This window comes from Pan paniscus, chromosome 9 (assembly GCF_029289425.2).
Source record: "Pan paniscus chromosome 9, NHGRI_mPanPan1-v2.0_pri, whole genome shotgun sequence".
NCBI lineage: Eukaryota > Metazoa > Chordata > Mammalia > Primates > Hominidae > Pan > Pan paniscus.
The window spans coordinates 25,965,793-26,109,971 of record NC_073258.2 but is presented as its reverse complement, the minus strand read 5'-3'; positions in this window follow the sequence as shown (position 1 = coordinate 26,109,971).

The following is a 144,179-nucleotide window of genomic DNA, read 5'->3' as shown; positions in this document are numbered from 1 at the left end:
AAATTGATTAGTTGGAAAGGAATATGCTTCTCTCATTGGAATATTTCTATCCAGCAAAAAATATGTGTTCAATATTTACCTATCTATAGATGCTTTACAAACCACTGATTCCCTTTGAAAGGAGAATGAAACTATCTCACTCACAAAAATGCAATTTCCAAGCCAAGCTGAGGCCTGGATGATAAATTATTTTTCAGAATGGGAAGACTAGTGCCAATAGATTTACTTCAATGTAAACGTGGTTACATTGGAAACTAAAATTAGGCCACATTTAGTAGGAAAAAAGCACATAGACAAAATGATTCTATACTGACAAGAGTGGATTTGGAGATCATAAATTCTGTCATTTTTTAAATAAACGAAGCTCAGGAAATTTTAGAATTTTTCAGATGTTCCAAAACTTAAATTATTATCTTTCTTCAAAATTGATTCTTCCCCTTGTTATTTTTGTGGTGGGAAAACAACATCCACTCTCCTAGCATTTTTCAATAATATATTGTCATTTTTGAGAAATGGAGACTGTGTTTTAATCATTATCACATCTCCAATACTCAGCACATATGTGGCACTTAATGAGTTCAATAACTTGTAAATGAATGCTACAATTTAGAAAGATTTAGTAAATTAAAACAAATTAAGACTTTTTCATGCATTTATAGTTAAAAAACAATGTTTTTTTTTTTTTGGACAGGGTCTCACTCTGTCACCTAGGCTGGATTGAAGTGGCGCCATCTTGGCTCACTGCAACCTCTGCCTCTCAGGTTCAAGTGATTCTCCTGCCTCAGCCTCCCGAGTAGCTGGGATTACAGGTGTAGGCAGGTGGTGGTAGCAGCAGGCACCTGTAGTCCCAGCTACTTGGAGGCTGAGGCCGGATAATCGCTTGAACCTGGAAGACGCAGGTTGCAGTGAGCTGATCACACCACCGCTCTCCAGCGTGGGCGACTGAGCAAGACTCTGTCTCAAAAAAAAAAAAAAAAAAGAGGTTATGCGGTTATGCAGGCAGCCTTCCAAGATGTCCTGAAATTCCTGAAAATGGTGTCTTTAGTGATACTGTTGGTATGCCAAATTCTTCACGACCTCTTAGTAAACTTAGAACAATAGAACAGGTTTAATTTGTAATTCAACATCCTCTGAGCACTAAAGTCGAATTCATGCCATTTGGATAACTTGTCACTGTGCAGACGTAATATTCAATGAGCTCAAGTCATCCTCTGTGGTTCCTATAATAGCTCAGCCTGAATTTCCCATGTGTCAGTGTCCTGGTAACAGATAGCACTGCTGCAGAGAGAATATTTCTTCACCTGTGGGCATACACTCAAGTTGGCCATGCTGTGTCTCTTATTGCTGAGAAATACTGTGTTTCCCTCTTAAAATTTCAAAGTCCCTAAGCTGGATAAATGACTGCCAGTCACAACATCGTAAATGATCTCAGCTTTTCTCCCTAATGGTCTTTAATATTGAAAATATTGTCTTCATGGGCAGGAGAGAAGGGTTACCTAATACACTTGATGCTCACCAGAGCTGATCACAGTGCAAAACAGAACTCTGAATTCAGAAAAGGAAGTGGCCACCACTCTGTGTGTGAATGCATTTATTTTCCTTATCTCATTATTAAAGTTTCCTCTGCTTTGGATTTATAGGACACTATTAAAATGTAACAGCACATGTCACCTACCAGATGGAGAGAAAAGGCCCATCTAAAATTTTAAAACAACACTAAGACTGGCAAGCAAGAAAAAAAAAAAAGCCATATATTTATTTGGTGGAAAGCCCTCACAAACTACTCGATTTGAGGGCAATGTGTACAACTTCTCTAAATTTCACTTTCTAAGATGTGGCTTGTATATTCTGTGGGTTATTCCAGCTAGGAATTTTTAACCTTACCCAGTTTGAATTCCTCAGTACCTTGTGCTCACATGACTCTTCTGGTCTTTATTTCAGGAGTGGATGTTATGACAGAGGAATGTAGGAAGGAAGGACATCAGGCTCTGAACATCCATCCATGTAAAACATTGAATAAGACTAGCTGTTAAACAGGGCTTTTTCCCTAGAAAGGTGTCATAATTGTGACTCCATCAAATTCTTCTAACAGCAAGTACTCATTTGGGCCCATTTTACAGAAGAAGGAACACTCTTGAGGTGGTTAAGTGAATATAGAAATTGTACTCAAACTTGGCTTCTATTCCACGTTTCATGTTCTTTTTACCATGTCATACCATGTATGGCATACCATGCCATACCAATGGTTCTAAACAGTTAATATATTTTCTAGAATAAAGTATCATATTGATGTTAATCTATATATTTCTAAAGTACAGTTACTACCATATAGTAACTTTTATCATAAGGTGAATGTATTTTATCAAAACTCCAAGTGTATCTGTTATTATTAGGCAATGAAAGCATATGGAAAGAAATCCTTATAATATTGTGTGTATATACACAATTTATATAGAATGTATAATAAATATATAATGTGTATATATCTTACAATACATCCTTATATTGTGTATATATGCACACAATTTTATATACACAATATTTAAGGATCTCTTAATGTACATTAAGAAATATATACATGTTATATATATAACTTCTTAATATGTATATTAAGAAATATGTACACATTCTATTTTTTACCTTAGGCTTTACTATGTAAGAGTTTTTAAAGATCTAGTTCAACTCCTCCTTTGATAGATGAAGAAAAAGAGGCTCCATTAGGTTAAGGGATTTATAGTTTATTCAACTGATAGGTATAACTGGCACCTTGAACGTGGTCTCTATAACTCATTTTATCTTCTACTATATTTGAGCTTTTTTTGTATTCTCATAGAATATTTTGGGAAGAAATTATCAATATTTTACACATAGGAAAGTAGACCTAAAGTGAGTGATAGAGATACATCTTTGCAGCTAACTAACCTTAGATGTAACATGGCTAATTGGTGGCAAGGATGTCACTAAAACCTGATAAACTAAAACATAACAGAAAAGCTGTTAGGCAGTGTGAGCAGGAGAACGTCATAAACAAAATATGAGAGAAAGTGCTTATTTCCTGCATCCATATTTTTAGTGATTATAACTTTGGAATATGGAGATAATTAAAAACTGTCTGTAAGTAATTTTCATTCTCAAACCTCTGTCACTAAAGGATAAATAAAGATCATTTAAAAAATATAATTATCGGCCGGGTGTGGTGGCTCACGCCTGTAATCCCAGCACTTTGGGAGGCCGAGGAGGAGGGATCACTTGAGGTCGGGAATTCGAGACCTGCCTGACCAACATGGAGAAACCCCATCTCTATTAAAAATACAAAATTAGTCGGGCGTAGTGGCGCATGTATGTAATCCCAGCTACTCGGGAGGCTGAGGCAAGAGAATCGCTTGAACCTGGGAGGTGGAGGTTGCCATGAGCTGAGATCGCGCCATTGCACTCTGCACTCCAGCCTGGGCAACAAGAGCGAAACTCTGTCTCAAAAAAAAAAAAAAAAATATATATATATACACACACACACACACACACACACACACACACACACACACACACACCCCCCCCATAATTCTGGAATGTTCTAACTGAAAGGTCTGGCTAAGACACAAGGAAATCATTTATAATCTTTCATTCGCTATCCTTACTTCCAGCATTTGCTACCAACAAGCTCTAATTTAGTGCTGTGCTCATATTAATAATTAAAACGCTATTTATGTTTTTACGACAGTAGTATCTTACATTTTTATTGCAGAGAGGTATTTTGAAATAAATCTGAGAGAATATTTGGTATAATAGCATATATATAATTCTTTTCAATACTTTTCTTAGAGTGAAATTTGTTCAAAGCAATAGAAATATGCATTTATGTATAATGATAAGTGGTATCATTGAAAGAAAGACAAAACAGAGGATTAGGGTTATTATTTTGTTTCTTATGTTAAGAAGCTGTGTAATTTTAAGCAAGACATATTGGGTTTTAAGGGTCTTATTGCTTATCACATCTAGAAAATATGTCTTGATTGTTAAATTAGATGTGAATGCATTGTTCTTTCCTCAATGTTGCTAACATTCCTAGAGCATTCCCTGTGAACAAGGTACTATCTATTCTTGATATCTTACATTCATAATCTCATTTAATCTTTGCTTAACTCCTTAAAAGTTGTCTTTACTTCATAGATACAACCATTAAGAATCAGAAAAGTTAATAGCTATTTGTAGGCCACAGAGCTACGACATGTCAAAACAGGGATTTACACTTACAGCTTTCTCTGAGAGCTGAGTTTTCTGCTGTATTATACAGAACCCCAAACATCAAGGAGGCGTTTCCTTACATGTGAACCCTGAACAACTTAAGGAAATGAGAAAAAGGTATTAAAATTTAAGTCCTGTCAACAAATGAAAACCCTTACTTGAAAGTGCAAATAATTGGGTAAAGATTTGGTTTATTAGATTATTGAAGATTACAACTTCAGTAAAGGAATACTTATAAAAGAAGATTTCATATCTTTGTTCCTTCCCAAATTTAATAGGGTCTCTAAATTATTAAGGACACTATTAATACATATCTCAGATGAGTAAGATTTTCAGATGTTCTTGAATTTTAATAAAAACATACAGAAAATGTAGCATATTCTTACTAAGGAAAGTGAGGAGAAAGAACACATATGATGTCACATGAGAAATATTTGAAAAGACTAGTTGTTTAGCCTGAGTAGGATGAAATTATGGAGCATGTTTGCTATGTGTAAGCATTAAAAGTGTCTACATGCAGGACAACAATTAAACAATGGACAAGACATTACAAGCTAGGTTCAACAGATGACAATTGCTAGCAATATATGGAAGGATTTCCTAACAATTAAAGTGGCCCAAACACAAAATAGGCTATCATCTGAGACGAAAATAACCAATCAAAGAGAAGTCGGTTGACTACTTGTCAGAGAAGTTCTGGCATGGATTCACTGAAAAATTCAGAGTAGGGGTGATGATATTGCTATAAGACATAAATTAATAATGCTGCAACTTCTTCCAAGTTCAATTCCAGTGAAGGCAACTCCTTTTGTGTTTATATATGAGTGTTTTTCTTTCAACTTGACTGCTTCAAACACAAAGGAGTGATTGTCTTTACATCATTCTTTTATTAATGGAGATAATTCTGTCTTAAATTAAGGCTGAGAAGCCTTAGTTGATAATCCAAACAAAATAAAGCTAAAGAAAGTTTGTCATGAGCTATCTACCTAGATAACCAATTTAGAAGAAAAATTTCAAAGAGCACAGTATGGCTTGAAAGAATAGAAAACCACCATTTGGCCATGTGTACAGATCTAGAGATGCCACCATGATTACCATGCCAACCCCTCATTTGTTCCTGATTCTTTTGTACTAGCAACAAGTCTGTCTTTGGGATTGATTTTCTGGAGACAGGAGGCAGTCATATCCCAGGGTGCTTTCAACAGCTGCAGATTTTCCATATCTTAAAATGTTTTATTTTTGATAGACACAAACCAGATTGCTTTCCTACATTGGCAAACCTCTTTTTCTAAAGATGTATGCCATGGGAGTTATCCTTTTAAATGATATCTTTTTTTCTTTTTTGGCTGTAACTAATTTAGCTCATTTTCAGGGACAATATGGAATAATTTATTTTTATTCTATCAACACATAAGAAATGTGCATCTTCGACTTCCAGTTTCTACTCAACTTTACCCCCCTTCCAACCCTAACCGCTTCATACCTTCTTCATCTGAATTACTCTAAAACCTGCTCCAATGTATCAGCTCAATTATCAGCTTTCTAGAAGTCATTCAGGCCACCTTCTCCCTGACTTCTTGGGAGCCCTTCTCTAGTTCTCATAAACCACTAGGCATAATGATTTCTACCACTATTAGTCTAACCATTCATTTACCTGTCTCTTATTAAGAATTTAAAAAATGCTGCTGAGAGGTATAAACTTTGGTTTTCCTCATTACCTTTTCAGAATCTGGCCCAATAATTTTGTTTCTACAAGACAAAGAATAGGCACTCGGTGAATGTTTGTTAGCCTAATTACGTATAAGTCATTACTGTTATTTACAGCCTGAACTTCTTTTTGAGGTAAAGACACTGGAGAGGGCTATTTCTAGTGGCTACTGAAAGGAAAATGCTTTTATTTTGCTTTACACAATGTAGGACCTCTTTCCATTAAGCTCATCCAGTCCTAGAACTCAAGTAAAGTCTGTTACTTTGACTAGATGTGTACTTTTTTTGTCACATAGTCTCTCTTTGTAGAGACACATATCTCATCTTCTTCATAAATTTGATACTATTTATATCCTTAAATCTCCTTATACTTGATTTTTAAACCCATACTGTCCAGCATACTATACATATAGTCAGTAAGTCTGGTATCTTTGAGTATATGCTAACCCAGAATTCTGATTATAGAAAATCTGATTATATCATATTTGGGGGTATTTTGAATAAAGCTATTCTATGGCAATCATGTTGTTACCTATGCAAGATATTCCCCTTGTGCAGTGAACACAGCCCTAGTCTAATGCATTACAATGGACTATAATAAAACACTTGAAGAACATGCCTATTAGTTACATTTTATAAAAATAATCTCCCACACTTTACCAAATGTCTCCACATGATACATTATATATATATATATATATATATATATATATATATATATATATTTGGTTTTTTTCACAATTTTTATTGTTCTTTCCCAATGGACCACCTTTTTTTTTAAGGCAACTATGTCTTCACTACTGAAAGAAACTTTTCAGGCACAGAGTGTAGACAGTAGTCACACCTTCCCAAATAGAGGTCTCCCATGAACAATTAAACCAATGCAATGCCCCTTTCTCAGTATTTGAGAGTTCAGTAGAAATGGTTTGTTTTTCCATTTCCTCTGAGCAGAAGTGTCTTAACTAGATTGTTCCTGCTATGAAACGGTTGTTTTGGTCTCTGTCCCTTAATTCCTGGATACTGATGGTTTTGAAACCTGCTTTTTCTATCCTTCTATAGTTACCCTATGGCATTTCCTCTTTAATCTCCTCTTTCTAGGCCTTGAACCAACTTTATTGCCAATCAACCATATTAAAAAATGTAAACAAATTAAAATATAAAATTGTACCAATGAAAGAAGAATGAATGGAATTAAGATAAAGATATTCGTTTTTGTATTTATTAAATGTGTTACATAATATTCGTTAAATGTAATTTACTCTCAGAGGTAGATGTACAGAGGTGACATAACAACAAATTGAATTCTGATCTCAGAGAGATTATGTAACATATAGAAGAAAATATGAATAATGAAGGATATGAGACATCTACATAAATGAGTTAATGTATGGTAGAAACAATACCCTGTGAAAGATCTACATACATTGCTATGGGAGTATTTAAGACAGTAAAATTAATTATGGCTTAAGGAACAAAGTTAATCAGAGTAATATTTAAAGGGGAAATAACAAACATTGACAAGTGGAAATAGAAAAGTTGCAGCAAAGCAAAAACTTTGTAGACAGCATGTGAAATATGAGTAAAATAATGGAAGTGAGAAAGCATAGGGATGTTTCAACCAGTAGGTCACTTGACTGGAAAGCCAAATAAGTGTAAAGGAGCAGTGAGAAAAGGTCATAAAATAAACTGGAGATGAGATCATCGTAGGTCGTGAATGCATTTATTTGCAAACTAACTAGGAGCCAGCATGCTTTAAGAAGAGTATATTGAGTTCTTTGAAGGATAGATTGGAGGTATGAGAAAAGAAGCAAGTCCTACTGGGAGACCATCACCACTGTCTCCCTGAGACTGAGCATGAGCTAGCCTTTAAAATTCTGAACGTGCTCATCCTTACAAACAGGGATCTTTCTATTCTCCAGCCCTTTTCATTAGACTTTCTAAAGAATGAAAAACATACTCTTTGGCAAATCATTTTATTTTAAAATAGCATTCAATTTTTATATAAAAAGTTCAAAGTCTATTTGAATCAGTAGAAACTGAAAAATGGGCATTGTTTGAATTTTGTGCATCACTGATACGTATCTTTAATTGATTCCATTCTTGAAAGCACAAAGAATTCTCTTGAAATACTGTTTTTTTTTCTTTTTCTTTCTCTAATTTTCTTTGCCTTCTTTACTTCTGTTATTATTTGGTTCTGACTTTTAAAATAAATGTTTTTCCTCTTTGTAAACTAGGTAATAACTTTCCCCCAAACATATTTAGAAGGTCATTTGTATTATTCTTTCTTTTTCAATGCAGAGAAAGACACTCAGATAATGTTTTTCTCCTACCACATTCCTGTGAATATAAAGACAGCACTTTTTTGGAGAGCTAGTGGACTTTACTGAATCATTTAGCATTCCGTAGAACATGTTCAGGCACCCAATCTGGCTTGGGGAAATACTTGCAGACATAATTTAAAAAGCCACATGTAGTAAGCCATATAAAAACAATAGTAGCTGAGGTATCTTTAAATGTTTAAAACATATCATAAAATATGCTGACTTCCTTAATAATCACATAGCTTGTTTTTGCATACACTGTTTTGTTCCAGTGTTTAAATAAACAATTGCATTTAAAGAACATACTGCTAATACTCCTTCTACAGATATTAAGAAAAATTAAAGTACCAAATTTAATGTAAAAAGGTCTCACAGATATTACTAACAGATAAGACAAATGTTGTTCTGTTTAAATGTAACACTAAGAAATTTATGGTGCCATATTACATGGCACATACTGCTGTCAGGCACTGTGTAATCTAAAATCCTGGCAAAATATCCAGGTTAAAGTTGTTAATGTTTGCTCAGTGCAAGTATTATAAAATCTCAGTGAGAAGTGCTGCTGGCTGATTGGTAATTGTGCACAGAATGTGTCCTGGTAGGGTTTCCCTTTCCTGCCAGCATAGTCCAGTGCTGCTGCCCAAAGGCTCTGTGTCAACCTGTGAGAAACTCTTACAGAACAGTAACAATTTGCTAAAATGTACTTTAATGAATACTGGAAGACATTTGTTTTTAATTAGAGGTCAATATATCCTGGACAACAGATGGCCAAATCTATTTAGGGTATACCTGGAACATAAATATGTTTTAATATTATTCTTGCTATAACTTTTGTTGCAAGTGGCGCTTGTCTTTCCCCAGATTATAGCCTGCTTTATGGATGTTACTACATCTATCTTCACAGCATGGTGAACAGGTGTCAACTATTATTATCTTGGTTTGGAAATTGGCAAAATAGCAACTCTGAGAACTTACATGACTTGATCAAAGTCATCAAATGATCTGAAGTTGCAGCTGTTATAGACCTCTTAGTTTTTTCATTAATTTAATGAGGGGACCAGTTAAGTAGGGGACAGCAGAAGGAAAGGGGTATTTTTAAAATGACTACTCACCAGAATCCTGGTTTATACAATATTACTTAATCTTAATGATTCTGCAGATAAGAAAATTAGTTTTTTAGAAGTAGCCCATGTTATCTAAGTTCTTGCAGCAGATAAAGAGAAAGAATCCATATTTGAATCAAATGATCCCTATAACTCTTCCCATTTCCTTTGGACGGTTAATATTCACTACTATAGCAGTTTGTCTTTATCTGCCAAGGGAACTAAATAGAAACAGCAACTATGTTTCAGCTATCTGGGCTTAAGAATGTAAGAGAAGTAGGAGGCAATGGAATCCATCAATATCAAAATCAATTTATTTATAATCCCTATGTCTAGAATGGTAGCTTGCTTTAATTGTCCTAAATATTTTTCTGTGTCCTTTCAACTATTATATAGCACAGCTTGCATCTTAAGGTTGACAGAGGATCTTCTCTCCCCATTCCAGTTTTACAGATGAATAATCTATTGAAATGCTTCTCTGAGGGCCACAAGCATAGACAGAAATCCCACTATCAAGATTCTTTTTGCTCTTGGTAAAGGAGACTCCAAAGAAAAAAGTCTGAAAAAGAGATATAACTAATTACCCACTTCTCATATATACAATTCCAGATTAACTACACCTGTGGCTCTCTCACATTTTTAAATTCAGAATGATAGACTCATTCATTTAATTATAAATCTTACAAGAATAATTTCTTATTCATTTAATTCTCATTTAGCACTAACATTTATAAGAAAAATTTTCTTAATAAGAAGGTTGTATTGAATTATAGGTTCCCTGGAGTGTATGTGAGCATGTGTATGCATGTGTGTATTTATGAAATAACAAGTAAGAATCTCAAATTTTCAAAAAAGCTTACTTGTAATATATCCAAAAAGGGGTGATGGGAGTCATATAAGCTCATACTGCTTTTCTAATGAGAGAAAATAGTTAAATTTTGATAACCCCAAACCAATAAATGTTATTTGTTTCATTTAAGCACAGGGAACTGAAAGGGCTCTGATGTCAAATACTAGAAAAGGAGCACAAAAATCATAGCTATCCAAAATATCTTGGTCTTATTTCCACTGCAGGAATTTTTTTATAATAAACACTAATTCCCCAGACTTTCCACCCATTTTAATCCCAACAATAAGTAGGTCATATCTGGCCAGTCCATTGATTTTTGATCTTACTGAATATAAGAATATTAATTAATGAAAATGAATAAATCACAATTTTTTATCTTTAATGGTTATTTTTCCTATGAAATTAAAATCAAAAAACCTAAATATTGTATTTACTAAATTTGTGGGCAGCGTTGCTCTTAATATATGACAGACAGAAAGAGAGAGAGAAGAAAGAGAAAGAGAAAGGGAAGAAGAGGGAGAGAGGGAAGATTCTTGTTAGGTCTAAAACATAATAAATGTTAATTGATTTATCTATGAAAAATAATACTATTTAGGCAAATTCTTCAAGAGAACTCAAATACCCTATTTAAAATTTGGAAATAAAAACATTTCTAAATACTATTTAGGCAAATTCTTCAAGAGAACTCAAATACCCTATTTAAAATTTGGAAATAAAAACATTTCTAAACAAGAATCACAAAAGCATGTTTAACTTCAGAAGCAAGCAGCAGAGTTGAAAAGAGGTGAATAATTTTTATTTAGGATCCAAATTTTGAGCTCCTTCATAATATAGTTGATTGGATCACAGTTTAATAACTTATTTTTTTCTCAGTTCAAAAAAATGAAGAAATGAATAGCTTCCAAAGCAATGGCTTCCTTTAATGTTATTTCTGGGTTCATTTAAATCACTTATTTGAATCTCGATAAAAGTTATTTCAGAAAGAAATTGGGGAAAGATGGCAGTTAATTTTGCTGTATCTGCAAACCCAGAAAAAATCAGATATTGCATATTTCAATATGAATATTAATATTTGGTTCTTTTCTTGTAAATTTGATTTTTCTTCTGAAGTGTCTTACCAGTCTTCTTCTAAGTTCTTTACAATAGTTATAATAATTGATTTGAAGCTCTAAATGCTATTTCCATTAACTGGGTGACCTATCGGTCTGTTTCAATTATTTTCTTTTGACTATAGGTTATATTGTCCTACTTTTTTCCATGTCTGGTAATTTTTAATTACATTCAAAACATGGTATATGAAAGAACTATTGGAGACTAAAGTATGGATATTTCACAAGCACTTTCTTCTATCTGGAAATTAGGGTATAGACTAACCTTTCTGATTTCTTCAGGAGTTGAGTTGATTCAGGCTGTGTTGCAGCTCATACCAAATTTTACCTGTGATTATTCTAACCACTAACCAACCCAACAACGCAAGGGCTTCCTTCCTTCCTCTGTTATTTTTTCCTACTTTACTAATGTATTTACTTTTATACAATACAAAACCTAGAGGAAAATTGCCAAAAAACAAAAGTGTAAAGCATTCTCATACATCTTTTAACTGTATTTACCAGTGATTTATATTTGTTCCCTTTGTGTTATCTCTCTTTCTTCCTTTCTCTTTTTCTCTCTCCTGGAAAACATATTTATATTTTTATATGCATTTTGTCTTCTGTAAACACTTTGATACCATTTTTTCATACAATTCGTGAATAAGTTGGAGTCACCTTTTTTCCTTTACCCCTAAAAACTCAGCTGCATATTTCCTTAAAGCAAGAGTGTGACTACATGACCACATACTGCATTAAACATTGATTTATTAAATACTACTCTCTAATCTATAGTCTTTGTATCTATATTTTTCTGCCTAGGATCTAATCCTGTATGAAACATCATATTAAGTGGTCATGTCTCTGTAGTCTCCTTAATCTGGAACAGCTACTTAGCCTTTCCTTATCTTTCTCATCCTTGATATTTTAAAAGAATACAGAGCAGTTATTTTTTAGAATATTTTCAATTTATGTTCGTCTAATGATTGTTCATGATGAGACTGAGAGTACACATTTTATGGCAAAAATACTGTTTTCAATGTCATGGTGTCATTTCAAGGAAGCCTATTACGTCAGTTTGGAAAGCTCTTAGCTATAGCACAGTCTGAGAAACGTTCGGCCAAGCCAGTAAAGGGGTTCTGAAGCCAAAGCTGCCCTTAGAGGGGCCCAAGTCTTGTAGGGTTGAATAATTCTTTGTTGTGGGGAGCTGTCCTGTGCATTACAGAATGTATAGCATCATTTTTGGCCTCTGCCCCCTAGATGCCAGTAACAATCTCCCATTTGTGACAATTAAAAAAAAATGTCTCTAGACATTGCCTAATTTCACATGGTGGGGGCAGGTATAAAATTGTTTCTACTTGAGAACCACTGCCTTATACATGTGGGTCTCCTGTTTTCTGGTGATGATTAACATATCTCTGAAATCTACCCTTTGCAAACATGAGATTGCCCCGACAGCTGTCTTGTCTTCAGTGGTGAGGTATGACATTGCTAAAGCTTTGCCTACACTCCCTGTACATAAATCTTCTCTACAACAAGTGTGTCCTCTGGTGTCTAATAAGGTGTGACTTCAATGTAAAACCTTCCCCACACCTATTGCAAACATAAGACTTCTCCCCTGAGTGTGTTCTCTGATGCATGATGAGGGTTGCCTTATCACTAAACCCCCACTCACACTTCTTGCACACATAAGGCTTCTCCCCTGAATGTGTCCTCTGATGTCTTATGAGGGCTGACTTCTGGCTGAAGCCTCATCCACACGCTCTGCACACAAAGGGCTTCTCCTTTGAATGAGCTATCTTGCCTAAATAGATTTGCTTTCTGGCTAAAGCCTTGCCCACACTCTGTGCAGACAGATGCCTTCTCCCTGGAGTGTGTTCTCTGATGACTGAAGAGGTGTAATTTTTTTTGTAAAGGTTAATCCACATTCCTTCTACATATAAGGCTTCTCACCAGAGTGAGTCCTGATGTGCAACAAGAGTTGACTTATGTTTAAAGCCTCACCTACATTCTGTGCACACGTAAAGCTTCTCTCCTGAGTGTGTTCTCTGGTGTGTAATGAAAGCTGACTTAACACTAAACCCTCGTCCACACTCCACACACATATACGGGTTCTCTCCTGAGTGTGTGCTCTGGTGTGTGGTAAGGTTTGACTTATCGCTAAACCCTCGCCCACACTCTCGACACACAAAAGGCTTCTCTCTTGAATGTGTGCTCTTGTGTTTAATGAAGTATGATTTCTGACTAAAGCTCTGGCCACATTCACTGCACAAATGAGGATTCTCTCCTGAATGAACTCTCTGGTGTTTACTGACAGCCGATTTATCTCTACAGTCTCCCACAATCCCTGCACACATAAGGCTTCTCCCAGGAGTGAGTCCTCTTCTGTGTGTTAAGGTTGGATTTATCCCTAAAGCCTCGCCCACACTCCCTGCACGCAAAGGGCTTCTCCTGAGTGTGTCCTAAGATGTCTGATGAGGGTTGACTTCTGGCTAAAGCTCCGCCCACACTCCTCACAGGTGTGCCATTTTGTGTGTGACTATGTTTAACTTCTGGCTAAAAGCCTGCCCACAATCTGGGCAGAGATAAGCCTTCTTCCCGGTATATGATCTCTTGTGTGTGACAAGAGCTGATTTATAGCTAAAGCTTCATCCACACTCACTGCAAATATAAAGCTTTCCTCCTGAGTGAGTCGTCTCATGAGTAAAGAGGACTGACTTCTGGTTAAAGTCTAGCCCACAGTTTTTACAACTGACTATTTCAAATCCTGCCATTTCTGCCCACTTCAATAATTTGTCTGTTTCTATGCGATTTGGCTTCCCTGCTGAGCTCAGTTTTATTTCTCCCTTTGTGTTGTCCTCCCTAGAACTTAGTAGCTGTCGTTTAGGTGGGCTGGAGGTCCTTGAAGTAATCTTTTCCTTTATTGTCCCCAAAAAGGATTTAGAGCCCTGTTTCCTGCCTTGACTTTCCACTCTGTCACTCCAGTGGCTTTGATAAGAGAGTGGTGTTTGCTTCTCCTGATCTACTTGGCATCAATTCATTATTTGAAGAGTTTCTGCGGCCAATCCTGGGTAGCCCTGAAGGTGATGATAATGTAGCACATTTTGGCATAATTGCTGACTGCAGAAGGCCAGAGGGGAGGAGAAGCGGGGTTGAATTTCTGGATTTGGATCTACTAAACAGGAGCTGGGCAGACATTGGCTCTCCTCCCTCCAAGGCTCTCCCCCTTGCTCCAGCAGAATGACCAATGTTGGTCTGGAAAATGGAATTCGCAGAAGACCAAGTTGCTGTAGTTTTCCAGCAGCATGTCCCTGTACAGAGTCCTCTGGGCAACGCTCATTAGCTTCCACTCTTCCTGGGTGAAATCCATAGCCACATCGTGGAATAACAAGAATGCCTCTTCTCTCTTGGCTCTCAAGAGCTCTATACACATTTTTCTGGTCCCTTGAACAATGTTCCTGAAGAGAGGTGAGGTGTTCTCCTCACCCAGCCTTGAAATCTGTTCAGTAGTACAGGAGTAACCTCTGGGCTTGAGCCCCCATTTCCCTCAGTTCTGGCAGGGTAATCTGAACCCAACCCTGGCCATGACCCTCAAATGGAAGTGGCTCTTGCTGTCCCCTTCTCTGTGAAGGGCTTCTTTTTCCCTGGAATTCATTTTATTTATCTTCCTTGAACCCACCGCTCTTCTCTACCCTTAAAGAAGCATATAATTTTTATTATATTCCATTTTTTCTTCTCTTGTTACCATTGGAACAAAGGTCGTTTCTTCCCTTTTATATTCTAACTGGCAGCTGAAGAATCTTGGCAGGGAAAAAATGAAGGAAAAGTTTAGAATTGTTCATAACAAAAGAACTAGCATTTTGATCTTTTATGCTTCCAATTCCTTCCTCTTTTTCTTTATTATGGCTATCACTAATTGGCTACTTTTTATCTTCAGCCATTAGAATTTTCTCTTAAGCCTTTGAAACAATCTAATCTTTCATTTTAGCAACGTTATTCTAGATAAAAATGTCAAAGTTTTACCTTGCTTTTCCGAACAGGAAAAAAATTAAAAGATAGGTTCACGTGACAATTAAAAAGAAAAAGACACAGAAGACATCTTAATAATGCTTTTCTTTTTCTTTTCTTTTCTTTTCTTTTTTTTTTTTTTTTTGAGATGGAGTCTCGCTCTGTTGCCCAGGCTGGAGTGCAGTGGCACAATCTCGGCTCACTGCAACATCCACCTCCTGGGTTCAAGTGATTCTCTTGCCTCAGCCTCCCGAGTAGCTGCAACTATAGGTGCGTGCCACCACTCTTGGCTAATTTTTTTGTGTTTTTTAGTAGAGATGGGGTTTCTCTGTGGTAGCCAGGATGGTCTCGATCTCCTGACCTCATGGTCCACCTGCTTCAGCCTCCCAAAGTATTCTCATTTTCTTTTGACCATTGAGTATGTTATCCAAGGACTTTCTCATCAATCCCTGAGAAAATCTCTTTCAGCAGTGGCTGAATAGAAAAGCGAGTAGTGAATACAATATATTTTGAGGCATTAAAATTAAGATAAAATAAAACAAGCTAGAGAAATTACCTCTGTTGGTGTAACTGATGCAAAGGGACTTTAAATGACAACTCACAAAACTAACAGCAATAACATTTAATTTAGATCTGACACTAGATATTGATTTACAAGGAACCCTCAGTCTTGAATACTAACCAACAGCATTTGGAGATGCAGTAAAACACAGGTTTACTGAATGTACAGATTATTTAAAAGAGTTTTTAATTTTTTTTTTCAAAGGCAGCATTCACTGTAGCTCTCCTATGGTGTTTCAAGGCATGAAAATCAAATAAATAGACATGCTAAAGGAGAAAAATAGTCTTGTGTGTGCTCCCTGGTTTTCACTTATCTACCTATGGTTACACATCCCTTGCACTGTTACAACATTTAGAGTACACAGGAGGAATAATTAAGTGACAGCACTGTTCACACCGATGGACATAATTTAACAATAATAATAAAGAACTGCATTTTTGCTCTACGTAGGGGCAGACTAGTAGGCATTTCTAGTGCTGACGACAACAGAAGAATATTCAAGAATCAAAATGCTTACTCTGGAATCTGAGGATAGGGCAATATGAAAACATGAAATGTAAATCCTCAGCATTTAACGAAGATAAAATAAAGCAGAAAGTTTAAACCTCCACACTAAAAGAAAAACTATGAAATGTTTACATTTAAAATGTAAAATGTAAAAATTGAAAATTCAAGCAGTCATAGCAGCTGGGATGGGGGCTGTACCCTGAAAAACCACAGGGGTGGAGATGCCCAAGGCTGTGGGGGCCCACCTATTGCATCAGTGTGACCAGGATGTGAGACATGGAGTCATAGAAGATCATTTTGGAACTTTAAGGTTTAATGACTGCCCTATTGGATCTCAAACTTGCATAGGGCCTGTAGCCCCTTTGTTGTGGCCAATTTCTCCCATTTGGAATGGGTATATTTACCCAGTGCCTGTATCTCCATTGTATCTAGGAAATAATTAACTTGATTTTCGCTTTACAGGCTCTTAGGGGAAAGGGATTTGCCTTGTCTCAGACGAGACTTTGGACTTGGACTTTTGGGTTAATGCTGGAATGAGTTAAGACTTTGGGGGACTGTTATTAGGGCATGATTGTGTTTTGAAATGTGAGGACATGAGATTTGGGAGGGGCCAGGGGCAAAATGATATGGTTTGGTTTTGTGTCCCCACCCAGATCTCATCTTGAATTATAATTCCATAATCTCCACATGTCATGGGAGGGACCAGGTGGAAGGTAATATAATCGTGGGGGTGGTTTCTCTCATGCTATCCTCATGATAGTGAGTGAATTCTCATGAGATCTAATGATTTTATGAGTGTCTGGCATTTCCCCTGCTGACACTCATTCTCTCTCCTGCCGCTCTGTCAAGAGATGCCTTCAGCCATAATTGTAAGTTTCCTGAGGGCTTCCTAGCCATGAGGAACTGTGAGTCAATTAAACCTCTTTCCTTTTTAAATCACCCAGCCTTTTAGCAGTATGTCATAGCAGTGTGAGAATGGAGTAATACACATGGGCAGTTCATAAGTGCTAAATATTCTTCTATTATCCCTGCTCATCCTTCAAGAGGCTAAAAAAATTGAGGCACAACATATTTACTAATACAGAGGTAGTTTGGACTTAGTAACTTCAATTAAGAGTTCTAAATATTTGTGAGAAAGCTAGTACAGTATTTAATCCCTAAAACTTGTGCTGAAATTGACATGCATTTGCTATTATTAACATGGTAAGAAAACCACTAGTCTCTATCTATTCCTTAAGTATACTTCTGATATATCGCTCTCTAGGTGATTAAGAGTGAATAAAAGTCTTAATTTCTCTTGATCAAGCAGAGAGCCCTCCGTTAAGCTAAGTGAGATTGCAGAACAGTATTAAAAGAAATTTACAAATTCTCAAGTACTGAAAAGCATATCAGATGTACACAAGAATTTTGGCTAGGGCACTGTGGTAGTCAGTAGTGTGGCATGGGATAAAGATAAAATCATGTGAGAAATGAGGTGAGAGTATTAATGGAAGTCAAAGTAGATTGAGATAGATTAACTAGCAAAAGAATTGAAAAAGCTGGAAGTTCTTATTTGGTCTATCAGCATCTGCTGGAATCCATATAATTTCTACTAATATCAAGGAAGTAACGTGTGATTCACAGTAGGTACTATATATATATATATAGAGAGAGAGAGAGAGAGACACACACACACACACACACACACACATACAGACAGAGAGAGAGAGAAAGAAAGAGAGGGAAAGAGAATGAAAATGCAAATGCAGACAGAGAGATAAAATCCAGAATTTTAGTGCCTGGAGGGCTTTAACATGCAGTGCCAAGTGTTTTCTTTGCATTTGTATAATATTAAAGGGCAAATAAGATATCTCCAGATAACAGTAGCTTTCTTGTTAAGGTTCCCCATTTCACTACCTACAAGGTTGATATTTATGGTGCTTGATAAAGTTTTGCAACTTATACTTTTACTCCCTTTCCAAGTCAGGTTTTATCTGGAGTCTTCAGTTGGATAGATGAAGTCCTATAGGCTAAGATTTTGCCGTTTAAATAATCTCAGTGTAAAATTACATTTGTTTAGGACCCAGAAAGCCAAGACTTAAAGGAAGAAAAGGGGTCTCAGTCCCCTTAACAGCTATGGCAACATGAAATTAGGGTTCACATACTTACAACACTGTATCAGCAAAGGAATAAAGTTTAATTATATTTAAGAGTTAGAAAGGCATCCTAGACAAAGAACCTTGCAACACCAATATGCAGGATATTGTTTAAATAATAACAGGCTTCTCCCCAAATTCAACAGCTTTTGTAAAGCTAATGGGAAGTCATCAGGCTGAAGAGAGGAGAGGAGTCTGAGTGCTGCTAAGGTGCAGACATAAATGATTGTCAGCCATTATTGCAGAGGTCATAAGATATGCAACTTCCTCAATTATTTTGCAAATCATATCACTATTGTGGAACCTAAAATTGGCCTTTAGAGATATATTTTCAGGTTTTTTGCATGTCTGACACCCATGGCTCCACCTAGATACACCTGCTCCTACAGCCCCACCCAGAAGCAATGCAGCAGACAGGAGGACAGCTTTGACCCTCTATGATTTCTTCTCTTCCCCAACCAATCAGCAGCAAGCCTAGCCATCTCCACCCTTCCCCCAAACTGCCTTTGAGAAACCTCTACCCTAGGAGCTCTAAAGGAGAGCATATGAGTACTGACTCTGTCTTCTTTGTGACGTGGCTGGCCTCGTGTCTGTTCAATTCTTTCTTTACTGTAATACTGTTGTCTTTATTTGTACAGTAGGCAGGAAGAACCCCTTGGCAGTTAAATAACTTCAAAATATGTAATAGTCTCTCTGTGTCTATAGGAAAACATAGCGGGGACACAGAGAGTATCTTTTAAGGGGATTAGTTTAAATTTTATTGTGTGAATTATAAAGGAAGGCCAGTAATCAAGGATTGAAGATGACAAGAGCCACAGAGGATTTCATGAAAGCACATTTAGCACTCTTCTTTATGCATTACTGCCCTTTGCCCCCTTGGTCAAACCAGAACAATGACTGCATAGGGCCACTCTTCTCAAATGCTCTCTCCTCCTCATACCATGTCAACCATAAATCAATGGGAAGGATTTATATGGTTTTATGCATTCCTTTTCAACTTGCTAATAGTTGAAGAAATAGATTGTTCTTATATTACTATCTTGTAAGTTTACTGACACAGAACAAACAGAAAATATAAAAAAAATTATATATCTTACTATAGCAACAAAGTCAAAACCAGAACATGTAACTCATAGATTATCAATCTGCCACCAAAATCAGAAAATATACATTTTTGCTAGAACTGTATCATGTACATTATTCTTGAATTTAATATAAAGCCATTTTTGAATAGCTTTTGTAGAGTTTTAGAGGAAGGCATAATTAAACTAACATTTATTGGTGCTACTATTATTTACAAGAAATGTAACAAATTTTTAAGATTAAGTCAATCTTTTAATCTACATAAAAGAAAAAAACTGATGAAAATTTTTAAAAGAATTTGATTCCATATTTCTTATTATTGCAAATTTGAAAGCTAAAATTTTATAATAAAATGTCAAATATATCTCTTTGTTGACTATAGATTCACTTTATTTAGTTTCATCTCTCTACTCTGTCCTCTTACAGAAAACAATTCCAGGATTAAAGTGAGGAAAATCCAATTGAAAATTGTGTTGGCTGCCAGCCTCAATTATACTTGGAAAAATCTTGCGAAAAGCATTTTCAAAATTCTCACATAGGTTGTAATTAGAGTTGGTGAGACAATGTACATTTTATAAGTTAGCAAGATTCTTGAAGAATATTACATGAGTTACTGTACAGCTGTGAGGAAAACACACAATTTAGTTCCTTCAAATTAAAGCAATAAAAAAAAATAATGGCTTCCACCTAGAAGAATGCATTCCCAGCATGAGTTAAAGAGGGCAATAGTGGGAGCTGACTCTTTACCCCTTTGCTAAACTGCTTGGTATGACATAGGAAAGTCACTTCACTTGTCTGAACCTCAGTTCTTCATCAACAATGTGGAGAAAATAATAACCCCTACATCATAGCATTGCTTCCTGGGAGGATTAAATTAGAAAAAGTATATATATATATATATATACTTTTTTAGTAATAAAAGTTACTAATATGCTTTTATTACTAATATGCTTTTTATACTAATATGCTTTTATTGATTTTAGTAGTAGCATATTTCTAACCACTTTAATGAGATCTGTGGTGTAAAAATTACAAAAGACAAGTAGAGTTCTGTTTTAAAAACCTTTTTTTGATAGCATAAAATGGCAGGAACCATCCAAATACCTCTCAATGTCGCTTTGCCAATAAAAATAATAAAAGACGTTTTATGTCCTTCTGAATAAAAAATGATATGGTTTGGCTCTGTATCCCCACCTGTATCTCATGTCCAATTGTAATCCCCACATGATGAAGAAGGGGCCTGCTGGGAAGTGATTGGATCACGGGCGGGGCCATGGCACGGGGAATTTCCCCCTTGACATTCTCGTGATGGAGTCCTCATGAAATCTGGTTGTTTAAAAGTGTGTAGCACTTCCCACTTCGCTGTCTCTCTTCTTCCTGCTCCAGCCATCTAGGACCTGCCAGCTTCCCCTTCACCTTACACCAGGATTGTAAATTTCCTGAAGCCTCCCTAGCCATGATTCCTGTATAGCCTGTGGAACTGTGAGCCAACTAAACCTTTTTTTTTTTTTTTTTTTTTGAAGGAGACTCGCACGGTCACTGGTGCTGGTGTGCAGTGGCATAGTGGCATGATCTCTGCTCACTTGCTCACGACAACCTCCACCTCCCAGGTTCAAGAGATTCTCCTGCCTCAGCCTCCCGAGTAGCTAGGATTACAGGCACTCGCCACCACATCCGGCTATTTTTTATTTTATTTATTTTTATTTTTAGTAGAGATGGGGTTTCACTGTGTTGTCAGACTGTTCTCGAGCTCCTCACCTCGTGATCCCCCTACCTCGGCCTTCCAAAGTGCTGTGATTACAGGCGTGAGCCACCGTGCCCGGCCTAAAACTCTTTTCTTCGTAGGTTACAGTCTCAGGTTGTTCTTTATAGCAATGTGAGAACGGACTAATACATATATATATAATATATATTATAATATATATTACATATATCAAATGTATATATATATACATATATATATATATTTGAAGCAAAACTTTGTATATGTAGCAGTTTTCTTCACTGAGCTTTCAGCCAGGCAGCTCAAGAGCGAGACACACTAAAATAGCCTAGAGTATTGACACATACTTAAAGCTCAGCTCTATGTACTTGTTTTACACATAGCTTCTGGGTAAAAGCGTAATCAAACTGAGAAGATTTCCACTTATATTTTGCTTACATTTCTATAACACAATAAGACAATTAAACAATATTTATCAGTACAAGAAATTCTAGAGCAAAAACTACAAAACTTGCTGAAAATACGTATTTAGCTTTCCTTATTTGCAAGATATGGTAAATTGATAAATAAATTTTTCTAATGAATACTATTTAATAAAAACAACTGAAAATAAAATAATTTGGTATCAAAGTCAAATTAGGGAGGCTCATTACAATCTGTACATCTTCCAAGGATGTGGAGTGTTGAATAATTCATTAGCTGCTTAACATATTTACACACACTTAAAAACCATGCAAACTGTTTTTATTACTGAGCATTTTTTCATTCTGTAAAAGAATTATATATTTTTTTCATTTGCAAGACTCCAAAAATTTAGATGCAAAGTAATTAATATTAAGCTCTTTCTAATTAAGTCAGCAGAGGAGATTTAGCTGAAACTATGCTAGATACTCAAATTAAGAGACTGTCTCATTGCATTAAACAGAGTGCATTTATCACAGATAAACTCCCAGACTATATATTTGATATGCCATTCAATGAGGAAGGAAAATGAATCTTCCCAGTATCGTAGGCAAGATGCACAGCATCTTGTGTCTATCTGCTCTAGAAGTCTTGAAGCAAATATAAAAAATATAAACACTATTGTCTTTTAACTGAACCAAAATATAATAAAACCCAAAGTAAGTTCTGTTAAGCTGATTAGCTTTACAGAATGAAATAAATGAAATAATTTTGCAAATATATGCATAAACAGACATAGGTTGTGCACAAGCATCAGAGTATATATAACTTACATCATATTAAACAGACATAAATTTGAAACAACTAGGTTATCGTGTGCTTCTTTTAAATGTCATGAAATATGTCTGTTTAGAAAATCTGTCACCAGCTTTGTTTAATATTTTAATATATTGATTTATTCATATATGTTGAATTCCTATTAAATGCCAATAACCATGGTACATGCCACAAACGTAACTCTGAGGAACAGCACATCTGTCTTGGTTCCTCCCTAGTAATCTGTTTTATAAAAGTTTCTGATACTTTTGTATATGAATTCACATGAACATACAGATATAATTTGATATCTTTTAGACTGAAAGAGAAATGTTGCTTAAATATTGAGAGTAGCATAGATGAATACAGGTAATAGATTTCTAAATTTCAACATCTGCTTGAGAAATTTTAGTTTTGTTTAAATAAAATAAATTGGTTTTAAAATTGACTACATTAATTGAAGTATTTTCTTCATATTTTTAAGTAAACACTATAAATGAATTTTTTTAAACTGCCACATTCCTAACAAACAAGTGGTGTTGTTTTTAATGTATTTACCTGTGGTTTGGTTATATTTAACTAACTTAATTCTACATGACCTTGTTTTGCTTCTTCAGTGGCTCAATCTTGGCTCGCCACAACCTCTGCCTCCTGGATTCAAGCGATTCTATTCCCCAGCATACCGAGAAGCTGGGATTACAGGCATGTATCACCACGCCCGGCTAATTTTTCTTTTTTTTTTTTTTTGTATTTTTAGTAGAGACAGGATTTCTCCATGTTGGCCAGGCTGGTCTTGAACTTTTGACCTCAAGTGATCTGCCCACCTTGGCCTCCCAAAGTGCAGGGATTATAGGCATGAGCCACTGTACCTGGCTGCTTCTTAGCATACTTTATCAATTTATTATGTAAAGTCCTCAATTTTCAAGTAAGGGCTCTCCCCAAAAAAACAACCTCCAATGAGCATGTAATTATTTCAGTGACCACCATGAGTCAAGGCTGGATTAAAGTCAGAAATGTAGGATTCTAGGACGAAGGAATCAAATGCTAAAACTAGAAGGAATTTGAGCATTTATAATAACTTTGCTCAAATACTTCTGCAGAAATACCTTTCTATGCCCTATAAAATAGGTAATGGAAAGTAATAAATCAACATTGCTATAGTAGACTTAGATTTCACTTATGCACATAAAAAATTGTTTCTTACACCTACATAGCATATTTCCCTCATTCTTGACATTTCACAATTTTCTCTTACAGTTAAACTACAGTTCAGTCAAGTAGGGTCAGCATGGCAAATTGGAAATATTTTACAAGGTTTCAATTTTCAGGAGAATAAACCAAAAAAGAGAAGGCTTTCATATATTGTTTATGACCCACCATATTTATAAAGCTTTCTTTTGCTTACTACTTCACTCCCAATTGATATACTGACATTTGTGACATTTATCAGATTCAAAAAATATTTATCACATTCTTTTCTATTATATTTTTTCTGAGTTTTTTTATGTGCCTGAGGCCAGGGAAAATATGGGATGTTCTGTAAGGTAGTGATTATCTGCCCTGGGTTTGACATTGGAAAATCTTGCTTTAGATCCTAGCTCTTCTCTCCTTTATGATCTAGCTTTTTGGTTGCTATAAGATCTATCCTCCCATTCTTTTTTACCACTAGAATCTGATTTTGCTGTAGTAGTAAAGTGCTTAGATAAAAAGTTGTGTTCAGCTTCCTTTGCTATTAAGTCTGACTATGCAATATGGTTTTGTCTGATGATATTTCAGCAGAAGTTTTCAGAAGGGGCTTGGGAAAGTATCTTAATATGAGGACAGGGACTCAGGAGAAAAGAAACTGCTGACTTCTGGCCTTTCTTTTTTCTATTTGAAAGGAAAAGGAAAACTAGCTAGAATTGAAGCTGCTCTTTTTTAGTTGACTATGAAAGAGTGAGCACATAGTACTGATGGATAAGTTTATAGAAATATCAAAGTCCAAAATCCTGATTTCATCATGGAACCACCATCCTACCTTGAAATGCTTACTTCCAGATTTTTTAAAGTGTAATAAAAATGAAATTGTTATTTTGTTTAAGCTACTGCTTACTTGGTTTAGTCTATTTAGATAAATGCAATTCCTAATTAATACATTAGTTTTATCCTCATAGGTATGATATTAAATCCAATCTGAACTTCAGCTCAGAATTGAAAAAACTTCATTCATAAAATGTGTCTATCAATAATTATTTCAATCAGTGAGAGAATCAAATAAGAACCATGAGGGAGAGGACTTATCACATTGCTTGCTACCAAATTTGCAGTCAATGAGTCACAATAATTATTGTTCTGTGCTATTTCAGAGGCGGAGACTTTCCATTCTTTTTCTTATTTTTTTCTTTTAAATTGTCCGCTTGATATGTTACATCTGAGAAACAAAAAAAGGCTATCAATTGTTTAATAACCTACTTTTAAGATAAGTACAATCATGTGTCTTCACAAGTCTTTTAATTCTTAAGTGTAACTAATCTATTTATTGGTTAATCTAAATAATTATGAATTATATAAATTATGGGTACAATTAGTACAGTTATTTAACTGGGTGAATATCAGCAGTCATGCATGATGCATTGCTTTTAAAGTTTGCTTTTTCAAAAGTTGCTCTGAATTTAAGTCTTTGAAAAATCCCAAGTGCACACTACTATTTATTTCAAAATACTGAAACAAAGATTGCTTTAAAATGAGATAAACTGATTATTTTATGAATGAAAAATGAAGGAATGAAAAAGTTAAAAAATATTAAGTATAACTTGAGTTTCCATGCCTTTTAAATGAATGTTTGGCTTTTTATAAGGCCCTAGAAAGGCACAAGTGGTATCAATTTAGACAGTATCTGAATTGTTTTAAATACACCAAGAATTAAAAAGAATTACTGTAGCAAATTTATTAATGATTTAAAGAGGCTGTTTTAAGAAAAAAAAAAACTAAAAAAAGCCCAAATCATGACTCTACATGTTCTATGAAAAGCTGAATCTTTATTCATCATTTTCACTGTGTTATCTCAATTTTAGTGATGAGTTTCTGATGAATTAATATAAATTAATTTATGTTAAATAATTTTTAAATTTATATTTCAAAGAACCATAGAAGTTCAAAATAGCATATTTATTACAATCTTAATATTTAGCACTTTAAATTATCCCTTTGCACAAATAAACTACTTGATGAAGTGCATTTACCATTTTTTCTTTCTTTTTCTACTGTGCCAATTCTTTACAAATTCACTCAGAAAAGTAATTCTCTATTACTCAACAGTTTATCTGGCTTATTTTGAGTTGTTGTAATGCTTGATTTGAGATTTTTAATTCTGATATTGTCAATTACTTCCAAAAAGCAATTGTTGACATTGACAATCAGACACAGACTTATTCAATTATATATTCTCCCCACCAGACTCTTCTGAAAATTTTCCAAACTGATGCTTCCTCCTCTCATCTAGACATTCTAATTACATAGAGTCTAAAATATGTCACTGTAATCTGTATAATATGAAACAAAAGTATTTGACTATAGAAAAAAATAGCTAGTACTGAGTTGAGAGAGTTCTAAAATATAACAAATTATCAAAAGATATAACTTTAGTATTTGCTTAACTAAAAACAGAAATGGAAGAATTTAAGCTTTCTTGAGATAAATTGAAATTCAATTTTTATTTATTTAAAAATATTTAGAAAATGCCAATTACATACATATTATATGATTAAATAAAAAATGAGCCTGTGAATTACCTGAGTGTAAGGTCCTTGTCTGTTTCATCTTTGACTCCTTTCTCTTTTAACATAGAAGTGAAAGGAATGCTATAGAGGAATGAAGCTGAAAAGATGGGAATAAAGAAGAAAGCATTCAGGCAGGAGAGGAAGAAAGGGTCAGTGGGAGACAATGCCTCATGGTAAATTGAAGTGTGGCCTGTGGCAGAAGATAGATCTTTCCTCCAAAGCCAACTTTTATATTTACCACCTGTTCTTGGGCCTCATTCCCTCATCTGAATAATGGAGATGATAATATCCACCCCATAGAATCCTTGTGAAGATTAAATAAGACCATCACTACAAAGTACCTGATACATAGTCAATACTTAATACATAGTCAATACCTAACACATAGTCAATAATTAATACATAGTCAATACTTAATAATTTCAAATATTAGGCCAGATATAAAATAAGAATCTTCAGTTTTGAGGCATGTACTATCCTAAATCCTTGTTGATGAAAAAAGGACTCAAGACCAAGCCAATTTTGTCAGACAAAATGATGAAATTACGTGAACTCAAAACTTTAAAATTTAAAATAATGCACGTATGTTAAAAAGCCAAAATAATGAAATCCAATAGAGCAAGCAAAAATCCAAATGCAGAATATAGAAATAACTAAGGAGTTCCAAAGGAAACTGTAAATTCAAGCCCTGGTAGACAAAGCTAAGGGAAATTAGAAAGGATGAGAATGTGCAAGGATTCTTTCATTCCATATTGAGCAACCCCATGTTAAAACCCTGGGTCCTGCCTTAGCCATCTCAATGTGAAAGGATAAAGTAAAACTAGAAACTGAGGGAAGGGTGATAAATAATAAATACAGGAAGAAAACTTTAAGACAAATGAAAGAAATTATTTCAGGCATTTGACTTAGCAAGGAGTACTCAGTAAAGTGACATAATTAGAACCAAATATCAACAACTCTAGTTTTCTGTTGTTTTCATTTTTATCTTTTTTTTTTCTGTAAACAGCTGAAGTTCACAAAATTTCAGCAAGAAAAACAAGAAAAGAAAGATAAAATACAATTTAAAAACCTAGAGGTCAAATTAAAATGAAGAGAGCATTTAGTTAAAGAGTCCCTTGTGTAAGAAAACTTTGGAGAAGAGGTCCAGGGGTGTTGTACCATATTTATCCTTCATGTATCCTTAAGCATCTCTGAAGAAATAAATGATGCACTGAATTATAAGGTACACTAGCTTAATTTCTAGTGAGACTAGAAATTAAACTCACATTACGATATAAAACAGATAATTATATATATGCATTTTTATGTATATAATATATATAATACATATAAAAATATATATAACATCCAATATCCTTTTTTTGATGGTGAGAACACTGAAAATCTACTTTTAGCTATTACCAGTATATAATATACATGCTGCATACGTTGTATACTGAAAAAAAATGCATTTGTGTTTGTGTGTATATAGGTATACATACACACAGAAAAAGAGGGAGAGAGAGGGTCTCATTCTGTTGCCTAGGCTGGAGTGCAGCAGCATCATCATAGCTTACTGCAGTCTTGGACTCCTGGGCTGAAGCCTTCCTCCCACCTCAGTCTCCCAAGTAGTTGGGACTACAGGTATGTGCCACCATGCCTGGCTAATTTTTAATTTAATTTAATTTAATTTAATTTATAAAGCCTGGGTCTTGCTACGTTGCCAAGACTGCTCTAGAACTCCTGGCTTCAAGCAATCCTGCCATCTCAGCCTCCTTAAGCTGCTAGGATTAAAGACTTAAGCTACCACACCTGGCAATAATAATGTTTAATATTTGTCAAGCATCTCACTTACTAAGCACTCCAGTAAGTCATTTCAATGTTTTTTTGTTTTGCATTTTTATAATTTTATCTTTGTTTTGTTGATGTATTTAGTTTTACTAGAAAAAAAATTGTATATATTTATTGTGTACAACACGATGTTTTGCATAGTGGCTAAATTGAGCTAAGTAACATATGCGTTACCTTATACACTTACCCTTTTTTTGTTGTGAAAACGCTTAAAATCTCTCTTAGCTATTTTCAGTATACAATACATTGTTTTTTACTATACTCATCATGTTTAATAGATCCCTTTAACCTATTCCTTATGTCTAACTGAAATAAACTTTATTCTCCATTAAACTTTCAGATAGGATGCTATTATTATTATTATTAATACTTTTTCAAGTTTTGTAATAGAGATTTAGAGAAAATGTAACTCTAGTAAATTGCAGACCTGAAATATAATCCCAAGTGAGCCTGATGCCTAAAATCCTCATCACTAAACTACATTACCTTTAACGTAATTAGAATCCTGGCTTGTAATCCTGTAAGGAACTTGAAGAAGGGTACAAATAACTCTTGTGGACTACAGGAATGTAAAAAATATTCATTTATATTAAGAAAAGACTTACATAATTTTTTTTCTTCTTCTTAAATATCTCTGCTTCTTCTTCAAAAAGTTCCTGCTATGAAATTACACACTTGGAAATAATTATGGACCTTTTTTATGTATTTATTTCCTTTGTGCCCTCCATCATGCCATGATACTTACAAGACAGAAAATTGCATATGTTATCTAAGACTAAACCTTCTCAATTTCAACGGCTTCCATGAAATTACAATGGTACTTTTCTAGAAAAAGCAGCACAATTTTCCTTTTTAGTCTTCTTTTTAATAAAAGAAAGGAAAAATAATTTCCTACAACACCAAGTTTAACAAACGCATCTTATTTTTTATTTCTGGTTAAAGCACAATTATTAACTGAACCATACCTCTGCCATACCTCAGAATTAGCATGTTTGGAAAATGAACCAAAAGGCACCGAAAACATTCTCATCTGAGGTCCTTGCTGTGGATCAGATCAAGCTGCCTCAGTACCTGGGCTTCATACTTTGAGAATGGTTTCACCTTTCCTATGACACCATCTTTGCACTCAGAAAAAGATTTCACAGGTGATAAACAAGACAAGTTAGAAAAATAGCACAACTTACTGTCAAGTTTTCTTCCTCTAAATAGATGGCATGCTTTAATCACTGGCCTTTCAAAGTTAAAATAGCATTCTGGTTTACAAAAGTAAAGCTCTAAGAGGGCTGATAGAAAATAAACTATTTAGTTCAATGTTTGCCAAATTTAATAATCATTACAAGACTTTTGTATTCTCGTAAAATTCCTGAATATCCAATGAAAGTAATATTTCACAGAATGTAATCTTCTAATTCAGGGGTCCCCAACTTCCTGGGCTGCTGACCAGTACCAGTACATGTCCTGTTAGGAACCAGGCCACACAGCAGGAGGTGAGCAGCAGGCAAGCCAGCATTACCTCCTGAGGCCTGCCTCCTGTCAGATCAGCAGCAGGCACTAGGTTCTCATAGGAGTGTGAACCCTATTGTGAACTGCACATACGAGGGAACTAGGCTGTGTGCTCCTTATGAGAATCTAATCTCTGATGATCTTAGGTGGAACAGTTTCATTTGGAAGCCATGCCCATCCCTGCCCCACATCTATGGAAAAATTGTCTTTCATGAAACCAGTCCCCCGTGCCAAAAAGTTTAGGGACCGATGTTCTAATTGCTAATAAATTGTATTGCTTACCAATTCCAGCTGTAAACTATTGGATATATTCATTACTTTTATTTTGTTTGCTGGTGTATTCCAATTTACTGTTTTTATTAATTATTCCTTCACTTTGTTCTTGCATTTTGTTAGGATTTACCTAAGTCTTGAATTAAATATCTACTTCAGTGTTTCTCCAAAACCCCCAAATCTCTGATCTTTTAAAAACTGTTTACAAAACACATGTCATTTGATTTCAATATAGTCATGCTTAATTTGATATAAAATATTTTTTCAAAATAATATAAGATCATTAAATCAGAATGTCAGATATGGAGCCAAAGCATCCATGTTTTAACCTTTCCATGTGATTCTGTACCATTATTGATGAGGTTCCATCATCCCCACGAGGCTATATGTCCACTTTAGGGCCCCAACAGGGCCTTCTGCATCATATGTTGTTTTGGTCCATCTCCCTCACAGACAACAGTCTTAAAGGCAGGAATCGTACCTTATAATTATTTTTTTTTTATTCCCAGCACACGCACAGTGATTCATGCACAGTAAAAGCTTAACATTAATCCCTTCTCTTAGTTTAAAGGTATGCCATTGTTCACACTAAACATCAACTCTTACCCGCCACATATTAATTTAACTCAGATTTTTCCTTATTCTCTTTGAAAGATATTTTGAGCTTTTTTCATGTCTTTTTCAGGACTAGAAAAGCCTTGGCCTATTATATGATTTCTTGACTTTTATCCTATTTCACTTATGTCAGGATTTCATCAGTAGATTGTCAGAACAGCTGGAAATCAAAAGGCTTTAATCACTTGCTAGTAACTCAGCATGAAAAAAAAATGTTACTTTATTTTAGAATAGATTTTTCTTGCACTTATAGCATTTGCCCCAAAACTTATTCTGCCTAAGCAGGTAAAGAAAACGACAAAATTTATGTCCAAGTTTACTTCCAATAATTACAAGGGGTTTGAAAACTTGGACATAAACTCTCTAGTTTAAAACTGTATTAAAAAATACTAGTTTCTTATCCATTAGTAGAGAGAAAGTCTTTTCTGACATGTTTTGCACAAGCTTTCCCTGCTTTCCATTGTGACAGACAATTCTTACTCTATGTTTCTGTAGTCATAGTAGTCTTGCAGGATTTTATACTGTCGCACAACTTATAAATATACTTAGAACAATTGGTTTTCCTGATTCTTACCCGTAAATGGTTTTTCTCAAAGAGAATTTGATTATTGTGAAATGTCATAAAGCTTTACAATTCTACATATTTTGATTTAAATTGCGTTCAGCTATAGCCTTCAGACTTTTTGTTTGTTTCTGCTATATTTATTCCTAGGCAGTTTTGTTCCTGATTGATTATTTTAAATGTTACACACACACACACACACACACACACCCCACATATTTGTCCTAAGTATATTATTCTATGTTCCCATCACAATTTATTCTTAATATTCTACATAGAACTAATTTCTTTATTTGTTAAATCTATATGAGCTTTTTTCTGCTTATCAGTATATTAACTATGTCTAATTTAGTATTATCTGTAAACTGATCATCATATTCTCGAAATCTTTGTCACAGTCTTCCAAATTAAGCTTGGCTTCTCCATATATCATTTCAAGACATACTTGTGTAAAAGTTTTATTTTAAAGGCAAGGCATATGGTACAACAAGAGAAAGAGAATACAGACACCAATCTAAACATGAGACATCCCATGTACGAGTGCCTTAAAGGCTCTTTTGTAGATCTCTGGCTTGAACCACCAACCAAGATATATACAAGGAATCTTGGTTTTGGCAAAACTCAAAGAGAAGCTCTCTTAAGTGATCATGCTAAGCTTGTCAAACAAGTTAGGCTAGTTGGAAATCATTAGTAAAAACAAAATTGACCCAAAGAGTCTCCAGAGTATTTCTGATTTTAAAGTTTATCTTAAATTCAACTGTCTTATCTTGGCCAAGAGTCAAAATGTAAACATCCAGCTTTACTCAGAAATAAAAATAGAGCTTTTCCAGTCTAGCTAAAACTCAAACTATTTCCACAATTTCATAAGTAGATTTCCTTTTACTAATGTTTAATGAAAGAAAATAACACCAAAAATTGAATCTTGAATGCAAAATAAAAACTTGGTCTTAAATGAAAAAAACCATAGTTAAAAGCTTATTTAAAATTTCAATAATTAATATCAGCCATTACTCATGTCAACCAACTTGATACAATTCACAGAGGTGTTTGAACCAGAAGAACTCCATCTTGAATAGGAGCTGGGTAATATAAGGCTGAAACCAACTGGGCTGTATTCCAAGATGGTTAGGTATTCTAAGTCACGGGATGAAATAGGAGGTCAGCATAAGATACAGGTCACAAAGTTCTTGCTGATAAAACAGATTGCAGTAAAGAAGCCAGCTAAAACCCACCAAAACCAAGATGGTGACAAGAGTGACTTCTGGTCATCTTCACTGCTACTCTCCCTCCAGCGTCACGACAGTAAAAAAAATGCCATGGCAGCATCAGGAAGTTAACTTATATGGTCTAAAAAGGGGAGGCCTGAATAATCCACACGTTGTTTAGCACATAATCAAGACATAACCATAAAAATGTGCAACCAGCAGCCCTTGGGGCTGCCCTGTTTATGGAGTAGCCGTTCTTTTATTCCTCTACTTTCTTAATAAACTTGCCTTCACTTTACTCTATGGACTTGCCCTGCATTCTTTCTTGTGCGAGATCCAAGAATTCCCTCTTGGAGTCTGTTGGGACCCTTTTCTGGAAACATCTTCCTGGCGACCACGAAGCAACAATACTAAGGAAACCTGTGACCCAAAGGCTAACCTTGGGTAAGTGGTGGGGTCTGATGACATCTTTCTGGTGAACCACGGAAGAGACAATACTGAAGAAATCCTCCCAGCCCAAATGAAATGGCTGCAGCACTGATTGGCCAACTTTGGTAACTGGTGGGGTATCTGGATAAAGGATGGGATTGGGTTAGAGACCCAACTTAGGTGAGTTACAGTTTCTCCTAAGACAGAGAGAGTTAAAGCCTCCTCTCAATAAAAAGCAAGGACTTGACAGACCTTGGATTTGAAGCCCAGTGTTGGAAGGTTAGAGTCTTTCCTAAGTTTTAGGGGGTTAGAGGCCCCTCTCTGTAAAGTCTCTTTCTGATGAGAATGGTTTTGAAATTACAAGATGTTAATCGCTTTTCTCTTTGGATTAATCTACCTTGCACTGTTTGCTGTGGGTATGGGTGACAGAATTAGGCAGGTACAGGATCATGGGACACAGGAACCTTTTTCCTATCCAAAAGGAGAAACTTAAGAGCTGATGGGACTGCTGGAAAGGATCCATTCACTACCAACTAACAGCCGCCTGAACTTTTCAGTGTCACTGCAATGGGTGGGTCTTTCTCTGGTCTCCCTGAACTATTGGCCTTCTCCACCCTGCCACAGACAATGCTTTTCTCTCTCTCCTTTTTCTTTCCTATATTTTCTATTACTCAGGCCAACCATCTTGCCCAGAGACCACAAGTTGAAACTCCTGATCAGAGGTTGGATTAACAATGTCATGGGCCAACCTGGGGCAAGTTTGAGTCTTGCTAGTTTAATATTGGGTGCTAAGCAGAGTGGCTAATGTCTTTGTTTAGTCACATATATTTTTCTCTGGCCAGAGAGGAAAAAGATAATTTTCTTTTGTGTCACAGCTTGGCCCCCCAGGGCTATGGGCCATCAAGCCAGGTTATTAGGCACTCAGGGAAAGGTAACCCAGAAGCCTGGTATGTCAGCAAAAGAGTAAGAATTTCTTACCAGTCAGACTTCTGGCCTCTTTCTCTCTCTCTGTGCAAAACAGTTGAACGAATGGTAAAAATCACTGCTTATCTCATCTGTAATGTTTCGATTAATGGGAAAAAGGATTTGTGACACTAGCTGTAGTGAATCTGGTGTGCTTTGTGTGTCTTACTGTATTGTTCTGTCATAAGGAGGGATATCTTAGGATAAAACATGGGTTTAGGACACCTGTAAGCCTGTTTTTCAAGACGGCCTAGCAAACTGGTCACTTACAAACTTTGCTGCATATCCCTAAAAAAGAAAACAACAACAACAAAATACTGGATGAGGTTCCATTCTTGTTTTATTTGTCCTTGGGAACTTTACCTTGTAACCAAGTGGCCATGCTTTCTTTTATCATAATGGCAGACTGGTTTCAGGTATCTGTGTGTGTGTATTTATATGTGTTGTATGTGTGATATTTGTATATGAAAGAACTTTGAATAATTGGCTTAAATATAAGTGCTTAAATTAAATATTTTGTCAGAAATGTAAAAGGTATAATGCTTTTTAGTTCGTGTAACCTAAGTAATCTTTGGGAAATAAAAACAGTTTTATTTTAATTATTTTTATTTTAGTAAAATAAAAATGTCTTTGAAATTTACACATTTAGTCTAAATTAGGTCAGATATTAAGTTTACTAAATGCTTTAAGATCATAAACTGCCTCTCTGACTTTTGAAAATTGTTCAATTTACCTACCTTGGAGACATTAGATTCTATATAAGGCCTGCAAACATGTGGAATTAGCCATGCTCCCTAGCTATGCAAATAAGGTTATAAAGAAAGTAGATTTTATATAAGAAAGCATGTTGTATGGTAAATTCTTGTCCTAAAGTAAAATGATTGGCTACCTAAAAAGTGGGATTTTTAGGGCAAGTCAGAAAGTCTAAGCATGTAGTACATGGTCTGTGTACACTGTGAAAGGATTTATGCAAGGGAATTTATTCGATAAATGCAAAATTTAAAGGGTGTTAGGCCTCCTAAATGCTTCATAAAATGTCACTATGACTCTTACTGTACAATTTGATTGCTTTACATTTAGGTAAAGCCTGGCACACATGGATTTAGCTATGCCCTTTATCTATGCTGGAAAGAGTCAGATTTTCTGTGGTCCTAGGCTCCACACCTGGTACATAATTAAAATTGCTTGTCAACCAGGTTTTTTACCAAAAGTAAAAGTTGCTAAGAGTTAACAGTGTAACATGTATTTGAGACTACTGAAAAAAGAATTCTATGTGCAAGGTGTGTAAGGCAAGTAGAATGTACTTTTGGTAAAATATTATAAGAAGGCATGGGCATGCAAATTTCTTGCCTAAGTTTAAAGGGTTAAAGGATTGTTTTAAGTTAGATAGAATAAAGTTGAAGGTTTAAGCAAGTTATGGAAGGTTTGTGAAAAATTAATTGTAAAATAGATTCTGTGTCTAAACATATTGCCCAAAGTTAAAAGGGTATTATTCAGTTTTTCCATAAATTGAACATTTGAATAAAAGCACAACAGGCTTTTCCTAGAGCAAACAACTGCTTATAATCTGCTCTTTAACAAAAATTTGTAAAGGCTTATAAAAGATTTATGAGAATCTTACCCTATGGTCAAACATTAAAATTTAGTAGATATGTCTATAAGATTTTATTAAGAATTGGGTTTAACATTAATAGTACATTAATGCAAAGGTTAAATTTGGCTTATTTGGTATAAAAATCCTACAGGAAGCACTGTCAAATGTGAAATAGTGTTTGGCTGTCTTTGAGCTATATTTGCCTAAATATGCTATTGGTATCTGTTCCAAAATAGTGGGAAACTCCCATAATTCTGATATGACTTAGTGTGTTTCATTAATAATTATAATTGTTACATAAAATTATTGTATGTCACAGAGGTAAACACATTTCTTTGTCAATCATGTTTTTGACTGTGGCTGACCTAAGACCTTTTGTCATCCACAAACAATTTTTGTCTTGTTTTAACCCTCCTTAAGAGGTGGTTTTATAATCAACTATAGGACTTTGACAGGTGCATTTAAATGCAAATTTTCTGATAACATTGGAGACTGTGATGCCAGAATAGAGGAAAACACTTTCAGGACTCAAGAGAGCTAAAGTGTTTATGACTATAAAACAGAACAGAAGTTAACTTCATGGACTAAACTAATAGAAGTCTCAAGTAATCTTTTTAACTTTTTGCTTAAAACGTTGCTCATCCTTTGTTTTGTTTTTCATAGTCGAGGAAACATTTTGAGTTATTTACAGCTTTAGGCAATTGAGGAAAGCATACTCCTTTGAACAAAATTTGGGGGATATTTGTTTCTCTATATCTGATTTCTCCAGAATTTTGAAACTAGTTGTGAAGATTCTTAATTTATGGCAACATAGTTAATTGCATAAGTGTAATAAGGATCTGTTTTCCTTCGTAACAGGACACAATTGGAAAAACTGCTTATTTTACCAAGGCTTTGACTGGAATGTGTGCTTTCCTTTAAGGAATCAAATTTGACTTGTAAAGCCAGTAAAATCCCCTTGGGAAAACTGGCCCTGTCATACTTTGTCTACACAGTACATATACCAGGTTTCTGACCTGTGGTAAGTAAAGAGTGTCACTTTCTAACAGGGCCAGGAGGCCAAAGTTATCTTGGAACCTCAAATGAGAGGAATTGACTCAACTCATAGCTATTTGAGGGTACAAACCCATGACAAGACTCAACTCTAAAAAAAAGTCTTATCTAAAATTCCTTCTATGAGAGTTCCTTCAAAGCCTATTTAAAAAGAGCTCATGTGAAAAAATAATTATTCTTGCTGCACTTTATACAAATAACCAAGTCAAGCATAATAAAGCAAAGAAGTTTTACTATGATTTGTCTTTAGTAAAAATAAGAAACTGGAGAGATTAAAAATTATGTTTCAAGAACTATAGTACACCTGTTATTAGATTCTAGTCTCATCAGTTGTTTCTAGTTTTTTTTTTTTTTCCTGCAATTTAGACTCACTCCTTATTCCTGTGAACCAATCAGTGATCTCTGACTTCTGCTCAGAATAAATAAGAGGGATGGGTATTGTAAAAATCTGAGTCAGTATTCTAATTCTGAGCACATTGGAATCAGCTAGTGACCCCACAACAGCTTGGTTCCAACAGTTGCCCAGTTCATGGAAAGCCTTCAAGTTTAGTTTACATGGGATAATTTTACTCACTTTGCTTTACTCTGTGAAATATATTGCTGTTGTACTCTTTGTGTAGGATTGCAGGTTAAGCTTATTCAACATTTTCTCAAATTGAACACTTATTAATATTTCAGATATCACCTTTTGTCAAAAGGTGGAGTTATGAATGGAGCTCACCATACTGATGCTTTCTGACTCAGTTCCTCTCTACCAAGAGACCCTCATATTTAGGCAGGAATATCATCACCCCTCTTCACCCTGAAGAAGTTATAGAAGATGGTTCTTCATCCCTCTGCAACCCTTAGAATTAAAGGTTCTCTTATAAAAGGGAGATGGAAAATGTCAGAAGAGTCTGAGCCAGAGGAACTCCATCTTGAATAGGACATGGGTAAAATAAGGCTGAAACCTACTGGGCTGCATTCCCAGACAGTTAGGCATTCTAAAGGACAGGATGAGACAGGAGGTCAGCACAAGATACAGGTCATAAAGAACTTGCTGATAAAACAGTTCACAGTAAAGAAGCCGGCTAAAACCCACTAAAACCAAGATGGTGACAAGAGTTACCTCTGGTTGTCCTCCCTGCTACACTCTCACCAGTGCCATGACAGTTTACAAATGCCATGGCAATGTCAGGAAGTTACCCTATATGGTCTAAAAAGGGGAAGCATGAATAATACATCCCTTGTTTAGCACATAATCAAGAAATAACCATAAAAATAGGCAATCAACAGACTTTGGGGCTGCTCTGTCTATGGAGTAGCCATTCTTTTATTCCTCTACCTTCTCAATGAAGTTGCGTTCACTTTATGGACTCACTATGAATTCTTTCTTGAGTGAGATCTGAGAACCCTCTGTTGGGGTTTGGATTGGGATCTTTTTCCAGTAACGCAATCATCATTTTTAAAAAATATAGTCTATTATTGATTTTTTTCCTCAGTTTTATAATTAATATCATTTTTTGATCAATGACTTGGACTATCAGTTTGCCTTTATTTGGCATAAAATATGGAAGTATATTCTTTTTCCTATCATTATATTGCTATAAATCTCTTTTTCTCACATTTTAACTCACCATTTGCTTCTTTTAGGTGAATTCCAAATTGGTGTCTCACTGACTAGTCATCAGAGTCTAATCAAGAAGATATTTTAGCTGCCCAGTCTGTTCAAGGTCTCCAACCATAGAAACTGTCTCTATGCCAGTGGCTTTGGCCCATATTTATATGTTAATAATTCTCAATACATTAAGATGCTAATTTCTTCGGTATTCATTTGCTGACTTATTCACTGACCCAAAAAATAATTGCTGTGTACATATATACTACTTGGAAACCACAGTGCTAGGTAGTGGAGAAACAAGAGCAATAGTGCTCCTGCTCTCATGCATTTGCAGGATAATAGTGAACACAGATAGGGAAAAAGAAAATTGCAATGAAATGTGATGAATGCTCATGATGATTGATTTTAGGTGTCAATTATTATTCATAAAAAATGCCAAACTCTGTAAAATATTTAAAAGGTTTACTCTCATCCAAATATAAATGACCACAGCGTGAGGCACAGTCTTAAGTCCTGAGAACATGTGCCAAAGGGGGCTGTGTTACAGTTTTATTTTATACATTTTAGGGGGACATAAGATATCAATGAATACATGTGAAGCACACATTGGTTGAGTTCTGAAAGGCAAGAAAACTAGAAGTGAGGGTGGAGATGATGGGGGTGACAGAGGGCTTACAGGTCATAGGTGGATTCAAAGATTTTCTGATTGGCAATTGATTGAAAGAGTTAAGTTATAATCTAAAGATCCAGTATCAATAGAAAGGATTGTGTGGGTTAAGATAAGTGGTTGTTGAGACCAGGGTTCCTATTATGTAGATGAAGTGTCATAAGTGGCTGCCCTTGGAGATAATAAATGGCAAATATTTCTTTCCTATTTAGACCTTTAATAGGTGCTAGACTGTCAGTTAATTTCATAAGGTTTGAGAGGACCTGGAAGAAGAAAAATCTAGTTATGTTAATAGACATTCTTTATACATGCAAAATTTTCCCCCACAAAAAGACAGCTTTTCAGAGCCATTCAAAATATGTCAAATAAATATATTTTCTTTGGATTGAATTCCTTTGGGGCCTGTTCTCTGTCATATGATGCTATACTAGAGTCAAGTTGGAATGTGGTATCTTATTGGTACAAAAAGTCTCTTTTGCCAGTCTTAAGATCTCTGTTTTAATGTTAATGTTGGTCACTTGTGCCTAAACTCCAAAGGGCAGAGAGCATAATGAGATGTGTTTGACCTCAATTACTGTCATGGCCTGAGCTAGCTTTTCAGGTTTTTTTTTAGGTCCCCTTGACCAAGAGATGGTCTATGCAGTTGGATGGGGGGGGCATATAATTTTTTGTTGTTGTTGTTTATACTATATTTAAAGATTCCTAGGTAGCTGGTGAAGGAAATTGAATTATTATACTCCAAAATATATTTCTCTGATGTATTTTGAAACGACTGCCACTTGGCCAGAAAACTTGGCCAAGAAAACTTGCCATTTGGCCACAGAAGTGTCCTTCCATAGCTGTCCTTTCTGGGGTAATTTTGTATCTGTAAGAATTTCCATGCTCCCTCCCCTTTCTATACCTTTCCCAGGTCCAGGAGAAATTGAGAGTCTGACATCTTTAAAAGTCTGAAAAGAAACATTTATCACCCATTTTCTCTGAGGGCAGCCTCATCTACATAACAAGGTCGGTCGCTTTTGCTATCCAAGTTTCTTTCTTTCTCTCGCTTTTAACTTGTTATGGTCTTAAATCTGATTGACCAGTGTAATCTATTTCTGGCCATGCTCTATGTCTGCATTCTTTACTGTGGCTTCAAGATGGAATATAAGTTTCTGTAACTCATTGGGAAGTTAGGTATTCTTTCTGGTGGCTCCCATGTATACACATTAAATAAATATGTATGCCTTTTTTCCTATTAATCAATCTACCTCATGCCTGTGATGTTTCAGTGAACCTTCAGGGGGCTAAGAGCCTGTGTGGCCCCAATGCTGGTAAAGCATTATTTCTGGATATGATGAAAGTGTTTCTGCAAGAGATTGGCATCTGAATCTGTGAACTGCATAAAGAAGAATCTCAAAGAATCTCACTATGGGTTGGCACCATCAAATAAGTGGAGGGTCAGCTAGAACAAAAAGGCAGAGGAAAGGCAAAGTCTCCCTCTGTCTCTCTCTCCTTTCCTTTTTTGAAGGTGGAACACACTTTTTCTTCTATCTTTAGATTTCAGAACTTCATATTCTTCAACCTTTGGACTTCCAGACTTCCTGCAGTAGCTCTCCAGGTTCTGTGGCCTTCAGACTTGGGCTGAGCCATGCTACTGTTTTCCTAGGTTCTCCAGCTTGAAGACAGCATTTTGTAGGACGTTTCAATCTACAAAATCTCAAGATAAGCCAACCCCCCTAATAAATCCCCTTTCCTATATCTCTTTATATATCCAATTGGTTATGTTTCTCTGTAGAACCTTGACTAATATAATGCTAAACTGGTGTAAATTCCTGACGAATTGAAGCACACAGGACGTACCCAAGATGAGATGCCAAGGAAGACTTTCTGAGGAAAATAGTAGCTACAACATAAAAATTTAAGAAAAATTAACTAGGAAAAATAGGCTTGTATGGGTAGATAGAGATATATTCCGAATCTGGGAGTGATGGCTCACACCTATAATCCCAGTGTTTTGGGAGGTTGAGGCAGGAGGACTGCTTGAGACCAGGAGTTGGAGTCCAACCTTGGGAACATAGTAAGATCCATTTTTACAAAAAACTTTTTAAAAGTTAGCCAAGTACACTGGTGAGCACCTGTAGTCCTAATTACTTTAGAGGCTGAGGTGGGAGGATCCCTTGAGCCCAGAAATTCGAAGTTACAGTAAGCTATAATCACACCACTGTCCTCTAGCCTAGGCCTCAAGGTGAGACTCTGTCTCTAAGAGAAATAAAAATTAAAATAAAATAAGAACATTCCAGACAGAGGGATCAGAGTTTATTAGATTTGAGGAAGTGAAATTAATATGATATAACTTGAGGGAAAATTAGAGGAAAAGAGAAGACAGAAAGAGAGAGAGACAAAAAGACAGAGTAAGAGAAAGAGAGTGAGAGAGGAGGGGAAGGAGGAAAGAGGTGAAAGAGAGAGAAAGAAAGAGATTTCTGTGTAGTGTAAGCCCAGAAGAAAGGTCTACGAGAAAAGTCTGGGGTTGTGAGCTAAAATAAAACCTGAGAGGACCTAGTAAACCATGTTAGTGGTAGAGTGAATGCACCTTAAATTAGGAAAGTTGCTTGGTAAAGGACTGTAGTTATCCAGGCTTCCACAAGTTCTATATTCCAGTCATAGGAGAATGGTTGATATAACCTAAGCATGGATGATCTCCCATATTAGCATTTCTTTCACCCTTTCTTCTTCCCTGAATGTCTTTCTTCACCTCTCTCCAAATATCACATTCTAGTTTGATGTATCCATTATATGCCACCTCCCTCATTAAATCTTTAATTGAATTCATTGAGTAAGAACATTTTCTCTTTTTGTCTAAATCTGTGTAACTTTGCTGAGTTTTTTCCCCCCCCCTCTAATATCTTAAACATCTATTCTTGAGCTGTATATATTTATGAACTTATCTGTCCTTCCCATTAAACTGGCTTCTTTAGCGCATGTGTTAAATATTTTAGAATCTCCTATAATACGGTTATTCAAAATGAATTAAACAACACTGTTTACTTAAGAAGAGAGGAAAATGTTAAAAGAACAGAAAGTATAATTCTTCATAAGGCTTATACATCACAACAGACTTTTACATTTACCAAACTTGTAAGATTAAAGTGGAGCAATTGAAAATTCACACTTTTGTTAACATTCACTCATTCACTCACTTTTACATTTATTTATTTACATTCTAACATTCACTTGATTCTTATTGTCAGTTTAGCTGATGCTACTGTAACTGTAATTTAGAATGCATTTTTTCAGTTGAAAAAGCATTATTTACCACTAATTGAAGGACTGAAAGAAACACTAGCTGGTAGGTGGATTAAATAAAAGAATGAGCTCAAATAAAAGTAATTATGTCTAGTTTTCAGCAGCATTTCCTTCCAGTAAGTAAAGATTAGTGAAATATCTAAATGAATTTCTTTAATCTGAACATTTGCTTTGACATAAGATGCTCATTCAACAAGTTTTGGGAACATGAAAAATATATTTTTACTTTTTATTTAGATGAGAAAGAATTGATTATTCCTCACTGATTAGCTTGATTAGAAGATCAAGTTCTGTTATTAACACCAAACAACAACAACAAAAACATGGAATTCTACTTTCTACATCAATTAAAATTTATAACTATTATTCTGGTAAACTCATACACATTTCTGTTCTCAGTGTGAATTGTATAGTTGTATCAGTGAAGTTGAGGATTTCTTATTGTGAAGGTGAGTATACTTCATGTGTAAGAGTACTAAATGTTCGATAATATAGAGCATTTCAAGGAGCCAAGCCATTTACAGTTATTATTTCATTTTTTCCTTATCACTATCCATAATTATGCATTGTACTCTTTCAGTTTTGAAGATGAAGAAAAACCGAAGCTATAAGAACTGAGATAAAATGCCCAAGGACATACAGCTTGAAAAAGGCATGGCTAGAATGTGCACTCAGTATGACCTCAGCACCCAAGCTCTTTACCAATATATGCTGCAATCTTAGGCTCATCAACTGCACACAGTGAATTGTGGTGCTACTTCATCTAAGCCTGCATTCTCCTTCAGAGCCTACACCTCCCTTTCAGTTGTTTTCACCTTCACTGTTCCAAAAAAAGCAGACTTTGAAAACTTAAGAAATGACGTTAAAAAAAATCAAAATCTATTCAGATTGACATTCAACTTAATTCATTAAGTTGAACTAGGTCTAACATAAATGCCTAGGTATAAAACCCAAAGAATAGGGGCAGATGATTTTGTGAAAAGTAATAATAATAATGATAAGCTTTTGCTTTTTATGAACAAATTTACAACTTACATACTTTATGAATTTGAAGGAAACTTAAATGATCTGATTTAACTAACTATCCCTAAATTCTGTTAACACGTCCCTGACAGATGATCTAATAGTGGCTGGGAAATTGGCACCACTCAAAACTTCCAATATTTACTGCTACGTTGCACAAAATTTCTGCTTCCATTTGAGCACACACTCATCTTCCTAAACTGTCAATTTATCTTAATTATACTATCCTGCATCCAGAGGAAAACATTTCTATCTCTTTACTATGTGTCATTCTTTATATATTTGAGACCAACATAAAAAACATGTTCCTCCTGGCTTGTTTCATTTTCCAGGGTAGCCCTGCCTAGTTCCTTCCTCTATTTCTCTGAATGATATTTTCAGAATGTCTTCACTGTTCTTAATGGGTTCAGGTATGAATTTATTTCTCCTAAAATCCAGCAGCCAGAAATGAATAGGCTATTAAAGATATTGTTTAGCCAGATGAGTGGGACTCTGAATTTCTTTTGTGGAAAAATCTTTTTCTGGTAAATTTTCCATTGGGTTATATTAATTTTGTTTGTAGCTAAATTATACTGATGTGTAACTGAATTTTTTAACCAATGTGTTAACTAAGATGCCCAAGATGTTTTCAATGTGTGTTACATGCACAGCCATACCTTCTATCTTGACTATTATGGTTGTTTCACCATATGCAAGATCTCCACAAGGTAAATACTAGTTTGTTTACATCATTTTAAATTCTGAATCTAGTAATCCTTGATTTGAAGCACTAAATAGCTAAGGCTGAGACTTACCCATTTTGGCATACAACCTCAGATATCTCTCCCAGCATTAATATCATCTACATTAAATGATCAATTAATTAATGAATTATTTTAAAGAAAAAAATTGGGGACCAAATTTTATTTTGAAAGGAATTAAAAATAGGCTAAATTGAAACAGGAGAAACACTTAAAATGAAAAGCATTTTCTTAACACATACTATTAATAAAAATCAAATTTATGTTTTAAAGTTATATGCAAAGTATAGAGTATAACTTTTTTCAGATAATTTCACATTTTATCATTTACTCAATGTTATAAAATGTTATTTTCTCAAGAAACATTTCAAAACTTTAAAAATAAATAATGTGTTCCAATCCCATGACCAAGCCAGTCAGACTATATTCATTTTCCTGTTTTCTCTTAGTTATGATCCATATACATGAATAATATGTGTATTTTTAAATATTTTTCTTTAATTCTAGAATTATTTACCAAGGAAATTATATACCCTTAGAACATTGAGGATGCAAAGAAGCCTAGTAGAAATCAAAGCTTTGCCTAGCCAAATGATTTTAGTTCTCTACAGTTGCAATTTTCAATTTACCTCTTTATGTTCTCCCTATTGGCACTTTAGACTGAATACAGAAGCTAAAGCCTAGTCATCAGTACTTTAGCGTCAGATATACAAAGAAAAGCAAACATCAGACTTCTGTGCACTACAGAGTAAATGTGCCAGGAGAAAAAACATTTCCCTTGTGTAGCCTGCACAAAGACTTTCTTCCTCAGTCCTATAGAGAGAAATACTTTCAAGGTCTTTTCAGTCCCAAAAGAGCTAGAGGACACTCACAACTATAAAAACTTTCCTCTTTTTTTTTATATAGAAATAAGTTGCCACTAAGTGAAATGAACTGATTAAATAGCTCAAATGTGAAAATGGATTTTTAGCACATAAAAAGGTGAAGATAGGAGTGTACAGAAATGGTATGGGCATAATATAGTTTGCCTCAGCTTAGAACTGACCTTTTTCTTGTTGTGATTCTGGGTCCCTAAAACATTATACACTGAATGGAAAATAAACTCTCAAAGGAGAAAAGAAAAAGGAGAGAGAAGACTACTTTTCAACAGGAAGATTTTGAAGAATAATTCCTGCTATAAAACATATCTGTACACTATAAGGAATCACTTTCCTTATAATATCACATAGCTGTAAGTGACTTAATTTGCTCCAAACCCCAGTCTATAAATAAGGCACTTATTAAAGTTTTTGTGTAAGTGACTTGCTGTTTATAAGAATTTAAGATTTAGAGGTTAACCTCAGGCACTTAGACATAAATGAAAGAAACAAATTTCCAATTATCAAAGTAATGTATATATTTCCTACAGGGTATTTTATTTTTCACAAGTTTCATTCTAGTAATGGAAGTAATAAGGATGATATTGAATGTGTACTATGCACAAAGCACTTTCTGTGTATTTTATCATTGATTCCTAATTATAAGTATTAAATGTATAAATAGTCCCATTTTGAATATAGACTATTTGAAACAGGTTAATTAACGTCACCAAAATAAAATAGTTGATAAGCTTTGCAGTTGAAATTTTAATTCAGTTACATAGATACCAATTCATAAAACAATTTTGGTTTTGATATATAAAATCTAAAAAAACACACACACTTGGGCACATAGACTTACACACATACACACGCACACACACACACACACCACTTAAAGACTGAAACAGGCTTGCAAGCTTTGCAAAAACTTTCAGTAAAGGGCCAGAAAGAAAATATTTTAGGCTTTGCAGGATGTATGGATTGTGTCTCCACCATCCAATGTTGCCACTGTCCTTCAAAAGCAGCCATGAACAATATGTAAGCAAATGAGCAATGGCTTTATTCCAATACAATTGTATTTATGAAAACAGGGTGCACTCAGATTTGGTCTCTGAGTGGTGGTTTGCCTATCTTGGCTTAAAATAATGCAAATTCTAGAAGTTTATACTTTCTGCCATAATTACATAACCATGTTTGAAAATGTTAATTTAATATAATGAGGAATAATTGTGTGATAGAAGTTCACAGTTAAAAAGCAAGACATAAAACAACAAGTTTGGAGGAACAGAGTAGCTAACTATCTAAACACTTCCTAATATTTTGACTATGCATTATGTGGGTTTCGAGAAAGAGGTTGTTGCAGACTCAATTACTGAATACCAGAAACCAACAGAGACCATGCACATAATAAATTTTAAAAAAAAAGAAAGTCAGGGACATGTGACCAATATGCAGAAAGAAAATCTCAAAAATCTTTGTAGTAAAATGCAGTTATCTACAGTCAAAAGAACCAATAAATTTCAAAAAATGATTCTTTCATTCTATGGTGGGATTATAGGAGAAACTGCTAAATGACTATTTCAGTCTGAAGTAAACATGATTAAATTTATACTCCCACTGGAAGAAATTTGTATTAGTTCATTTTCCTGCTGCTATGAAGAAATACTGGAGACTGGGTAATTTATAAAGGAAGGAGTTTTAATTGACTCACAGTTCCCCATGGCTAGGGAGGCCTCAGTAAGCTTACAATCATGGTAGAAAGGAAAGAAAGCACATCCTTCTTCACATGGCAGCAGCAGAGAGAAGTGCCAAGTGAAAGTGGATAAGCTCCCTATAAAACCATCAGATCTCATGAGAACTCACTATCGTGAGAACAGCATGGGAGAACTGCCTTTATGATCTAATCACATTCCAAGCAGTCCCACCCCCAACAAGTGGGGATTGCAACTTGGATTACAATTCAAGATGAGATTTGGGTGGGACATAGTCAAAGTATATCATTCTACATCTGGGCCCTCCTAAATTTCTTGTCCTCACAATTAAAAACACAATTACGACTTCCCAACAGTTCTCCAAAGTCTTAACTATTTTCAGCATTAACTCAAAAGTCCAAGTCCAAAGTCTCATCTGAGATAAGGCAAGTCCTATCCTCCTATGAGCCTGTAAAATCAAAAGCAAGTTAGTTACTTCCTGGATACAGTGAGGTACAGGCATTGGGTAAATACACCCATTCCAAATGGGCAAAATTGGTCAAAATGAAGGGGCTACAGGGCCCATGCAAGTACAAAATCCAATAAGGCAGTCATTAAACCTTAAAGCTCTTAAATACTCTCCTTTGACTCCATGTCTCACATTCAGGTCAACATAATGCAAGAGGTGGACTCCTATGGCTTGGGCAGCTCTGTTCCTGTGCCTTTTCAGCTGAGTATCTGCAGCTTTTCCAGGCACACAGTGCAAGCTGTGGGTGGATCTACCATTCTGGGATCCAGAGGACGGTGGCCCTTTTCTCATAGCTCCACTAGGCACAGCCCCAGAGGGGACTCTGTGTGAGGGCTCTGACTCCACATTTCCCTAGTGCATTGCCCTAGCAGAGGTTTTCCATGGGGGCTCCTCCCCACAGCAAATTTCTGCCTGGACATCCAGGTGTTTCCATACATCCTCTGAAATCTAGGGGGAGGTTCCCAAAAGTTAATTCTTATCTTCTGTGCACCTGCATGCCTAACACCATGTGGAAGCTCAAGGCTTGCAGCTTTGCACCCTCTGAAGCAACACCCAGTGCTGTATGTTGGCCCTTTTTAGTCACGGCTGGAGCAGCTGGAATGCAGGGCACCAAGTCCCAAGGCTGCACACAGTGGGGAGGGCCTGGACCTAACCCAGGAAGCCACATTTCCCTTCTAGGCCTCTAGGCCTGTGATGGGAGGGGCTGATGTGAAGGCCTCTAACAGGCCTTGGAGACATTTTCCCCATTTTCTTGGTGATTAATATTCGACTCCTCATTACTTACGCAAATTTCTGCAGCCAGTTTGAATTTCTCCCCAGAAAATGGGGTTTTCTTTTCTATCACATAATCAGGCAGAATATTTTCCAAACTTTCATGCTCTGCTTCCTCTTGAGCATTTTGCTGCTTAGAAATTTCTTCCTCTAGATACCCTAAATCATCTCTCTCAAGTACAAAGTTACACAGATCTCTGGGGTGGGGTAAAATGCCACCAGTCTGTTTGCATAGCAAGAGTGACCTTTACTCCACTTCCCAACAAGTTCCTCATCTCCACCTGAGACCACCTCTGCCTGGGTTTTGTTGTCCATATCACTATCAGCATTTTGGTCAGAGCTATTCAACAAGTCTCTAGGAAGTTCCAAACTTTCCCACATCTTCCTGTCTTCTGAGCCCTCCAAGTCTCTAGAAAGCTCTAAACGTTCCCACATTTTCCTGTCTTCTTAGGAGCCCTCTAAACTGTTCCAAACTCTGCCTATTACCCAGTTCCAAAGTTGCTTTCACATTTTTCAGTATCTTTAAAGCTGCCCCCCACCAATGTGTATAACCAATTTTCTGTGTTAGTTCATTTTCAGGCTGCTATGATGAAATATCTGAGATTGGGTAATTTACAAAGAAAAAGGTTTAATTGACTCACAGTTCAGCATGACTGGGGAAGCCTCACATAACTTACAATCATGGCAGAAGGGGAAGCAAACACCACCTTCTCCACATAGAAGCAGGAGAGAGAGAAGTGCCAAGCAAAGTTGGGGGAAAGCTCCTTATAAAACCATCAGGTCTCATGAGAACTCACTCACTATCATGAGAACAGCCTGGAGGAACTGTCCCCATGATCTAATCACCTCCCATGAGGTCTCTCCCACAACACATAGGGATTATAATTTGGATTACAATTTAAGACGAAATTTGATTTGGGACACAGAGCCAGAAATAATTTAAAAATATTGAACATCATGTAGTACCGAGAGTGAATTCTGAGAGAGTAGGAAAAAATAAGCGAAGACCCACAATTGTTCTAGTTTACTGCCTAGAGAAATTTTCAAGGTGCAGCACAGGTAGGGGAAACCCAGGTAGAGCCTAGTGGTCTTGCTGAGTTAAGGAAATAGAAATGGGTGTCTGTGGAAGTAAAGGTATCTAGAGTTTGTTGTAGAAAATACCATAGAAAAGAAAGCTGAACAAAAAGAAACCTCCAGAAATCTGCAAAGTTCACCCTAGAAGCCCTTAGCTAAGAAATGATCAGCACATAAAGTTGAGGAAACCATCCAAGGCCAGTGAGAGAACCTCCTAGAAGGATTATTTTATGACTTAATCTGAAACAGAACCAGGGCCAGGAATAATTCTTGTTGCCACTAGCCAAGAGGAAAAAGACTCATGATTCACAAGGTACCAAGTAGAGTAATCAGAAGAATACTGAATCACTAACATGACAAAATTAGACTTAAACTAATAATTGCTTTCGTCTCATCAAACAAATTTTAAAAGTAAGGCTCCAAAAGATCACCTTTTCAAAGAAATGTAACTGTGCCACTGAAGAAGCTCAAGAAAGTTTACAGGGATTTAAAAAAATATATGTAACACTCAAGAAGGTAAAATTCACAGAAGCTAATGCCCAATAAAGGAAAAATGACCTGCATGCCAAGAAGCAGGTGATCCACAAGGAGTTGAAAATTTAATCAGTGGAAGCAGATCCACAAATGATATAAATAATACATTTCATTAATAAGAACAGGAAAAGAGTTATTAAACTATAAAACTATAACTATTATCTATAGTTCAAGGAGGTGGAGGAGATATTGAAAATGTTGAGTAGAGAATATAGAAAATGCAAAAAAAAATCAAACTTCTAAAGATGAAAAAGTAAACATTGATATAACAAATACAATGGATGAGATAAAGAACAAATAAACTGCTGTTAAAGAAAATATTAATGTACTTGATGACACGGCCCTAGAAACTATCTAGAATAAAATCTAGAGCCAAAAATAAAAACACCAAAACTGGGAACTAAAACATAAACAGAGCATCAGTGAGTCGTAGAATCATTTCAAACAGTTTTATATACTTATAATTGCAGTCCTTGATCAAACGGACTGAATCAAATGGACTCAGAAAAACAGTTAATTTTTTTTAATCTTCCAATTCAGTGAAAACTATAAATCCACAGATCTAAGAAGCTCAATGAAACCTAAGCACTAAATACAGTTTGGAAATTTTCCTTTATTTCTCAAAAGAATAGAACAACTTTAAAACAATTTTTTTATAAAGTCTTCTACCAAGTTAAAAGATGTCATTTATTTGCAAATTTACTTCATTGTCTATTTAAATGATGCCTTTTCTTGGGGATATACATGAATGTGCATTTTTGAGATATTATATATACATGATATTGTGTTCATCACTCGTGAAAAAATTTGACTGGATATTAAAGAGTTGGGATAACTTTATTCACACAGTTATGTGAGATTTTACTCACATATTTTTTAATTTTATGATTCCGTAAGGTAAATTTATGTGTTTATTTTTTTAGACAGTGTTTCACTCTGTTACCCAGGCTGCAGCATACTGGTGTGATCTTGGCTCACTGCAGTCTTGACCTCTGGGCTCAGATGATCCCCGCACCTGAGCTTTCTGAATAGCTGGGATTACAGGCACTTGCCAACAAATTCGGCAATTTTTTTTTTTTTTAATGGAGTCTCGCTCTGTTGCCCAGACTGGAGTGCATGACACAATCTTGGCTCACTGCAACTTCCACCTCCCGGGTTCAAGGGATTCTCTTGTTTCAACCTCCCGAGTAGCTGGTACCACAGGCATGTGCCACTATGCCCAGCTAATTTTTGTATTTTTAGTAGAGATGAGGTTTCACCATGTTGGTCAGGCTGGTCGTGAACTCCTGACCTCAGGGGATGCACCCGCCTCTGCCTCCCAAAGTGCTGGAATTACAGGCTGAGCCACCATGCCTGGTCTTTTGTATGCTCTGAATTTTTTTTTTTTTTTTTTTTTGTATTCTCTGAAATTCTCTGAATTTCTCTCTTTTTTTTTTTAATTTGCAAGTTTGGTGTATAACAAATAATAGTAATTTTTTTGTACAATGTTCATTATTTAGAGGTTGAGAATATTTTATATATTTACTTTATATTTAAATTATCTTCTCCTAGGAGTTTTCTATTTGTGTCCTTGATTAAGTCTTCTAATAATGTCTATGAATAATTTTAACTATTTTAACAAGTGATAGAAATGTGACTGACCTTTTGTTATCTTTTATAGAAGAATGAAGAGATAAAAAAGAACAACAAAAAACTATACTAGCATATTTGTAATGAGTACATATAATTGCTCTTGAGGAAAGCAAATGTGTAGCTCAATACTATATATCTTTTATCTGACACAGCTTGACTTTTTGAAAAATAAAGCTAGGCATCAAAATAATGGTTCAAAGTACATATTTAAAACTGAGGTAGATTCTACTCATACAAGGAAGAAATCTTTTTTGTGTTTCTTGCCTTACAAAATGTGAAGATCCAATGTGTGAAGCTGTCTTTAAGAATAAAATATCTGTTTTTAGTAGCCAATGTCTCCTTAATATAAATATAATATAACTTGAATACATATATGCTCAATTTTAAATATCTCTGTTAAAATAGCAATCTTGTGCCTAAACCATTATGGGTTTAAAAATGTTTCCAAATCACATATGAAGAAAATAAGTAAAGCATCCATTATTAAAAACAATATATTTTGGATATCAGAATTTTTACAAACATATGTAAAGGTATTTTTTCAGAAATAACTATTGATTTTGTTTTAGAAATGTTTGTATTTAATTTGTCAACAACATTTATTTATTAACTACATCATTTAAGTTTCAACAGTTTGAGTCTGTTTAAACTAGTAGCACTAAAAAGGTCAACACATTGACTTGTTTCATAGAGCTCAGTACAAACAAATCAAAAAACCAAGGTCGATCTTTATGTAATTTGTAGAGGGAAGTGCCTTAAGGGAGGTTTAGAAATTTAATTCATCAGACATCCAATAGTTTGTATTACCAAGAGTCAATCCAAAAAAACAGTCACTTCTATAGTTGTTCTGTCACAAGGAGATGCCCAACATGTTGCTAAACATTTCCTGAAGATGGATCTATGAAATACTTGTTTTACAATTTAATGCCATGAAAAAATATTTTATCTGTAAAAATCAATATGACTTATTTCTCATAATTATATCAAAAGATTTGTAAAAGCTTGCTTAATGTTTCTGCAAGAAAACTCAGAAACAAATTTAATATTGAATTACTTCACCCTATAGGAATATTTATCTCTCTTCCTTTTTATAAGTAGTTTTAAATGAATTCTAAAATGTATTTCTACCTTTGGACATGTTTACTTTGCATATCTTTTTGTAATATGTCTTTTTAATGCCTAGTAAAGTATGTAAAATGTATGTATACATGTACTTTTCTTAAGTTTATCACACCATGGAAAGTCTCACTTCAGTGCATGCCATCTTTTATGTCTAATCTTCTATGTTATATATTATTTAACTTATTCCTTTTTTAAATTTAGTTTTTTCCATATTGATCCACTACTTGGCATAAGTGTTCTTGTGAAGCATGTGGGAGTGTATATGCCTTTGCCTTTTTTCTTTATATAATTTTGTAGTTGTCTAAAATCAAGATCAAATAGCCATATTTTATTTCTCTAATTAGTAGATAAAATTCTTTTATATTTGATGTGCCTTTGACTAAAAACAAAATATATACATTGGAAAAAGTAACATGAAACAAAACCAGATACTGCTGTGAATATTATCAGAAATTAGTAAGGATACTCTAAAGATGAAACAGAATGTTAGATTTCTTTAAGTTGAAATCTTTAAGCTAATAAAGGATTTCAGTGGAGTTTAAGTCATTACTAAAGTTGCCATTTCTTAGACAGCTTAAATATTAAAGATCCAAAGAAAGAAATAGACAATGTATAGAAAAACTTTTAGATGTGAAAATGATTCAGTTTAATCAAACACAATTATTAAAGCATTTTGGTTACACTGAATGACTCATGAAATATAAATGATATAATTCTTTGTATACTGATAGGCTAATATAAGTTATTATGCATCAGTTTGGAACTACACATCATCAGAAGTAAATTCATCTACTTGGTGGGTTTAAGAAAACTGTAGATACTCACTAAGGCTAAAAGAAAAAATGTTCAGTATCTCAGTCTATACTCTAGACGATAAGGGAAAAATGCAATTTGTATTAATGAATTAAAAAAACTCAAACATAATCAAATTTCATACATTTATAAACATAACTTCAAGGATTATAAATATTATAAATTAACATTCTAAATGGTAACTCTTTGAAATATTGAGACATGAGTAATTGAACAGAAAAAATTTAAATACATGTGAAGCAATAAGGCAAAAGACAAATGTGCAAATATGTTTGTGTCTGTTTAATTGAGTACTCAAAAATCAGAAAGTAAAAAGTTAAAATAAAACTTGTGATGCCATTATAATATTCACTGAACTGTGTACATTAAAAATACTCTAGATTTTAAATTTGAAAGCTCTGATAATACAGCACGACATTTTCAAAAAAGTTATTCTAAATCTTATGTTAGCAGATAGAAACAATTTAGTTGAGTGGAGATATATAGATTGTTATGGTTCTGTCTTTGTAGGGCTTCCCTCTTTTGTGTGTTTTTGTGCGTATATGTGTTGTGTGTATGTGACATAGCCTTGCTCTGTAGCCCAGGCTGGAGTGCAACAGCAATGATGACAGCTCACTGCAACTTCTGCCTCCTGGCCTCATGCTATCCTCCTACCTCAGCTTGCTGAGTAGCTGGGACTACAGGTGTGTGCCACCATGCCCAGCTAAATTTTGTATTCCTTTTAGAGACAGGGTTTTGCTATGTTTCCACAGCTGGTTATGAACTCCTGGGCTCAACCTATCCACCTGACTTGGCTTCCCAAAATGCTGAGATTACAAGTGTAAGCCACCATGCCTGGCCTAGGGCTCTCAACATTTTTAAAGACAATTTTGTGGATTATACCTAAAAAGGTTTACTCTATCTATCTATCTATCTATCTATCTATCTATCTATCTATCTATCTATCATCTATGTACCTACCTATCTCTATCTATCTACCTACCTACCTACATACCTTCCTACCTGTCTGTCTGTCAACATTTGTTCATCTTCTATAAAAGTAATCTACTGTAAAATTACATGTATGTAATTTTAGGGACAATTTGACATACAAACAAATAAAAATCCTTAATGAATTACTCTAAGAAGAATGAGTGTTGCCTTGACAGTGGAGAATGGGAGAAGATGTCCTCGCTGGTAATTGCAGCTACACTTACCTTTATGAGCTCACTAGCCTTTATAGTTGTTCAAAATCTACATTTGTTTAAGATATTTCAGGAAATGACATTGTCGTAATTGCCCTGATCAAATCAAGGAAAGTTTGATTTAGCAAGACTTTTGGACACTTTCCCTGCAGCAGAGGTTATTATTCATTGGTGATTTCATATAAAAATATTGAAAGCTAAAAGATAGATATTTCCAGCTCAGCAAAGCCAAGGAGGGAGAAGATTCTGCATTCTTTTTCAAGGTCACTTTAATTGTCTCTGCTCCATGACTCACAACTTAAGGTTTGTAAACTCTAGTTTATTCAGGGTCAAATGTGCAAAGCTTAAGTGATTTTTGAGATCATAACACCGGGGAATCATAAAAAGATGAAGTGCTTCCTTTTGGCTCCTGCAAATTAACAAAAAATATATTTATATTGCATGATATTTGAGGTCAGGATTTTCAAAGTCTCATAAACCTAGCCCACTGCTGCCTATCATTTTAATCTTGAAAAAATGTTTTTCAATAGTTTATAATTAAGTTGGTGGGCTGATTTGATTTTGGAACTGTGATTTGAGTTGAAAGTTTCCTTTCTCTCTGGATATAGTACCAACGAATTTAAAACAGTTAATGAGCTAAGTACAAACATTGCTCTTTTCTGCTCATTAAAGGCATCACTATTATCATATACAGTGTATCTCAGGAAAAGGATTGATTATCATTTCAGTATTATTTACTTAGACTCCACATAATAGATTCAACCTCAGAATTGCAAAGAAAAGTTAACAGATAAGGTTTAAATTAGATGTACCAATAGTTGATAGAGAAGAATCTTTCCATGAAAAAGATTTCACCTGTTAAAGGAAGTTCTGCTACCAGCCTGTTTCAGAACAGCTTGAATTTTCAGCAATATAAACATAATCATTTTTCAAATTAGGCTATACATGGTTAAATCAGTCCCATTCCATTACACTGTGTGGTCCGTGTAAGAGGTGTGTAATAGTGACTTGAATTACAATGTGAAAACTATGTTTTACTTTAAAACTTTATTATATTATTTTTCCTAATGAAATGTAGCAAATAAAATCTCCATGACTTGATAGAAAATGACACAACTGGTCAGCTCAACTCCTGAAGCACCTCCAGGATCCAAGATAATTAATTTGAGAACCAGACTCTCATCACATATCAGTATTTGTCTAATATTCTTGTTTAGGGTAAATTAAATTCTGACTCATTTGTGTAATAAACAAACAAGCAAAAAATCCATTCAATCCTCTCCTTATGCTTCACTTAACCTGGAGCATTTTGATGTTTTCACATAAGGAGAATAAATTAAGAAATCTTTGTTTTATGTTGTTTAAACAAAATGATTTTTAAATAAAAGTTGCATTTTATCTACTGTTTTCCCCCAACCGCTTCTAAGGTCCAAGATTAGAGATATTTTAATAAGCCCAGAGTTATTATATACTACAAAAGTTATAATGCAAGCACGAACTAAAAACCAAGTCAACTAAAACTGATACCCAGAGAAATTAGGTAAAACCTCATTTAACTACTAAGATAATATTATCTCATTTGCCGCATTTACTTGTAAATCTTGGTTACAGAATCCTTAACTGGAACTAAATATGGATTATAAATGTGCTACCCTGATAGGCTGAATACCATTGCCAAAATCTGCATTGCAATAAATTGTTAAATGTGAACTATCAAATTCAAAAAATAATTGCAGTTTTATAATTATCCTAAATGAAGGGCTTGATTTATATCAAGACATTTAAAACTTGATAAGTGAATTAACATATAGATACAATCACAAATCATTATTATTTTTATTTATTTAGTTTTTTGAGATGGAGTTTAGCTCTTGTTGCCCAGGCTGGAGTGTAATGGTGCAGCAATCTTCAGCTCACTGCAAATGGGTTCAAGCAATTCTCCTGCCTCAGCCTCCCAAGTAGCTGGGATTACAGGCACCCACCACCACACCCAGCTGATTTTTTTGTATTTTTAGTAGAGATAGGGTTTTACCATGTTGGTCAGGCCATCTTGAACTGCTGACCTCAGGTGATCCACCCGCCTCAGGCTCCCAAAGGGCTGGGATTACAGGCGTGAGCCACCGCGCCCAGCCCCACAACTCATTATTAAACAATTATTTTATATGATCCCATTATTGTAAAAAGTTTCCATCAAAATGGCAATAGTTCTCAAGTGCTGGAATTACATACGGTTTTAATTTTTGATCTTGTAGGAGGAAGTATATCTTGGCATTCTGGAAACAAAATGTCTCTTTAAAAAGAAAGAACAGACTTCCTAGAGTCCTATATTTAAGGACGATGAATGTATAAGGCATAGTTTACTGGGACATAGAATACAGGCAGAAATTATATTTCTTAAATTTAAGAGTAAATATAAGTATACACAGAAGACAATACACATGTAAGCATATGATTAGAGACCAGATTCATGCTCCACAACTGATACTGACTGAAAACTGGTCAGGGAAACATGTTTTAGAAACATTCATTGAGTTTATCTGAGTTTTGAAAGATGAAGAAGAAATTGACAGAAAAAAGTAGGAAGGAAGATGTTTCATGTTAAGATTGAGAAGGAAACATGGTCAAAGTAATAGTTTGAAAGCAAGTACCGGTGAGCATATCTGTGTGTGTGTGTGTGACTAACAGAGAAAGAGAGAAAGATCTAAAGAGACAGAGTAAAAGAGAGAGAGAGAGAAGAGAGAGAGATTGAGAGAGAGAGAGAGAGAGAATCCTGTGGAGATAAATTAAGTGGCTCTTGGATACAGTAAGCATGATTAGGCCAAGGGCATATTTTTAAATGTGTTTCTTTGCTTCTCAAAGTCAGAAATCAGAAATAGTTTTATTAAGTAAAATGCATTTGGAATTTATCATAATTATCCTGCAAAAGACAATAACTATAAATACAACTTAAAAGCCCAATGAGCTTCTTGTTGTCAAAAAGTATGATCATGGGACTCAGGGATTCTTATTTATTGTACCTATCAACTTCTTCCTATTTATTGTATAAAATCCAACAGATACAACATCTTAGAAGCAAAAATAGCATTTAGAGGTCAGCTGAGAATAAAGAACACCTGGCTGTTTCCTCAAGTAAATATGTATGCAGCACCTGTGCCAGGCTCTTAAAAATGATCCATGCAGGGCATTAAGAATAGTAAGACTCAGACCTTGTCCTCAAAGGACTTTCTTTCTGATCCAGAAGCTGCCACTTACTTCACATGTCTAGGACTTCATTATAGAAACTTTTACATTGTCTGGAGCTATATTTATATTTTTAGGCCAGGTATTTAGATACATGTATCAGATTTTTATTTATTTCAAAATGTGCAAAAATACTCAACAATTTAACACAGATACTTGATATGCCTGCTATGATGTCATATGAGTAAAGAAAGCAAGGTAATTTGATGGTTTTCTCCCATTGCACATTCTTCCATATCTTAGGCTTTTCAAGTGAGAGTGTATACCTCTTACTCAAACCTCCTATTTTTCATCTATTACAAACAAAAACAAAACAAAACAAAATATTAAACCAGTTCAGATACTCAAGGCAAATTCTTATGTGAAATTTAATTTGCTTTTATTTTATATTAAAACAATGCAAGAGAAAACAATATTACTACTATTTTAATTGGTTGAAGTGGCAGATTTGAGAAAAAAGGAAAATGTGTATATACTATTAGTAACGTTTTAAACCTTTCTCCAGAAAAGTAAAAAAAAAAGAAAGAAAGAAACAAACAAACAAACAAAACAACTGGCATACATATATCTCCTAAATACAGGAAGAAGTATTCATAATCCCACTCTTTAGCATGGTACAAAGCTAACCACAACTAAATTATTGTATATAAAGCCACGTGAAGTGGTGTGTGACAGCCTTATTTTGTGAATAGGGCTGAGAAAACCAGTTCAAATTCTCCTGAGACTATTTCAGAGGAGTTAAATTTGAACTGGTTTAAAAATCATGATTTATTTACTTAATATTAAGTTTAGATTAACGGACAGAAAAAGAGGAGCCTGGGGCATCACCAAAATATAGCAATTTTTAAAACAGAATACAAATAAACATGTTGTATAGTCACTTAAGATCAGAGGGCCCAAGAGAGACCCTTGATGGTGACTTCTATTGGGAGGACTATGACCAAATATAACAGCTTGCTTAACACAAAATCACCTACAGTTAGAATTTTGCTCCATTACTTGGGTGTCTCTCTTTACAAATCACTTAAAATTTAACAAACCAAAGGAGACTGTAGAACCATGACATAAAGGAACATAGGTTCAGCAGAATAAAGCAACAGCCTTCTCATGCATCCCATAGGTATCTTTTCATCAAGAACTACTGAAAAAAGTTTTCATGTGTTACTCTCTTTTTTTCAATATGCAGACTCTTTCCTCCTGCAGTGAATTATGGGCTGCCCTATAATAACAATTTAATACTTTTACAGGAATAAGATTATTTAAAAAGCACAGTTATTCTATGCTGCATGTATTAAACTGACACGTTTACTTTCTTTGACCACAGTTACTTGTGTGTATGTTAGATGAGTTTCAATATTAGCTACATTATTCTTGTCATAAATTGCATTTTACTGAGTACACACGCTATCTTCTTAGAGAAAGAGACAATTGTCAAGATTAAATAGCTTTCTTTCTCTCTATGGGATTTATTAATTTAAAAAAGAAAAATGCTTAGCTTTTGCTGAAGGCTCACTATTGAGCCTTCATTGAAAATGAGCTACATTGAAAATTTAGCAAAATATTGAGTGATATATGTTTTTGAATCAAGAGCCTAAACTCCACATTGCCGCCCAAAAAAAAAAAAAAAGAAAAAGAAAAAACAACCAAACAAACAAACAACATTGACTAAGCATGGCATGGCAATTGAATTGCTTACAAAAACAACTTAAGTTTGAAAATTCTCGAGATAAACAAGCCTGACCAACATGGTGAAACCCTATCTCTACTAAAAATACAAAAATTAGCTAGGTGTGGTGGTGCGTGCCTGTAATCCTAGCTACTTAGGAGGCTGAGCCAGGAGTGTCACTTGAACGCAGGAGGCAGAGGTTGCAGTGAGACAAGTTCACACCACTGCACTCCAGCCTGGGCTACAGAGCGAGTCTCTGTCTCAAAAAAAAAAAAAAAAAAAAAAAAAAAAAAGTTTGGAGATAGAAAATCTCCTGTAACTGGTGGCCATTGATAAACTCAGCAGTTTTTACCAGTAGGAAGAATAACTTGCCTGCCTACAACTACAACATTTCTTGTAAATTTGTCTGGTTCAGACTTTAGTCTGCATATTAATTAAATGTATATAAGAACAATGAAGGAAAAGCATGGGAGAATGAGGGGAACTGGAAAGAAAGGAGATGTAGGGGAAAGAGCAGGCGAAGAAGAAGAAAAAAAAGAGTTCCTTCCATTACAGCCAATTAAAGTTTAATTTATTCTTGCAAAATGATACACTGTTAGCACCATATGATTTTCAAATTTGCTCACAGTGATGAAGGGCTATGGAATCCATGTAAATAATTTAACAGTAACCACACTAGCAAGAAATGCTTTATTTGGCTTTTGCTTCTTAAAGAGCCTTCTTTGATTTTATTTTCATTTTGTTTGTGGATAATTGTCAATGAATGGAAGACAATTTGAGGAAGAACCCATCACAGTCTTCATACATAATCTAAAATTCATGTGTCCTATCCTAATTAACTAATGTGAATGACAATGCTAATTTTTGTTCAAATAAATATTTTAAATTTTAAATTAAAGTCTTATAGAAACTCACAACAGCAATACAAGATTATGGTTCTTTTCCTTGCCGAATTTAACCATCATTAATATTTTGACAGTCAGAAACTTAAAAGATTTCTGGGACAGTTAAATTATAGCATGTTCAAAAGGCAAATGTATTCTTGCAATTCTAAGAATTTTATATCTTCTGTCTTTAATACTACTGCACTGTTATGTTTACAAATTATATTTTGAAAATACATTTAAGCATACGTTGACAGGTATCTGCCTAAGTGCACTATTTTGAGCATTTCTTTTCTCTAGAAAAATAAACATGTGATTATTAAGTTTCAGCACTAGAGTCAGGAAAAAGAGCACAAAATTCCAACAAACAGCTGATTCAAAATTTGCATGGTACTTATAGAACTAATTGAAAGTATTGAAATGCCTACAGATGGAGTAAATTATAAAGATATTAAGGAAACAAATGTGTTCTCTTTCAACCATCTATATTTTATTAAATTTATTGAAAAGCAACTAGAGAGAAAGTAGTGTAAATTAGAGGCATCCCTTTTCATTTGTGGAGAACATCTAGATTTTAGGTGCAAGGTAAGACATATATCAGAAAATCTTGTAGTAAATCCAACAATCCTTACAGTAAAAGGAGAACCTAGGCCAGGTGCAGCGGCTGATGCCCGTAATCCCAGCACTTTGGGAGGCCAAGGCAGGTGGATCATGAGGTCAGGAGTTTGAGACCAGCCTGGCCAACATGGTGAAACCTGGTCTCTACTAAAAATACAAAAATTAGCTGTGCATGGTGGCGGGTGCCTGTAATCGCAGCTACTCGGGAGGCTGAGGCAGGAGAATCACTTGAACTCGCAAGGCAGAGTTTGCAATGAGGCGAGATAGCGCTATTGCACTCCAGCCTCGGCGACAGAGTGAGGCTCTGTCTCAAAATAAAAAAAAGGAAAACCCAGTGTGTTAGATTGAGTGATAGCTGGGTGGCTTAGAGATGGATTCATAAGTTCTAAATTTTCATTTCAAAATATATGATAGAATTTTCCCATTTTCAAATTTCATATATATATTCACTCTATTTTATTTATTCTGCTTTATCCAAAGTATAATTATATAATATTTCTATTTATGCAAGTTCTATCTTTGAAGAATTATTTTGCTTTAAATTGTTAGCTCAAAAAAAGGAGTTTCTGGCAATAACAAGGTATTCAGAGTAAAGAGAGACAGCCCTGGGGGTAAAACAGTTCAAGTTTGTGTGGCTCTTCCTTTTGAAAGGAAAGTAAGCCTCTCATGAATTCTGGGCTTTAATCAAAAGTCACAAAGATCTAGATCTACAGTCATTGCATTTGCAATTTTCAATAAATATACCTAATCTGCTTTCAGAATATAAATAATTTTAATGGACATTCAGCTCCCATTTTGTAGAATAACTTGCATAGAACTATGTATGTTAGGTAATGCATATATTAAGTAGTTTACTTTGATATTTCACGATATATACATATATCAAAACATCAAGTTAAGCACCATGAATATATACAATTTTTACTTTTCAAATAAATAAATAAAGGGGAATGCATAAAATATCTTTTGTTTAAATGTGTTTTAAATTTTATCCTGACAAAAAATAAGGGATAATTGAGGCTATAAAAAACAGCTGAGGTATAAACTGTAGAACAAAAATTTCAATAGTAAAGCAGTGTTAAAGTTTTAGAGAAGATTAGTTTGTAGTGAGTAGCCCTAGTTGCAAAGTGGCTGGAGTTAGAAAAACTAGAGGAAATGAATAAATTCCTAGAAACATACAACCTCTCAAGATTGAATCCGAAAAAAAAATGGGAATCCTGAAGAGATCAATAACAAGTGGTTACATTGAATCAGTAATAAAACTCTCCCCACAAAAAGAAAATGCTAAGAACCAGATGGATTCGTGGTTGAATTCTACCAGATGCACAAAGAACTAGTATGAATCCTACTGAAACTCTTCCAAAAAAATCCTAGCTAACTCATTTTACAAATCAGTATCACCCTAATACCAATGATAAAAAAGGACATAACAACAAAAAAGATAACCACAGACCAATATTTCAGATGAACATATATGTCAAAGTCCTTAACACAACACTAGCAAGTCAAATCCAACAACACATCAAAAAGATAATACACTGTGATCAAGTGGGATTTATTCTAGAGGTGCAAGGATGGTTTAAGATATGCAGATAAATAAAAGTGATTCATCACATAAACTGAATTAAAAACAAAAACCATATGATTATCTAAATAGATGCAGAAAAGGCATCTGAAACAATTCAACATCCTTTCATGATAAAATTCCTCAACAAACTAGGCATAGAAGGAACACACCTCAAATTAATACAAACCGAATGGGACAAATCCACAGCCAATATCATATTGAATGGAGAAAACATAAAAATATTTTCCTAAGAACTGGAGCAAGACAAAGATGCCCATTCTTACCACTCCTATTCAACATAGTACTAAAAGTCCCAGTCAGAGCAATCAGGCAAGAGAAAGAAATGAAAGACATCCAAATTGGAAAACAGGAAGTCAAATTATCTCTATTTGCTGATGATATAATCTTATATCTTGAAAAATCTAAAGACTCTTCTAGAAGACTCCTAGGGCTTAATAAATAAATTTAGTAAAGTTTCAGGATACATATATCAGTAGGATTTCTATACATCAATAAAAATCAAGCTGAAAACCAAATCAAATCAAGAAGTCAATCTCATTTACAGTAGCCACACACACACACAATATAAAATACCTAGGAATTTATATAACCAATGAGGTAAAAGATCTCTGCAAGAAAATCTACAAAACAGTGATGAAAGAAATTGTAGACAACACAAACAAATGGAAAAATATTCCACGCTCATGGATCAGAAGAATCAATATTGTTAAAATGACCATACTGACCAAAGCAATCTATATGTTCAATGCAATTTCTATCAAAATATCAACATTATTTTTCACAGACTGAGAAAAAACAATCCTAAAAAATTTAAGGAGGAATAAAAGAACACAAATATTGAAAACAATCCTAAGTGAAAAGAATAAAACTGGAGATATTGCATTATCTAACTTCAAATTACACTAGAAGGGTATAGTAACCAAAACAGCATGGTACTGCTATAAAAATAGACACATAAATCGACGGAACAGAATAGCAAATCTAGAAATAAAGTCACACACCTACAGCCAACTAATCTTTGAAAAAATTGACAAAAACATGCACTGGGGAAAGGACACTCTATTTAGTAAATACTTCTGAGAAAAGTGGATTGCCATATGCAGAAGGATGAAAATGGACCCCGATCGCTTACAATATAGAGAAATTAACTCAAGATGGATTAAAGATTTAAATGTAAGACCTCAAACTGTAAAAACCCTAGAAGAAAACCTCGGAAAAACTCCCCTGGACATTGACTTAGGCAAAAATTTATATCTAAGACCTGGAAAAATAAATGCAACAATACCAAAAATAGATAGATGAGATTTAATTAAACTAAAAACCTTCTGCAGAGCCAAAACAAAATAATAAACGGAGTAAACAGACAACCGGAATGGGAGAAAATATTTGCCAGCCATGCATCCAACAAAGAATTAATATCCAGACTCTGTAAATAACTCAAACAACTTAATGAGGAAAAATAAAACAACTCTTTTAAAAAGTGGGCAAAGAACGTGAACATTTTTCAAAAGAAGACATGCAAGCAACTGACAAACAAGTAAAAATGCTGAACATTACTAATCATCTAAAAATGCAAATTAAAATATAATGAGATACCATCTTATGCCAGTTAGAATGTGCAAAAAGGCAAAAAAAACAACAGATGTTGGTGAGGATGTGGAGAAAAGGTAGCATACACTGTTGGTAGGAATGTAAATTAATAAATCTCTATGGAAAATAGTATAGAGATTTCTGGAAGAACTAGAAGTAAAACTACCATTCAATCCAGCTATGCCACTTCTGAGTAATACCCAAAAGAAAAGAAATCATTATACCAAAAAGATATTTGCAATACTATGTTTATCATAGCACTATTCTCAATAGCAAAGATTTGGAATCAACCTAAGTGTCCCTCAATGGATGATTAGATAAAAAGTCATATATTGCATTAGTCCATTTTCATACTGGTATGAAGAAATACCTGAGACTAGGTAATTTATAAAGAAAAAGAGATTTAAGGGATTCACCATTCCACATGGCTGGGGAGTTCTCACAATCATGATGGAAGGTAAAGGAAAAGCAAAGGCACATCTTACATGGCAACAGGCAAGACAGCATGTGCAGAGAAACTGCCTTTTATAAAACCAGCAGATCTCATGGAGACTTATTCACTATCATCAGAAGAGCATGAGAAAACCTGCCCCCATGATTCAATTACCTCCCACTGGGTCTCTCCCACTACACCACTACACGTGGGGATTAGGGGATTGTGGGAGCTACTATTCAAGATGAGATTTGGGTGGCAACCCAGCAAAACCATATCATACACACACACGCACACACACACACACACACACGCACACACACACACACAATGGAATACTACTTAGCCATAAAGAATGAATAAAATGACTTCCTTTGCAGCAACCCTTGGATGAAACTGGAGGCCATTATCTTAAGTGAAACAACTCAGAAAGTCAAATATCAATGTTCTCAATTATCATGGGAGTTAAATAAGTACACATGGATGGAGAGTGTGGAATGATAGGTACAGGAGACTTGGAAGGGCTAGACAGTGGGAGGGATAAAGAATGAGAAAATACTTAACGGGTACAATGTATATTATAAGTTGACGGCTACACTAAAAGTCCAGATTTCACCACTATTCCATATATTCATGTAACAAAACTGCACTTGTACCCCTTAAATCTATAAAAAATTTTAAAAAGAAATTGCCCATACAAATTCTATTTTAAGATTTAAGAATATTGCTTCAGTTGTACATTTTTTTTTTTTAGTGTAAGAAAATCAGAAGTTTTCTGGAGAAAAAGTAGATCTGCCTAGAAAAATATATATGTACAAAATCCTTGAAATTGCAAAAAAAAGTCAAAGGATTCATGCTGCCCTTTGCCCTCTGACATTCCTCCCAGAGACACAGGTTAGGAACCTTTTCATCCTACCTTAGTGCATCAGGCACCATCTCTAAGCAATGTGTCTGTTTAATGTCTGGAGTTGATTGGAGGAAATACATAAAGTAAGTAACTGTCCCAGAGGGAAGAAAAGTTTCTGTCATAATGGTGACATGATTAATTCATCAAAAAACAATCTAAAAATATATGTCCCACAAGAAAGTATTTCACAAACCATTTTGAAAAAATTGACAGTACTAAGTTTTATTTTATTTTATTTTATTATTATTATACTTTAAGTTTTAGGGTACATGTGCACAATGTGCAGGTTAGTTACATATGTATACATGTGCCATGCTGGTGTGCTGCACCCATTAACTCGTCATTTAGCACTAGGTATATCTCCTAATGCTATCCCTCCCCCCTCCCCCCGACAGTACTAAGTTATTAATGCATAGTTGGGGATTTTTATCTTCCTCTTCTGGTAATCAATAAAACAAGAAGATGAAAAATACATAAGAATACAGAATCTCTGAATAATACCCTCACCAAACTTGGAACTAACCACAAAAAAAAATGAATATGAGACTTCTTCAAGATGAAAAAAAAAAAAAGTCTGCTTTGGAGAGGGCACAAGAAATAACATGAAAATGCATACTATAGACTAGAATTTCTACAATTAAAGAGATTGAAATACCAAAAGTAGTCAAGGATATGGAGCAGCTAGATCTAACATATGTTGCTGGTCAGAGTAAAAACTGGTGCAACTACTTCCAAAACCATGTGGCCTGTGTTCCTTAATGTTAAAGGATACCTATATTACCACCCAGCAATTCACATAAGATACATATTATGTATATTCTCCCAGGGTAAATTGAAAACAAATATCTACAAAAATATTGTACAAGAACATTCTTAGCAACTTTATTTTATAAAAGGCAAAGAGTGAAAATAATCCAACTGTCATGAACAAATAAAATGATAAAATAATTTAAGGTTTTGTCATACAATGCAATACCACTCTGCAACAAAAAGTAGTAAATTACTGATTGAAAAACATGCATGAATCTGAGATATTTTATTAAGTGAAGGAAGCTAGACACAAAATCATATATACTGTATGATTCTATTCCTATAAATGAAAAGAACAGGCAAATTTAAACTATAAAGACTGGAATTTTTAAAAGCGCTTACTTCTAAGTTCGTTTTGCCGGAAAGGGAGCACATGAGTAATTTCTGGGGTGATGTAAATATTCTGTGTTAATATACCTTGTCAAAACTCCTTCAGCTGTACAACTAAAATTTGTATTTTTTGTTGTTGTTACATTTTCAAGTATATATTCTTTATTATTATTATTATACTTTAAGTTCTCAAATACCTTTGCAGAACGTGCAGGTTTGTTACATAAGTATACATGTGCCATGATGGTTTGCACACCCATCAACCCGTTATCTACATTATGTATTTTTCCTAATGCTATCCCTCCCCTCGCCCCCTAACCCCCGTCAGGCCCCGGTGTGTGATGCTCCCCTCCCTGTGCCCATAAGTTCTCATTGTTCAATTCCCACTTATGAGTGAGAACGTGAGGTGTTTGGTTTTCTGTTCCTGTGTTAGTTTGCTGAGAATGATAGTTTACAACTTTATCCATGTTCCCGCAAAGGACATGAACTCATTGCTTCTTATGACTGCATAGTATTGCGTGGTGTATACATGCCACATTTTCTTTATCCAGTCTAGTATTGATGGGCATTTTGGTTGGTTCCAAGTCTTTGCTATCGTGAATAGTGCTGCAATAAGTATACGTTTGTGTGTCTTTCTAGTAGAATGATTTACAGTCCTTTGGGTATATACTGAATAATGGGATTGCTAGATCAAATGACTTTTCTAGTTCTAGATCCTTGAGGAATCGCCACACTGTCTTCCAGAATTATGGAACTAATTTACACTCCCACCAACAGTGTAAAAGCGTTCCTATTTCTCCACATCCTCTCCAGCATCTGTTGTTTCCTGACATTTTAATGATCGCCATTCTAACTGACGTGAGATGGTATCTCATTGTAGATTTGATTTGCATTTCTCTAATGACCAGTGATGATGAGCTTTTTTTTTCATGTTTGTTGGCCGCATAAATGTCTTCTTTTGAGAAGTGTCTGTTTCATCCTTCACCCACTTTTTGATGAGGTTGTTTGTTTTTTTCTTGTAAATTTGTTTAAGTTCCTTGTAGATTCTGGATATTAGCCCTTTGTCACATGGATAAATTGGAAAATTTTTCTCCCATTCTGTAGGGTGCCTGTTTACCCTGATGATGGTTTCTTTTGCTGTGCTGAAGCTCTTAGTTTAATTAGATCCCATTTGTCAATTTTGGGTTTTGTTGCAATTGCTTTTGGTGTTTTAAGTCATGAAGTCTTTGCCCATGCCTATGTCCTGAATGGTAATGCCTAGGTTTTCTTCTAGGGTTTTTATGGTTTTAGGTCTTTGTTTAAATCTTTAATCTATCTTGAGTTAATTTTTGTATAAGCTGTAAGGGAGGGGTCAAGTTTCAGTTTTCTGCATATGGCTATCCAGTTTTCCCAACACCATTTATTAAATAGGGAATCCTTTCCCCATTGCTGGTTTTTGTCAGGTTTGTCAAAGATCAGGTAGTTCTAGATGTGTGGTGTTATTTCTTAGGCCTCTGTTCTATTCCATTGGTCTATATATCTTTTTTGGTACCAGTACCATGCTGTTTTGGTTACAGTAGCATTGTAGTATAGTTTGAGGTCAGGTAGCATGATGCCTCCATCTTTCTTTTTGCTTAGGATTCTCTTAGCTATATGGGCTCTTTTTTGGATCCATATAAAACTTAAAGTAGCTTTTACTAATTCTGTGAAGAAAGTCAATGGTAGCTTGATGGGAATAGCATTGAATACATGAATTACTTTGGGTAGTATGGCCATTTTCATGATATTGATTCTTCCTATCCATCATCATGGAATATTTTTCCATTTGTTTGTGTCCTCTCTTATTTCCTTGAGCAGTGGTTTGTAGTTCTCCTTGAAGAGGTCCTTCACATCCCTTGTAAGTTGTATTCCTAGGTATTTTATTTTCTTTGTAGCAATTGTGAGTGGGAGTTCACTCATGATTTGGATCTCTATTTGTCTGTTATTGGTGTACAGGAATGCTTGTGATTATTGCACATTGATTTTGTATCCTGAGACTTTGCTGAACCTGCTTAACAGCTTAAGAAGTTTTTGGGTTGAGATGATGGGGTTTTCTAAATATAAAATCATGTCATCTGCAAAAAGAGATAATTTTACTTCCTCTCTTCCTATTCTTCTTGCTTGATTGCCCTGGCCAGAACTTCCAATACTATGTTGAATAGGAGTGGTGAGAGAGGGCATCCTTGCCTTGTGCCAGTTTTCAAATGGAATGCTTCCAGCTTTTGTCCATTCAGTCTGATATTGGCTGTGGGTTTGTCATAAATATCTCTTATTATTTTGTGAAATGTTCCATCAATACCTAGTTTATTGAGTGTTTTCAGCATGAAAGGGTGTTGAATTTTATCAAAGGCCTTTTCTGCATCTATTGAGATAATCATGTGGTTTTTGTCATTGGTTCTCTTTGTGATAGATTACGTTTATTGATTTGCATATGGCAAACCAGCCTTGCATCCCAGGGATGAAGCTGACTTGATCATGGTGGTTAAGCTTTTTGATGTGCTGCTGGATTTGTTTTGCCAGTACTTTATTAAGGATTTTTGTATCAATGTTCATGAGGGACATTGGCCTGAAATTTTCTTTTTTGGTTGTGTCTCTGCCAGGTTTTGGTATCAGGCCTCATAAAATGAGTTAGGGATGAGTCCCTCTTTTTCTATTGTTTAGAATAGTTTTAGGAAGAATGGTACCAGCCCCTCTTTGTACCTCTAGTAGAATTTGGCTGTGAATCCTTCTCGTCCTGGACTTTTTTTAGTTGGTAGGGTATTAATTACTGCCTCAATTTCAGAACTTGTTATTGGTCTATTCAGGGATTTGATTTCTTCTTGGTTTAGTCTTGGGAGGATATATGTATACAGGAATTTATTCATTTCTTCCAGATTCCTTGGTTTATTTGCATAGAGGTATTTACAGTATTCTCTGATGGTAGTTTGTGTTTCTGTGGGATCAGTGGTGATCTCCCCTTTATCTTTTTTTATTGTGTCTATTTGATTCTTCTCTCCTTTCTTCTTTATTAGTCTGGCTAGTGGTCTATTTTGTTAATCTTTTCAAAAAAAAAACATCCCCTGGATTCATTGATTTTTCGAAGTGATTTTCATCTCTATCTCCTTCAGTTCTTCTCTGATCTTGGTTGTTTCTTGTCTTCTGCTAGCTTTTGAATTTGTTTGCTCTTGCTTCTCTAGTTCTTTTAATTGTCATGTTAGGGTGTCTATTTTAGACCTTTCCTGCTCTCGCTTGTGGGCATTTAATGCTATAAATTTCCCTCTAAACAGTGTTATAGCTGTGTCCCAGTGATACTGGTACATTGTGTATTTGTTCTCATTGGTTGCAAGGAACTTACTTATTTAGGCCTTCATTTTGTTATTTACCCAGTAGTCATTCAGGAGCAGGTTGTTCAGTTTCCATGTAGTTGTGTGTTTTTTAATGAGTTTCTTAATCCTGAGTTCTAATTTGACTGCACTGTGGTCTGAGAGACTGTTTGCTATGATTTCCATTATTTTCCATTTGCTGAGGAGTATTTTACTTCCAAGTATAGAGCCGATTTTAGAATAACTGCTATGTGGTGCTGAGAAGAATGCATATTCTGTTCATTTGGGGTGGAGAGTTCTGTAGATGTCTATTAGACCCACTTGTTCCAGTGCTGAATTCAAGTCCTGAATATCCTTGTTAATTTTCTGTCTAGTTGATCTGTCTAATATTGACAGTGGGGTGTTAAAGTCTCCCACTATTATTGTGTGGGAGTCTGTCTTTTTGCAGGTCTCTAAGAACTTGCTTTATGAATCTGGGTGCTCCTGTATTGGGTGCATATATATTTAGGATAGTTAGCTCTTCTTGTTGCATTGATCCTTTACCATTATGTAATGCCCTTCTTTGTCTTTTTTGTGCTTTGTTGATTTAAAGTCTGTTTTATCAGAGTCTAGGATTGCAACCACTGCTTTTTTGTGCTTTCCATTTGCTTGGTAAGTCTTCCTCCAACCCTTAATTTTGAGCTTATGTGTGTCTTTGCACATAAGATGGGTCTCCTGAATACAGCACACTGATGGGTCTTGACTCTTTATCCAATTTGCCAGTCTGTGTCTTTTAATTGGGTCATTTAGCTCATTTATATTTAAGGTTAATATTGTTTGTTAAGTGTGAATTTGGTCCTGTCATTATGATGCTAGCTGATTATTTTGCCCATTAGTTGATGCAGTTTCTTCACAGTGTTGACAGTCTTTACATTTTGGTTTGTTTTTGCACTGGCTGGCACCAGTTTTCCTTTCCATATTTAGTCCTTCCTTCAGGAGCTCTTGTAAAGCAGGCCTGGTGGTGACAAAATCCCTCAGCATTTGCTTGTCTGGAAAAAAAATTGTATTTCTCCTTTGCCTATGAAGCTCAGTTTGGCTGGATATGAAATTCTTGGTTGAAAATTATTTTCATTAAGAATGTTGAATATCGCCGCCCCCACCCCACCCCCCCACCCCACCCTGCTACTCTCTTCTGGCTTGTAGGGTTTCTGCAGAGATATCCACTGTTAGTCTGATGGGCTTCCCTTTGTGGATAACCCAACCTTTCTCTGTGGCTGCCCTTAACATTTTTTCCTTCATTTCACTCTTGGTGAATCTGATGATTATGTGTCTCGGGGTAGCTATTTTCAAGGAGTATCTTTGTGGTGTTCTTTCTAATTCCTGAATTTGGATGATGGCCTGTATTGCTAGGTTGGGGAAATTCTCCTGGATAATACCCTGAAGTGTGTTTTCCAACTTGGTTCCATTCTCCCTGTAACTTTCACATACACCAATCAAACATAGGTTTGGTGTTTTCATATAGTCCCATATTTCTTGGAGGCTTTTTTCATTCCCTTTCATTCTTTTTTCTCTAATCTTGTCTTCACACTTTATTTCATTAAGTTGATCTTCAATCTCTGATATCCTTTCTTGTGGTTGATCGATTCGGCTATTGATACTTGTGTATGCTTCACCAAGTTCCCATGCTGTATTTTTCAGCTCCATCAGGTCATTTATGTTCTTCTCTAAACTGGTTAATCTAGTTAGCAATTCATCTAAGCTTTTATCAAGATTCTTAGCTTCCTTGCATTGGAATAGAACATGCCCCTTTAGCTTGGAGGAGCTCGTTATTAGCCACCTTCTGAAGCCTACTTCTGTCAATTTGTCAAACTCATTCTCCGTCCAGTTTTGTTCCCTTGCTGGCAAGGAGTTGTGATCCTTTGGAGGAGAAAAGGCATTCTGGTTTTTGAATTTTCAGCCTTTTTGGGCTCGTTTTTCTTCGTCTTCATGAATTTATCTACCTTTGGTCTTTGCCACTGGTGACCTTCGGATGGAATTTTTGGGTGGTCCTACTTTTTGTTGATGTTGATGTTATTCCTTTCTATTTGTTAGTTTTCCTTCTAACAGTCAGGACCCCCTTCTGCAGGTCTGCTAGAGTTTGCTGGGGGTCCATTCCAGACCCTGTTTGCCTAGGTATCACCAGCAGAGGCTGCAGAACAGCAAAGATTGCTGCCTGCTCCTTCCTCTGGAAGCTTCATTCCAGAGGGGCACCCGCCAGATGCCAGTTGGAGCTTTCCTGTATGAGGTGTCTGTCGACCCCTGCTGGGAGGTGTCTTCCAGTCAGGAGGCACGGGGGTCAGGGTCCCACTTGAGGAGACAGCCTGTCCCTTAGTAGAGCTCAAGCACAGTGCTGGGAGATCCACTGCTCTCTTCAGAGTCAGCAGGCAGGAATGTTTAAGTCTGCTGAAGCTGCACACACAGGTGCCCCTTCCCCCAGGTGCTCTGTCCCATGAGATGGGAGTTTTACCTATAAGCCCCTGACTGGGGCTGCTGCCTTTTCTTTCAGAGATGCCCTGCCCAGAGAGGAGGAATCTAGAGAGGCAGTCTGGCTACAGCAGCTTTGGGTCGCTGTGGTGGGCTCTGCCCAGCCAGAACTTCCCTTCAGCTTTGTTTATACTGTGAGAGGAAAACTGCTTACTCAAGCCTCAGTAATGGCAGACGCCCCTCCCTACTATCAAGCTCGGGCATCCCAGGTGGACTTCAGACTGCTGTGCTGGCAGTGAGAATTTCAAGCAAGAGGATGTTAGCTTGCTGGGCTCCGTGGGGGTGGGATCTGCTGAGCAAGACCACTTGGCTCCCTGGCTTCCACCCCCTTTCCAGGGGAGTGAATGGTTCTGTCTCGCTGAGGTTCCAGGCACCACTGTGGTACAAAAAGAAAAAGAAAATCCTGCAGCTAGCTTGGTGTCTGCCCAAACAGCTGCCCAGTTTTGTGCTTGAAACCCAGGGTCTTTGTGGTATAGGCACCCAAGGGTATCTCCTGGTCTGTGGGTGGCGAAGACCATGGGAAAAGCCTAGTATCCGGGCTGGATAGCACGGTCCTTCATGGCACGGTCCCTCATGGCAGGGTCCCTTATGGCTCCCCTTGGGTAGGGGAGGGAGCTCCCCAACCCCTTGTGCTTCCCCACCCTGCTTCTGCTCGCCTTCTGTGGGCTGTACCCACTGTCTAACCAGTCCCAATGAGATGAACCAGGTACCTCAGTTGGAAATATAGAAATCACCTGCCTTTTGCGTTGGTCTTGCTGGGTGCTGCAGACCGGAGCCGTTCCTATTTGGCCATCTTGCCCGGGAAAAAACGTATATTTTTTATATATATAAATAATACCTTAAAAAGTCCCATCTGGAGTCATTAAGAGAGTATCAGTACTCTGGAAGAGTTTCTAACTGTAAATTGTCTCTGTTGCTCCTTTTTTAGTTTGGCTTATAGGAAACATAAAAACTTATGCATTCTCTCACCATTTAGCCTCTTCCAGACATTGAAGCAGGTCATTTCAGAGGTCCGGAGACATTAAAAACAAACAAACAACAAGGTTACACATATCCCAGAACCCATCTGTCATCTCTGGCTCCTTATACCCTAAAATCAAACACCTGTATTGGGAGGGCTCTGTGACTGAGACAGCTCCAGTCTAAGGGCAATGCTTGGTGACAATTTCCTTCTTGATATTTTGATTGTATTTCAGTTCTTTGTTCTCTGTTATCTGCGGAGTTCATGTTCAATACAATTAGCGCTGGAGAGAAACGTGTTGCTTTCGGTAGGAAAACAAAACAAAACAAAACAAAAAACCTTTGTCCCTGCACACAGGAAGCAGTCCTGAGATTTCCTCCAAAAGGCCTTTGCTGCTGTAGTGTGTTAGAGTCCTAATCATAGAAACTCTAACCGAGGAAGGAAATTCAGAGTTCATTGAGTGCCTTTGACCCCTGGTGGTTCGCAGTAGGACCCACCTTACCCGGACACCGCCCCTGGGCTCAGGTCACTCAGGATCCTGGACTCACCTGGTGCTGAGGACCAGCGCAGGCAGGAGAGGCAGCAGGTAGGGCACTGGGCTGAATTTCATGCTGCTGCCCGCCGGGCCCTCGTTTCCTCGCTGCCTCTCTCCAGCTTCCTCTGGGTTCTGTCACTTCTCGGTGTCTACCTGTCTCCGGCTAGCGCTCAGACCTCTCCGAAGGTGGACAGACTGAGGCCGACTAAGGGACTGAAGCCTCGCCAAGAAAGGAGCTGGGCACAGGGAATCAGCTCCGGGAGTGGTGTGTTGGCGGCCAGGGAAGGCCCTGCGGGGCTTGTTCCGCGCCGCAGCTCCAGAGCCAGAGACCGGGTTGTCACTCGCGCTGGAAGCGGGGAGGGCGGGGGTGTCAGGCGATCGCCCCGCCCCCGCGCGCTGAGGTCACAGGGCTACACATTCACCTCAGCTTGATCCTTTAGTCCCGCTTCTCCCGAGGATTCGGAGGGGCGGGACGGCCAGCACAGGAACTCGTTTACTTTGGCAGGAAGTGAGACTGAATTCACCAGGAAAAACTCTCGAATGTTTTGAGTCGCAGGCAGATGTCCTGTCGCAGGCGGATGTCTGTCACCCGATTACATAGCGTTTGAAAAAAAAAAAGTTTTAGAAATGGCATTTGAAATCTTAATTTGATTAAAGAGTCAAGGTGATCCGCCTGAGGCAGACACTAAAGGGAGTGATGAAAGTCGATAGCAGGAGTGAACAGCACCCAGAAATGTACTCTTGCACTTTTGAGGCTATAATGGCACTTGCCAACTCCATAACGCGGGTCCCTTTCCTTAAGTGAGACTCAGCACGTGAAAAGAATTGAATGAAAATGCATCAGTAATTGACTCAGAATGGCCGGGATTGGATGATAGGAGTTATTATGTTTTGTATATTTTCTATTTAGATTTCCTATAAGAATGAGGCATTTGGTGGTCTTTATTTTGAAAAATAAAATTTGAAAAAATAAATCTCATTAAAAAATTCAAATTGTTATTTTTGAAGCAAATATACCTAATCTCCTTTTTGAAGCTTTATTATAAAAAAGAAGCAGTTTTTGTCCTGGTGTGGTGGCTTATGTTAACCCAAGATATACCAGAACAAACTTTTTTTTTTTTTCAGATTTGTTCACATAAAGTATGACCATAGTGTGCCATTGCATTGGATACTCATAAATCACTCTGAAATTATTGGGCCTGTTGTTCATTTCCTGAAAGTAGAAAAATACCACCTAATTTAGAAGGTCAGGAAGCACATCTTGAAAAATGATCTGAAGTGATACTTCGGAAATTTTTGTAATTTTAGCCGATTGAAGAATTATACCCTCGACTCTGGTACAGCTTTGTCTCTTAGCAGAAGTCTTCTTTTCTTGGGGCATTATAAGGCCATAACCTTTCATCATCCATGACAGTCTCACTGTCTTATCATGGGGATATGCAAATCCATAATTGACTTTATGGCTTCAAAGAGTTAGTACAAAAGCTTTAAAGATCCAACTGTTAAGCAGATACTTAGCACTACAGCATTTGTACTTTACTTAATCAAACCTTGCTGAGCAACAGCTCTTTGCAAAACTTAAACCCTATCCTGGATAAATGACATCAGGAGAATCCATGCAATCACACTTAGAGTCCAGGCTCCATAATCTAATAGGATTGGGAATCACAGAGGCTAATTGCATCAAGAAGACTTTCCTTGTAAATAACTTACCCCGTGGAATGTTATTTTTTCTTGGGTAATCTCTGAATATATATAATGAGTTTGACCTTAGTTTTTATACACCTATTCTCTTTACCTCTTCTCTTACAATGAACTCTATTCATTCTCCTAATAAACACTTATTAAAAACCTATGTACCATGGGTTTTAAACAGAAGTTACACTTTACTTGGAATTTAACTCACTGTGGTACTTGCTAAATTCTACTGGATTGGAGATTCTCCAGATGATTTTTTCTCATTAATTTTCAAGGGCTGATTATATTCTTTCACCAGGAGCACTAACTTCTATATTCTTTTTATATTTAAGATCTTTTTAATGACTACATAAAGAAGAGAAAGAAACTCATTAAAGTTTTCTAACTTTTCCAAAGTCATAAAGCAAAAAGACAATAGAGTCTGACTTTAAGGCAGATCAACCCAATTTTTCTTTAAATTTTTTTTCTTTAAAAATTTAAGAATGTTGAGTGTGTGTGTGTGTGTGTGTGTGTGGTTTAGCCTGAGGTCAATAGTGTATTAACACACATTATTCCACAATACACAATTAATATATAATAATTCACAATAGTATATCCTCAGTAGCAGTAAATTGTCCCTTTCTGCTAAGACTACAAACTTCAAAAATTATCTAGATAGACAGAAAGATAGATACAAATATAAAATATTTAGACAAAATATATAAATAAAAACATCTAAACAGATTAAATAGGGACCTAAATTCATTACTCATTTTTCCAAAGTTCTTAATTATATCAATGTATATCAACTGTTAAATGCCAAGTGTTAGAGATATAATACCTGCTACTAACAATCAAGCTACACACTAAATGTGATATCTAAGCTTATGCTGTTCTGATTTTAAATGTTTGCAATAAAATATGGTGATATAAAATTTCATAAGTTTCCCCTGCATTAAAACTGCCTATTTTTACATTTTATGGTGGAACTATCTTGTTTGTTTTGTTTTATTTTGCTTTTTTAATTCACTAACTTTGAAAAATCAACAGTGTGAGAATAGCACTAAAAAAGATGTGAATACTCACTGTATCAATTTTTTATGGATAAGATATATTTTTGGGCGTCTGTGACATTTCCCCAAAGGTCCAGACCAACAAATGTAAGAGAGAGCTAGAAGACTCATGAAACCTGATCACTCAAACATGCCTCTGCACATATCATTGAAATCAAAGCTGAAGTCTCCAGGAAAATCCCCACCAAAGTTGGCTTCACACAAAGATAATTATCGTCAACTACTTGACTCTCAAATAGTTTTAGCAGAGTAAGAAAGAGGTAAGTTAGTGTAATGTATGTGTGCATATGTGCATATACATACATATGTACATGTTTATGCATTTATAATGTGTGTATATATGTATATGTATATTATGGTCGCTTAATATATATTTATTATTTTTCTCTTGTTTGCTTAGGGTACATTATCCTACTTTCAAAATAAACACTGGTTTTCTCTTGAAAAAATATAATTCTTATTTTTATCAGTACTTATGTTTTAAACGGGATTGAAAACACTGCTAACTCTTAGTGGCACACTTATGTCTCAAATCTGACCAATTGGCATATTCTGTCTCAGGTTACAAAGATAGTGTCAGGCACAGACTTTCATGAATATTGAAAGAGCTATTTTATGTGTAAGTTCATAGTTTTGTTATAAAAGCTTACCACATAAAATATCTCATCAATCTGTGAAGACTTTCTAGACCACACTTGAAATTTCATTTTACTCTATTTTTTTCTGCCTTCTGTGAAATTTGAAAGTGATGGCATCTGTTTAGTTCATTTCCTTTTTTTCCTGATTCTTTGTAACTTCCGGCATTACTACTATGAACTACTTGTGTCCAATTGAATGAGTTTCCAAAGTTTAATTGCCATAGTGAATCTTGTCCTGAGGTTTAGTTTTTGTTCTTAAGATCTTTAATCTGAAACTATAACTACTGAGATTTCTTACATTTCCATGCATTGCCTCATTGGAATTATCAAAGGCACAGTCCCATTTACTGTACTGTAGCCTGTCAAGTAATTTGAAAATCCATGTAACATTTATGTTAGTATTTAAATCAGGACTTTATTTTTTATTTGATTATCTGTCTTACATTCACACTTACTGTACTATTTCTGTGCTGTCTAAGGAAATCAGGCTGCCCATAAACAACTACCTGGAATTATGCTGAGGCCTTAGCCATTCAGTGACAAAATCAAACAATTCAAATAGGGAATGTACCTCTTTGGGAAAAAAAAAAGAAAAACTGACTGAAAATGCTTTTGACTAAAATTGCATACAAATGCATTTGACAATAAAACTTGGCCTTTATAACACTCTGACACTCTCAGAGTGTGCAGGACATAAAGGCAAGTATTATTAGGCTATATGGAAAATGAGGTACAGGAAGTTAAAGTAATATCCCCAAAGTCACCCTGAAAGATGATCAGTGAGCTAGGATTGTGATATAGAACAAGGAATCCAATTTACTGGTCTACCTGCTATAACCCTCTGCAAGCACTGCTTTTATCGAGTGCTTCTATATGTTATTCCTGTAATAGGTGTTGTGGAGAATGCAGGAATTAAGAAGATGCCTCTCAGCAATGTACTGGCTACCTCAAATATTTTGATTTTTCTCCTTTTTACTTATTTGAACATAAACTAATTATTTTTAAAAAGCTGTAAATGGATTTAAATAATTAGGCTGTAGATTCCTCCTCATCCTATTTCTATTTGATAAATGCTATACCTCTTTTATAACTGCTTTTAAAACAATATTTTGTGATATAGATATTTCTGTTTTGAAAAGATGACAAAAGCTTTAGATGGGTAATATGGACTAGAACTAGGTTCAGGGTCACAGACTAAACAATCTCAGATAATTTAAACACATCAATATTATGGGTGGCAAGGAGCTGGTTACTTTTTGCTCTTTGGCCCGTTCCTGAAATCTGCCTTAGATTTCAATAGAATCAAGAAGTTTTAGGCAGTACAAAGTACTGAAAAATTTACTCCTCCAGAAAAGTATGTATTATTGGGATGAATTGATTTGATGATTTTAATTTTATAATCTTCTCATAGCTTGGGTTGTGTCCTAAAAAAGTACAAATGCTCTGCATGACTGAAAATAATCTGTGTTAAAGACAGGGATAGGAGAGTGAATCAGCACGTGTTGAGTAGGTCCTGCTCTGTGCTAGGCAGTGTGTCAAATTCTCTACGTTTCTTAAATATCCTAACGGTGACTAACCTTTCTAACATTTGTGAAATTGCTGAGAAGCTGCAACAATTCAAATTTTAGACTGCTGGTAGAGCTGTAACTTGACTACAGAGAAGAAGTAATTTAGGGTGATCGAGTGAACAAAGTATCAATTATTAGTTGTGTAGCCTTGGGCTGGGTAGTTTCATGGTCTGTAAAATAAGGACGATAACAGTACTTAGTCCATTAGGCTTCTGTGAGGATTAAATGAGATAATGATTGCAAATCTCTAAGTACAGTTTTAGGCACAAAGTACATACACAATAAGAAACTTTGTTGTTGTTGTTTTTGTGACAGGGTCTTACTCTGTCCTCGAGGCTGGAGTGCTGTCATCAACCTCCTGGGCTTAAGTGATCCTGCCACCTCAGCCTCCTGAGTAGCTGGGATTACAAGTGTGTGGCAACATGCCCAGCTAATTTTTTTATTTTTTAGTAGAGACAGGGTCTTACTATGTTGCCTAGTCTGGTGTCTAACTTCTGGATGCAAGTGATCCCGCCACCTTGGTCCCCCAAGATGCTGGGATTACAGATCTGAGCCCCAAGCCCAGACCACAATAATAAACTGTACTGAAGATGATGATTGGATAATAGTAAGTGGGGATAGTGATGTTCATATCTACCCCTAAATTTCCTCTATCTCACACTACCACACTGGACTTGGGCTTGGCTCTATCACTCACTAGCGAGAAGAAGAAAAGCAGCATCTGGCAGCCAGGACTTGTCCTGGCACTCAAGCTAGGCCAGAGACTACCATTGAACATAAAAACACAGAAACGATGTCAAAACCAAAAAAATAAAAATATAGGAACTGATCTTCACTGTTTCTTTACAAATTACAGCTTGAAATTTACATCACATATCTTGACCTTAGAATTAGAATTATAAAGATATCAAATCACAGAATTATCTTTGCTGACAGCATCAATTCATAGAAAAGCCTTAAACTACAGTTCAAATTCTGTATCCAGACATTTTATTGTACACTTTTAGTGAGATGCCCCATATTTCCTCAAGGTATGAGCTCTCCCTCATTGAACTAACCAATACATCCTATTTTATTAAACTAAAAGCATGGTTCTGGTAGTCTTCAGCTGGTTGACATTGATAGATATGGAGTTTCAAAAGTATTTATCTGAGTTATTTCTACTTTTGACCAGACCAGACCATTAATTCCATAATAATGCACACATATGAGACCCCTTATATCTGTTTGAGGAGCCACTCTGTCCATGGATGGGAGGTAAATTCGTTCTGAATTGTGTTCTCATTTTTTTTGAGATTCTTAAGCACTGGGTTTATTATACTTGTATTATTAAAGAATAAGGTTACCTGGGAATTTTTGGTTATTGAATCACATTGGTACTCTTTTTGGAAAAAGTATTTTCTGGCCCTTTGAGGCCTGTTTCTACTGTTTACTTGTCCAATATCTTGAGTTTTGCTTATCTATAAGAGAAAATATCTATAAGGTATATGAATGAAAAGTCTATTTTTAAGATTTATCTGAGGCATAAGGAATTCAGATCTCTCTAGACCAGTGTCCTTTGAATACCCTTTTACCTCAGGTCTCATTTCAAAGTTTTATAAGGATATCTTCTTAGGTCTTGTGTTTTTCTACCTTTAGTGGAAGGAATTTTAAGATGACTTATGTGCCCTATTGATATGCCCAAGATTATTTTATGTTACATAGGAAATGGGATTTTGAAAATGTAATTAAGGTTACTATTAAGTTTACTTTACTCTAGAGAAGTTACCTGGTGAGTAACTTAGTGACACATTAGTGACTAAGTCATCTGAAAGCAGAGAGTTTCTCTGCCTGGTAGAAGAAGTAGAAACCAGAAAGATAAGTCTGAGAAAGAGCTGATGTGCAGTTACTGGTTCTGCAGATGGAGGTACTCATGTGTCAAAAAATGCAAGTGACCTCTGGGAACTGAGAGTAGCTTCTAGTTGACATCCAGGAAGGAGGGGGGACGAAAAGAAATATACTTACAAGCGCAGAGAAGTGAATTCAAGTAACAACCTGAATGAGCCCAGAAACCAATCCTCTCCCAAAGCCTCTAGATAAAAGTCTCACACAGTTGACATTTCAGTTTCAGCCTTATGAGAACCTCAGCAGAGAATCTACGTAAGCCTGCCTGGACTTCTGACCTACAGAACTAAGCTGCTTACTTAATTTCCTACTGACTCAAAAAATTGAATTTTTGTAATTTATTACTTCACCAGTCTTCCTGTACTCCAGCCATGTAAATGATTCTTTGTTGCATTCTTCCAGGTCACCAATACAAATGGTTTGACAACCTTTCTGGATTCATTGTATCAAATTTTCCAGCATTTTATCTCTCTATATTCTATCATACCTTCTTTACAAGGATCAATTGGTATTTAAGGGTTTTCAACATGTGTCACCTCACTCCTTGCACTAAATGAATATTAAATTTGATAAATGTATTAACAAATAATTATTTCAATACTGTCACATACAAAACACCATTCTAGGTATCAATATGACTTAGGTCTGGTCCTTGACCACAGATGTCTCATGATTTAATGGAGGATGCAGACATATCTATTGAACAAATCTCAATAAAATTAATACTGCAATTTATTTTATCTAAACCAGCACTTATTGATCATCTAATATATTTCAAATAGTAAGATTTAGTCTAATTATAATCAACATGCTATATGATTAAAAAATTGGTAGGTTTTCTTTAATATAGTCCTTGAAGAATAGAAAGATTTTGGTATATAAAAATTAACTGTGATTTTTTTTAATAAGCACCACTCACATTCATAGTGTGTGACTATATATATATATATATACACGCATACATACATATATATACATACATACATATATATACATACATATATATACGTACATACATATATATACACACATACATATATATATATACACACACATACATATATATACACACACACACACATATATATATACACACACACACACACACGCATACATACATATAGTGTGTGTAGGGGGAGGAGGTGAGTGTATCCAAGTCCAGAAGATAACAGTATAGTCATAAATAAGAGAAGAAGCATGGAAAAGAAAATAAAGGTAAGTTGAATCATTCATCATTCCACTAATTCATTGATGAAAAAGTTATTCCATATATTCTAAAGATCAAGGACTTGACATTCAGTGGTGGCCTGAGCTGTGATCTTAAAAAATGTAATATAATAGAGGCAACTACTCAGCTGTGCACTCCTCACTTACTACACGCCTGCTTCCTTGAAAATATACACTTCCCATGACTGTCTTCTGTGATTTTTGGCTAATGTTTCGCCATTTGACCCTTAATATGCTTTATCTACCTTCCCTACTATGCTCTGTGCTCCAGGTGTCTGACCTATAAAGGGAATATCATCAGTCTTCCTTGACAACTAGCTTCTGGTAGAGTTCAGCCAATTAGGCATCTGCATGAATACACAGGGATAAAGCAAAAGTAAGAGAGAGACATTTATTCTCCTGATCCTTTCCCTGAAGTCTCTTTTATGTCCCACTATTAAAGTAGTTCTCCCTCTGAATTCTGGTAGCTGCTTTCAATCCATATTCCTACCCCGGGATTACTGCCCTTAGTCTATGATTATTTCTGTAGCATCCTAAATCTTTGAAAATAACATTTAAAAAAAAAAAACTTAAGAAAATAACCCAGCTTGGATTTGTCATCAGTTTCATTATAAGACCCAGGCTGCTACTAATTTGGAATGTGTATGTTTTTCAATTAGTTTTTAAATTTTGTCATTCATTTCTATACCAACATTCTTGACTGTTGTATTTTTTTTAACATTCTTTAAATTTGATGCTTGTTTCTACTAACCTCCCTTCAGATTATGTGTGATGGGTGAGTGTACCTAGCTTAAATGTACATGATTAAGAATGACATTCATAGCCAGGTACATTGGCTCACGCCTGTAATCCCAGCACTTTGGGAGGATGAGGCAGGTGGATCACGAGGTCAGGAGTTTGAGACCAGCTTTACCAACATGGTGAAAACCCATCTCTACTAAAAAATACAAAAATTAGCCGGGCATACTGGCATATGCCTGTAATCTCAGCTACTCAGGAGGCTGAGGCAGGAGAATCGCTTGACCCGGGAGGTGGAGATTGCAGTGAGCTGAGATCAAGCCATCGCACTCCAGCCTGGGCAACAGAGTGAGACTCTGTCTCAAAAAAAAAAGAAACAAAAAAAAAGACATCCATTACACCTTAGGTGGATATTTGAATGGTATTCCCATTAATCTATAGTGCTTCAGCCTCTAGATGTTCCAAATCTAACTGACTCACAACAGTGCCTTCAAGGCAATTTTTCTGAAACATGAATAATTAAATAATTACAAAGTATTCAAATCTAAGAGTTTCCACTCCTAGCTTCCTTCAAAGGACAGATTTATGTTATTCTTTTAAATATCCTTATGTAATTTTGAGACCAAGAAATACTTATCTTACTATTACCATATATTGCAGAAGTTTATCTGTAATCATAACTAAAAAAGAATACAAATATATGCAAATTACGGCAGATATTATAGTAGTAATATCTGGTTTACTTCTCTGATGCCTTGCCCAGACTGTGACTATTTGCATAGAGAGACAGTGTCTTTTAGTCCCATATTTCAAACTCCTAGCAGTAAGTGTGGCCTAAGATAGACTTGTTGGCATCAAACAAACATGTGCTAGATAAATGAACGACTATATCCCATCTAGGAGCATATAAATTTTAAAAGAGTAACAAAAATGGGTTTCTTTGAATTTATTCCTATTCAGTGTAGGCTAAGTGTTCAACAAATAATATGAATGGTTAAGTGTTCGTAATAGGTAAAAACAAGATTTCATGGCCTTCCAGATTTAAAGTTCAATGATTTTAGAGTGTAATTATAGTTTAAAAATTGGAGAAACAGAACACATTAAGGCCTCATTTTGTGGTTTAATTCTTCCCTGTATAGTTACCCTAGAGCGGTTTATAATTATTGTGACAATGCATACGGGATATCAAATAGAATAGGACATTGTGGTGCCTTTTTTATCTTCATTGTGTTTTATTTTTAAAATACAAGTCAGCACAGGCTCTGTTGGGTATGTCAGTAATAAATAGAGTGACAAAAGCCAAAATATAATAATACTGTGTTCTTTTGTTCCAATATTTATTCTGAAGATTAAAGAATAATGTTTCTTTTTCTATTCAAAAATATTAGCAAATAATAAATGGCAGTATCCCCACTATTTAAAATATAGCAAAGAGCAAGACAAGGTTTCTCCTCTTGAAAATATAATGAGCGATCGAAACAATATTTACATTTAAAAAATGTAGTTGCTGTAGCTTCCAGTATGGATAAAAGATAAGAATAAAATTAGAAATTAAAAAGTTATAGGTCTACAGAATGAAGCTAGATGGGAATTCTTTATTAGAATTACCAAGTATATGTAATATTAAAGTAATCAACTGAGTGTTTTCAAAAGCCAAAGCTGGTCTTAAACTCCTGAGCTCAAGCAATCTGCTCACCTCAGCCTCCTGAGTAGCTGGGACTACAGGTGTGTGCCACCACTCCCAACTAAAGCCATTTTCTAATGTAATCCTCACAACCCCTAAATGGAGATATTTTTAATTCTCATTTTACATACAGGGACTTTGAGACTCAGAGAAGCCAAGTGACTGTTTTACAGGTGCACAGCAATAGAGAGGTAGTATTTGCATTAAATGACAGCTCTTTTTGAGACCAAAAGCCAGGGAAATTTCAGGGATCTTCCAAACTCTACAATTCTGCTTTTCATGATCTTCCAACCCATTTTTCATCATGTGCAACAATAACTCTGAACAAACTGTAGACCCAAGATTTCAGGTCTGTCACAAAATGGAGCACTAATTATCACAGAAAGTGGAGTTATAAAAGGAAAGAGATGAAAAGCTTTTCAGAGGCCACAGATAATAGGCAACCTCGGGTCAGCCAGGACATCATCTGAAAACGAAGAAAGATGGCTTGTATATCAGCTCAGCACTGAAGCATGGCAGTTGGGGTTATTGGACATAAATCAGAGGAAAAGGGTCCAAACACCTCAAAGGGAGGGATTCAGTTTCAAGTTTTCATACTTGATTTCAGAAAAAAATTAGGCAGATATTTTGAATCTATTCCAGAAAGCATGCTCATAAATTAGTTGTTTTCTTTTTAAATTTTATGTAAATATAGAGTAGGAAATAAAACAGATGGCCAAATATTGTAGTAGTTTTATAAATTTTATCAACACTGTTTTTCATTTACATACCACTTGATAAATTGAAAAACACATTTTTAGCACACTTGAAGTATGCCACCTGTATTATTTTGCTAGGACTGTCATAACAAAATGACTTAAAGAACAGAAACATACCTACTAACAGTTATGGAGTCTGGAAAGTGTTGGTGGAGTTGGTTTTTCTCCTTGGCTTAGAGCTGGCTGTATTAGTCTATTCTCACACTGCTATAAAGAACTACGCAAGACTGGGTAATTTATGAAGAAAAGAGGTGTAATTGCCTCACAGTTCCATAGGCTTACCAGGAACCATAAATGGGAGGCCTCAGAAAACTTACAATCATTGTGGAAGGTGAAGGGAAAGCATACACCTTCTTCATGTGGTGGTAGAAGAGAGAGAGAGAGAGAGAGAGAGAGAGAGAAATGTGAGGTGTCACACACTTTTAAATTATCAGATCTCATGAGAACTCACTCACCATCATGAGAACAGCAAAGGGGAAATCCAACCCCATGATCCAATCACCTCCCACCAAGCCCCTCCCCCAACATTCGGAATTACAATTCAACATGAGATTTGGACAGGGACACAAATCCAACCCATATCATTCTGCTGCTGGCCCCTCCCAAATCTCATGACCTTTTCACACTGCAAAATACAATTATCACTTCTCTATAGTTCTCTAGTCTTAACTCATTTCAGCATTAACTCAAAAGTCCACAGTCCAAAGTCTCATCTGAGACAAGGTAAGTCACTTCTGCCTATAAGCCTGTAAAACCAAAATGAGTTAGTTACTTCTAAGATATAATGAGAGTACAGGCATTGGTAAATGCTCTGATGCAAGTCCAAAACCCATCAGGGCAATCATTAAATCTTAAAGCTCCAAAATGATCTCCTTTGACTACATGTCTCACATCCAGGCCATGCCGATGCAACTGGTGGGCTCCCAAGGCCTTGGGCAGCTCTGACCCTGTGGCTCTTCAGGGTACAGCCCCAAGGCTGCTTTCACAAGCTGGCATTGAGGGCTTGTGGCTTCTCTTTTCTTTTCTTCTTTTTTTGAGACAGAATCTCGCTCTTGTCACCCAGACTGGAGTGCAGTGGCATGATCTTGGCTCACTGCAACCTCTACTTCCCGGGTTCAAGCGATTCCCCTGTCTCAGCCTCCCGAGTAGCTGGGATTACAGGCACCTGCCATCACACTTGGTAATTTTTGTATTTTTAGTAGAGATGGGGTTTCACTATGTTGGCCAGACTGGTCTTGAACTCCTGATCTCAGGTGATCTGCCCGCCTTGGCCTCCCAAAGTGTTGAGATGACAGGTGTGAGCCACTGTGCCTGGCTGGGCCTGTGGCTTTTCTAGGAGCACAGTGCAAGCTGTCACTGGATCTGATATTTTGGGGTCTAAAGAATGGTGGCCCTCTTCTCTCAGTTCCACTAGGCAGTGTCCCAGTGGGGACTCTGTGTTGGGGCTTCAACCCCACATTTCCTATTTGCACTGCCCTAGGAGAGATTCTCCATGAGAGTTCTGCCCCTGCAGCAGACATCTGCCTGGACATCCCATTCAGGAGTTTCCATATATCCTCTGAACTTTAGGTGGAGGTTCCCAAACTTCAACTCTTGCCTTCTGAGTACCTCCAGGCTCAACACCATGTGGAAGCTGTCAAGGCTCAGGGCTTGGACTCTCTGAAGCAATGGCCTGAGCTGTGCCTTGGACCCTTTTAGCCACAACTGGAGCTGGAGTGGCTGGGATGCAGGGCACCATGTCCTGAGGCTGCACAGAGCGGCTAGGCCCTGGGCCTGACCCAGGAAACCATTTTTTCCTCCTAGGCCTTGGGACCTGTGATGGGAGGGGTTGATTTGACATTCTCTGAAATGCTTGGGACACATTTCCTCCATTGTCTTGGCTATTAACAGTCAGTTTCTTTTACTTAAGCAAATATCTGCAGTCAGCCTGGGCTTGAATTTCTCCTGAGAAAATGGGGTTTTCTTTTCTACCACATGGCTGGACTGCAAATTTTTCAAACTTTTATGCACTGTTTCCCTTTAAAATGTATGTTCCAGTTTCAGATAATCTCTTTGTTCATGTATATGAGTGCACAATTTAAAAAATATCTAAGTCACATTTTGAATGCTTTGCTGCTTAGAAATTTATTCTACTGGATACCCTAAATCATCTTTCTCAAGTTCAAATATTCACAGATCTCTAGGGCAGGGGGCAAAATGCTGCCACTCTGTTTGCTAAAGCATAGCAAAAGTGACCTTTACTCCAGTTTCCTATAAACTCTGCAGCTCTATCTGAAACCACCTCAGCCTGGACTTCATTGTCCACATCACTATTAGCATTTTGGTCAAAACCATTCAACAAGTCTCTAGGAGGTTTCAAATTTTTCCATATCTTCCTATCTTCTTCTGCACCCTCCAAACTGTTCAAGCCTCTGCCTATTACCCAGTTCCAAAGTTGCTTCCACATTTTCAGGTATCTTTATAGCAGTGCCCCACTCTTCTGGTACCAATTTTCACACTGTGCAATTTTTTATGCACTACTGAAGACTTCTTTTATCATGGAAAAGTCTTCAGTAGTGCATAAAAGGATTAGAATTCAGAAAGGCATGGCATTGACAGAGAGAAAGTATACATTATTCTATAATGACTCTAGAAAAATTATTTAATCAGATAGAAAAAATAAATACAGAAAATGAGATTTCTCCTCAGTACCATTCACAGATATTTATGATTGATTAAAAACCTGAATATAGGCCAGGCATGAGTCATCATGCCTAGCACTTTGGGAAGCCGAGGCAGGCGGGTCACGAGGTCAGGAGATCGAGATCATCCTGGCTAACACGGTGAAATCCCGTCTTTACTAAAAATACAAAAAATTAGCCTGGCGTGGTAGTGGGCACCTGTAGTCCCAGCTACTCGGGAGGCTGAGGAAGGAGAATGCCATGAACCTGGGAGGTGGAGCTTGCAGTGAGCTGAGATCGCGCCACTGCACTCCAGCCTAGGAGACAGAGCAAGACTCCGTCTCAAAAAAAAGAAAAAAAAACAAACCAAAAAACCTGAATATAGTAATTAAATTTCTGAATAAGCATTGGGGAAGAAAAATCTCATAATGACATACCATGATATAAACCATTAAGAACAACATTGGCACATTTAACATTTTATTATTTTCCCACTTGCTTGTCTCAGTATTCACCTCCAGCCCATTTTCAGGCTATGAAACCTCCTCAGGAAACTGCAAGATGCTTGAGTCCTTAAGGAGTTCACTGATTAGATCATCTTTAAGGAAAATAGCAACTGACTCTTAAATGAATGTTAATACTTTATTTAATACTTACAAAACACTCTGACCTTAACTTGGCTTATATATTTCCATTCACAGATGATAAATAACATTCAGAGAGAGGATTAATATTTGACTAAATCTGTACGGTGATGGCATCATGTGAAGTGAGAGACTTAAGATGATTCAATAAACAAAAATCTTGGCCAAGCATCTCATACTAGAATACAGCCAAATTTTCAACCTTGAAGCATTTTGGTATCATACAGAACTAAAATTATTATGAAATCCTTTTCCAGAAGATAATTAATGTTATTCTAAAAATCAAAATTTATAATCTTTTGTTTCAGAAGAGTAGCGTGTTGATAGGCTTGGAAAAATAAAAAGAATTTCAGCTTCAATGAAAGCCATGTAACTGTTACTCACTCATTAGCACCAAGCATAAGCTTCCTTATCACATCACCAGCGTTTCAACTCCAACATGTAAATTTCTCAAAGTTCAATTATTCTTAATTATTTGTCATATTCATGAGACTGAGATTTTTGCTTGTGTTTACTGAAGCATGAATCTGTCTTCCATTCTTTACACTTACTGCTTTTATTTTCTTTTGAATAGCAATTTCAGCCAATTGTAGCACATATGACTCTCCTTAAAAACTAAAATGCACTGAAGACATATGAAAATCCGGCAGCTATCACAGTCAACAGTGAAGAACTAAAAGAATTTTCTTGAAGATTATTAACAAGGCAAGGACTCTCACTCCCATAACTTCTGTGCAACACAGTACTAAAAGTTTTACAGCCCTTAGGAAGGAAGGAAGGAAGGAAGGGAGGGAGGAAGAGAGGGAGACAAGGAAAGAGGGAATGAGGGAAAGCCCAAGTTGGAAATGAAGAAATAATATTATATACAGAGGACATGATCTTATACGTAAAATACTCTAAATCTTCCACACACAGAAAAAAATAAAGAGCTAATAAATAAATTCAGCAATATTACAGCATACATGATCAACGTACAAAAATCAGCTATACACTAACAATGAACAATCTGAAAAAGAAATTGAAAAAAACTAGTTTCTTTATAATAGCACAAAAATACTTAAGAATAAACTTAACCAAAGAGATAAATTATTTATGCTCTGAAAACTACAAAATATTGCTGAGAGAATTGCTTGAACCCAGCAGATGCAGGTGGCAGTGAGCCGAGATCGCACCACTGCACTAGAGCCTGGGTGACAGAGCAAGACTTCGTCTGAAAAAAAAAAAAAAAAGACAGACTTTACACCAACAGAATAGAATAGAATAGAATAGAATAGAATAGAATAGAATAGAATAGAATAGAATAGAATAGAATAGAATAGAATCAAATAAATAGAATAGAATAGAATAGAATAGAATAGAATAGAATAGAATAGAATAGAATAGAATAGAATAGAATAGAATGCCCAGAAAACCCTTGTGTATATGATCAATTGGTCTTTGATAAAGGCGCCAGGAATACACACCAAGGAAAGGATATTCTCTTCAACAAATGGGCTCAAGAAAAGTAGATAAAATTTTTTATCCTTCATCACTTTAAGTATGTTATCCCTCTGTCTCATGGCCTATAAGATCTCCACTCAAAAGTCTGCTGCCAGGCCTGTAGATGCTCCATTGTACATTGTTTCTTTTCTCTTGCTGCTTTTAGAATTCTTTCTTTATTCTTGACCTTTGGGAGTTTATTATTAAATGCCTTGAGGTAGTATTTTTGGGGGGTTAAATCTGCTTGGTTTTCTATAACCTTCTTGTGCTTAGATATTGACATTTTTCTGTAAGTTTGAAAAGTTATCTGTTATTATCCCTTTGAATAAACTTTCTACCCCATCTCTTTCTCTACCTACTCTTTAAGGCCAATAACTTTTAGATTTTCCCTTTTGAGGCTACTTTCTATTTCCTGCAGCAGTGCTTCATTTTTTATTCCTTCTTTTTTGTCTCTTCTGACTGTATATTTTCTTTCTTTTTCTTTTTTTCTTTTCTTTTCTTTTTTTTTTTTTAGATGGAGTCTCTCTCTGTCACCCAGGCTGGAGTGTAGTGGCGTGATCTCGGCTCACTGCAAGCTCTGCCTCCTGGGTTCACGCCATTCTCCTGCCTCAGCCTCCCGAGTAACTGGGACTACAGGCGCTAGCCACCATGCCTGGTTAATTTTTTGTATTTTTAGTAGAGACAGGATTTCACCGTGTTAGCCAGGATGGTCTCAATCTCCCAACCTTGTGATCCACCCGCCTCGGCCTCCCAAAGTGCTAGGATTACAGGCATGAGCCACCGCACCCAGCCCTGACTGTGTATTTTCTAATAGCTTGTCTTCAAGCTCGCTAATTCTTCTGCTTGATTCATTCTGCTATTAACGGACTCTGATGCATTAGTCAGTATGAGAATTGCATTTTTCAGTTCTGGAATTTCTGCTAGATTTTTAAAAATTATTTTCATATCTTTGTTAAGTTTACTTCATAGAATTCTGAATTCCTTTTCTGTGATATCTTGAATGTCTCTGCATTTTCTCAACACAGCTATTTTGAATTCTCTGTCTAAAGGTCACATATCTCTGTTTCTTCAGGATTGATCCCTGGTGTCTTATTTAGCTCATTTTGTGAGGTAATGTTTTTCTGGATGGTGTTGATCCTAGTAAAAGTTCTTTGGTGTCTGGGCATTGAAGAGTTAGGTATTTATTGTAGTCTTCACTTGCTGGGTTTATTTGCAGCCATTCTTTTTGGGAAGGGTTTCCAAATATTTGAAAGGACTTGAGTGTTGTGATCTAATCTGTCTGTACTTTAGGAGGCACTTTAAGCCTAGTAACACTGGTGGTTCTTGCAGATTCAGAGATACCACCTTGATGGTCTTGGACAAGATCTGGGAGAATTCTCCGAATTACCAGGCAGGGACTCTTGTTGTCCTGCCTTCCTTTTTCCCAAACATAGGGAGTCTCTCTCCCTTCTGAACCATCTATAGCTGGGCATGGAGTGACACACACACCCCTATGGCTACCACCACTATGACTGAACTGGGTTAGACCTTAAGTCAGCAAAGTGCTGGGTCTTGCCCAAAGCCTATTGTAACCACTCTCTGCCTACTGCCTATGTTTGCTTAAGGCCTGGGGACTCTACAATCAGCAGGTGACAAAGGCAGCCAGGCCTGTGTTCTTCCCTTAAGGGCATGAGGTCCCCAGGCAGTGGGTGGGTCCAAAACTGCCCTCCATGAGTCAGGGGACTAGAGTCAAACACCTTAAAAGTCTATCTGGTATTTAATCGTATTGTGGCTGACCTTGCACTCAAACCACAAGACACAGTCCTTCCCACTCTTTCCTCCCTTTTCTAAAGGCAGAGGAGCTCACCTTAAAGCCACTGCCAACTCTTGCCATGAGGATCACTGCCAGACTACTACTAATGTTCCCTTAATGCCCAAGGGCTCTTAAGTCAGCTTGTGGTGAATGTCGCCTGGCTTGGAACTTACCATTCAGGGCAGTGGCCTGCCCTCCCCAGGGCAGGTCCAGAAATGCTGTCCAAAAGTCAAGTCCTGAAATTGAAGACCCCAAGAGCCTGCTTGGTGCTCTACCCCACTGTGGTGGTGTTGGTACCTAAGGTGAAAGACAAAGCCCTCTTTACATTCCCCTCTGCTTTTCTCCCCCAGGAGGAGTTTTGCCTGGTAGCCATCACAGTTGGTAATGTGCTGAGTCTCACCTGAAGCCAACAAGTCTCAGAGGATCACCAAGCCCTGAGATGTTGTACCTGGGTATTGCTGCTGGTTATTTAGGGCCCAAGGAATCTTCAATTAGCAGATGATGAATGCTGGCAGGACTGGGTCCTTTCCTTCAAGGCAATGGATTAGTTTCTGGCCTAAAGTGTGTCTGGAAATGTCATCTGGGTTCTTGGACCAAGAAAGGGGACCTCACAACTCTGCTCAGTGCCCTGTCCTGCTGTGGCTGAGATAGTATCCAAGATGTAAGAAGAAGTACTCCTCACTCTTCCTCTCTTCTCCTCAAGCAGAAAGAAGGGTTGTCTTGGAGCCAGGAGCTGTACAGCCTGGGAGGGGTGATGCCAGTACTCCCTTGGCCTCCCCAGCTGGTGCCTCAGTATGTCACGTGTTCCCACTACCCAGTCCACTGTCTCTAGTTTATCCCTAAGACTTGCCTAAGGGTTGCAGTCCTTATGGATTGACTGCCTTTCAACTTTACTTACAGACTGAGGGCACTTTGTCCCTCAGTGGCAAGGTTTACAGGCATTCCATTTCTGATCGCTGCAATGGGCTATTCCCTCTGGCCAGGGCTGGTTTAAATGCGTCTTCCTCTGTGAGCAAGGTGTCAGTTAAGTAGTTTGGTTTGTTTGTTTTTTGTTTGTTTGGTTGGGTTTTTTTTTTTTTTTTTTTTTTGGTCTACAGAACAGCACTGAGTTCAATGCCTTACAATTACTTTGTTCTCCCGCCCCCAGTACCCAGAGAGGCTCTGTGCACCGCATTGCAGATGCTGAGGGTGGGGGGGAAGTGGTGTTGGCATTCAGGACTGTTTTTTCTATGCCTTCAGTGACTCTTTCAGGGATATGAAGTTAAAATGAGGTATTATGAGTACTCATATGATTTCTGGTTCTTATGAAGTGTTTTTTTTTATGTGTAGAAAGTTTTTTACTTGGGGTCCTTGTTGAAGCTGGGGGGTGATGATCTGCCATCTTGCTCCTCCTCTCTCTGGATCCCTTTTGAACTGTTGGTTGGAATGTAAAATGGTGCTTTTGCTATGAAAAACAGCATGGAGGGTCCCTAAAAAAATTAAACATAGAACTGCCCATCTAACCCAGCAATCTCACTTCTAGGTATTTATCCAAGATAATGGAAAAGAGAATCTTGAAGAGATATTTGCACTCCCATGTAATAAACAGCATTATTTACAATAACCAAGAAGCAGAAACAACCTAAATGTCTATCAGCAGCTGAATGGATAAAGAAAATGTGATATATGCATACAGTGGAATATTATTCCATCTTGAAAAATAAGAAATTCTTGCCATATGCTACAACATAGATGAAACTTAAAGACATTATGCTAAGTGAAATAAGTCATTCAAAGATGGACAAAACCTACATGATTCCACTTATATGAGGCATCTAAAGTAGTCAAATTTATATAAGCAGAAAATAGAATGGTGGCTGCCAGAAGCAGAGTGGAGACATAAATATGAATTTGCTGTACAATGGATATGTTTTCAGTCATGCAAGAAGAAAGAGTTCTAGAAATCTGTTCTACAACAAGGCACAGATAGGCAATAATATTGTACTGTGTAATTAAAAGTTTAGTGGAGTATATTTTAGGTTACATGTTTTTTTACCAACATAAAAATAAAATATAGAGATTTTTAGGCACACTTAACATAAATATGACTTTTTTTCTCAAATCAATTTAGACATTATGCTCAATTTTATTTCTTTAACTTTCTAATGTTCTGTTTGATATGAGAGTATTTGAATTTTACCAAATATGAAAATGTAACATAAACATGAAGTAATATCTATGGAGATAAAACAAGCAAAAATGAATGGTATATGACTTTATAAAGAAAAGCAAAAGGATAATTTAAAAATTGAATCAAAACAAGCAAATAGTTCAAGACATCATTATCTCTTGAGTATGTAGTCACAGAAGAATAAGAGGAGTTGGTCCAGGAGGGACACAAGAGGAAACCAAGTATATTAGTAATATTCAAATTCTTAAGTCAGGTGATGGGCTCCCAAGTGTTCATCTGAGTATTATACATATATATACTTGCTAAACATATTCATTTGTATCAACTGTTTTGAAACAGAATGTCAATGCAGTTATATGCATAAAATTAATGTGTGATCAAAAATATGTGCAAATCAAAATATGTTTAATAAACGTATTACATGTCCCAGATATAACGAGAAGCTAAACTTCTAAATATAAAAGAAATTGTCCATTTACATAATAATAAAGGACCATGTGGGAAAGAAAAATAATACATTATTTAGAAATACATGCACTTCAGTTTCATGTTTTGTAGTTTTTCCCTATTCCTACTAATTCCTTATATTTACAATTTTTATAGTCAACTACAGTATTTATAGTTAATAGGTAAGAAAAAGAGTACTAGACTCAGAAATGAGATCTATTATTTTAAGCCCCTTTTCTAGTAGTTGTTTGATCTTATGCTGATTGTTTAGGTTCCTTGAATTTCAGGGACCCTATCTCTAAAATGAGGAAATGGAGCCAGCTAGAGCTCATCTATCACTTAAGTTTCATGACTTTTCATGCTGAAGAAGCCTAATTTTCAGTGTGTATTTCTCTTACTCTCTTTATTCTTATCTGTTATTCTAAGAAATAGTTATCAAAATCTGAGACTTGTGTTCTACAATCAAAGGTCATAAAAAGCACATCCATCACTGATCAGCTTCAGGGGCCACAATGTTCTCCAATCACAGTTCTTATTAACAAAGTTGTCTTTTTAAGTGTGTTATTTCGAGAATTGGGACAGAGAATGACAGAAATAAATGTTAGGCACGTGTTAATTTTTGTTTTACCTTTTTCACCTGGTTAGGTCTGTTTTCTTCAGTGAAATCTTCAAAGATTATTTTGGTTAATCTTCAACAAGAAGAATATACTTTGTATTCTGGATAACCACAGGTGTTTACTTAGTGAGGGCAAAAAAATCATTGAAGGAATCTCGAGTTATTTTTAAGCAATAGTGCCATCATTTGCATGTGGTTTGTCTCCACTAAAATTTTTGTTGAAATTTGATGCGTACTGTGGCAATGTTGGGAGATGGGACATAGTGGAGGCATTTGATTGTGAGGGGAGACCCCTCATGAATAGATTAATGCCCTCGCATGGGGTGAGTAAGTTCTTCTTCAGGTGGGAATGAATTAGAGCAAGTTGTTGAAAAAAGTCTGGCTTTCTCAGTTTCTCTCTCTTACCTCCTATCATATCATGCGGTCTCTTTGCACACATCTGCTCCCGTTCTGCTTTCTGCCATGATTAGAAGCAGCCTGAGCTCCTTAGCAGATGCAGCTGCTCAGCCTTGAACCTTTCAGCTACCAGAATTATGAGCCAAATAAACCTATTTTCTTTGTAAATTATCTAGTCTCAGGTATTCAGCTATAGCAACGCAAGACAGACTAAGACAAATAGTTTTAACCTATGTTGATGTTATATATTGTTGTGTGCCGTTGGTGTATGGTGGGCCATGGGAAAGGCATCTGGAAGCACTTTTCTCTGCACTTTTCTAGCAATTGCCATGCCAAAGCTAAACAAATAAGATGAATAAATAGATTTGGCAGCTTCTTGCAACTTTGAGGTGACAGCTGTTTTTGTGTCCTCCCAAGTTTTTAATGGCATAAAAATAATTAAAGTAACTGTTCATGAATACCTTTAGTTTGTCACCTTCATCTTTATAATAACTCTTGACATTATTACAATTAAAGCAAAGTATTGGCCCTTGGGCCTTGTAAATATAAGTAGATTTCTCAAGATCAACTTTAACATGACAGTTGCTTGTAGCCTGGTCTCGATCAAAAGCACATGCTTTTCCTCATGTTCCTGTGAATAATCGACTAATGAAATTTTATTTCACTGAGCAGGGATCTGTATATTATTTCAGTGCCTATCTGTCATGTGTATGGCCAATTGTTTTATGAAAATACATAATTATCTTAAAAACTCCATTAAACTATTTACTTAAATTAGTATGGTTTATATTTCTTGTACTACTAATGCACATGCACTGCATTTACAAAATGTAATTATTATTCATCAGAAAACCTTTGTAAATATGACTATTATGGGTAAGAATTTATCTGAAACAGTAGATAGATGTTCGAATAGAAGCAGAAATGTACTATGTAACTCCTTTTCATCAAACCAAAAGACAATGGTGATTAAACCTCAGGCTGATGGTGAAGCAAATGGTGAAAAACAAGCTGTAATTATTTATATCTTCACTTACTTGTTTATATAGCTACAATGCCGTCCCAGTTTCATTCATTAGAATATAAGCCACTTAAGCAGGGGAATCAACTTTAACTATTTTAACTATAGAGTTTAACATATTATCTGCCATATATTAGATGCTTAATAAATCTTTAAGTGAATAAATTGATATTATTTGAGATGGTTCTATAATTTCATTTGACTGAAGAAATTTTATAATCATCTAATAATATTGGCTTTATTAATGTTGCCAATAGTGAAATTCTGAAACAAAATGTATTACAAGTTTCTTGCTTTTTGGGTTTTTTTTTTTTAGATGGAGTCTTGCTCTGTCGCCCAGGCTGGAGTGCAGTGGGGTGATCTTGGTTCACTTCAACCTCCACCTCCTGGGTTCAAGCAATTCTATTCTTCCGCCTCACCCTTCCGAGTAGCTGGGATTACGGGCGCATGCCACCATGCCCGGCTAATTTTTGTGTTTCTTTAGTAGACACGTTCCACCATGTTGGCCAGTCTTGTCTCAAAATCCTGACCTTGTGATCCGCCTGCCTCGATCTCCCAAAGTGCTGGGATTACAGGTGTGAGCCACCACGCCCAGCCTGTATTACTAGTTTTAAGTTACCTAGTTAACATTCTTTCATTCAGTGCAACATTTCTCAACTGTTATTTCTGATGCTGTAGGAAAAACATTTTCCTAATTCTTTCTTTGCTCCTGATGAAATGAGACTTGTAATTTTTCTTCATTATGATCCTCCATTTTCCTCTTCCTCATGCCTATCACCCTCAGAAGAAAATATCTATTTTTACTGTTTCAAAATATGATTAGGGCATGACAACCACTGTTTTGTCAGACAAACCTGGATTTAAAGACACATTCTACTTCCTACTAGCTGCACAGCCATGGGAAAATTACATTAAATTTACCTTTATTTATTTTTGTGACGTGATTTTTTTTTAACCATCAGCTTAATAATACATGAGAAGCAAAGTATTTAGCGCACAGGGATCAATACTTTAAAGTTAAGTGATAAATATTATATTGATTGCTATTTCATCTAGTCTGGTGAATGAAAAGTCTAATAGATTTTCCTATATACTTCTCGTACTGTAATTAGCTACCTTAAAACTCGGTTGATACTAACTTATTTGTGGTCATTATACATTGAGATTTTTCAAATGTACTTGTTAAGCATGAAATAAAAATTGTGCCTCAGGTTCAAGATCATTTAATGTAGCAGATAATATGACAAGAAAGTAAAAGATCACAACGAAGTTACTACTGTGTAAAGATGATTTCAGCCCAGTCTATTCTGTTCACACATGCAATTGCAAACTATGCAACCAGCATGGATATTGATTGAGAGCTTTTAGTGTGATAAATTCTGTTTTAGACATCTATGCTATAGCCTTCTATTTTAACAGATATCCCAGCAAGTCAGCAGTGCTTTCTGTGGTGCAATCAGAATAGTTTCCTGCTAAATTCCTCTTTCTTCTTTTTCTGATATTCATCACTACGGACTGTGTCTATAGTTTCCTCAGAGCCAGGTGGCCCTTTTAAGTGAGATTTACATCTACCTTTGGCTCATCTGTCTCCACATGAAGTGGATACCCTTCACCTGCTGTGATGCAGGATCCTGCAGAAAAAATGTATTGGTTTGATTCGTATCCTTCATGTGGATGTCCCAGTTCTGCTGCTACTGCTGTCACTCCTGCCTTATACTATGGCTCAAATATGATGCAATGAAATAGGAACAGAGACGTTGATGGTCATTTCTGTGGCAGGCACACTCTATCTTGAGCTCTAAGTTACCCTTAATCAACTATGCACCTTTGTAATCCCCACCACTTGAATTCAGTCAGGATCTATGATACACTTCTTATAAATATGGCAAAGTTGATTAGCTGTCACTTCCGTAATTTCATTATATTTTATATATGTATGGTATTATATTATATTATATGACTATTTTAGCAAATTGGAGAGAGACCTTCTTTTTATAAACTTGAATAAATTTCTCAATTCTACTGCTACACTGAGATGAATTCTGCCAAAACTTAAAGAAGTTTGGAAGCAAATTCATAAAAATAAAACAAAATACATACTTTCTTTTCAAAGTAGCTTTTTTCTTTAAAGAAACTATGAACTATCTGATTAAATGTTCTTTAATACATCATAAAATAAACATCTATGATTTATTTTTAGGAGAGTAAACATCAATAAGGGATTTATCATCCATTCCAAAGCTGTGAAGAGAAATCATCAATATAAATAATTACTTGTCTTCAAATCTGTTTTAAAACATCCTAAATATCACAACATATACCCCAAAATATCTCAACTTATATATTAGCTTGGTGGCTGTGCAACCAACAACATTCCAAGTGCTACAAAGATAGCACTTTATAAATCTATAAATCTTTATAAATCTATAAATATTTTCATAGAATAATTTGTAAATATTTTCTCCCATTGGGTAGGTTATTTCTTCACTTTGTTGTTTGTTTTCTTTGCTGTGAAGAAGTTTTTTAGCTCTATGTAATCCCATCTATCTACTTTTGCTTTTGTTGCTTCTGTTTTGAGATCTTACTCCAAACATTTCTGTCCAATCAAATGTCCTGGAGAATTTTCCCAATTTTTCTTCTAGGAGATTCATAGTTTCGTTTCTTGCATGTCAGTCATTAATCCATTTTGAATTGATTTTTGTATAAGGTGAAAAATGAGGGTCAGTTTTATACTTCTGCATATAGATATACAGCTTTTCCAGCAACATTTATTAGAAACTGTTCTTTCCCCAATGTATGTTCTCGGTATCTGATTTGGTTTGGCTGTGTTACCACCCAAATCTCATCTTGAATTCCCACGTGTTGCAGGAGGGACCTGGTGGGAGGTAACTGGATCACGGGGGCAGGTCTTTCGCATGGTGTTCTCGTGGTGGTGGGTGGGTTTCACGAGATCTGATGGTATTATAAGGGGTAGTTTCTCTGAACAAGCTCTTTTTTTCTTCATGTAAGAGGTGACTTGCTCCTTCCTGCCTTCCGCAATGATTGTGAGGCTTCTCCAGCCACGTGGAACTGTAAGTCCATATTAAATTTCTTTCCTTTTTAAATTGCCCAGTCTCGGGTATGTCTATCAGCAGTGTGAAAACAGACTAATACAGTGTCTTTGATGAAAATAGGTTGGCTGTAACTACATGAATTTATTTTCAGGGTTTTTTTTGGGGGGGGAGGGATTCAGGTGTACACATGCAGTTATGTTAGAAGGCTGTGTTATGTGATGCTGAGATTTGGTGTACAATTGATCCCATCACTCATATATGGACCATAGTGTGCAATAGGAAGTTTTTCGGCCCTTTTCTCCATCCTTCTCACCCACATTTTGGAGTACACAGTGTCTATTTTTCCTATTATTATGACTGTGTGTATGCAATTTCTAGCTCTCACCTATAAGTGAGAACATGCAATATCTGATTTTTCTCTTTCTACATTAAATCGCTTAGAATAATGACCTCAGCTACATCCATGTTGCTGCAAATAACATGACTTCATTATTTGTATGGCTGCATAGCATTCCATGGTGTATATGCACCATATTTTCTTTATCCAACCTAGCATTGATGGACACCTAGGTTGGTTCCATGTCTTTGCTATTGTGAATAGTGCTGTGATAAACATATGGGTGCAGGTGTCTTTTTGGAAGAATGATTTATTTTCCTTTGAGTATATACCCAGTAATGAGATTGCTGGGTAAAATCATAGTTTTATGTTTAGTTCTTTGAGAAATGGCAAACTTCTTTTCACTGGGGTTGAACTAATTTACATTCCCACAAACACTATAAGCATTCCCTTTTTTTCTGCAAACTTCCCAACATGAGTTATTTTTTTGACTTTTCAGTAATAGCCATTCTGACTGGTGTGAGATGGTATCTCATTGTGGTTTTAATTTACATTTCTCTGATTAGTGCTGTCAAGCATATTTTCATGTTCGTTGGCCACTTACATGTCTTCTATTGAGAAGTGTCTGTTCACGTCCTTTGCCCACTTTTTAATGGGCTATTTTATTTTTTTCATATTGATTTAAGTTCCTTATAAATTCTGGATATTAGTCCTTTCTCAGATGTGCAGTTTGCAAATATTTTCTCCCATTCTGTAGTTGGTCTGTTTAATTTCTTGACAATTTCTTTTGCTGTGCAGAACCTTTTTAGTTGAATTAGGTCCTATCATTTTTTGTTTTTGTTGCATTTGCTTTTGAGGACTTAGTCATAAATTCTTTGCCTAGGGTGATGCCCAAAAATTTATTTCCTAAGTTTTCTTCTAGGATATTTACAGTTTGAGGTCTTACACTTAAATCTTTAATCTATCTTGAGTTAACTTTTGCATATGGTAATAGGAAGGGGTCGAGTTTTATTCTTCCGCATACAGTTAGCCAGTTTTTTCCAGCACCATTTACTGAATAGGGATTCCTTGCTAAATTGCTTCTTTTTGTTGACATTGTCAAAGATCAGGGAATAGGACATATATTTACAAGAAAAAAATTATCAGGATTATGAAAAAATCAGATAGAGTGTATAACCAATGGGAAATTAGTTCACTATATATGTGTGTGTGTGTGTGTGTGTGTGTGCTTGTGTATGTAGAGAGAGAGACAGAGAGACAGAGAGATAGAGACAGAAAGATATATTCTAATATAGAGTTGAGCAATACTACTTAGCATATTCAATATCACCAAAGTATCATTGTGACAGTATCGAATGCAACAGCGAAAAATTATATTGCAAAGGAACATGTTTTTATTTAACCTGGTGACATTTTCCTCAGTAAATAGGAGAGTTTTAAAAGAATACAGATAATTTTGTGCATTATTTTCAGAGACACATTTCAAAAGAAGAAATAGAAATGGCCAAAAAGCATATGAAAAAATTCCCAATATCCCTAAGCATCATATAAATGCAAATTAAAACCACAATTGAGATATCATCTTACATCAGTCAGAATGGTTATTATTAAAGCAAAAAAAAAAAAAAAACAGGTGTTGGAAAGGATGCGAAGAAAAGGGAATGCTCATATGTTGTAGGAGGGAGTGTAAATTAGTACAGTCTCTTTGGAAAACAATATTATTTCTCAAAGAACTAGAAACACAACTTCCATTCAATCCAGCAATCTCAGTACTGGGTATGTACACAAAAGAAAAGAAATCATTATATCAAAAAGATACTCATACTGTATGTTTATCACAGCACTATTTGCAATAACAAAAATTTCTAATCAATCTATGTGTCTATCAACAGAAGAATTAATAAAGAATAAGTGGTGTATATAACGGAATACTATTCACCTATAAAAATAATAAAATTATGTATTTTGCTGCAATATGAGAGGAACTGGAGGCCATTATCTCAAGTGAAATAACTCAGAAAGTCAAATACCATACAATACACTTACAAATTGGAGCTAAATAATGTGTACACACAGACATATAGTGTGGAATAATATACATTGGAGACTAGGAAGCATGGGAGTGGGGAAGAGGGATGAGAAATTACTTAATGGGTAGAATGTACATTATTTAGGTGATGATTACTCTAAAAGCCTAGACTTCACCACTACACGATGTATCCATGTAACAAAACTGCATTTGTGTTTTGTATAAATTTAATAATTTATACAAATAATACATTAATAAATAACAAAAACAAATAGAGGCTAATGGAAACCAGGTTTATCTGTCTCTCTAACTTAAATTTTGTTTGTGGAAAAAAGTCTGATACCAGGTCATAATTGTATATGAAAAAGAACAAGCACATCATGTGCTGTGGATAGGAAAGGTTTATAAATTCAGTGATTTCTCAGTGATTGGCCAAAGGTCTTCTGGTCTTAATGCTGGCCTTACTCTCTTCCTCAATCACATTAACAGACTGTTGTGTTGAGAGGACTCTGAGCTAAATACTGTAAGATAGGTTAAATACACAGGTCCTTCTTAAAGTGAAAAAAGAAAAAAAACAGGTTAACAAGTGAGAAGCATAGCTATAGCACAACTACTACACAGCCTTCCGCCTGTGTATGTAGCAAAATCCTGCCAGAGAAGAATGCTCTCAGGTGAATAAACTACAAACCAAGTTTAACAAAGTCCTCGGCAGCATATATTGCTGCCTATCTGTATATTTATCTTGTGAGGTATATAACATTTATACAAATATTATACTGAAAAATATTCCAAAATATTGACTCTGATACTTTCTAATTTGATGCTATAGGAAAATCACTTTGTTTTTTAATTCTATCTTGCATTTAAAAAATAAGTGATGCAAAGAGGAGAAAAAGATGGGTGGGAATAATATTTTAACTGTGTAGGATTATAGAATTAAATGAAATAGTGTATGAAAAAAGTACTGTCTGCTGTGTAGTAACTTCTTTTTTTGTTTTGTTTTGATTTTTTGAGACGGAGTCTCACTCTGTCACCCAGGCTGGAGAACAGTGGAGCGATGTCTGCTCACTGCAAGCTCTGTCTCCCGGGTTCACGCCATTCTCCTGACTCAGCCTCCAGAGTAGCTGGGACTACAGGCGCCCACCCCCACACCCAGCTAATTTTTTGTATTTTTAGTAGAGCTGGGTTTTCATTGTGTTAGAAAGGATGGTCTTGATCTCCTGACCTCGTTATCCACCTGCCTTGGCCTCCCAAAGTGCTGGGATTACAGGCATGAGCCACCGTGCCTGGCCTATGTAGTAACGTCTTAATGACACATATCATTTTTACTTATTTATTTATTTATTTATTTATTTATTTATTTATTTATTTGAGACACAGTTTCGCTCTGTTGCCCAGGCTAGAGTGCAGTGGCATGATCTTGGCTCACTGCAAGCTCTGCCTCCTGGGTTCACTCCATCTCCTGCCTCAGCCTCCCAAGTAGCTGGGACTACAAGCGCCCACCACCACGCCTGGCTAATTTTTTTGGGTTTTTTTTTTTTGTATTTTTAGTAGAGACGGGGTTTCACCATGTTAGCCAGGATGGATTAGTGACACATATCACTTTTAAAATTATGGTAATAATTATTCACTTGTTATAAACAATACAATAAAGAGATAATCACAGGATAAACTCCATAACCATAGTAATCAATTTTTATCTTTGAGCACTTACCATGTAGAGATTAATGTATAAATGAAATGTGGTTACTATAATCTAACAGTCTCCTGGGGGAGAAAGATATGTAAACAAATAGCTGTATAATTCATTGTGATATAACTATAATGGGGCAAAATGTAAAATGCTACAAAAACAGGTAGAAAGCATGAAATAGATGTGTGGTGTTATTTCTGAGGCCTCTGTTCTGTTACATTGGTCTATATATCTGTTTTGGTACCAGTACCATGCTGTTATGATTACTGTAGGCTTGTAGCATAGTTTGAAGTCAGGTAGCATGATGCCTCTAGCTTTGTTCTTTTTGCTTAGAAGTATCTTGGCTATATGGGCACTTTTTTGGTTCCATATGAAATTTAAAATACTTTTTTTCTAATTCTGTGAAGAAAGTCAATGGTAGTTTGATGGGGATAGTTTTGAATCTAAAAAGTACTTTGGTCATTTTCACGATATTGATCCCTCCTATGCGTGGGCACTAAATGTTTTTCCATTTGTTTGTGTCCTCTCTTATTTCCTGAGCAGTGGTTTGTAGTTCTCCTTGAAGAGGTCCTTCACATCCCTTGTAAGCTGTATTCATAGCTATTTCATTCTCTTTGTAGCAATTGGAATTTCACTCATGATTTGGGTACCTCTTTTTCTATTATTGGTATATAGGAATCCTTGTGATTTTTGCACATTGATTTTGTATCGTGAGACTTTGCTGAAGTTGCTTATCAGCTTAAGGAGATTTGGGGCTGAGACGATGGAGTTTTCTAAATATACAATCATGTCATCTGCAAACAGCTACAACCATCTGATCTTTGACAAACCTGACAAAAACAAGCAGTAGGGAAAGGATTCCCTATTTAATAAATGGTATTCGGAAATCTGGCTAGCCATATGCAGAAAACTGAAACTGGATGCCTTCCTTATACCTTATGCAAAAATTAACTCAAGATGGATGAAAGACTTAGACATAAGACCTATAACCATAAAAACCCTGGAAGAAAGCCTAGGCAATACCATTCAGGACATAGGCATGGGCAAACACTTCATGACTGAAACACCAAAAGCAATGGCAACAGAAGCCAACATTGACAAATGGGATCTGATTAAACTAAAGAGCTTCTGCACAGCAAAAGAAACTATCATCAGAGTGAACAGGCAACCTACAGAATGGGAGAAAATTTTTGCAATCTATCCACCTGACAAAGGGCTAATATCAAGAATCTACAAAGAACTTAAACAAATTTACAAAAAAAAAAACCCCACCAAAAAGTGGGTGAAGGATATGAACAGACGCTTCTCAAAAGAATATATATATATTTTTTTGAGACGGAGTCTCGCTCTGTCCCCCAGACTGGAGTGCAGTGGCGCGATCTCGGCTCACTGCAAGCTCCGCCTCCTGGGTTCACTCTCCTGCCTCAGCCTCCCGAGCGTCTGGGACTGCAGGTACCCGCCAACATGCCCAGCTAATTTTTTTGTATTTTTAGTAGAGACGGGATTTCGCCGTGTTAGCCAGGATGGTCTTGATCTCCTGACCTTGTGATCTGCCCGTCTCGGCCTGCCAGAGTGGTGGGATTACAGGCATGAGCCACTGTGCCCGGCCAGAAGACATTTATGTGGCCAACAAACATATGAAAAAAAGCTCATCATAACTGGTCATTAGAGAAATGCCAATCAAAACCACAATGAGATACCATGTTATCCCAGTTAGAATGGTTATCATTAAAAAGTCAGGAAACAACAGATGCTGGAGAGGATGCGGAGAAATAGGAATGCTTTTATACTGTTGGTGGGAGTGTAAATTAGTTCAACCATTGTGGAAGACAGTGTGGTGATTCCTCAAGGATTTAGAACCAGAAATACCATTTGACCCAGCAATCTCATTACTGGGTATATACCCAAAGGATTATAAATCATTCTACTATAAAGACATATGCACATAGATGTTTATTGCAGCACTGTTCACAATAGCAAAGACTTGGAACCAACCCAAATGCCCATCAATGATAGACTGGACAAAGAAAATGTGGCACATATGCACCATGGAATACTATGCAGTCATAAAAAAGGATGAGTTCCTGTCCTTTGAAGGGACACTGATGAAGCTGGAAACCATCATTCTCAGCAAACTAACATAAGAACAGAAAACCAAACACCGCATGTTCTCACTCATAAGTGGGAGTTGAACAATGAGAACACATGGACACAGGGTGGGGAACATCACACACTGGGGCCTGTTGGAGGGTAAGGGGCAAGGGGAGCGATAGCATTAGGAGAAATACCTAAAGCAGATAATGGGTTGACGGGTGCAGCAAACCACCATGACACGTGTATACCTATGTAACAAATCTGCATGTTCTGCACATGTACCCCAGAACTTAAAGTATATAATTTTAAAAAAGTATAAAACAAAACTCCAGAGAGAAGATGCATCTAGGCCCATTGCCACTTTCATGCTTGAGTTGCAAAATGTTTAGAACATAGGACAGCAAATGTTGGTAGAGAAGAAGTAAAATAGCAAGTCCACTCCTGCCTTCCCTATTTTTCTTACCTAATTACTCCTTGTCTTGAACAGCAGCTGTCCAGGGCAAGGAAAAAGGAGTAAGAGGGATGATAAACTAATAGTTATTCAGCCTCTGTAGGGTTCCAATTGCTCTTTGTTAATTATTTCATTTATTTTTATTGTAGATCTTATCATAAACCTGTGAGTTGGATAGAGTTTTTTAATTTTTCACATGCAAATATAAGATCTCATGTTAGATATTAATTTTACTTGGCACAATCCTCATAATTTTTATTTCCCTGTCACAAACTCTCCTTTCTGAAAAAAAGGAGTAAACACTCATGGTAGCAGTGATTGGACAGTTGGATACAAAGGGTAAAGAGATTCAAGGTGGTACAATTAGTGTTGCTTCTCTTGATTTTTGCTGGAGCTAGTAGTGAAAACTCTGTCTTTAACTTTAGTCAAGAGTTTAAGGGTGCAGTCCTAGAGTGGAAGGTAGTCCTGCCTGAGCCATGAGAGAATGCCATTTGCAGGGGAAGGTAAGAGAATGAAAAATATAAAGAAAAGAGAGTTTTGTAGATGATGACTACCTCGTGTCAGTCCCTGCAGTCTTTAGGCCTAGCCTATTTTATTATTCCTTCCTTAAACTTTTCAAGGCATCTCAGTAACTTTCCAATCTCTTAATGCTTAAGCTAGTAAGAAGTGAAGCTTCTATCATTTTTTTGCTGAGATAATCTTAAAACAGTACACAGCCCATTGATTATATTTTGATACCAGCTCTGTTTTATTTCAAATCACATAAATGTTTCTGGGTATAAGAATATTCTATAGTTCTTCTACATAAAGTTAGGCTTCTGCAAATTCTCATGGCTCCTGCAGTTTGCTCCTGGCCAGGTACTTTTGGGGGGGTCTTTAACTGTTAGTCCATTAATGTATTTTACATAATGCTGCAGTGAATTCTGTAATTTTCCCCTTTACAAATCAAGGGGAAAGAGATATTTTGGGTTAATTTGAAAAAGGCTAATACTTAGAAAAATAGCATATGTTAGCAGCTTCTGGAGCTTGTCTGCTGGTATTCAGTCCTGTCTCTTCCAATAATTATCTGTATAGCCTTAGTCAATTACTTAACTTCTCTGTGTATCATTTTCCTCTTATGTAAAGTAGCAATACTAGTACTTACTTCAAAGTGTCGTTATAAAAATTAAATGGATTCGCAGGTGCAAATTCTTTACAATAGGATCTGGAATAGGATAAGTGTTTGGATACTATTCTTCCCCTCCAGTCTTGTTTAGAATACCTTTTAAAAAAATGTTGAACTCTTTCCTCAAATTAACCTTTATCTAAAAGTTCAATATATAAACAAGAAAAAATCAATGCTGCTTTTGTTGAAGTAATGTATGGGTTTGGAGCCTGGCTCACTTAGTTTCAACTGTCTTTTTCAGGCACACGCAAGAAATCGTAACTACAATATAACTACAATTTTTCTTTCTCTCTCTCTCTCTCTCTTTTTTTAATTTGAGACAGAATCTTGCTCTGTCACACAGGCTGGAGAGCAATGGCACAATCTCAGTTCGCTGCAACCTCTGCCTCCCAGCTTCAAGTGATTCTTCTGCCTCAGCCTCCTGAGTAGCAAGGATTACAGGTATGTGTCACCCAGCCCAGCCAATTTTTGGTATTTAGCGGAGAAGGGGTTTCACCATGTTGGTCAGGCTGGTCGCAAACTCTTGACCTCAGGTGATCCACCTGCCTCTGACTCCCAAACTGTTGGGATTACAAGCATAAGCCACCGTGCCCAGCCAATAACTACAATTTTTCTAACTTGAATATGTACCATGTTCTGTGTTTACTGTTTTGCCTCAATTTTCTTATTTAATTGTTGGAATATTGGTATAATCATTGTTTTTATAATTTCAACTATAAGGCATCTGAGAATCTTGAGGCTTCACTAACTTGTCAAGGTTCGCGTAAGCAGCAATTGACAATGCACGGCTAGCGTGGGGCTTGCCTGACACCAAACCATGTCTTAACTGACACATCACACTGCCCGCCTTGGGGCTCCTCAGTGCCTGGCTTTAAAGCCATTGTCTTAGATAAATTGGGCCTTTCTAGTGTTTGTAGTAAAGAAGCATGGGCTGTGCTCCTGATTCTACCCAGGAACCAACTGAAAGAAACCTTATTCTTTAGGTGATTTTATCATCCATATATTACTCTGGTGAGAAAACTACGAATCCCAAGAAGCCAGATTTCTAGAGCCAGATCTCCATGTCACCAAAGCAAAGAAAATGCAATACTGGGTTATAAAAGATTTAATTATCAAGCATGAGATTATTTTTAATTATCAAGCATGAGATTATTTTTTAACACAAAATTTTACCAATTATTTATTGTCTGTGGTCTATGAATAGCATTGTAAAATTCCCAGGGTATTAATGAGAACCCTTAAAGGAGGGAATTTCTTCTTTCTGAGAAACCAGAACCTTTGTGATGTTTGAGGTTGGGCAACCCTATGGTCCATAAACAGGTGACTTTGATATGGCTCCCTTGATAATTGTTTGTTTCCACTATTTCACTTTTTTTTGAGACAGTCTCACTTTGTTGCCCAGGCTGGAGTGCAGTGGTGAGATCTTGGCACACTGCAGCCTCCATCTCCTGGTGCAAGAGATGCTCCTGCCTCAGCCTCCTAAGTAGTGGGATGACAGGTGTGCACAACCATGCCTGGCTAATTTTTGTATTTTTAGTAGACACGGTGTTTCACCATGTTGGCCAAGTTGATCTCCAACACTTGGCCTCAAGTGATCCACCCGCCTTGGCCTCCCAAATTGCTGGGATTACAAGCATAAGCCACCACACCTGGCCCCTATTTCCACTCTTTAATGGATTGATTGTCATAAAGGAACTCCTCTGACCTCTTTCACACTCACAACTGGGAAACTGTCATGCAATGTGAGACACTCTTTTTCCCTACTCCTCCCTCCCTGTTGTAGTTTTTCAGTGGCAATACATAAATTTTGAGACCTCATGCCATCTTAAGAATCCTGGTCTTGGCTGGGCATGGTGGCTCATGCCTGTAATCCCAGCACTTTGGGAGGCCAAGGTGGGTGGATCACGAGGTCAGAAGATCAAGACCATCCTGGCTAACACAGTGAAACCCCGTCTCTACTAAAAATACAAAAAATTAGCCAGGCGACATGGCGGGCACCTGTAGTCCCAGCTACCCGGGAGGCTGAGGCAGGAGAATGGTGTGAACCCGGGAGGTGGAGGCGGAGCCTGCAGTGAGCGGAGATCGTACCACTGCACTCCAGCCTGGGCAACAGAGTGAGACTCCGTCTCAAAAAATAAAAATAAAAATAAAGATCCTATTGTCTGTAACCAGCTCCCACTTCTCTGACTCTCAAACACTTGAAGGTCTTTACATAGTTTTTGTCTTGTCCTATATCCATTTGTCCTTTTCAATTTTTTTTTTATTTTTTGCAAATTAACTGTTTTATAGATACTTAAATGCCTTCCACATCAAATTCTCAGCCAAGAGAATACAATATTTGATCTAAGGCTTTCCACATAAATGTAACTAATATATATTCAGTATAAATAAAAATTCAATGTAAATTGTATATGTTCAATATAAACATAATTATCCTTTTACAAATAAATTCTGACAAAACAAATAAGGACTTTTTTTTCCCAGAATTGCTATATATTTTTTTCCACTTGAAAGTGCTTAGGATGGTAACACTGTGCTGATTCCCATAGTTGTTTCCTCTGTACATCACCAAATCAGGAGAATAAGTATAATATTTTCAATTGGGCTCCCTGTTTTTCCTTAGCCTGGGCTCTCAGAATCAGAGTAGCCAAACCACATATTTAGGGGTTGATGTACCTTCATCCCTCCCCTGCACAACCAGCCTTGTTTGCTGTATATATTGCACTATGTCTAGTACATGACAGAAATGAAACACATACCCATTGTAAACATGAATGGCTTAATGGCTTTAGGTCACTCCCAGATGAGCTATCAAACATCTATGACCTCTTCACAGTATGTAAGAGATGAGATGACTTTTAAACTGTTTCTTCTCTATCAAATCAAACTGAAAAGTAAAACTCTTTTCTCATCAGCTTGTTCTTTCCCTCTAGAAATCGAAATTTCAATGAAAAAGAAAGAAAATAGCACATGTATAGTTAAATAACCACATCAGATTTATATAACAGAACATTCTTGTTAAGATGGAAGAGAATGAATTTCAGAAACATTATGAGCAAAATCAGGGGATATGTTTTCAATAGTGTATTGAGAAATAAGTAAATCACTTGGTTAGAATAGATTCCCCACATGAAATTTTGTAAAATAGAGTTGTAAAGTACATGTGAGAGTCAACTTGAAGATAGGTTTATGTGAATGACAAGGAAATCTCACTACACTGAGTAGACATAAATTAATTAATAAAGGTAAGTTAGAAAGGAAGATGCATGATCAAAGGGATTTTAGAAAGATCATTTATTTGCTGAATCCAATAAAGTGACGAGAAAAAAGGTAGAAAATTAGAATGCCAACTCAGTTATCTAGTATTGGGTGTTATAATTTGCAAGAAACAAACTAATATAATAGTGCTAGGTCTTACCACAAGAAGATATTTTGTTTTATATTATGAGAAAATAATTAAAGCTGTTGTAACAGCACATCAAAGATTTGTAGAACTTATATTTCACCATTTATGCTACTGATTTCATGCACTATTATGCTTCCTATTCTTTTGTGTTTGCATTTTTTACTCACTCAAGTACTATTTTGGGTTACTGTATTTAAGCTATGAAGTCAAAGCTGAGCAATTACACCCACATACATATAAACATTGATTTACTCAGAGTTGTGTAGAGGTCATCTTGACAACACCAGGGATCTTTCATTGATGCACAGAGCCCACTTGAAACTAGAGAGCCAGGGGGAATAAGCACCATAAACTCATGCACCTTCATTTTTCTAAACCTCTACTGGTGCTTCCTATTGGCCAAATCAAACAGAAGCCAGAAGGCATTGGAGATTGTTATAGTTAATACAGATCAGCCTCTCAGAACAAAGTGCAAGTGGAGAAGGGTGAAAAGAGGATGTGAATGTGCATGATAAAATAAATGGCATTTAGTGTAAGTGTTTCTGCATACATATGCTCATTTGCACACACCATTTCTTTGCCCCAGTCCAAATGCAGAATTTCCTCCTGGTTGCACATAGAATTTTCTGTCATAAGACAAGTTATATTAGCCATAGAGAATTTTTGTTAGGATTTTCAGCACATAACAACAATGCAGACATGAAGCAACCAGCTAATAAAACTGAAAACTAAGTTGATATATTTCTAGAATTACTTTCTAAAGAAAAAAAAAACACGGCAATAGATGACACTATGGAACAAAACCCCCAGAAGTTTTCCAGGAGGCGCTTTCCATAATAACGTGATTACAGCTGGCAGTCACGGGGCAGAGGTGCTGGAAAAAATAATCAGAAACATATTTTGTCCCCAGACATTTAGTTATAGCTGCTTTCCAAGGGTAGCCAGCACCTTTCTTCAAAGATGGGGAGCGTTTATATTCCATGTATTAACTTGGGTGATCTACAGTAAATCAATCTGCAGAAAGACTGCACTGCACCCTAATCATAAGGATTAGCATGGCTAATTTAAATATGCTTCACATAGTATTCAACTACATAACTTCTGTATCTAGAAAAAATAGTTTTTATATACTGGTTATTACATATGTATGATTTCAGGTTTTCAACACAGAAGGCAATATAAGGTGTCCCTCCTCCCAAAAAAGAAAGAAAAAAACTCTCAGATATCAAAGACTTACAGTCATAGTTGATTCTATTTCACTGTCATTGGGACTCTTGACATTTTCTACTTGACTGCTGGCTTATAAAAGAAGTGAAATATGTGACACTGCCCCTCTATTTAAAGATCTCTGGAAGTTGTCTTAGCAGATTATTTATTTGAGGTAGCTATAAAATGTAGGGTATCCTAGACTCTGAAATCATCACCTTGGGCTATTGTTGGAAGGAGACCTTATTGACAAGCACTTCCAACTCCCAGCTCCTAGCTGCACTGCCCATCTGCCAGGTAATTGGCATGTCTCTTCTAGGAGAGAATACAGCCCTACTGGCAAAGCAATGGTAGATTATCTGGTAAGAAACACAGTAAAGATCATTTGAATACAAAAGGCCTAATTTTTCTTTTAAATACTTAAGCTCTTTGGAAGCAATTGTTACTTAAACTTTCTTGACTCCAAGAGCAGATTACCTGCTTTCATGTCTTTTCCTTTCTTAGTTACTGAGTATTTTTAGTAGATTTTCAGGTACTGTCTTTTTTTTTTTTCTGTATTTCTTCCAAAAAAAAAATGGGATACATATGCAGAGCGTGTAGGTTTGTAACATAGGTACACATGTGCCATGGTGGTTTCCTGCATCTATTGACCTGTCCTTTAAGTTCCCTCCCCTCAACCCCACCCCCCAACAGGCCCTAGTGTGTGTTGTTCCCCTCTCTGTGTCCATGTGTTCTCAATGTTCAACTCCCACTTATGAGTGAGGACATGATGTGTTGGTTTTCTGTTCCTGTGTTGGTTTGCTGAGGATGATGGCTTCCAGCTTCATTCATGTCCCTGCAAAGAACATGATCTCTTTCCTTTTTATGGCTGCGTAGTATTCCATCATGTATATGTACAACATTTTCTTTATCCAGTCTATAATTTCTGGGCATTTGGGGTGGTTATGTGTCTTTGCTATTGTAAATAGCACTGCAATAAACATACATGTGCATGTGTCTTTGTAGTAAAATGATTTATATTCCTTTGGGTATATACCCAGTAATGGGATTGCTGTGTCAAATGGTAGTTCTGGTTCTAGATCCTTGAAGAATTGCCGTACTGTCTTCCACAATGGTTGAACCGATTTACATTCCCACCAACAGTGTAAAAGCATTCCTATTTCCCATTTCTCCACAGCCTTGCAAACATCTATTGTTTCCTGACATTTCAATAATCACCATTCTGACTGGCGTGACATGGTATCTCATTGTAGTTTTGATTTGCATTTCTCTGATGATCAGTGGTGTTGAGCTATTTCATGTTTGTTGGCCACATAAATGTTTTATTTTGACAATTGTCTGTTCATATTCTTTTCCCACTTTTTGATGGGGTTGTATTTTTTCTTGTAAATATGTTTAAGTTCCTTGTAAATTCTGGATATTAGACCTTGGTCAGATGGATAGATTGCCAAAAATTTCTCCCATTGTGTAGGTTGCCTGTTCACTCTGATGATATTATCTTCTCCTGTTCAGAAGCTCTTTAGTTTAATTATATCCCATTTGTCAATTTTGGCATTTGTTGCAATTGCTTTTGGTGTTTTTGTCATCGTACCTATGTTGGACATTCAGGACACCATGCCTATGTCCTGAATGGTATTGCTTCAGTTTTCTTCTAGGATTTTTATGGTTTAGAGTTTTACATTTAAGTCTTTAATCCATCTTGAGTTAATTTTTGTATAAAGTGTAAGGATGAAGTCCAGTTTAAGTTTTTCTGCATACGGCTAGCCAGTTTTTCCCAGCACCATTTACTAAATAGGGGATCCTTTCCCCATTGCTTGTTTTTGTCAGGTTTGTAGAAGATCAGATGGTTGTAGATGAGTGGTGTTATTTCTGAGGACTCTTCTGCTCCATTGGTCTATATGTCTGTCTTGGTACCAGTACCATGCTATTTTGGTTATTGTAGCCTTGTAGTATAGTTTGAAGTCAGATGGTGTGATGCCTCCAGCTTTGTTCTTTTTGCTTAGGATTGTCTTGGCTATGTGGGGTCTTCACTGATCCCATATAAAATTTAAAATAGTTTTTTTCTAATTCGTGAAGAATATTCATGGTAGTTTGTTAGGAATAGCATTGAATCTATAAATTACTTTGGGCAGTATAGCCATTTTTACAATATTGATTTTTCCTATCCATGAGGAGGGAATGTTTTTCCATTTATTTGTATCCTTTCTTATTTCCATAAGCAGTGGTTTATGCTTCTTCTTGAGGAGGTCCTTCGCATCCCTTGTTAGTTGTATTCCTAGGTATTTTATTATCTTTGTAGAAATTGCAAATGAGAGTTCATTCATGATTTGGTCCTCTGCTTGCCTGTTGTTGGTGTGAAGGAAAACTTGTGATTTTTGCCCATTGATTTTGTATCTTGAGACTGTGCTGAAGTTGCTTAACAGTTCAAAAAGTTTTTGGGCTTAGATGATGGGGTTTTCTAAATATAAAATCATGTTGTCTGCAGAGACAACTTGGCTTCCTCTCTTCCTATTTGAATACCCTTTATTCCTTTCTCTTGTCTTGTTGCCATGGTCAGAACTTCCAATAATATGCTGAATAGGAGTGGTGAGAGAGGGCATCCTTGTTGAGTACCAGTTTTCAAAGGAAATGCTTCCAGCTTTTCTCCATTCGATATGATATTGGCTGTGGGTTTGTCATAAATAGCTCTTATGATTTTGATATATCTTCCATCAATACCTAGTTTATTGAGAGTTTTTAACATGAAGTGATGTTGAGTTTTATCAAAGGCCTTTTCTGCATCTACTGAGATAATCACCTGTTATTTGTCTTTGGTTCTGTTTATGTGATGGATTATGTTAATTGATTTCCATATGTTGAACCAGCCTTGCATCCTAGGGATGAAGTCTACTTGATTGCGGTGGATAGTTTCTCTGTGTGCTGCTGGATTCAATTTGCCAGTATTCTATTAAGGATTTTCACATTGATGTTAATCAGTGATATTGGCCTGAAGTTTCCTTTTTTTGTTGTGTCTCTGCCAGGTTTTGGTATCAGGATGTTGCTGGCTTTACAAAATGAGTTAGGGTGGGGTCCCTCCTTTTCAATTGTTTGGAATAGTTTTAGAAGGAATGATACCCGTTCCTCTTTGTATTTCTGGTAGAATTCAGCTGTGAATCCACCTGGTCCTGGACTTCTTATATTTGGTAAACTATTAATTACTGCCTCAATTTCAGAGCTTGTTATTGGTCTATTCAGGGATTCAACTTCTTTCTGGTTTAGTCTTGGTAGGGTGTATGCATCCAGGAACTTTTCCATTTCTTCTAGATTTTCTAGTTTATTTGTGTAGAGGTGTTTATAGTATTCTCTGATGGTAGTTTGTATTTCTGTGAAGTTAGTGGTGATATCCCCTTTATCATTTTTATTGTGTCTATTTGATTCTTCCCTCTTTTCTTCTTTATTAGTTTGTGTAGTGGTCTATGTATTTTGTTAATCTTTTCAAACAACCAACTCCTGGATTCATTGATTTTTTGAAGGGTTTTTCATATCTCTATGTCCTTCAGTTCTGCTCTCATCTTAGTAATTTCTTGTCTTCTGATAGCTTTTGGATTAGTTTGCTCTTGCCTCTAGCTGTTTTAATTGTGATGTTAGGGCATCGATTTGAGATCTTTCTAATTTTCTGATGTGGGCATTTAGTGTTATAAATTTCACTCTTAACGCTGTTTTAGCTGTGTCCCAGAGATTCTGATATGCTGTCTTTCTTCTCATTGGTTTCAAAGAACTTCTTGATTTCTGCCTTAATTCCATTATTTACCCAGGAGTCATTTGGGAGCAGGTTGTTCAATTTCCATGAAATTGTGTGGTTTTGAATGAGTTTCTTTTTTTTTTTTTTTTTTGAGACTGAGTCTCACTCTGTCACCCAGGCTGGAGTGCAGTGGCACTATCTCAGCTCACTGCAAGCTCTGCCTCCCGGGTTCATGCCGTTCTCCAGCCTCAGCCTCCAGAGTAATTGGGACTACAGGCACGTGCTGCCACGCCCAGCTAATTTTTTGTATTTTTAGGAGAGACAGGGTTTCACTGTGTTAGCCAGGATGGTCTCGATCTCCTGACCTTGTGATCCACCCGCCTCGGCCTCCCAAAGTGCTGGGATTACAGGCATGAGCCATCACGCCTGGCCTTGAATGGGTTTCTTAGTCCTGAGTTCTAATTTGATTGCACTGTGGTCTGAGAGACTGTTTGTTATGATTTCCATTCTTTTCCATTTGCTGAGGAGTGTTCTACTTCCAATTATGTGGTCGATTTTAGAATAAGTGCCATGTGGCACTGAGAAGTATGTATATTCTGTTGATTTGGGGTAGAGAGTTCTATAAATGCCTACTAGGTCCACTTGATCCAGAGCTGAGTTCAAGTCCTGAATATCCTTGTTAATTTTCTGTGCCATTGATCTGTCTAATACTGAGAGTGTGGTGTTAAGATCTCCCGCTATTATTGTGTAGGAGTCTAAGTCTCTTTGTAGGTTTCTACGAAAATTACATTACTTGTTTTATGAAGCTGGGTGCTCCTTATTGGGTTCCTATATGTTCAGAATAGTTAGCTCTTCTTGCTGAATTGTTCCCTTTACCATTATGTAATGGCCTTCTTTGTCTCTTTTGATCTTTGTTGGTTTAAAGTCTGTTTTATCAGAGACTAGGATTGCAACCCCTGCTTTTTTTTGTTTTCCATTTGCTTGGTAGATCTTCCTCCATCACTTTATTTTGAGCCTGTGTGTATTTGCACATAAAGTGGGTCTCCTGAATACAGCACACCAATAGGTCTTGACTCTTTATCCAATTTACCAGTCTGTGTCTTTTAATTGGGGCATTTAGTCCATTTACATTTAAAGTTAGTATTATTATGTTTGAATTTGATCTTGTCATCATGATGCTATTTGGTTATTTTGCACACTAGTTGATGCAGTTTCTTCATAGTGTCCTTGGTGTTTTTATTTTGGTGTGTTTTTGCAGTGGCTGGAACCATTTTTTTCTTTCCATATTTAGTGCTTCTTTTAGGAGCTCTTGCAGGGCAGGGCTGGTAGTAACAAAATCCCTCAGCATTTGCTTGTCTGGAAAGGATTTTATTTTTCATTTGCTTATGAAGCTTAATTTGGTTGGATATGACATTCTGGGTTGAAAATTCTTTTTTTAAGAATGTTGAATATTGGCCCCCAATCTTTTCTGGCTTGTAGAGTTTCTGCTGAGAGGTCCATGGTTATTCTGATGGGTTTCCCTTTGTATATGAGCTGGCCTTTCTCTCTGGCTGCACTTAACAGTTTTTCCTTCATTTTGACTTTGGGGAATCTGACAATTATGTGTCTTGGGGTTGATCTTCTCATGGAGTATCTTAATGGTGTTCTCTGTATTTCCTGAATTTGCATGTTGCCCTGTCTTGCTAGGTTGGGGAAGTTCTCCTGGATAATATGCTGAAGTGCGTTTTCCAGCTTGTTTCTATTCTCCTCATCTTCTTTGGTACTCCAATCAATTATAGGTTCAATCTTTTTATGAAATCCCATATTATTTGGAGGCTTTGTTCATTCATTTTTATTTTTTCTCTATTCATTTCTGCATTCCTTATTTCAGTAAGGTGCTCTTCAAACTCTGATATCTTTTCTTCTGCTTGATCATTTCCGATGTTGATACTTGTGCATGTTTCACAAAGTTCTCATGCAGTGTTTTTCAGCTCCATCATGTCATTTATGTTTCTCTCTCAACTGGTTAATCTAGTTAGCAATTCCTCTAACCTTTTATCAAGGTTCTTAGCTTCCTTGCATTGGGTTAGAACATGCTCCTTTAGCTCATCATAGTTTTTTATTACCCATCTGAAGCCTACTTCTGTCAATTTGTCCATCTGATCCTCCGTCCAGTTCTGCACCCTTGATGGCAAGATGTTGCGATCATTTGGAGGAGAAGAGACACTCTGGCTTTTGGATTTTCAACATTTTTTTCATTGATTCTTTCTCATTTCCATGAGTTTGTCTAGTTTTGGTCTTTGACGCTACTGACCCTTGGATGGAGTTTTTGTGGTGGCCTTTTGTTGTTGTTGATGATGTTGTTGTTGTCACTTTCTGCTTGTTTGTTTTTCTTTCAATAGTCAGATCCCTCTTTTGTGAGACAGCTGCAGTTTGCTGGAAGTTCACTTCAGGCCCTGTTCATCTGATTCACTCCTGTGCCTGGAGATGTTACTCAAGGAGGCTGGAAAGCAGCAAAGATGGGTGCCTGCTCCTTCTTCTAGGACCTCCTACCTCAAGGGGCACCAACCTGATGCCAGTAGGATTGCTCTTGCATAGGGTATCTAACAATCCCTATTGGAGGGTCTCACTCAGTTGGGTGGCATGGGGAGGACGACCTATTTAACAAAGCACTTTGTCGCTTGGTGGAGAGGGTATGTTTTACTTGGGGGAAACCCACTTGTCTGGGTTGCCTGAATTCCTCAGAACTACCAGGAGGAGAGGCTAAGTCTGTTGGTTCGCAGAGACTGTGGCCACCCCTCTCGCTAGGGACTCAGGCCCAGGGAGATCCAAATTCTGTCCATGAGCTTCTCGCTGGTGTTATTGGAGATCCTTTAGGGAAGCCCCACCCAGTGAGAAAGGATGAGTCAAGTTCAGGCCCGAAGAGGCATTCTGGCCACAGACTGCCGCAGCCTGTGTGTTGGGCTATGGGGGACAAGTCTTGGTACCAAGCCATCCAGCCTCCCTGACTCCAGCAGGGGAAAAGCGCAGACTGGAGCTATAGAGATGGGTGCCACCTTTCCCTCGCCTAGGGAACTTAGTGTGTTAGGCAGTTGCAAGTCCCAGTGCTGGCTGCTGCCCCTCCCTCAAGGACCTCTAAGGGCTTAGAGAGCAGGCAGCTGCAGCTGGTGCTGTTGCCCCTCCCCTAGGAGCTCCGTAGGCTTACGCAGATTGCCCCTGAGAGGCTTTAAGAATCTGCATGTTCCAGGGTTGGGACGCTGGGCCCCAGTGGTGTGGGTTTACAAGTGGGATCTTCCCATCTGTGGTTGAACAGTTCTGTGAAAAAAAACCCAGTTTTCCAGACTGGGTTGTGCTCCCTCACCACCTCCCTTGGCTGGGTGCAGGAGGTTCCCCTTCCCTGTGTGGCTCGCAGATGAGCCACTGCACCACACAACTCTTCCTTCTCTCCATGGGTCACGCCAGCCTTCTAGTCAATTTTGATGAGAGAACCTTGGTTTCTGGTGAAAGAATCACATGCTTATTATGGGTTTTCTAGATGGGAGCGTCTAAACAGTGCTGCTTATAGTTGGCCATCTTCGGGAAGACCCCTCCCTCCTGCAGGTACTACCTTAGATTCCACATTATTAAAATCACCCTTCCAAAGAGGTGCAGTATAAACTGTTGGTTGAAACTTGCTAGAATGTCCCTTTGAAAGGACAAAATCCACTGGCATGCCTTCTAGCTTCTGCCTTTCTGCTTGCTTCTGCCTGGATAGAGTGTAAATCTGAATGTGTACCAGAAAACTTGTGACATGAGGAGATAACCATGATGAGAAAAACCCGTATATTAAAAATGACAAACTAACTATGAAAGAGTCTGTCTTGCCTATGGCAACTGCTACCAGCTTGGGGCTTATATCATTGAATTTCTTATAATGTAAGGAAAACAACATCCATTTGTGCAGCCATAATTTGTTGGGTTATCTGTTATTTGCAACAAATAATCCAACAAAAGATGTTTTTTGTTGTTGCTGTTGTTAGCAAACAAATTTGTTGTGGAACAAATTCTTAAATGAATAGAGAGAATAAGACCATGACTCAACTTAACTAATTTAGACGTAGAGGTAATTTCAAGAATGTGAACATTTGGGAATTCATAGAAATTTTTAGGTTAAGCCCCTGAACTGCCCAGAAATCAAGGAATGAGGGTACAAGGTGAGTTTAATCTATGCCTTAGGTGTGGGCTAGCCACAACTGCAATATGGATTGCACATAGTTTCTTTGTTATATCAGATATTTGCAAAGATGGCCTGAGAGCTAAATTCATCTGATTGGTTTTTGTGTTTGTTTGTTTCTTTGGGTTTTGTCTTTGTTTATTTCCACAGAACCATCTCTTTTCTACCACAAACAAGGAAGACAAGAAGAAGAAGGGCAGGCAAGGGGAGATATGATTCATGGGAAACACATCATTTTAGTCTCTAGTTTCTCTCAATAGGTACAGAGTGACCAGCCTAGTACCTAGGCCTGCTTTTATGTCCAAGGTGTCTCCTGGAAGCCTTTTAAAGCTTAAATTCCTGAGTAATTTTGTAGATACTCTTTTTGGAGACCATGAAGGTGTGGAATATCTGCTTTCATTGAACCGCATTAAGAGACTGCTGAGCAGTTTGCACATCTCTATCTGCCACTACAGAAAATGCCCTTGGCCCAGTGTGCAGGCATAAACAACATGTACTTCTTGTACTACTCAAAATGGCGTCTGCTTACATTCAGCACTTTTTGTTCTGCATCATCTTGTTGTACTCTCTGAACTTTAAGCTTCGAAATAAAATTTTTTGAAACAATCCACATTAGTGGCCAATATGGTTTGGTAGTGTCCCCATCCAAATCTTATCTTGTATTGTAATCACCATAATCCCCAGTATCAAGGGAAGGACAAAGTGGGAGGTAATTGGATCATGGGATTTGTTTCCTTCATGCTGTTCTCATGATAGTAAGTTCTCATGAGATGAGATGGTTTTATACATGTTTCACAGTCCCTCCTTCACACACTCTTTCTCTCTCCTGCCACCTTATGAAGAAGGTGTCTGCTTCCCCTTCTGCCATGATTTTAAGTTTCCTCAGGTCTCCCAGCCACGTGAAACTGTGAGTCAATTAAACCTCTTTTCTTTATAAATTACCCAGTCTCGGGTATTTCTTTATAGCAGCATGAAAATGGACTAACACAGTGGCTTCAAATATTTAACAAATTTCAGAATAACTCAATCCTGAAGTCATTTTCTATTACTAACTCTTTATAAACTCAGAGTTTATAAAGAATATCAATCCAATTTTGTATAAGAAATTTTGAATGCAATGATTGTATGCATATTTATAATATTTCAAAATAGAGTAGTTAAGTAGAATAATGAATGAATCCTTTTCTTTATTACATCCTATTAGGAACATACATTTCTTTCACAATGAGGAAAACAACATAATATAGTATAATAGACTAATAAAGAAAAATTGTTTACATTAAGAAGAGTATGTCAATAAAATCCCTATTTTATTAACTACTATAAAATCACATTTATAACATTGTATCACATTAAGAAACTCACTGAGTTGCTAAAAGTAATAGAAGTAGAATGTAAATGCAAGTATAATTGCATGGTATAATATTTAGAACAAATAAAAAACTTACTAAAGATCTTAAGAGTGTGAACATCTATTAACTATATGAAAAGGACAAATGCCAGTAATTCTAGTGAGACTTTCTATAAAAGAGAGAAAAAGAAAAATGTGTTATTGGTAAACAGGAAAGTATTTTATTTGTGAAATATAATAGGACATGATTTCTTTAGGCTTATATAAAAATTTTTACAAGGTTGACTGATCATTATTAGACTTTTTTCCACTCTTTTGGTATTCTGTCATTAGAACTTTGAAAATGCGTACGTTGTCCAAAGATAGTTTTTACTTTACGTATGACATATCATAAGAAACATTGTACATTATTTTCAAAACAGAGGAAAAACATTGTGCTAACTGATGGATCTCTGCAATTCTAAAAATGCTCTGGCTCCACAGATGCTTTTATAAGAGTCTTTCTTTAGGATTGTTCGGATGTCCTAAAAATGTGAGATAATCCTTAGGACCATTAAGATGTTCTAAAAATACAAGATAATCCTTTCCTTTGGCAAGATTAAAAAGATAAGTTTTTTTAAAAACCTATAAAATCATGAATGAGTCACATAATATTTGATCTAAAGGTAAAAATCTTACAACAAAGAGTTTTAGTTTCAAACATGTCTATTTTTTTAAGCCAAGATATATTTGAATACTGCACCTCCACTCACAGTTTATGGTTATCAAAGACCGGTGACTAAATTTAGAGTTGGCTAGGTCTTGTTAAGATTATAGTAAAGCCAAGACAGTCTTAGTCGTAGTTTCAATTGAGAAACAAAGGAAATCCCATCTTCATAAAATTTTGTAACTATTGATTGGTTTGTAGAGTTTGGTCCTCACTGTCCCCATTCTCTTATGTTCAAAGTTCTTGGATGGTGAGCGATCCCTGATGATGCTCACCAGTTTATTTTATAAAGTCATTCATTCTTTCACTCAATGAATACTTATGCCAATGAGAAAAATCTTTAAAAAGTTAAAAAGGTTGGGCATGGTAGCTCACTCTTATAATCCCAACCTTTTGGTAGGCCGAGGCAGGAGGATTGCTTGAAGCAAGGAGTTCAAGGCCAGTATAGGCAACAATGTGAGATCCTTGTCTTTACAAAAAAATTAAAAATAAAAATAAATTGTCAGGCATAGTGATGTGCACCTGTAGTTCTAGCTATTCTGGAGGCTAAGTTGGGAGGTTTAATTAAGTCCCGGAGTTTGAGGCTGCAGTGAGCTATGATTGCCCATCCTGGGCAACAGACTGAGATGCCATGTCTTAAAAAAAATAAGAAAAGTTAATATATTAGTCATGTAAAATAAAGCTAATTTGTATGAGGATTTTCATGAAATTCAGATGGCCACCTCCACTAACTGCAAAACTTTTTAACTGATAACCCATATCAAAGAAACTCGCTAACCTTGTTATAGATTGTTTTGCTGCCTAGAAATAAACCCTAACTCTTTTTTCTCCAAAAAACAAAAGCTTATGAAAACAAATAATTTATATGTTCATGTTCCTTTATTGTTAAAAAACAAAAACAAAACACTAGAGTGTACATTTTTAGATTCAGCTTCATGCTGCATTCCAAAATCCCACAAAAGGGAAGATATCACAAGTCTATAACACAGCCAGAAGGACAGTTGCAGTAGGCACATTTTCAAATCCATACATGTTTTACCTAGCTCCATTTGTTAAATGTAAGACTAATTTTGAGTGACTGGGCTCTTCTCATTCTGCACTCTATTTTTTCCTTTTAGGTACTTTTATTTATGTTTTGGGCTTTCCTGCTGTGGCAAACAATAGCTATGTGTGTCAGTTAGCTATTTTTATATTAATGCTTAAGATAACAAACTGCCCCAAAATTCAGTGGCTTAAAAAAACTATAATGCTCACTCATATGCAGTTTTCTGGGAGCAACACTTGCTCTCAGGATCAAGCTTAATCTTGTCTCTCTAGGTTTACAAGAAGTTTGGATAATCTTTAATGCTCTCAATGAGGTGGCTCTGTTCCATGTTTCAGGTGTATGGGCAGGTTGGAAGGCTCTGCATTACATGTCTGGCCCTTCTTGGCCCCAGTGAACTACCCATGACACACTCTTCTCAAGGCAATGGCAGAGGCATACATTGGCAAGTAGAAATATGCAGGGCCTCTTACAACCTAAACTCTAAATTAGTACATTATTAATTTTGCCTCTTTCCACTGTCCAAAGCAAATCATATATTCAAGCCCCAAATTTAAACTATTAAATATTCTGTCTTGAAGATTTATGTAAAGGTAAAATATTACCAGAGTGCATATCACCCAAACAAGAAACAGCTGTATGTAAGCAAAATTTTATGTCATCTACAAATGTTTTAAATTGAAGTGCCAAATCTAACAATTATGCAATGGTATGAATTTTTATAATTATAAATAAAATAAAGCAATGATAAGAATATCGTGAGAAGATAAATGCTCATTTTTTTTCCATTTTATTGCAATTATATTATTTTTGACATCATTTATTTCTGCTATGAAACTACAGTGTGAATATTTCTTCTGTATCTGAATGGACATCACCATATTATATAACATACGCATATATTATACCAACATTTCCCTTTCATTGGATATTTTTTTTTCTATGTTAGTTTATCTTTTTAAGGTTTGTGCTACCTCAAATAATCTTACAGTGAAATCTTGGTAACTTCTTATTTTCCTTGTTTAATTATTTATACGTGATGAATTTTTAGAAGTGAAATTATAAGTATCAAAGAATATAAAAACAATATCACTCCAACTGTGTTTTTCCATATTGTTTTCCAAAACAAAGGCATCAATTTACAATATCATAACCTTTAAATTTTATCTAAATTTAAGATATCCATGAATATACCCAAGTTCATGTGATAGTTCTGACCAGTATGAATACATACAAAACATCTCTCTTTGTATATGAATGCTAACAGCCCAGGCCGGGCATGGTGGGTCATACCTGTAATCCCAGCACTTTGGGAGGCCAAGGTGGGTGGATCACAGGGTCAAGAGATCGAGACCATCCTGGCCAATATGGTGAAACCCAGACTCTACTAAAAATAATTAGCTGGGCGTGGTAGCATGTGCCTGTAATCTCAGCCACTCAGGAGGCTGAGGCAGGAGAATGGCTTGAACCTGGGAGGTGGAGGTTGCAGTGAGCCGGGATTATGCCACTGCCCTCCAACCTGGCAACAGAGCGAGACTCCATCTCAAAAAACAAAAAACAAAAAAACAAACAAACAAACAAACAAAAAATCCTAACAGCCCGGTATCTGTTTGCTTTATTAAATGTTACATTTTTACAAGAATAACAAAAATCGATATCTGAAGTCTTCAAGTAAGTATGCAACATCTTATTTCTGTTTGCTTTGTATGTAGATTGATTCACAAGTTTGAGAAAAATCCCTTTGCTGACCAGCTGTGCTTCCAACCTATTACTGCCACATATGCTACTGTGAAGGTTCTCTGTTATCTTTCACTTCATTACTATAAATAATATTTTTTTTTCAAAAATATATTTTTATAATGGTCTGGCTATCTAAATGCACACCTGACAGAAAATGAAAGTCTCCTTTTGCCAGCTGATAAAACCCTTTATGGTGTTGTTCTATATTCACATTGTGATTCCAGGATGCCTTTAACTACAATGGTTTCTGTGGAGTAGAGGATTAAAGTCCTATTTCAAACAGCTTCAAGAGAGATAACTGGAAGAGAGGAGCTTAAGAATGTAAGTGCAGAAAACTTTCTAAGGGTATAACCAAAAGGGGGAGCACAGAAAATGGGTGGTAACTAGAAGCTGTCAGATAACTTTTTCAAAATATAAAAGATACTGAAGTGAATGGCTATAATGATGTGGACAAGAAGCATTAATTCTTCAAAGAAGAAAAGGGAAAATTAAAGAAACACTGTTTTCCCACTTTGCATCCTTCAGTCCAATCAAGTTGACACTAAATAATAAGCATCACAGAATATAACCAGCATCTCACTACTGTGATCTTAATGTCAAGCTATTTCCAAAGTGACTTTTGACGCTCACTAATGCAATGTGAACTACCACGATTGTGTTTGAATATTTAATGAGTGTGATCACAAAAGACACATATATTATTGTACATACCAGCAGGCTTAGTCCAGACCTCACTGTAACCCATAACCAAAAATTTGCCTATGAAAAACTGGCTTCATGATTTGGGGCTGATATTCTGTGTCAATTCATAAACTGTGACCCCAAAGGCAAGGACCATGTCCCATTTATTGCTGTATTTAGAATCTACCATTAATACGTGAAAGCATTGTCAGATGTTGTTAATGTCAATATGACATTATTTCTATTTCCAAAGGTAATTGTTCTATGGTTCTTAAAGTACTTTTTCAAGCACATGTGAATTTACTTTTATTTCATTTTCCATTCAAAAGTGAGACTTCGCAAATTCTCCTATGTGCTCAAAGATTTATTAAACGGAGTAATTGGCAAATAATCAGGAAATAAAAATAATATTTATAGTAACACTATGTATGTAACACATAGTAACACGAATCACCTCAATTATGCTTTGCATATCATTTATCCACAAGCAGTTTAGCATCATTGTAAATAACATTAGCTAGTTTTCAAATTGGCTGATTCAGAAGCATTAGCAGCATTCTAGTGAGGAGATTTTAGGGACCAAAAAAGCTAAAATCTTACTCTATATTCCAGTTGGCCTCCCTCTATAGAATTAAGAATAATTTTCAGAGTGCTAGATATAACAAGCACCTTCATTTTAACTTTATAAAGTCACAATGTTCTAATGGAAAAGCTATTAAAATGATTAGATAGAAACATTTTTAATAGAATATGTAAAGTTTCTGAGCAATTTTTACATTATCACTTTCTTTTCCCAAAGCATACAGATTTCCTGTATAGGATTTGGCTACTGGTTTTATTCATGTATAAACAGGGATTTCAAAGAACATTTTCAAAATGAATGTACATCAACTTTAATGATTTTTGTTTGGAAGTTCTCTATTTATCAAAAAAGTTTGACCTTGTATGAATGTCTTTTCTTTTTTATTCTCTCTGGTTATTCTTGCTATGTTTGTTTTCTATTCTTCATAAATCATTGCTAAGCACAGAGCTAATACAGTATTGATTTTTTGAAGTCATGTTTTGTTGAAAATTGGAAGCATTTTTCAGATCAACAATATACTAATTTTTAAACTTCAAAAGGCTTTGAACAAGACAGATTGTTAACATGATAGGAAACCTATAAAAACTCTTGAAACTTCTAAATTACAGTAACAGAAATTAACAGGAAAGCTTGCCAAATCTCATAAACAATGCTTTAAAGACAGTTAATTAATGAAAATCACTGAATTTCTTTACCACCAACAAATAGTTGGAGAAAGCAGTGGTACAGAATAAAGTCCATAGTTCTAGGAAATTTTGAGATAGGCTCCATTTTAAGACATTATTCTCAAAGGTACCACTCATAAACTCACAAGATGATTCCCTCGTGCATTCTTATATACTGTTTTTGGATTTCCATTCTTCGCCTTTACATTTACCCTTCATTCCATCATTTTTTTGTGTGTACACATATAATTTACAAAGACTTTTCAAATAAATGGCTAATAAAATACAATCAAGGAGAGGATGCTTCTTCCCTTTAACATAGGAAGGCTAGAATCAGTGCTTGGCTATTTTCATCCACTCATTTTCCATTTAGATTTGAAGAAGCAATTCAGCATAAGGATTAAGATTGTGTGTTTTCTGGAGTTAGACAGGTAAGACCACTTCTTTCCCAATATAAAAGTACAATAGAAAGTCTATATACTCTTTGTCACAATATTTGAAACTTATAAATCAGGCTAACAAAGTTTTAAATAATATGTAGTCTCTCCTCCTACTTTAATAAATATTCTTTTATAACTCTTCCTCCCTCCCTCCCTCCCTCCCTCCCTCCCTCCCTCCCTCCCTCCCTCCCTTCCTCCCTCCCTTCCTTCCTTTCTTCCTTCCTTCCTTCCCTCCTGTTGTTACAGGGTCTCTCTCTGTCATGCAGGTTGCAGTGGCAATGCCACGATCACAGCTCACTGTAACTTCAGCTTCCCGGGCTGAAGTGATTCTCGTACCTCAGCCACCCGAGCAGCCGGGATTACAGGCGTGCACCATCATGTGTGGCTAATTTTTGTATTTTTGGTAGAGACAGGATTTCACCACGTTGGTCAGGCTGGTCTCGAACTCCTGGCCTCAAGTGATCCACCTGGCTTGGCCTCCCAAAGTGCTGGGATTACGGGCACGAGCCACCACCCTTGGCCTATGACATTCTTTCTTAAAGTCCATATTCCAGTTTATAATTCTTAAACTTTGTAGAGTTCTGCACTGAGAATGGCCAGAAGAAGCCTGACACCCATATCCTGGCCTATCTACTATTAACTTTTTTTCTTCCTGCTGTGTTGTGCATCACAGACCTGTTGCACACATATATGGACATCACAGCTTTTTCATCCAAACTCTATTTAAAGACTCCTGTAACAACTGCTCTGGTGGCCAGAGATGCACATGCTACCATGTATTTAGACTTAAACTTGTGGAGATGACCCAAGTAGAAGCAGGAGCCAGTCCAATTGAACTGGAAATTCTTATTATCTGATTTTGTATTTCAGTAGAAAAGTAGAGCATAGGATTATACATCCCTGAGTCTCTTAGTTTCCTTGCCCCATGGCAAGAGACATGGACATAGGACTAAAGTAGGATTTTCTACTGAGTAGGAGCCAGGGAAGGGGCCTCTCTGTTAGAGTTTAAAGGTGATACTACAAAGAGGCCTCAGTTTAAATATATTTTCCATCCTTGTAAGTCATGCCATCACAACAAGGGTGCTATCTTTCCAATCGGTCCAAAAATTGCTTCCGGAGTTATGAACAAAATTTTCCTCTTTTATGCACAAGGCACATATAGACATAGAATACTTAAAAATGTAACTGTGCTATTAAAATTTCATGGAGAGAATGGGGAAAATTAGAAAAGAAAGTGGAACTCAAAAAGGTTTCTTAACCTCTTAATGAAAATAATAAATGAAAAATACATTTTGAGAAAAAGACTTGAAGCAGTAGTTTGGAGCCAGACTGAGTCTGTACTTTTGCTGTACTACTTAGTAGTTGTATGACATTGGGAAAATTATTTAACTTTTCCAACCCCAATTTTTTCATTTTTAAAATGAAGATAGTAAAAGTGGCTACCTCAAAGAGTTGTTAAGATTAAGTGATTTTACCATGTTCAATACAATGTATGGCATACAATATGGTCCAAGAAAGGATTTTTAAGAAAAAAGTTTCCTCTTTTGTAAAATTTGGTATAATTATAGTGTCTATCCCATAGGATAGTTGTCAAGATTGAATGGAGGAATGCCTAACAGAATACCTGGTACCAGGTAAATGTACAAAATTGTTAACTAATAATAAAATTTAAAAAAATTGGAATATGATTCCAGAAATATATAACAAAAAAAAAGATTTAACAGATTTTTACTGTCATATAATATATTTTTGACTTTTACTGCAAATACTGCTAGTATTAAGTGCTGGCACATTTTTCTAGTTTTGTTTATAAGTTTAAATACGTGGATATTTCCTCCTTTTTAATAGGTTTAATTTTTTTTATAAATGTCATCTTAAGTTCAGGTAGAATCCTGGATAAATGTACAATATCGTGCAAGGATGACAGGCTTTTCACTTTATAGATGCTGCAAAGAATAATAAAATATTGACAGTCAAAAGAATGAGGCTAATTTATCCATCACCAAAGAAGTTGTCCGTCTAGTATGAAAAATACGGAGTGCATTACTTTTGTCTACACAGAAAAAGAGGTTAATGGTGTATTAAAGTATTATATTTTGGCGTATTAAAGTATTATATTTTCTGAAAATTGCTTTAAGCATCAACCTAAAAGCAGATACTTTTCTTGTCTCCAAAAATTATTTTCCAAATAAAAAAAAGCTATCTTCAACATTATTCAATATCAAGAAAAGACCATTGTGGTTTGATTTTAGATAATAGAAAATTAAAACCTATTTCTCTAAAGTTTCTATCATTGTCCATTTTTTTCTAAAATAAGTGAATATAAGTGTATTGTAATCAATAGAGTATCAAGAAAAATATTATCTATTTCATTGATGAATATAGATTAAAATAGCCTCACAATTTGTTAGATGTAAAAGAATTGTTATATTGGCATTTAAAAGCTTATTTTAAAGGAAAGTTTAAATGCGGAAAGAGATCACATGGGTCTGCCATAATTGCCAGCGTGTTTAAGTGATTGAGCACTGAAAATTACTAGAAAGATTATTTCAAGTTATCTATTGGACATTTAAACAGTTTTTGGACTATTAACAATTTAATGACTCAGTTGCCAACTACTTGCCTAGAATCCTCATCTCTCTGTCCCTAAATGAAAAAAAAAAATCTCTGATCTTCACATAAAATCCTAACTTCTTTGAAAATCATCAAAAGGCGCTTGCACAGTACTTTCAGATATAAAGGTTATAAAGGTCGCACAGAATCATTTGAGACAGAAGATCTATTTCTGACAACTAAAAGTTCACTCAAAAATCAATCAAATTCTCTATAAAAAGTTAACGTTTCAGAGATTCCAGAAAGTTTGAACAACATAATCTTTTCAGTTTTAATCTTTTAGCTATCTTGAGACTTAAGACATTTTTCAAATTAGATTTATGACATAACATTTCCGAGTAAAATGGGGTCAAGAAAATACAGCATCAAACCAATATGAAAAGCAAAAGACAACATTGTTTATATTTGTAATAAATTCCTCAGAGGGATGTGGGAAGGATGGAATTTAACAGTTTAAAGCACCTTAACTGAGTATGATTAATACTAATTCTTCTTGTTTCTTTTGCCACACTCTTGTTTATCTACCTGATCCATTATTTTCTTATACTTAACAACTTATCTGTCCTTATCTCCGCCTATGTCCCATCCCTTTTCTTCTTCTCACTTTGCTTGAGACAAAACATTTGGATTAAAATCCAGATCAATAAAATACAGTTTTATCAAAAAATTCCTTCATCTGATGTGCATAATCTAGTGCCAACCAGTGTTTAAGACATCTCTGTTTACTTTCTGTAAGATATTTTTCTTCTTTTGGATGGCCATGTATTAGTTCTGCTAATGATAGTTTCTATAAGAATAACCCAAAATCTATGATTGCTCAAATATAGCTAATGTTGATGTCCTTAAAGTTCAAAATGAGTTTTTCCTGACGGGCCAGTATCTCCCCTCCATTTAGAAGGTGATTTGAGCATCTAGGAGTCTTCTACATCATGGCTTACTACCTTTTTAGATGGTCTCCAAATTCATAGTGACGATTGCATTAAGCAAGCAATAGAGGAAAGGGCACAGCGACCATCCTTTAAGGGTGTTAAAAGCTAGGTCTAGAAGAAGCTCTCATCATATCTCCCACATTCCATTGGCTAAAACTCAGTTATATGGCCACATTTCTGTAAGGAACACTGAGCCATACAATATAGCTATGTACCCAGGGAGAAGAGAAAACAGTTTTAGTTTTACAGAAAGTGTAACTGATACCTACAGAAAGCTATAGGATAATCTAAAACAGACTCCTGTTAAAATAAAATGATTTGCTAGCTTTGGATCTATTTTATGATGGCCTTATATGTTTTCTAAATGTAACTGGAAACCTCGAAGGATAAGATTGATTATGAAAGTCATGACCACATTGTAAAGGAGATTATTTGAAAATGAATTTAATTTGTGTGATTTAAAATAAGAGAATGGCATTGGTTTGGTCAGAAGAAACTTTCCTGATAATGTTAGTTTTATTAAATGGAAGTCTAAAGACTATGTTGTATATATTTTATTTTACCTTTTTAAGTCTAGAAATAATGCTCTTTAATATTGAAAGTCTAACACATGAAGGGTACTGTGTAGTCAGTAAGTGTGGAAGTTCAGGGAAGAATAAGATAATCAGAGTGGTTAAAAAGGCTTTCTAGCATCCTTCTAAACAAATTTAGCTTTTTCACAAAGACAAATGAGCCAGTGGGTTGCTTATACCAAATACCATTGAAAGTAATATTAAAGAAAGGTTGCATGGTTTTCAGTAAATAATGAAAGCAGAGTGGCTTTGAATAGTTGTGGGTACTGTACATAGCACAAAAGTCTCTGGCCAAAGGGAAAGTGGAATCTGAAATCTCTCCTGTGCTTCTCTGGCTAATCTTGTGCCAGGGTAGTTGGGGAAGTGGGTTGGTGGTCAAAGCGGATTCCGCCACCAAAAAGAAGAGCATTAGCCACTTTGCTTGAATACCTGCAGTTTATGAGAGTAATCATTTCATGCAGCCTCCCCAAGAGAACATTGTCAAACTTTTAATATTTCCAGTGTGATAAATAAGAAGTTACTCAGAAAAGTATAGATTTGCACTTTTTATTTAAAGTAAAAAAAAAAAATTCCTATTTTAAGGGCCGCTTTACATCTTTACAATTTAATTTTATTTTCACTTTTCCTGTTTTTCTCATGTTTTGGGCTTTCCTCCTCAATATTGCGTATCTACTAATGTATTGTAAATTGTATCCCTTTAGTTGCGATATTTGTTATAACTCTCTTGTCCTAATTTCTTACTTGAGTTTGGTTTTGATAATCACTGCCATGTCAAAAAATTTTATGTGTAGATGTTGTAAAATTTATCAATTTTTTCTTTATTGAATCTGGTATTGAACAATGTTTAGAAAGTTTCTCTTTTGCTCAAATTGTAGAGAAATTCACCTATGTTTTCTTAGTATTTTCATTACAATTTGTCTGTTTTATAACCTTTAGAAATCTTATTCATTTTGAAACTTGTTATTGTGTATAATGTGAAAAATAAATGTAATTTTGCCTTTTTCCAAATGGTTATCTAGTCATTTCAATACACCTTTGGCCCAGTGATATGGTATACTAAATTTTCTTAAGTGTTTTTGCTTCTTTCTGTTTTATATTTAATTTATATGTCATTAACACACTAATTTATTATAGAAAATTTAGTATATGTATTTTATATCTGAAATGATCATTTATACCTTCTTTATGATTCATGTTTATTTTTCCATGTTAATTTTATTATCAAGTGGCCTAGGTCTACAAATATATGTTTAATTGTACATTTATTGAGGTCAAATTAAATTTATAAATTAATTTAAAACAACTCAACCTTCATGTTTTTTATTTATCTATTTATTATTATTATTATTATTTTGAGATGGAGTCTCACTCTGTCGTCCAGGGTAGAGTGCAGTGGCACGATCTCAGCTCACTGCAACCTCTGCCTCCTGTGTTCAAGCGATTCTCCTGCATCAACCTCCTGAGCAGCTGGGACTAAAACATGTGCCACCATGCCTGGCTAATTTTTCTGTATTTTTATTAGAGACAGGGTTTCACCATGTTGGTCAGGCTGGTCTCGATCCCCTGACCTCAAATTATCTGCCCACCTCGGCCTCCCAAAGTGCTGGGATTACAGGCATGACCCACCGCGCCCAGCCACCTTTATGTTTTTTAATAATCCTATTGAGCAGCATGCAATTTGAGAGTAATTTTTGACTTTCAGGAGTGACATTTTCATTGTATCAGTTAGTGTTTCCTTTCAACTTCAAGTATTTTTTTCTTATAAGTGAAGTTTTTGCTATCTTTTTATTCTCTTCCTGGTAACTTTTTGTTTATATACAATCCATGAATTTCTATAACTTAAGTTTATATCCTATGACATAGTAAAATTGTTTTGAGTAAATCATGTCAATTCTTTACAGTTTTCTAAAAATAAAGTTTTTCCCCTTTTTCTCCCATTTTTATCCTATAATTGATTTTTAAAGTTTGATTGCAGACTGATGTTCTTAGCAAATAATACCGAAGGTACAGGTCTGCCTTGCTTTGATCCTAGTCTTTGTGCATTTGCCGCTACAATTTTTCTATTCTATTTTAACACTAAATTTGTAGATGTTTTCAAGAAAGTATTAATTTCTATTTTCTCTTGGAATTCTTAGGAATAAATATTGATTTTTTTATCAAATGACTTTTTATCTATATATTGATTTTTTCATGAAAGCTGAAAATACAGTATATTATTAGATCTCATAGTACTATACTCACATTACCTTCCTTGACTTTATCATTTTGTTGGCTAATATTTTAATTAACACTTATTCATCAGTTACTAGAAGAGAGTAACATTTATGTGGTTTGTGGACCTAAATGTAGGCCATTTAAATGACAATAAACACGCTATTCAGAGCTTGTTATTGCAAAGGCATCAGTCACTACAATTGTGTTTGGCAAAGGTTCCCACACAGGCACATGAATGAAAAAAGGATGATCTTCAGGTGTGCTCTGTTAGAGGTTATTGACATGGGGAAGTGAAGTGGGACTTAGTAGAAGTCAGTCATTTCATATTATTGGTTTGAGGCACATACATGGTGATAGGTTTGGCTATGTCCCCATTCAAATCTCAATTGAACTGTATCTCCCATAATTCCCACATGTTGTGGGAGGGACCTAGGGGGAGGTAATTGAATCATGGGGGCTGGTCTATCCCATACTATTCTCTTGATAGTGAATAAGTCTCACAAGATCTAACAGGTTTACCAGGCGTTTCTGCTTTTGCTTCTTCCTCATTTTCTCTGGCCGCCATCATGTAAGAAGTATCTTTTGCATCCCGCCACGATTCTGAGGCCTTCCCCAGCCATGTTGAATTGTAAGTCCAATTAAACCTCTTTTTCTTCCCAGTCTAGGTTATGTCTTTATCAGCAGTGTGAAAATGGACTAATACACATGGCTTTCTCTGGTTGGTCCTGAGTTGGAAGTGGGGTCAGAAATATAGGGAAGCTGTCATTAATCAGGCCCTAAACATTCTGAGCTGATGGCCACAAAATTATGGTTTGATTTCTTGGGTTAGTCACTACACTGGCTGTGATTTGGCTTGCCAGGGTACTTCTGCAGAGATTGTGGGTCAGAATTCTAATGTTTGCTCTAGCCATTGTCTGTTGATATGTTCGGTCTCACAGATTTATTTATTCTGTTTTTGGGCAAAGGGGAGACTTTATATTTTTTGAGGAAAGTTTGGTATTTGGTGTTTTAGGTGACTGCTGTTATTTGAGATACCTGGAAATCTGCTAATATTTTTGGAAATCAGCATTTCATTTCACTTAAAATAAACATTTCTTTATACTTCACCTCCTCTTATTCAACAATACTATTAAAAAAATCATAAGATAAATGAACTTTCCATTTTTTGCCCATGTGGACAAGGCCAGTTATCTACAATAAACTGTCTTATTTTTTACTTATTTACCAAAGAAAATGAGGTAACAGTGCTAGATGGAAACAGATGATAATCATTCTCATCCTTTTTCCTATATGTTCAAAACCACTCAATTATTCTACGAGGTCTAAATCATGGAATCATCTTTTATCATCCCTGTTTCCTTCGAAGTACCAATTTTATTGACACATGCTTTAAAGTGTTTCTGTGCACAATCACCTTTATTTCCCTCTTTTAGTGTTCCTATAAACAGTAAGTTTCTCCACCTGGAGTGTTCACCCTTTTACTGTTATTCTTTGCTTATTGGGAAGGCTGATTTTCTTACCTTTATCTTTCTATTTACAAGTCTGTAGACCACAAGCATTTATATTTTCTTAAATCTTACTTTTATTTTTTGCTTAGTGCCTGCAATGATGGTCTCATTTCAGTTTATTTACTCAACATGGATGTCTTTGCTAAGAGACTGATTGAGAAACTGTAGCCCTTCAGAAAACAAATGAACAGCTTTAGGGATGCGGAGGAAGACTCTGGGAATAGATTTTTGTTTTTCTCTGGTTACTTCATTCTTCCTACACTAACAAGCTTACCCTGCCTCTTTGTCTTTGTACAGGCTTTTGATCATTTATGAAGTGATGTCTTCTCACTTTCATTTCCACCTCCCTATCTAGATTCTTCCAAAAAGGCTTTCAGTTTGTACCACTCAATTTAGCATTCAACAATGGTAAACAGTATTTTTAGTTTAATGAATCACTTCCATATCCAATATCCCATTTAGCCTGTACAAGAACCCATGCTGGCTGGTGGTGTTGTAGAAAATTTTTAAGAGTGGTCAGGTGCAGTGGCTCACATCTGTAATCTCAACACTTTGGGAGGCCAAGGGGGGAGGATTGCTTGAGCTCTAGTGCAAGACCAACCTGGACAACATAGCGAGACCATGTCTTTATAAAAATGTAAAAAAAAAAACAGCCAGGCTTCTTGTCCATTCACCTGTAGTTCCAGCCACTTGGGAAGCTAAGGCAAGAGAATCTCTTGATTTGAGCCTGGGAGATCCAGGCTGCAATGACCTACGATTCTGTCACTCAACTCTAGCCTGGGCAACAGAGTGAGAATCTGTCAGAAAAAAGAGAAAAAAAAAAAACAGAAAAAGAAAAAGAAATTTCCTAAGACCCTCTATTATGCCTGAAAAGCTGATCAGATCAGTACTCAGTATCTCTGTTTTCAGTCACTGGACTTTAAGGCTTTTTTTCTCCATTTACCTCCTTGATCAGACAAATTTTCTCTATCCAATTTCCTGTTTTTCTTTTTCATGCCAAAGAAATAGATTGGCCTCTTTTTATTTTTAGGTTTATAGAAACATGCAACAAAGATAAAATCTACAACTATAAAACAATATCAAAACATATAATTGTGATAAAGTTCCCAGTTTATTACTATGAAATATGTTTGAGATAGTATCTAGAGCTTACCTTGAACTTCTGCTAACAATTTTATTTACTCCTCTAGAAGTAATTATTGATCATCTACTATATACCAGTCTTGGGCTTCATCAGTAAAGAAACACAATGATCCCAATTATCATTTGGCTTATATATTAGCATGAAGCCTAAAAAAATAAATATAGCTGGGATTAATAATCACATTAGACATTTTCTTACAAATGTCTTTAATTATTAATTTATCCACAATGGTGGCTTTTGTTGAACATGAGACCTCATAACTGCCCCTGTGACCTCACATAGGGTATTTGTGATTTTAAGAATACCCAGGGCAGATGATATCAAGCTCACTAACCTGTTACCATGAAAACAGTTGCTCATGCACATTTCTAAACACAGCCCAATAATTCAAGTTGTAGTAAAATTATCTCCTTCTTAATTCTAAGGAAATTGAACATTTAGAGATGTTAATTTAAGTTCACATTATTACTACTAGTTATTGGGCACTTAGACACAGATGTTTAAATCCAAGTTCTCTATTTTTTTTTTCACTTGAAGCTCTTTGACAATGTAGTCTGTTTTGTACTGCCCATTATTGGTTTAGTTATTTTGAATCAACTAAATTTACCAAGTGCAGAGATCATGTCACATAGTCACATTTCTGAGGAAAGAGAATATAGTGATTTTGAAGTAATACACATGATTGATAATTTTTTCTCATTTTTTAAGCAAAGAATGTTTTCATGAGGGTACAGATAGATTGCAGTGAAAATTTTTAAAAAAATAGTTAATGTGTAAAAACTATAAGAACTAATCTCCACATAACAGATATTCACATTCACTACGATTCACCTTTGCATTATCCAGCACATTTGCACCTGCAAACAGATGTTCAATTGTACAGAATAGCTGCTAACATACACAATTAACTAGCAATTCTGTATTCACCAATGGATTCAACAACTGCAACTAGAACAAATATTGTTAAATATGTTTGGCCTTGTTGACTTTTTTTAAAATAATGGATCGGAAATCATGGTTTTGGTAGTGAGAACAAGGCAGATAAAACTGTTTCCAATATTTTCTTCTATCGACCAATATTTGTAACCCATTTGATTATGCAGGGGCTATAGATTCTGGAGTTTAACATACGCACATTGCATCTCGGAATTAAAGATAGCAGATGAGGAATAATTTAATCTTCATTTCTTACCTATTATAGTATTTAACTCAGAGAAGAAAAGAAATTGTGGATGCAGAAGATGAAATGCATTCAGTTAACAATTCAGTTTCCTTTCCTATCCAAAGGTTATCTGGAAACAATTCTGCCTTTGGCAGCCATTTTCTAGCGACTATATAAAACATCTCAGCAGAAACTCTAAAATCTCTATTATTTATTTTTACATGATTGTGCTTCTTAATGATTTACAAAAAATAAGGATATAAAACAATGCGCAGTAGAAGACCACTACAAGAAAAAAAAATTAACACCCCCAATGAATATCGATGCAAAATTTTCAACATACTAGTAAACTAAATTCAGCAGACCATTAAAAGGGTCATCATATCCCATGACCAAATGGAATTTGTCTTTGGTATGCAAATCATTAAATGTGATATGCCACATTAACAGTATGGAGGACAAAAACCATATGAACATCTCTACAGATGCAGAAAAAGTATTTGACAAAATTTACATAGTTTCATGATAAAAACTCTGAAAAAATTAGGCATAATAGAAATAAACCTCACCATAATAAAGACTATGTATGACAAGCACAGTTAACATCCTGTTCAACAGCAAAAAAAAAAAAAAAAGAAAAGAAAGAAAGCTTTTTCCCTAAGATCAGAAATAAGACAAGGATGCCCACTCTTGCCACTTGTATTTAACAAAGCACTGAAAGTCCTAGCCAAAGCAATTATGTAAGAAATATAAATAAAGGCATCCAGGTTAGAAAATAAAAAATTAAAATTTTCCTTTTAGCAGATGATGCAATATTCTATATAGAAAACCCTAAAGATTCCACATCAAAAAAATTGCTAGAACTAATAAATAAATACGGTAAACTTGAAGGACACAAAATCAATATACAAAAGTCAGTAAAATGCCTGTATATCAACAATGAACTATCTACAGAAGAAATCAAGAAAACAATCTCATTCACAATAGATATAAAAAATAAAATAAAAAACTTAGAAATAAATTAAGCCAAACAGATAACTCAATTTAAAAATGGAAAAAGGTTTGAACAGAAAATTTTCCAAAGACATACAACTGACCACCAGTATGTAAAAAAGCTCAACATCAGTAATAATCAGGGAAATTAAAATTAATACCACAATTAGATATACCTTCACACCTGTTAGAGAATGGCTTTTATCAAAAATATAATTTATGTTTGCAAGGATGTGGAGTAAAGGGAATCCTTGTTCATTGTTGATGCTAATCTTAACTTGGTATAGCCATTATAGAAAATAGTATGGAGGTTTCTTTAGAAATTAAAAATAGAACTACCATATGATTTAGCAATCCCACTTCTAGGTATATACTCAACAGAATGAAATAAGTATTTTGAAGTGATATCTGCCTCCTATGTGCATTGCAACATTATTCACAACAGCCAAGATGAGGAATAAACCAAAGTGTCCATGGACAGAAGAATAGATTTTTTTAAATGCGGATAAAGATATGGCTGAGAAAGGAATCTCTGACTTTGGGGATATGTTACCAGAAACATCCAAAATGGAAAAGCAAAGAGAAAAAAACTAAAGTTTGGAACAGAATATCCAAGAACCAAAGGACAATTCCAAAAGGTATAACATTTGTAATGGGACTACCAGAGAGAGAGACAAAATAAAGGAACAAAAGAAATATTTGAAAAATAATGACTGAGAATTTCCTCCAAATAAATTTCAGATACCAAACCACAGATCTAGGAAGCTCAGAATATCAAACAGGATAAATGCAAATAACAACAACAAACCTATGCTAGGCATACCATATTCATTCAAACTCTAGAAAATCAAAGATAAAGAGAATATCTTGAAAGAAGCTAGGCAGGGGGTACCTTATCTATAGAGGAGCAAAGATAAGAATTGCAACCAACTTGTCCTCAGAAAGATAAAAGCAAGAGAGTGGACTGAAATATTCAAAGTATAGAGAAAAGTACCACGAACATAGAATTCTGTACCCTATGAAATTATACTTTAAAAATAAGCTAAAGACTTTCTCAGACAAAAATAATTTGAAGGTATTTGTTACCAAATAACTTGCCTTGTAAAAGATATTCAAATTAAGTTCTTCAGAAGGAAGGATAATTATTTAGGTCAGACACTGACATCTACAAAAAGAAAGGAGGAAAATTAGAGTGGGAATTAGTGAACAGGCAGATCATAGAGACTTTTTAGGGCAATGAAACTATTCTCTATGACACTATAATGACAAATTCATGTCATTCTACATTTGTCAAAACCTACAGAATGTACAATATCAAGAATGAGCCCTAATGTCATCTAGAGACTTTTGTTAATAATTATCTGTCAGTGTAGGCTTATCAAATACAAAAAGATTCCTCTCTGATGGGGGATATTGATAGTGGGGAACATTTTGTTCATGTAGTGGTAGTGGGTATATGGTATTTCTCTGGACTTTCTGCTCAGTTTTGTTGTGAACCTATAACTACTCTAAAAAATAAAGTGTATTTTTAAAAATAATTTTACCACATGTGAAAAATAATGCAATAATCTTTCTATTCTATCTAAAGAAAATATATTCAAATTCAGTGGTGAACAAAGAATATTAAGTGAAAAATCTGAGAATAGAAATGTTTTATATGTTGGTTTGTCAGACAGTTAAAAATAACATGTTAATAATGTATTTTTCTAGAAAGATTTTGTGATGTTTATGGTATTTTTCAGCTTTATAAAATTTCTAATGTATTATTAGTTCAATTCTCTAAGAATTCTAATAAGTATTCTCTTTTGTACCTAATTTTCTATTTGTAACTTTGCATTATTTTTCTTAAAATACTCTTCCCAATTATATAAGCTTCAGTCACCCCAAAATGTAAATATGCTTTGCAGTAACTTAGACTGCTGGAGCCTTAAACCTTGATGTCAAATAACATCTCACTTTCAATATAAACTCATCAGCTCCCCACAGCCCCTATCCTTAAATTTATCTTCTGTTTCTTATCTCACTGAATGTCTCCATTACCTACCTTCTTGACCCTCAAAATTTAGCTTGGAGGTACCTGCTTTCAGAGAGAATCTGCCAAACGTCCCACTTCTTGGCCAAGATAGTTTATTCTCTTTTAAACATTTATACCAGAGACTTTATCACCCTAAACTTTCTTCGTCTGTTTCTTTTTCCATGTTCCACACTACACTTTAAAGTCTTTGAAACTGGAAATGACTGGACTGTCTGTTTTATAGCCTCATTAGAGATCACAGACCTGACTTACAAGTGATACCAACAGTGTAATTATGAGATAGATATTTAAAGCCTGCTCAAACTTCTACAGAAGTTCATTATATTGAAAGATGCCTGAAAATTTTGACATGGCAATTGTTCTTTATTTATCTAGAATTCTGATGACTTTCAACAAACTACATTAGTTATTTACATCAAAGTCAGAGAAGGAACTATGTCTTATGTATCTTGTATCTCTTATAAGATTGAATTTATTGTCTTGTCAATAATAGGAAGTCATTAAATGTTCACTGACTAAAATTAAGGTGCATATTCAGATGATTTTAGTTTCTAATGAGTGGAAAGTTTTATTTATTTTTGTGGTTGTGAATGTATTAACGACAAGCCCACATTTTAAAACACACCACAGACGTTTAATTAATAAAAATTTTGTGGCAGATTTAAAATAAATGTATCAATTCAGATCATTCTAATTTTAAATATATCCTTGAAGACGGCAGCTAAGCAACATGAAACTTTGAGCTTGTAAGCACATTTTTCAGCTTGCAAGCAAATTTCAAGGGCTTCCTCCAGACAAAATTGTAAAAAATAGCCACTCTGTTTTTTTGCCCTTTCTTTTGTGTCTGACCTCCTCTGTCTATCCATTAATTACATTTGGTGGATTCTGCCTCTGAGCTGTTCCTAGTACCCACTAGAAGCCAAGCTTTTCACTCTGGTGCCTCACTTGTAGGTTCCCAGGTTGAACACTTGGCCTTCTCTTCCCTGACATTACAAACCATGCTCCAGTGCTTCACAAAATTCTTGCAAGTTTGGAGAACACAGAGTATGCTGAGGATTATTTTAATTTTAAATAGCCACTGCCATAAAAAAATAGTAAAAAATTTTCTGAAAATATGCAAGGGGAATATGGTGGAAACATCTGGGGAAAACAGGTGGTTTAATGAGTTTAAAGAACTTTATTTCTTTACTATTTGTAGTTAATAGTTATTATCCAAAACTATACTCCAGCAATGTTCTATTTTTTTTAGGTACATCTGTATTTAGGAACTCGGGGTATGGAGAGATAAAGGAACGTTTTCAAGGACATACAGCTTGTAACTGACAGAGCCAAATCAAATTCAGATAATCTAGATCCAGAGGCCACATTCTTAACCACTTCACGGTCTCACAAAATGCTGGTGAACATGGCATATCAGGCAACATGGATATGGAGATTTGTTAGACGTTTTCCTAGAAAAACTAGCATCTAAATCAGCAATAGTAATGATTATCACTTTATACAAAGACTTTCTATTATTGTTAGTTATTGATACATTTTTATTTGATACATCATAATCAAATAAATTATTCTAAGAACAACGTAGCAATACTAAAAATTAAAATTAAAAAAACTTCACAACCAAAAAGCCCTACAACCTATTACACACCAAAAATATCATCTTTTTTTCTAATTTTTCTTCTCAATTATATTTTTACCTTCCAAATGAAAACGTATACTTTTCCCACTACCTAATATTTCATCTAGCAGATATATCATATTTATTTAGTTTCACATATGTAACATTTAGGTTGTTTTTAATTTTCCTCAAAATAGGCCTACTATAAACTTTTCAGTTCACATATTTTTTTTTCCTGGGTAAAAATAGGTATCACTTTCCTTTTTCATGAAATTAATATTCACATCAAAATTTCATTAATATTAATACCAAACTTTTTTTAAAAAAAGCTTTTGCATTAATATTGGGCTTTAGTAATGTAAACACGGACAGACCATGTAATTTTAAAGATTCTTATATATCACAAAATGGTAAAGTATTAGTTTATTCAATCTTAATCATTATATATTATGGTATCATTAATGGCAAGAGTTACACTTCTCTTTTCACTTTTATTCTTGCTGTCCTAGACTGGGAACTATTTGTATTTCTCTTGATCAATGATCAGTTTTTTAACTCACTGCATTAAATCTGTAAGAAAAAAGAGATAATAATCCTGCCTTTAATGGCCTTGCAGCGCAAAGTCTGTCAGGTCAAGGTAGTAGCAGCAGAAGATTGAAGATATATTTAGGAAGTAAAATCAATGAGACTTGGTAATTGAGGGGATAAGGTTGGGGACAGTTAAAGAAAGGTGTCATGGATAACTCCCAGGTTTAAAAGTGGACACTAAAGTAATAATAATGAATCTACAATTTTATTGTAGCATAGTATTATTAGTATTGCTATTATTAACTTTTTTTGAGATGGAGTCTCTCTCTGTAACCAGGCTGCAGCGCAGTGGCGTGATCTTGGTTCTCTATAACCTCTGCTTCCCGGGTTCAAGAGATTGTCCCACCTCAGCCTCCCAAGTAGCCAGGACTACAAGCATGCACCACTACACCGGCTATTTTTTTTTTTTTTTTTTTTTTTTTTTTTTAGTAAAGACAGAGTTTCATCGTGTTAGCCAGGCTGGTCTTGAACTCCTGACCTCAAGTAATCCTCCTGCTTGGCCTCCCAAAGTGGCTGGGTTTACAGGTATAAGCCACCAGGCCCCCCGCCCATTTGGCTTTTTTCTTGCTAATTTGAGTCCCTTGTAGATTCTGGATATTAGTCCTCTGTCAGATATATAGATTGCCAAGATTTTCTCCCACTCTGTGGGTTGTCTGCTTATTCTGCTGACTGCTTCTTTTTCCATGCAAATGCTCTTTAGTTTAATTAAGTGCCACCTATTTATCTTTGTTTTTGTTGTATTTCCTTTTGGGTCATTGGTCATGAAATCTTTGTCTAAGACAATGTCTAGAGGGGTTTTCCCAATGTTATCTTCTAGAATTTTTATAGTTTCAGGTCTAATATTTAAGTCCTTGATCCATCTTGAGTTGATTTTGTATAAGGTGAGAGATGAGATCCAGTTTCATTCTCCTACATGTGGCTTGCCAATTATCCCAGTGCCATTTGTTGAATAGGATATCCTTTTCCCATTTTATGTTTTTGTTTGCTTTGTCAAAGATCAGGTGGCTATAAGTATTCGGGTTTATTTCTGGGTTCTCTATTCTGTTCTATTGGTTTTTGTGCCTGTTTTTATATAAGTACCATTCTGTTTTGGTGACTATGGCCTTATAGCACAATTTGACATCAGGTAATGTGATGCTTCCACATTTGTTCTTTTCAGAAGCTAAGAATATTTTACCTTAAATGAAGAAGAGCCTTGATTAAGAGATATAATTAAGGATCCTGAGATGTGGAAATTATCCTGCACTATCCTGTGAAGCTCAATGTAATCACAATGGTCCTTAAAAGTGGAAAAGAAGTCAGACGAGAGAGGCAGAGAAAAATTTTATTACAAAAGTGGAGGTCAGAGTAATGTGTGTAAGAACTCAGCCCGTAATTGTTGGCTGTGAAGATGGAGAAAGAGAGCTATGAGCAACAAATATAAGAAACTTCTAGAACCCGGCAAGGGCAAGTACACAGATTCTTCCCTGGATCCTTCAGAAATGAATGAGGCCCTGCTGACATCTCATTTTAGCCCAATAAGACCCATTTCACAAAACTATAAGCTACAAAACTGTAAGATTATTTGTGTTTTTTCAGCCATCGAGTTTGCAATAATTTGTGACTGTAGCTATAGAAAACTAATGCAAGGGCTAAAGGGGTCTTTCAGTGAACCAAGCATTATTTTTCCCTGTCATTAGCCAATCATTTTAATTTAATTGCATTGACTAATATCAAGGCTGAAGTATTCACCTCTATGGGTTATAGAACTAGTATAATAAATCTCCAAAAAAAAAAAAAAATCTTCATTTTACTCTAATTCCCAGAGTTGTTAACAAGCAAAAATTGACTATGAACATATGACTTTTTTCTTGCTTCCTATTAGTAGCAAAGTGAGAAAAAAAAGTTAAAATATGAGCAGTTAATGGGAGAAGCAGAATAAACCAAGAAATCTAATTTATGTGCTAAACATAATGTAAGTTACATTCTAAATTAACTAATATTTTATCATATCTACTGTAAATAGTTTAAATCAAAGTTTCATCATTCTTTTGTAGCTAAGTACCTATATTTATATGCATTTATTAATTCACATATGTTAAAAACATTTCACTCCTCGAAATTTGAAAATTGAAAGCTAATAAAAGTCAAATGAAATACAGTAGTTACATTTTTATGTGTTGATTATAAACATACAACAATTATTGTTATTAAAAGTCTGTATTCCAAGGATCGTAAATACAAGTGTATGGATTACTTATTTTGGAATTCATAGCAGGTCATTTAGAATATTTTATGTTGACCCAGTTTTAACCAAAAGAATCCAAATAGACCCTTGTTTTAGTTGAGAGACAAAACGTTATGTCAAGCTGATTCCATTGATATTTTAGCCATCAATTATAAAGAGACACATGACCTTACCTTGTGAAGAAACAGAAATCTGACCATCACCTGGGTCCTTACCTCTTTGTAATGCAGCCCTGGTAATCATTCCAAAGACCAGTTATTCCAAACAATAATTCAGTTGCAACTGTTACTATATTATTAAATAGTCAGTGA